This window comes from Pangasianodon hypophthalmus, chromosome 9, assembly GCF_027358585.1.
Source record: "Pangasianodon hypophthalmus isolate fPanHyp1 chromosome 9, fPanHyp1.pri, whole genome shotgun sequence".
Lineage (NCBI taxonomy): Eukaryota > Metazoa > Chordata > Actinopteri > Siluriformes > Pangasiidae > Pangasianodon > Pangasianodon hypophthalmus.
In genome coordinates this window covers 4,709,520-4,853,698 of record NC_069718.1, presented here as the reverse complement: position 1 = coordinate 4,853,698, position 144,179 = coordinate 4,709,520, and the positions used below count along the sequence as shown (strand labels likewise).

The 144,179-nt window shown below is 37.9% G+C and overlaps 3 protein-coding genes across 5 annotated transcripts in view; 2 read left to right on the top strand and 1 right to left on the bottom strand.

Moving 5' to 3' along the window:
* The window catches only part of kcnk9 (potassium channel, subfamily K, member 9), an 86,764-nt gene extending 71,415 nt beyond the window's left edge, over positions 1–15,349 (top strand). The window contains exon 2 of the mRNA XM_034307197.2: positions 10,287–15,349. Coding sequence (XP_034163088.1) covers positions 10,287–11,203 — 917 coding nt within the window. The 3' untranslated portion in view covers positions 11,204–15,349. The remainder of the gene's footprint in view (positions 1–10,286) is intronic.
* Positions 15,350–43,053: 27,704 nt separating this feature from the next.
* Positions 43,054–113,045, top strand: col22a1 (collagen, type XXII, alpha 1). 2 transcript variants are annotated; one of them, XM_026909888.3, is made up of 65 exons: positions 43,054–43,311; positions 51,841–51,995; positions 52,395–52,961; positions 64,839–64,919; positions 71,253–71,364; positions 72,411–72,534; positions 73,237–73,512; positions 73,600–73,680; positions 74,962–75,081; positions 75,340–75,384; positions 75,506–75,568; positions 77,364–77,402; positions 80,701–80,754; positions 80,860–80,913; positions 81,023–81,076; positions 81,636–81,689; positions 82,043–82,087; positions 83,598–83,651; positions 83,780–83,833; positions 83,934–83,969; positions 84,602–84,631; positions 84,719–84,772; positions 85,295–85,348; positions 85,650–85,703; positions 86,749–86,802; positions 86,949–87,002; positions 87,094–87,147; positions 88,474–88,527; positions 88,676–88,720; positions 88,817–88,879; positions 89,020–89,073; positions 89,384–89,425; positions 90,587–90,619; positions 91,674–91,727; positions 92,595–92,648; positions 92,900–92,953; positions 94,559–94,612; positions 94,841–94,894; positions 95,508–95,612; positions 95,840–95,884; positions 96,118–96,195; positions 96,373–96,408; positions 97,263–97,316; positions 97,503–97,547; positions 97,660–97,695; positions 98,443–98,556; positions 99,012–99,065; positions 99,488–99,541; positions 99,640–99,693; positions 101,421–101,474; positions 101,682–101,735; positions 102,680–102,733; positions 102,849–102,902; positions 102,995–103,039; positions 103,189–103,242; positions 103,823–103,876; positions 103,974–104,027; positions 104,681–104,752; positions 105,659–105,694; positions 105,785–105,829; positions 107,072–107,251; positions 107,326–107,392; positions 109,713–109,895; positions 110,077–110,154; positions 110,421–113,045. In XM_026909888.3, exons 2-65 carry the CDS (start codon positions 51,905–51,907, stop codon positions 110,612–110,614), a joined length of 4,872 nt encoding a protein of 1,623 aa, XP_026765689.1. In that variant the 5' UTR covers positions 43,054–43,311; positions 51,841–51,904; the 3' UTR covers positions 110,615–113,045. The 2 variants fall into 2 exon arrangements, with proteins under 2 accessions (XP_026765689.1, XP_026765690.1); XM_026909889.3 differs by lacking the exons at positions 75,340–75,384; positions 75,506–75,568; positions 77,364–77,402.
* An 882-nt stretch (positions 113,046–113,927) lies between these two features.
* Positions 113,928–144,179, bottom strand: part of LOC113523835 (collagen alpha-3(IX) chain-like) — a 37,630-nt gene continuing 7,378 nt past the window's right edge. Inside the window, exons 4-38 of one of the 2 annotated variants that reach the window (XM_034307337.2) lie at positions 141,887–142,016; positions 138,812–139,208; positions 137,684–137,764; positions 136,558–136,575; positions 135,303–135,395; positions 133,467–133,502; positions 131,133–131,204; positions 130,259–130,312; positions 130,115–130,150; positions 129,930–129,953; positions 129,724–129,777; positions 129,192–129,263; positions 126,372–126,407; positions 125,238–125,294; positions 124,744–124,797; positions 124,605–124,658; positions 124,449–124,502; positions 122,749–122,802; positions 122,516–122,569; positions 120,968–121,021; positions 120,778–120,831; positions 120,610–120,663; positions 120,467–120,511; positions 120,111–120,164; positions 119,372–119,425; positions 119,075–119,128; positions 118,814–118,885; positions 118,526–118,561; positions 118,318–118,362; positions 118,179–118,211; positions 116,582–116,728; positions 116,022–116,076; positions 115,682–115,876; positions 115,473–115,550; positions 113,928–114,679 (exon numbers count right to left, since the gene is read on the bottom strand). In XM_034307337.2, the coding sequence (XP_034163228.2) occupies positions 114,480–114,679; positions 115,473–115,550; positions 115,682–115,876; positions 116,022–116,076; positions 116,582–116,728; positions 118,179–118,211; positions 118,318–118,362; positions 118,526–118,561; positions 118,814–118,885; positions 119,075–119,128; positions 119,372–119,425; positions 120,111–120,164; positions 120,467–120,511; positions 120,610–120,663; positions 120,778–120,831; positions 120,968–121,021; positions 122,516–122,569; positions 122,749–122,802; positions 124,449–124,502; positions 124,605–124,658; positions 124,744–124,797; positions 125,238–125,294; positions 126,372–126,407; positions 129,192–129,263; positions 129,724–129,777; positions 129,930–129,953; positions 130,115–130,150; positions 130,259–130,312; positions 131,133–131,204; positions 133,467–133,502; positions 135,303–135,395; positions 136,558–136,575; positions 137,684–137,764; positions 138,812–139,208; positions 141,887–142,016 (2,660 nt within the window). In that variant the 3' untranslated portion in view covers positions 113,928–114,479. The remainder of the gene's footprint in view (positions 114,680–115,472; positions 115,551–115,681; positions 115,877–116,021; positions 116,077–116,581; positions 116,729–118,178; positions 118,212–118,317; positions 118,363–118,525; positions 118,562–118,813; positions 118,886–119,074; positions 119,129–119,371; positions 119,426–120,110; positions 120,165–120,466; positions 120,512–120,609; positions 120,664–120,777; positions 120,832–120,967; positions 121,022–122,515; positions 122,570–122,748; positions 122,803–124,448; positions 124,503–124,604; positions 124,659–124,743; positions 124,798–125,237; positions 125,295–126,371; positions 126,408–129,191; positions 129,264–129,723; positions 129,778–129,929; positions 129,954–130,114; positions 130,151–130,258; positions 130,313–131,132; positions 131,205–133,466; positions 133,503–135,302; positions 135,396–136,557; positions 136,576–137,683; positions 137,765–138,811; positions 139,209–141,886; positions 142,017–144,179) is intronic. The other variant, XM_053236763.1, reaches the window with a different exon arrangement.

The following is a 144,179-nucleotide window of genomic DNA, read 5'->3' as shown; positions in this document are numbered from 1 at the left end:
GTGTAGGAATGTAGTGCATAGGGGGTGATTGGTGATTGGAGACGGAGTCCGATGTGTTTCACAGTGTTGTAAGGAAAGTTGTAGTTGTTACCACTCCTGCAGTCTCCAGCTTTCGACTCGGATTCATTGTAGATGAACCTGAAGTCTGTGATCTGTGAAGAAGAACTTCTGCGCCTCCTGATAGGACATCACATCACATCACTGCTACAGCAGTTGATTTAGCATGAATTATTGTTAAGGCTCGGTTATTAGCAACTGCATCTCGTATATAAATAAACAAAACAATCAATAAATGCACATATCTTTGAGACATTTGTGTTTTGCATGAATTTTTTGAGCACATTTGCAAGTATCGAGGCATCAGGCAGCTTAAAAGCAGCACCGTAGCACGGAAACAAACTAATTCTTAATTTGACAAATGACTTGTACCTGAAAAACAGCGTGCACTGTTTATTCCTGTAGGCATTGCATTCGTCGGCTCTGGAAAACTCGCAGAGACAGAGGGGTGGATTAGAGAGCACTGTACTGAAAGAAAAAAAAGCTAAAGTTCTGGCTCTTCCAGTAATTATCTAACACTCCATCCAGCTAAAGAAGGGAATCAGAGCAGCTGGAAGAGATCTCAGATGTTTCTCTCTGAGAAAGTCATAAAAGCATGCAGAAGAAACACAAATACAATTCGCCTGAATTAGAAAGGATGTGCAACACGCAAGGAACAAACCACTCCGTGTGGTGCTGTTATAGTAAAATAATCAACAATGGGATGGTGTGATGAAGCTGATGAACAGTTATCACTTGGAAGTTTATTATTTTCCTATAACAGCACACCCTGAAGTGTGTTATTCCTCTCATGTTACATCAATGTTACATCAAAAAAAAAAAGATTTCATTTTTTTATTTATTAATGAATGACACAGTGCACTTTTTATCCATTTATAGTTACATTTAATGATGTGGAAGGTCCGTGAAACAAGTTCGTTGCTGGAGTTAGTAAACTCCTCTGTCCATAAAGTTACAGCTTTATCTCTGACTGGTACAGAGTGCTGACACTGGAGACTCCTTCCATAAATGCTAAATAAACATCTCCTTACAGAAAACTGCACCGTATCAGTGATATGAAATGGTGACGTGTTAAAATGATTAATATAAACATGTGGTTTGCAGCTGCACTGTTGTCAGAGCTGCTGTTAGAGAAAATTAATCAACACCTTCTGACCAATCACAATCCAGAATTCAAGAGAGGAGAACGCGACGTCTGCTTGCATTCAGTATGCGGAAAAACCTGACCTCTGACTCGGTAATCCAACATCCACCGTGACATCAACACACCTGATGTCACAACAACATGGCGGTGCACACAGTCAACAGTAAACCAACATGAAGGACCAGTTAATATCTCAGAACACTGATGGACAGGACAGTTAACCTTGTATCTTATACATCGTTTCTTTTTGTTAATCTCACAGAAATAATGAATGTATATTTTCTTATATATGTTTATCAAATTCAGAGCCTAATCAGACAAATACGACCTTGCTCTGGGCGTCTGTGCTTTTCTGAGCAGAAGCATTGGAATGCGTTCAGATCTCTGTAAAATTGACTTTCCAAGTTCAGAGTACGAGGAGTAGCAGCATTAAAAGACCACCTGGTTAGGCCACGCCCCCAAGAGACACACCTGAAGTGAATACACTGAGTGATTTGATGCAGTCATCATTAAAAACATGAGGGGATAAAACGTGATTCGTTAGCGTATCTCTCTCCCTCTGTCTCTCCCTCTGTCTGTCTGTCTCCATCTCTCACTATCTCTCTTTCTGTCTGTCTCTCTCTCTCTCTGTCTGTCTGTCTGTCTTGATCTCTCGCTATCTCTCTTTCTGTCTCTCTTTCTCTCTGTCTGTCTGTCTCTCATTCTCTGTCTCTGTCTGTCTGTCTGTCTTGATCTCTCACTGTCTCTCTTTCAATCTGTCTTGATCTCTCGCTACCTCTCTTTCTGTCTCTCTTTCTGTCTGAATGTCTGTCTGACTCTTGTACTCTGTCTCTGTCTGTCTGTCTGTCTTGATCTCTCTCTCTCTCTCTCTCTCTCTCTCTCTCTCTCTCTCTCTCTCTCTCTGTCTAACTGTCTGTCTGTCTGTCTGTCCCTCTCTCTCTCTCTCTCTCTCTCTCTCTCTCTCTCTCTCTCTCTCTCTCTCTGGTCCATTAGAGTGATGTAGCTGGTGGTGATAATGGCTGAATTGCTGAAGGTGTAATTGGAGGTGGATTAGCAGGTGAAATGGACGGCTCTATAAAGCACTTGTACAGTAATTAACCTGTCTGACTGAAGCAGGCTTTATGGAGATAGCATCTGGAAAGCAGACGGCTTTCAAACAATATGTTTATGCTGTTGTACTGCTAAACACCCGTGATATATGACTCTCAGTCTCTCTTTCTCTTCATATCTCCCTCCCTTTATATCTCACTCTCTCTTTCTCCCTAAAGATTCAAAGTTCAATTAAGTCTCCGCCGTCATGGGGCACTTGTAAATAATAAAATAGCCTTCGAATAAAATCTTATTGCCTTCTTAGACTTGTGGGATTTTGCTCTATTATCTGATCAGAGATTAATTAAAGCGCTAGCTCTGTACACATGTGAGAACCAACACAAGAGAGCCTCATGCTTTATTCCATCATATCCAGAGCTGCTGGTTGTCTTGTCGCTTGTATTTTAATTTACTTGCTGTATGAGTAGAAATCCACACTGAGGTTTCCTAGGCTCCTCTGATGAAAATATCAAATAGTATTCTTCTTCCTGTTTGCTCAGACGGCTTTTCTACAACAGCAGCTCTGACGGTAGAGCAGCTGCACATCACATGTTTATATTAATGCACTCGTTCTGATATGTTATCGTTTCTATAGTAACAGCTCATTAACAGGGACTTGCACAGCAGACGCTCAGCATAAATGGATTAGTCTCCAGTGTGGAAGGAGTCTCCAGTGTCAGCGCTTTGTAACAGTCAGAAGTAAGAGGAAGCTGTAACTTTAAGTTTTCTGACATCTTCAGGAGTTTACACTTATTAACTTCAAGAGAGAGAAAAATGACTGTTTATAGCTGCTATAACGTAAGCGAGAACAGGAACTAGCTTGTTTCATGAACCTTCCACATCATTAAATGTAACAATAAATGGATAAATTAAAGGTATCATTAAAGGAGGCGTGGCCTCTGTACCTGGCAGTCTCATTAAAGGAGGCGTGGCCTTTGTATCTAGCAGTCTCATTAAAGGAGGCGTGGCCTTTGTATCCAGCAGTCTCATTAAAAGAGGTGTGGCCTCTGTATCTATGAGTCTCATTAAAGGAGGTGTGGCCTATGTACCTGTCCGTTACAGTGAAGGAGGTGTGGCCTCTGTACCTGTCAGTCATAGTAAAGTAGGTTGAGGAGGTTGAGGAGGCGTGGTGTTTGTGCCTGAGTGCAGTAAAGGAGGCATGCACTAAATCATATCATATTGAATCTTTAGCGGCTTTAAATGCATCTTTTATACATCAGATCGTTGATATCATACAGAAGTTGAGTTATATCCCAAGACATTCATCTCCTACATAATAAAAATGGATGTGAACTCATTGTGAATAAAGTACGCTTGAACCCTCAACGACTTCTTTAACTTTATATTTTCGGCGTATAAAAGTCTGGAGCCCTGCTTTAGATCACATCACTCAAACTGCAGCCCTGCAGAGACACTTTAACAGTTTGACCTTTTCTTAGCCTCAATTTCCACGCTTAATATCACCTGCACAAACCGGCCGACGCTCCATTTCAGATCGCCCTGGATAGCAGACGCTTTATCTGTGCTCTGCATGTTGAGCCTTTAATGACAAATGTTTTTACTTTGGAATGCAGCTTTGCTGCAGGAATATTTACACCTACTTCACATTTCTGTGCTTTCTCCTCATAAGCACACCAGATTAACCCTTTTGTGCATGAGCTATTTAAAAAAAGACATCTGTTCATGTTCACAATGTTTTATTACATAAAATTGTGTGTTAAATTTAGCTTTTTCTATCACTTATGTTATTAAATAAATGGATTGGCCCTGTATAAATAGACCATATGTGAAAAAGGGCAAAACATTATATATGAGAAAAAAAGACCTTTATGTTTATAAACAAACTTTTTTTAACATTCAGATCTAAATTTATTATTGTTGATGACCAAAATGATAAAAAAAACCATTACAAACTAGAGGAATATTTTTGTAAAAATGTTGCACTACTCTTTCTATTGTTGTTAGGATTGGTTTTGTGTTGTTGTGCATCTCAAGGCTCATCGATTATTACTTTATCATTTCAACACACTTGATGGATTCTCTGATTGTGAAGGATGAATGACGAATCTTTGTCATGAAGGAACCCAGAGTTTTAAGATATAGTTGCATAAGGACATGTCATTTGTGCAGTTAATGTTAGTATATCAGTTAGGCTAAAGATTACCGTAGCATGATATAAAAGGATGCACACTAAATGTCCATCCGTAAAGCCATATTCAAATCCTCTACCATCCCTCGCCCACGCGGACGCCCACGGCTGAAGTGAGACGAACAGACGCACGCATACATTACCCTCCTCTCTCCCCGGCTGTGCGGCTCGCGTGAACTTAACCAGCTTTCTGCTGTTCATTTGGGCTCATGAGCATTGATCTCGCAGCGGTCCCCACCGGCTCGCGCCCCTCTCCTCCAGCCGTTTACGCGCTCTATTTATAGCACACCGGCGCTCGATAGATTCGATTTGTGACCGGCAAACAAGGGAAGCAATTTTTTTTTTTTCACCAAGTGCTTAGGGTTCTTTTGACCCCATACACACCAACGCAAACACACACACACACACACACACACAGCTAAAAACAACGTTGTATTTTCAATCAATAGTAGCAGCTTCTGGCAAAAGAAAGAGAGAAGGAAGTCGAGGATCGTTAGGTTATAAAGGGTGAAACATCAGAAATTAGAACTGGTATAATGCATATTCAGGAGTATTTAAAAAAGAAAAAAATAATGTGTGAAAGTGAATACTTGGTTTCTGAAAAACAAGCAGAGCTAGTGTATGTCTATTTTCGAATTATTTAAAGTGATAAAAATACAAACCGACTCATCACTTTTGTAGAATCATTAAGGGTTTATAGGGATGCAATTAGACAGCAATTATACATGTCCTGAGAGAAAAGGAGGAAGATGAATATTTTAACAAGTTTGTTCAGTAGCAAATATAGTGTAATATTTCTCTATGAGTCAGAACAACCCATTTGGACCAGCTTGTATAAATGTTCCAACAAGGCTACACTCTCCCTCTCTTTTAAGGAAAGTAAAAGATGAATATTAAGCTGAGTTTTTGGCATTCACATTGTCTTATTTACTGTTAATAAATAGCTTAAAGCGGATTATTTTTGAACCAGGAATATTGGTCATAAGTAAAAATACACAGAAGTCTCCTTCCATAAATGTTAAATCCTCACATATCAACGTTTACATGCGTTTTTGTAATCCGTTTATGTTGAGCGTCCTCCATACAAGTCCCTATGAACGAGCTGTTACTATGGAAACCATAACGTATTAGAACCAGAGCATTAATATAAACCTGACCTGTGATTTGTAGCTGCACTACTGTCAGAGCTGCTGTTTTAGAAAATGAATCAACACCTTCCGACCAATCAGAATCCAGAATGCTCTTAGCGGTGTAATAGTATCAGCAGTGTGATTGTGTGATTTTTATTTTCTGCAGCTCAACACTCCTCCAATCGTATTATCTCTCTTTAGAGAGCATAGCGAAGTGGGCCACATAAGCACGCTGCCAAATAAGATTAAAACCTGCCCATCGTGGGAGTTTATTTACATGTGGAAGAGGGTTGCGTGTCTCTCTCAACGTGCTGAGTCACCGGTTAAACATAATGCCAACGAGTTCTAAGAGCATCGAAGTGCACGAGGGAGCACAGGCAAAGCCGAACGCAGGAGGGCCGTCTGCGAGACAGCTGTCTGAGTGAGAATGCTAGGATTGCAGCGGTTTATTTTTTCAGACCACGAGTGCATTTGAGGAAAAAAAAAAGAAAACATGTAGTCGTATACAAAGCTGAACTTTATCTCTGTCACACCAGTGCTGTCTGTTTTATTCAGATTTCACAAGCTGTGTCTGTTTCAGATCTGGCAGAATTGACCACATGACATCACGGACATCTTACCTGTGTGCGTAAACACAGCTTGCAGTCCGCTTTGCTGTGACTGAATTGTGACATGATCGCTGACATTTCCTGTGGCTTGTTCATTAGTGCCATGTGGAAATTTAAGGAAAACTAAAATGTTGACCAGTTCATTGATTGATTTAAGGTTAAGAAGAACGCTACAGGCTGCTGATGTCACACTGCAGGGATGATGATGATGATGATGATGATGATGATGATGATGCTGATGATGATGCTCAGTATCACTCCTTCACCTTCATCACCCTGCTGTAGTTAGCACAGGCTTCACAAGTTAATCATTTTAAAGCAGTTTTTTGCTCAACGTCATCCTGAACTATAACGGCTTATAAATCTTTCAACGGCTTTGGAAACTTATAGTACTATAGAACAATGAAACATTTGCTCTTTATGCATTAAGAGCTACTTCCCCCATTCCTCTTGTTCCTTGTTACATTACAAGCGCAGTAATTAATAAAGCATTTCCAGGCAACCCACAGTAATTAAACCTCTCTGTAGTGAACTCTTATTGGCAGATGTGATTAACTGGAAGGATTGTAGGCTATTTGATTTATTGAGCTTCGGCCTGGTGCGTGGATTGACTCAGCACTGCTGTTCATAGCATCTAAAGCAATCATTCTCAGACACAGATACAAAATGAGAAAAGGTTTATAATCTGTTAAATCACTGTGAGCTTCAAATAGGATTAAAATAGTCATTTGTACATGTGGTGTTTCTGTTCTTTTATGTTCCGTACATCCTTGCTGATGCATTTATCCAGCTTTACTACAGGTATATTAATGTGCACTCGGAGAGAAGAACAATAAGCGTCAAGGATGTTGTTGTTGTTGCTGTTCTTTTGGCTGCTCCTGTTAGGGGTCGCCACTGCGGATCACCTTCCATTGTCTTCCATTGTCTGCATGGCAAGACATTTATCTTGGCTCAGGACCAGCACTGAGAGTGCAGTAACCTGTGCAGCCCCAGTGGTTGGGGTTTGGCGCCCAGCATGGGGCTCAGTCCCACAATCCTGAGATCAAGAGTCCCATGCTTTACCAACAGAGCTAGAAGTGTCCAGTATATACTAATTTAAACTTACAAAGTTACAGCTTTACCTCTGACTGTTACAAAGCACTGACACTGGAGACTCCTTCCATAAATGTTACATAAACATCTCCTTACCCTGGAGAAAACTTCACCATTTCACATGTGATTACACACGTTTTTAAATCCGTTTCCGTTGAGCGTCTGCTGTACAAGTCTCTGTGAATAAGCAGTAGCTACAGAAATGTTATCGTATTAGATCGAGTGCATTAATATACACCTGCGATTTGTAGCTGCTATAAACAGATAAAAAGTACATATCATTTTATGTTAATAAATAAAAATGGTTAGAGTTGTTAAATTGCTGTGATATAGGAGGAGTAAAACACTTCCGGACATGCTGTTGTGGGAAATATAATGTCATCATTGATTATTTTCCTATAACTCCACCCCCGCAAGTGTTTTATTCCGTACTTAAAGGTTTTGTCAGTGCACTTGTGCATTCTGTAGTTATAGATTTCTCTTCATTCCACATATACAGTGTATCTATATTTCTATTTTGTCATAACCCTATTTAATCCAACAAACTCTTTTTTTTTTGGGATCGATAAACATTTTTTTTAGACCATGACGGTGATTTTGCTGACACTTTTGGCCAGAGTGAATGACTGTACATTAGCTAACTGCTTTAGAGTTAAGTGCCGTGCAAAATGACACAATGGCTTGGCGATGGCACTCATCAGGTAGCTTCAAATCCATCATTTCTTGAGTTACAGCCAATGTGTAAAGGAAGCTGGCTCCTCAGGTTAGTGTAGCTTGTAAAAAAAAAAACACCACAGCTATGTATCATCGTAAAAGGAGAATGAACAGTAGGCCAGGCTGGGTTTTCAGAGATTCAGAGGCTCCATTGTGGTGTATTTCCACCCCTCAGTCTCAATATCTCATCCATCAGCTCAGCACACATTAGAAAAGCCCTGCTAGGTTCCCAGTGACTCAGCAACTTTTAGCTCTTTGCCTCCACATAAAGGCTCATTAAACTAAAAGCTTTACTGGCCCATCTAGACTTCCTGCCTTTTCCAAACCAATAACGCCCACTCCCTCGTTCCCTCCCTCCATCTTCTTCTTCTTCTTCTACTTCCTCCCCTCAGACGAGAGCGAGTCAGGGAATAGAGGAGACGTCTGACTAATCGAACACACCCACTCCTGATCTCCGAACCCACACCAAGATTAATGACTCGGCTCATTTTTTAAAAGTGTGTGCGCGCGCGCGCGTGTGTGTGTAAGTTGTACTGTGTAATCAATACACTTTGGCGGAGGTGCGATAAGGTTAATCTCATTTTTTTTTTCTGCTTGGTCACACTTGTAAACAAGGCCAAGTCTCTTTTGGATGCAGAAAATAAATGATGAGCTAAATGGACTGATGCACATACAGCAGAGTCTTGTTAAGATCTTGGAAAAAAAAAAAAAAAGACAGCTAACGACTCGGATCATGAGCTAAAATGGATTGCATGCATCCAGCGCAGTGCAGACTCAACAATGAACAAAATAATCCGTCATTTTTGATATAAAACGTAACGATAAATGGATAAAACTATAATGTGTCGTTCTTTAGTAAACAAAAAACTTGTAATTGTTGGAAAATTGCTTTTGTATAAGAGGTATAAAACACTTCAGTATATGCAGTTGTAGGAAAATAATCAACTTTAGGATGGTAACAGTAACTCCGCTTCATCACACCACCCTGTCGTTGATTATTTTACTATAACAGCATGACACAGCGTGTTTAGTTCCTGTAGTCTAAGTGTTATTGGGTCATAAGGTATAACAGCCAATCATGTTCCAATATGCAAATGTGGACACCACTTTGTCACTCTAAAGGGGTGGAGCATGTTGGATTGAGGACGGTTTCCATTTGGATTTATTTCTTGTTTTTTTGTTTATTTATCTACTTTATACTAGTAATTTATTACTAAATACATGCATGGGCTTCGAAACATGATATCGGTGACTTTAATGAATCTAATCTTATTGTTTTGTTTGTTTCATATCAGAATTCATATGTCTGTTTTTTTCTTCCGAATCTCCGATAGGAAAACTTAAACAAAACGCTCTCTCAATTTGTAATTCCTACAAATTTCTGCTCGGAAAGTCAGGAAAGTGTCCTGAATTCAGCATGTAACATTAAATCAGTCAGTTCACACCATAACGTTCCACTTCTCTGCTTCTACATGAGATTATAGTCGTATATCTTTAGATCAGTCAACATACAGATACATTAGTTTGTGAAATCTCTAATACTGACCATGCTTAAGTAGCTTGTTGCTGACAAAAGACAAGCTTTCACCGAGTTTTCCCACTTCTGAATGCACTGAAGTCGAAAAATGTGTACATTTTGTCTGGCTTTTAACTTCTTTCCAAACTGTATGGTCATCTCTTTTTGGAGTTGTTGGTAGTTTTATAGTCTACTTTTAATGCTGTGTTATGCTAATGGTCTTCACGTTTTCTCTCCTCTCGGGTTATGGTGTCATTACTCTTAGTATCACACTTTAACAAGCTGACGACTGTGACTGGAAAATAATTCCAGGAGAATTCTCACATTTAAAACAATATACACTTTAGATCATTTTCACACGTAATTGTTGAAGCTCGAGACACCAATAAGTTTAATAAAAAAAGAGCTATGAAATAACTGCGAATGAGAGAAATACCACAAATAAAGCTTCATCTTCCTCAGAGCTAACTCCCAATAAATTTCCATCTTTCCCTTTGGTTTTAGTTGAAGCTGAGTGGCCGGATTGGATAAACTGCTACAGGGGATCTGTTACAGACGCTGTGATGATTCATGTTTAGAAAGCTTGAGCCGCTGAACTACGGCCAGTTTGTTTTTTTAATACGTTTATTTGCTCTGCTACAGTATTTTCTCTGTCAGAACCACTTTAAGAGACCAAGAACACTTGAGAACACTTCAGTCTAGGATGAAACCTAAATAAAGTTTGTATATATGAGGTGAGTGCTTCCTGAGATTTTGGACTAAAGTCTGTTGTTGTGTTTCTTCCCAGGTTATGGCCATGCAGCTCCGGGTACGGATGCGGGGAAGGCGTTCTGCATGTTCTACGCGGTTCTGGGAATCCCTCTGACGCTAGTGATGTTCCAGAGCCTGGGTGAGCGCATGAACACGTTCGTCAAGTACCTGCTGAAGCGCATCAAGAAGTGCTGTGGGATGCGCATCACAGATGTGTCCATGGAGAACATGGTGACGGTCGGGTTCTTCTCATGCATGGGAACGCTGTGCATCGGCGCCGCCGCTTTCTCGCACTACGAGGACTGGAGCTTCTTCCAGTCCTACTACTACTGCTTCATCACACTCACCACCATCGGATTTGGCGATTTTGTGGCGCTGCAGAAGAACCGTGCTCTGCAGAGAAAGCCTCTGTATGTGGCCTTCAGCTTTATGTACATCCTGGTGGGGCTGACCGTCATCGGAGCCTTCCTCAACCTGGTGGTGCTGCGTTTCCTCACCATGAACAGCGAGGACGAGCGGCGAGACGCTGAGGAACGGGCCTCGTTGGCAGGAAACAGGAGCAGCGTCATTGTCCACGTCCAGGAAGACGCCATGCCCGGTCGGATGCACAGAAGGAGGCGAGATCGGGATCAGTACAGATCAGAAGTTGCTGATCTGCAGTCAGTCTGCTCCTGCATGCATTATCACTCGCATGATTTCGGCAGCTCGGCCATGCTGGCGGGAGAAGGAGGAGGAAGAGGGGGGATGGGGTTGGGAGGAAGGCCATTTGCGCACCAGAACTCCTTCACATGCCAGCCGAGATACTTCCACTCGCCGGTGACGTACCACATCGAGGAGATTTCACCGAGCGCGCTGAAGAACAGCTTCCTGCCCTCCCCTATCAGCTCCGTTTCCCCCGGCTTGCACAGCTTCACGGACAATTCGCGCCTGATGAGGCGACGCAAGTCCGTCTGAACAGGAAACCTCCCCAGGGCAACGGGCCACGCCCACACATTCTTCCTGATTTTCAATAACCAGGGTATTTATTCAGAAAACACACAATAAAGCTGCTCCTTAACCAAAATCTCATTTTTTTTCCACTCTTCTAAGTTGTTGTTCGGTTCTCATGACGAGATGTGTGCCCCGGGATAATATATTATTCTAATATACAGGGAGCATAAGTAGGGGATGAAATCCGATAAAACTCAATGAGTCTCTTAATAAAGGATGAAAAGCATGAAGCATGGAATTTTTTTTCCTCAGAAACTCGTTTATCTGTACACTCTACATTAGCGGGCTGCTGTTTGCCCTTTTTTTTTTGAGCAACTCCAAGAAACCAGGCTTGAATTTTACAGCCTGACCTTCTTATCACACCAGACGATGCACACTCGAGCTTCAGCTACAATACAGAGGGAAAGATTATTTTTTACAGGGAGAGAAAAAATTATTATGTTTTATCTCTAGAGATGTCTTCACGTTGAGGGGAATCTCAAGTGCCACACCACTGAATGAGAAAAAAAAAAAGTTCGGACTATCTGGACTTACTTTTCAGGACGATTTTCTTTTTCTATTATATTTAGAAAGATATGAAAATGAGACACTGATTTATTTAAAGAAATGCCATGCCAAAATATTACTGTCAACCCTAGCATGTGCATTAGTTGTCATTTGATGTGTGTTACACCATTCTTTGTTTGTTTTTTTTTTGTTCTTTTTTGTTTTTCTTATTTAAATGCCATTTCCTAGAGGGAGGTTTTGTAAAATTGTATGTGTATGTAGTTTTCCGGCTGTGTAATATACAGAAGTGATTTGGAAAAGGAGGGAAAGGAGAGAGAAGTCTTCAGGTTTTGCCTGATCAATAAAAAGTTAATAATTTGCATGTGCTTTGTTAAAACTGGTATGCATAAACTGTCAAAAGGGAAAAAAATAATAACAATAGCAGCCTTGCCAATGGTTTGAAAAGCAAATAATCCTTTAAGTTTATTTTCTAAAAAATAAAATTGTTATTTTTGTTCCTCTCAAAGATGCTCCTGCTCCTATTATCATCTCGTATCACTCCAATGAACTTTATGTAAAGGATATCTGGATGCACACTAGCATTGTATTCTTAATAACATATTAATAATATATTTAGAAAGAAACACATGTACATATACAGGGGTGGACAAATCAGTAGCCCCAGCACCCTGGACAAACCTGTTCGTCTGCTGGCTACTCGTTTTTTTTGGGGTTTTTTTTTTTTTTGCTCTACAAACAGATTTAAAAACCTGAAAATTGATTTCCACAAAAGAAACATTTTAATTAGATGTGTGTGTTTAAACCTAACGCACTTAACAGTAATGCTATAGGTATACACATGCTACACATTCCCAATCCCACCACCTGCTGCACTACACACATCAGCCGAGACTTACAATCAATTACAGTTAACAATAATAATAATAATAATAACAATAATAATAATAATAATAATAAGAATAATGATAATACATTTTATTTATACTGCATATTCATTCAAAAGTGCTACAAAGTAAAGTAAGAGATGACAAATTATAAAACCAAGGCAAAACATTTGGAAGGCACAAAATACAAAATTCGTACTCAGACACTGAAACATGCATATTAAACGCATATTCATTAATAGGCCATAAACTATAAAGAGAAACACAAAAGCCTGTTGCATACTCTACAAAAGTACGCAAACGCAAAAGTGTGTGAGTCTGGCATGAATCTTTTGCGTACATACCTTACACATGGTCTGTCATAATCAGCTAATCCACAAGGGGGCAGCAGAACAAGGAGGACGCTCAAGGCGTTCACACCGCTTCTTCCAGCAAATTTTGCACGTTTCCGTGTCACTCTCGAGACTTCTGCCGATGTCTCTCCGTGCGTCGCGAACGCGATTCCTATCAGTGGAAGTGAAGTGTCGTACAAGTGTCTGCACCTCAACACCAGTTCTGTCACATGGTCTTCGTCAAACCTCTCCACCTCTCCACTGCATTGACTTTGCGTATTTCCGGAAAGGCGTACACCTGAGATCGTGATGTGCGATCTTATGGGTAATGTTGATATATAGCGCCTCTATCTGCAATGCGTCGTTTTAAAAATTTTGCACGCCCACAAATTCTACGCGAATAGGACAGGAACCTCTGTTGTGGAGACATCTGTTATCAGGCATTTTAAAAAAGAAACAGTTTTAAATTTCTCTTAAAAATATGCAAAGTGTGTGCTGGCCTCAGGTGATCTGGGAGTCTGTTCCCCAGGCGAGGTGCTGCTGAACAGAAGCCCGATCTCACATTGGTGTAAAGTCTGCTGCTTGGCATATGAAGGAGAAGGGTATTGTTGGATGGTAGGTTGTGGGTGGAGGTCATGGGGGTAAGCAGCTCTCTGAGATAGAGTGGGGCATTTCCCCAGAGTAGGGTCAAGACGAGAATAGTTTATATCGCATCCTATAGGAAATGGGTCAGCAGTGTAGATTAGGAGTGCAGCGATTGGGAGTGGTGTGGTCATGTGTTCAGGGATTTGCAGGGATCCTGATGAAGAATGTGTTGCAATAAACGAACCTTGAGGAGAAACACGTGGACAGGTTTCTCTGCATCAGACCAGATTAAGATGGGATAGAGTTTGGAGATGTTCTTCAGGTGGAAGTAAGATGATTTACAACTGTATAACAGTTTTTACTAGAAAAAATCCAGCGCAAGTCTATTCATTCACCTAGCGGTTAAACATATTGAGAGGAAATAAATACTCTAGCCATAATTTCTCTTATGTGTGATAGGAGGAGAGAACTCTACAGCATATATCCAAAACGTTTATTGACAACTCGCTGACGGTTTTTGAGAGTGGACACGTGATCATAAACTCCTTTAATCTGGATTAATCCACTTTACTAGCTAACTAGTGTGCTGTACATTTTTAAATTATGTTAGTTTTCACTCTTTGGCCACATCAATTAGGTTTCTGGGCAACCAAAACACTGGTCAGACTGAAGATTTTACTGTGGGTTAGATAATAAATTTATGATTCGTCCACCTCTGATACACACACACACACACACACCTATCTATGGATATGTAAGGATTTGTTCTAAAATGAATTCTAATGAGAATTAAAATGAGATGCCACTTTACAGTTTTAAGAGCAGTGCACATGTCAGGAAGACAATATAATCTCACGTCTACTGTAGCGAACACAACTGTCAGAAAATATGCATTAACTGCATTTACATTCACATTTACTCATCTGCCACATGCATTTATCCAAAAAGTGAGGCATAGATAGCTTTTAGAGAACCATAGATAGCACTTTGAAATTAATACGTAATAATACACATACAAAGAAGTCTTCACTTAGCTAAAAATGACTTCATCTCTGCTTTGGGATTGAAATATTGGAAGTTTGGTCAGCTAGCAGTTCATCTGCTTCTAAATTATACATTATATATGATACTTATAGAGAAATACGGTACTGTCGAATTACAACAAGCCAAAATGATCCATTTATCATCTAACACTTGATTTGAAGTTAATGTTAGCATTGCTCATGTAGCTAGACAACAAACCGTAACGTGTCAGTAGCAATTGATCAGAATAGAGTACAGGATGATTGGGTTAGCAAGCAAAGTTCCACCAGAAACAGCTAATTAATCTGAAAATCGGTTAAATCTCAAGTATCCACGTATTCACACCAATCTAAAGTGAGTTAGCGTGCAATATTATCTACTCAAAATCCATCATAAATCCATGCAGCTATCTGAAGCTGGTTTTGTAGCTAATATAAGCTAGATCACTAATGTCAGTGCTTCCTGGTGATAGAAAAGCAATATTCAGGAGGAAAAGGTTGATGAGAAATGAAAAGTTCAGCAGCAAACAGCTAGCGAATGCTTTTACATCAGCTCAAGAGCACGTGTTATTCTGTTAAACCATCCAGGTTCACTGATGACGGCTAAAATTATAATATAATAAGACTTAACACAACAACAAAACAAAACCAAGCGAGTTGTTGGCTTTCAGAATTTCAGAGTTCTGAGTGTAAAATGAGAACCAGAGTGAACGTGGAAGAAATTTTCAATGCTCAATGATATTTACTATCTACAAAAATACAGTTAGATTTTTATGTTAAAAAATGACACCTTTATTTATTAAAATATATATATATATATATATATATATATATATATATATATATATATATATATATTTAACAATGAAAATTACAAAAATGTAAAAAAAAATCTATTTTTTTAACATTTTGCCATTTAAAATTTTAAGTACAAAATTTTAACATCACATCAGCTGCTTCCAATCAGTTTGTAATTCTTAAAAAAAAAAAAAAAGAAATGATATGGATGATATGGATATTATATGTTCGTATCACCCAGCCCTTGTTCAGTTGTTCAGTGAGTAGTTTGAAATTTGTGAGACATTTAATCACACATATTCACAGCATCTTTTTCATGTTCAGCCCCCAGTTGATGTTTCTACCTGGAGCTTTTCAATTTTTGGACCACACTGCAAAAAAATTATATGATATCAAGTGGAAATATCTCAAATAGAGGGATAATTTATCTAATATTTCTCATTATAAGATGCCATTAAAACTAATCTAAAGCCTAATTCTAGATTTTTTTTTTCCTTGAAATTGGCCACTCTTCTACTGACTGATAATTTTGCTAGAAACTTCTAGAAATATTTCTCTTTCTGGAAATGAATGCTGATATACAGAGAGTGCTGTTATAGGAAAATAATCAGAAGTCTGTTAACACATTAATATAAACCTGTGATTTGAAGCTGCTTTTACAGAAAATTAATCAACACCTTCTGACCAATCAGAATCCAGAATTCAACAGTGTTGTGATAGAATCATTAATCTGATCCCTTATATACTTATATTTGTTTTATAGTAATCTAGTACTGAGAACTATTAGAAACGTTCGCCTATGTTTAAGATATTTCGACTTGCTATCATTTTCTGCAGTGCATCTTGCTAAGAGAAATGAAAAATATAAGAAACAGCGGCGGGTTTAGCCTGTAGTCTTTGCACGACCACCAAATTACAACCTATTCGAAAAAGGCTTTTGGAAATCCTTCAAAATGGAGCACAGTTAAACAGCTCACCTCACACATACACACACACACACACACACACACACACACACACACACTGCTGTGTATTACCAGGTAAATTACAGGCCCACTTCAGAAAGATGAAATTTGAGGAGTGGTGCGAGCCAGACTTAAAAAACAGCCATATTCATCATATTATTGGAATCTGTTATAAATGCAGGCCAAAAAATGTGAAACTATTTTCTGTTATATTAATAATATACTCAGTATGAATACACATGAAGAAACTTTGATTAGATTAACCCTTGTGTTGTCTTAAGTGTGAAAAATGACCCGCCACTATGTTTAACAGCAAAGAAAATGAGTGAAGTCCACTGATTAAATGAAGGAAAACCCAAATAATCACAGTCTTGTGTATGAATGACAGGTTGTTTCTTCATGAACAATTGATTTGTGGTTTAAAATTCAATTAAGCTGCTTTATTTAATGGGTTTAGTGAAGGTAGGTCATTTCTGACCCTTAGGACAAGGGGAGTATACATAACGTTAAGACTACACAAGGGTTAAAGCAGCAATGTAATGACGAGTTTTGTGACTTGGAGCCTTTACACATTTACTGTGTTTACGTCCTGTATACTGTACCTTTCAGATGATTTGTTTTTTAATGGATGGAATTAAGGACAATACTCCATGCCAAGAAACACGCACAAACATGGATGTCTTCTAATCAGCGTATGAGGAGTTTCAATAAATTCCAGATGTGTACAGTCAGGGTTTCAGGTCATTTAAGGATGTCCTGGAGTAGTAAATCAGGACGAGTGGACTTGTGTTGTTACAAAGAATTGCGTTTCCATATGCCAGTGATTCTCAAAGACCAGGCGATCTGTGATTTTATACTTTTATTACCATATTAAAAAAACATTCTAAGTATTTATTATTATTATAGTTATTATCATGTTTGACTGGGCTTAATCCAAACCTCAAGATCTCAACAATATAAATAATGTCATATTATTAACTCCATGCCTAATGACAATTTGAATAAACGTGTTCTGTGAGTGGAATAAAAAGCTCTTCAGCTCCAATAAATAGGCAAATTATTGTTTAAAAAATGAGCCTAATATGTGAATGCGTTTGTAAATCTGGGTCCAGGGGATTTATTTTACAGCTGAATTGATCCCTGGCTTTAAAACGTTTAAGAACCCGTGTTGTACAAAAAGCTTGACCTCCAGAATTAGACTTTCTATATTAAGACGTGTGCTTATAAAGCAAACTCTGAACCAACCTAGGCTTGAGCGCTTAAGATTTATTGTGCCGTCCTCCCCAAACTTGCTTGCAGTCTCTTCTTCGATTTAGTTTCATTTACTCTTTTCTTTTATCTGGCCTGAGAGGTTTGAAACGCTCCACAGTGGGAAACAATGAGAAGTACTGTATGCATGTCATAGAGCATTCACAGCACCCCAGTCACATCCTGTTCATGACTCCAAATTGTTAGATTGTTGAAAAGAAAAGAAATGCAGGCAGGCACAAAACTTAGAAAAAATGTAGATGGGACTTTATTGAAGTTCCACGCATATCGTTTCAGGTTCCTGTTCTCCAGCTCTTCCTTCAATCTTACACTTCCCCTAGCAACCATAACAACATCATTCCTCTATCCACCCGCATTTACCCAAAATACGTTCACTTACAGAGACCTAAGGGTATAAGCTCAAGGCCTGAACATAAAAATATGTATTAAAAACCTTAGCATTTTACGTGATACATTTCAAATCGTTTCAAATCATACATTTCAATTCCCCTAGCATTGTGGCCTTCTGCTACGAAAAATGCATCTTTCTGAAAGCGTCTTCAAAAAACTTGTCTTTTTACAGAAACAGGGGAAATTGTTGATGTCTATCATCCTGTAATAGGCTGTAGATAGTCACACGATCCTGCAACACACTTTTAAAATCAGAGAAAGAGTAAATTCACCAGTTCAACAGGACTGTGTATGAAATTAATGCTGCATTGCTGCATGCAAAGACAAAGTACTTTGCACTCACTGCATAATAACAGACTTCAGCCTGCTCAGTGCTGGTACTAGCCATATATTTTTTATATACGTCATAAATGACATATACTTCCTGGCTCAGGTAGTGTGAGTAATTGGCAAGTGCTCAGTTTTGGCATTTTCGTAGCGTTTCTGCATTCTAGTGTGGACTTGAAAACAGTTCATGGATAAAAACAACTCGTGGGAAAACCTCAGATTTCATTTTTTTTTAAAGATTACATCACAAGTCCAATACTCTTGAGTTACTACTATGAGTTAATAAATGCCAGATGTTCATGAAACACCTTCATCGCTGAGCCTTGTAATATACAATACCGTATTGTCTGGACTATATGACACATTATTCCTCCTCTAGCAGGGTCTCTGAGACTTATATGCTATCATTCACTGAGTAATAGTTTGTATATCCATTTATTAGAGTATTTATGGTAGGTGTGCTATTAGGGGAGTTATGGTAGTTTATTACTTTATGTGTTAGCCTGGTGCTAACATTATATTTAAAAAAAAAAAGCCCACTTGTGTGAATTCGCATTATTGTGGTAATGGTGGACAAACAAAAACTAATTTTAAAGATAATTACAGTTTCATAACTAAACATTACTCTGTAATGAATTCTTCATAAGGACACCTAGTATGTTATATACATATATAAATACATATAAAGATTTCTGAGTGCTTTTATACTCTGAGTAAATATAATATTTATGCTTCAGTAGCCTCTCAACACCTACCAGCTTCTTACTCATTCTGCTATTGTTTTAATGTAAATGTTTGTAAATAGCAATCATTTTATAATATTGTACAGTGCATATATTGTAAGTAGTAAAAAAAAAAGAATGAATAATTCTTGAAAAATAACAAAGGCATATTTTCAATTCCTATACCTTTGCATTTTTACAGTATACCCTGTATATGCCTTTAAGAGAGCTCTATCAAAGTGTTTGTATTTATATGAGGCACACATTTCAAATATGAAAACTTAAATTGAAAAAAAAAAAAAAAAAAGTTTATTTTACGAAGCCACAGTTCTTGTGTTCAGCTGTGTATACATAATGGGAGAATGATAAAGGAGTAAAACCAAAGGGAGTAGCCATAACACTGCACAATCTGTTACAGTGATAACTTTTGTCTCAGAAATGTTCAGTTTCGTCTGTTTTTGCATTTTATTCACTAGCAGGTATTCCCCCAAAAATTTGGCATATGGAAAATTTGGCATATTAAAATGCACCTTGAAACACTGATATCTACACAATGGTGTATCACTGAATATTGCACTACTGATGAATGTTAACCTTAAACAGTGTAATTCAGTTTTTAATGTGTTTTTTTTTTCCAGTCTGTCACTTGTTCATCAAATCAAAATGTTAATACACTTCTTTGCAATAGAGAAAGCTGGAATGCAATAGAGAACCTGGAAGCTAAAGCTAGACTGATCCTGTTGAAATAATTCAAAGTGACATTGTCTCAAATATATTTCTAATTTAGGATTGTCCTCTTTGACAAGACTGAGCATATGGATTTGTGTGTTTGCCTAATTTCCTGTTACTGCGTGTGTGTGCATGATTTTGTGTGGGCTGTGCTGTCGTGCATTTGAATTAAAACAATGAGCCTCCCTCTTACTGAATGTTTGACTGTTATGTCATTTGTGCTTTTTTACACAGTACAGTGCAAAAACTCAGTCACTGACAGTGATTACAGACTAACCACAGACTCTATCTGATTATAGGCCAGTCATAGACAGTAACTGATAATACACCCTGTTTGCAGACACTGACTACAGACTGACCACAGACAATAACTGCGAACGTATTGGTCACTGACAATAACATTTACAGACTGAACACATTTACAGACTCATCACAATTACAGACTCATCAGACACTATTTGATCATAGACAGTAACTAATAATACAGTGATCACAGATATTAACTGATTACAGACCAGTCAAAGTCACAAACTGATTACAGACTGATCACAGACACTGAATAAATACTGATCACAGAATCTAACCAGTAACAGACAGTAACTAATGACACAATGGTCACGGACAAAAAAAAGATTATAGACTGATTACAGACTGATTACAGACACTGACTACAGACAGTAACTGGTCACACACTGATCACAGACTGATTACTCACTGAACACGCATATGAACTGATAAAGCACTGAACACTGACAATAATGGATTACAAACACATAGACTGATTACAGACTAAACAGTATCAGCTTCACCACAGACAGTAACTGACACACCGGTCATTGACAATAATGGATTATAACACAGAACACAGATACTGACTAATTACAGACACTTAATGACTAAAGACTGCTCATAGGTATTGATTACAGACTGACCACAGACACAAACACTGCCAAAGACAGTAACTGACAACACAACAAGAGATTATAGACTGGTCACTGATAATAACACATTACAGACTGAACAAAACTCTGATTACAGATATTCATTACTCACTGACCACATACACTGATTACAGGCTTACAGACATTAAAGGCTGATTATAGATGCTTAATTACTAAAGACTGATCACAGATTAACCACGTAAACTAACCATTTACAGACTGATCACAGACAGTAACTGACAAAACCAGATTACAGACTTAACACACGCACTGACTAATTAAAGCTTGATTACACACTTATTGATTAAAAACTGTTCACAGACACAGATTACAGACTGACCACAGACACTGGTAACATAGACTGACTGATTACAGACACTAGTTGGTAGCAGACTGACAACACACAGTAACAGACAACATATTGGTGTCTGACAATAACAGATTACAGCCTGATCACAGACACTGATCACAGACTGATTAAAGACATAGACCAGTAACAGACCGACCACAAACTGTGACTGATAACACAATGGTCACAGAAAATAACAGACTACAGACCAAACAAACAGACATTAACAGACCAAACTGATTACAGACATTAATTACAGATTGACCACAGATACAGACTAATGAGAGAGACTGAATAGATACAGACCACACTATCTATACAGACATGTATATATAACTATACACCTACAGACACTTACTGGTAGCAGACCTGATAAGAGACAGTGACTAACCATATACACAAACTGATTACAAACCAACCACGGTCACTAACCAGAAACAGACTGATCACAGACAGTAACTGACAACACATTGGTCACCAACAATAACAGATTATACACTGATCACAGATACTGATCCGACACTGACCAAAGACACTAACCAGGGACAGGCTGTCCACAGACAGTGACCAATAACACACTGGTCACTGACAATAATGGATTAAAGACTAAACACAGACACTAACTAATTACAGACATTTAATGACTAAAGACTGAGCACGACTGCCCGCATACACAAACTGATTACAGACTAACTATAATCACTAACCAGTAACAGACAGTAACTAATAATGCAATGGTCACTGACAATAATGGATTACAGACAGAATACAGACACTGATTGACTAAAGATAAAAGGAAATTAAATCTAGCTGATAACACATTGACACAAATTACAGACTGATCATAGCCCCCCAGTATACACTGAAAAGATATTGACTGATAAACACACAAGTTACAGGAGAATACTGAGCATAAACGAATTACAGACTGATTACAGACACTGATTACAGACTGACCACAAACAGCAGTTGATTATTAAGTGATAACATACAATAATAATGATGCACCTCTAATCATCAACACTAACTGATTACAGTTAGTAACTGATTACAATAAGAACATTTCATCTTGTAATTAGTAAATACTTCATGTTGTTATATTTGTTTATGATAATCTCAGAATGAGCAGGAGAGGAATTAGATAGATTCAGATGTAATTAAGATGTTTTTAGTCCCTAAGATATATTTTTGCACTGTAATGAACAAGGGTGTGGCCTACTCGCATAGACACATATGCTACATGTTAGTGGCAATTTAAAATATCGTAAACACAATAATATACAGTACACGCATGATCAAAGGACTCTGCTGCATAGGCCTGGACTGAGACCTAGGAGCTGATAATAACTCAGTATTCCTGAGCTGTACAGATCTAAAGTGAGGAAACACTGAGCCGTGAGGAAAGACGGCTAATACCCAGACGAGATAGAGGACAGAATCAGAATTACACCTCGCTGGGTGTGAAATCCAAATCAGCCTCTGTGACAGCGAGACAATGTGTTTCTGCAGTGTGTGTGTGTGTGTGTGTGTATACAGTGAAGCTATTTATGGAAACACAGCTCACAGTGTATAAGAATATTGCGAGTCTGACACTTCCGAGAAAGAAGAAGAGTGGTGTGACATGGAATTTGTGTTTGTGTGTGTGTGTTAATGAGAAAAGGAGCGCAATGACATGAGTACTCATTTTTCGATCGTACAAAATTGTTGGAGTTTTTCTTGATGGACCTTACGAGTAGTATATCTCAATCTTGTAATAACTATGTATTATGTGCAGGAGCTATTATAACATATCAATCATAATGCCTTATTCCTCATATGAGCAGGGTTACGATTAGAGTGTTAGCTTTATGGCACAAGAAGAGCTGTCTAATCCTAATTTAGCATCGTTAATTAAATTGTCCCTGTGTAAGACAGTATTCTGGAGAGAAAAATCCAGCTGTGGTCCAAAGACTCCTAATTCCACGCCCATGTACAGCTGACTGGTAATGAACTAGATTTCTTTCTTTTTTTTTTCATTTTTTACTTTCTATATTTAATCTGTCTAACAATTTGTTAAAATGTTGTGTTTGTGTGTTTAAAAAGCTCTGTAGTGAGCCTATACAGCATGTGTGAGATGCTTTTCTGCTCACCACGGTTGTAAAGAGTGGTTATTTGAGTTACCGTAGACTTCCTGTCAGCTCGACCCAGTCTGGCCATTCTCAAGTTCAAGTTCAAGTGGAGTTTATTGTCATTTCAGCCATATACAAGTACATAGTGAAACGAAACAACGTTTCTCCAGGACCAAGGTGCTACATAAGATGACACAGAACAACACAGAACTACAAGGGACTACATAATTTATACATAAAGTGCACAAGTGCAAACATGTGCAGAAAGCACAAGACAGTACAATGACTACAGTGCTGACCAGTACACAGTTCTGTTTAAAAGTGAACCTGGGGACAATAGTGCAAAGGGTACAAGAGTACAATATAAGTAGCTGAAATAGTGTGAACATAAGAGTAGCAGCCTATGTACAGTATAATATAATGAGTATTGTAGCAGCATAAACATGTGCAAAAACTTGCAAAAAAAAAATTGCAGGGAGGATGGAGGATGCTCAGTTGTGTGTGTATATATGTATGTATGTGTGTTTTCCTTCAGTCCAGTTACTGAGTATTGAGGAGTCTGATGGCATGGGGGAAGAAACTATTGCACAGTCTGGTCGTGAGGCCCGAATGCTTTGGGAAACTGTTTACCAGACGGCAGGAGGGTAAAGAGTGTGTGAGAGGGGTGTGTGGGGTCGTCCACAATGCTGGTGGCTTTGCAGATGCAGCATGAGGTGTAAATGTCCGTGATGGAGGGAAGAGAGACCCCGATGATCTTCTCAGCTGTCCTCACTATCCGCTGCAGGGTCTTGCGATCTGAGACGGTGCAATTCCCAAACCAGGCAGTGATGCAGCTGCTCTGACCGATCTCATCAACAGGTCGTTCCTCCAGCAGAACTGACATTCTCTGAGTGGTTTTTGTTTTTCGCACCATTGTGTGTAAACTCTAAAGACTGTTGCGTGTGAAAGTCCCATGAGATCAGCAGTTTCCACAATACTCAAACCAGCCCATCTGTCTCCAACAACCGTGCCACAGTCAAAATCACAGAGATCACAAGATTTTCCCCCCTTGTGATGTTTGATGTGAACATTAACTGCAATGCAAAGTAAAGATAAAATACATTTTAAACACAGTTATACAAACCTATGCCCATGACTCAGATAAATCACTTAAAACATTATTAATGTACACCACTTAGAAAACATCATTTTGCCCATCCCAGCCCACTATAACTACACTTTACCTTGAAATATAATAAATAAAACACTTATTAAATTACTTATTTCTGCATTGGTGTCTGAATCCAGTTAACATCTCGTGCTTAAAATATCCTTTTCTACAAGTCGTCCTTTATTGGTTATAAAAAATGTACATTTTATTTCACTTACTCAACCCTGTTATGTGTAATCTGTGGAAAATTCCATAAGTCACACGTTCAACAGGAAGTTGCATCATCCAAATTTTCCGAACATCATGAGAAGAAGAAAAGATATTGACTGACAAGGACACTTTAAAAGTACAACACCCAAATTATAGTATCATTGAAAGTAAATTATTAATTAAAGAAAGTGAAATCATTAGAATATCCTCACTGCCCTTGTAGCAATAGCATGGATGCTAGTTAACCACATTTTTAAAATTTATTTTATTTATTAATTCTATGCTAAAAAATATCTCAACCCTGTTTCTCATATTACAGCAAATTGCAGCAAAGAAACCTTGTAAAAAAAATGAAAGATTGTTACCTGAGAAAGATTAACACATTTTTCAGTGGTTAAATGAATATTTCCTTAGATTCGTTAAAAAAAATATAGAAAAAAGTTTCATTTTTAAGAGTTATAAAGGATAAATTGCGCCATGTTTGTAAGCATCATGCTTGCTGTTACAAATACAACCCTGCTTGGTGCTAAAGAACATTAAGCTGATCGAATTGAACTGTTTTAAGGCCACAGCAGGACCAAGTTTCATTAGTACTCTGTCATTTGGGATGAAAAGATTATGATTGCAAACATTCCAGATTTTTGGGTGAGAATATTGAGAATCCTTTAGGATGATTTCGAAGAAGAAATTGCCAGTTGTATCTGTATAATTGTGTCTGACTTTCCAAAAAGCATCCAAAGTAACTGAAAGCAAGGACTAACAATTTACAACCATGAAAGTTTCCATGTCTAGACACGACAGTGTAACCATTCCTGCATCTTGAAATTCAGATAGCTTCATATCTGGTAAATAATTTTTTAGCTGGTAAACTGCTCCTGTGGAAAGGCATTTCCGCAGAGGTAGCACTGCTGCTCTTAGCAGGAGAGTTGAAATAGTGTGAAAGAGAAGGTCACAGAGCTTGGTCACTGCTTTCTGTTATCTCACAGCTTGCAGCCTCTCAAACTTGTTCTGCCGATTCTTTTTTCATCTTCCCTGGAAGGTTTGAGCTCCTGGACAGCCATGGTGACATCATGGCGGTGGCGCCTTTTTTTGCGTGGCGTGCAGCTGTGTCCCGCCCTTGGGAGGCGAGGTGGAGGCGTGCGTCGCCGAGCGCTATTCAGCTCCTGCTGCTGCCCACTAATTAAGCTGTCAGAGCGGAGAGGGAGCGAGCGGAGAGGGCGACAGCGTAAGAACAGTGGAGGAGCGAAAAAGCTCAGGCCCCCACGTTCCATCCAGCCTGTAATTTTACTGCAGCTCAAACGAACCACTTCGACCAGCCAAGCAGCCTGAGAAGCACAAACTCTTTGAGACACACTGATATGATCAGAACTGTGTGGACAAGTTTGAGAGGTGTTTTTTTTTGTTTTTTTATATGAACCAAAAATACATATAAACACTCCTTTGAGATGATGCTGAGGACTGCACTCATTTTTACAGGATTGTTTTAGGCTCTACACTTCTACTAAACCATTATTCTCCTTCTAGCTTCATGTAGTACTCAATATTGTGTCCAAACTATTATCTCATGCTGTATGAAATGCAATTAGGAGCAAGCAGTCATTTCAGATTCATCCTTTGTTTGCACATACAAATAACATTTGCATAAGAATGAAAGCAGTTATTGTCCTGGGATGGAGTGCCATCCAATCCAGGATGTATTCCTGCCTCGTGCCCAGTGTGAGTATATTCACTGAGACCCTGACCAGGATAAAGTGCTAACTGATGCAAAGCAGAAGGCCACTAACACTCCAAAATACATTATTTTCCTGTATCCCCACTTTTTAACCATTTATAGCTACATTTAAAGTTATGGAACATCTGTGAGACAAATTAGTTCCTGTTATTATTTATGTTATAGCAGAAATAAACAGTCATTCCAGTCGTTAATAAGACAAAAAAATGCAGCTTCTCTTCTAGTCTACTCTGCCTGGGACTGTCCATCACATGCCTATCGCCCAGCTGGCATTGCACCTTATCCCCATCTTGGAGGTGGCGAGTGCACAAGATGGCTCAACATCACCATTTTGGGCTGAGCCTGAATGGCTTACTTGGGTGACTCAATCAGCAGATGTTTGCCTGTGGACACCACCCCAAGGCCTGGCTCCAGGGGTGGGTCATGAATGACCAGTCTCGGCCTGTTGCCACCAAGACCCCCACCCGAAAAAGGGGAAGGATAATGAACTATTGAATGAATGAATACCTATTCAAGGACTATTACTGCAAACTCCACATTAACACAGTGACACATATCCCAATTCTTTGAAGCATTTTACTGCTTGCATTTCTTTTGTTAAAAGCATATTACAGTCTCAATTGCCTACTGCTTATGGCCATCCAGTTTCATGACCGCTGGGGACTGTTTATCAGTGGGTAGAGACTTCTATAGCTGGCTTGCTGTCTATCAGCCAGAGTGTGTGGAAGAGAAACTTTATGCAGTCTTTCCTGTCAGTGCTGAAGCTACAGTCTGTACTTCCTGAGCTGCCACTGTTTGCAAGAGATCCCTCTTCACACTGCAATTTTTGGCTACATATGGCAGGGTGGATTTTGAGGCTCAAATGATGGCTCAAGTCATCATTTATTGCATTGGCTATCCAAAGGTGGGTTCGGTGGAGGATGGCTTCTCAATCTGTTGATCTGTTGCTCATAATATTAAAAATCTTTATTTATATAGTGCCTTTCTCATATCCAAGGTTGCTTTGAGACAAAACATGACACAAGCTATAGTCATGCTCATAGAGGAATGGTTCTTTGCTGGTTATAGTCTTTTTGATGGCCAAAGCTGCAATGCCACACCACATGCCTGGAAGCATCAGCAGTCCTTTAAATACTACGGTCTGCTGTGCCAAGCTGCCATGAGGTGACCTGGATCAGGGAGAATGGTAGCATTGATCAGCAATCAGCACTACAGAGAACTGGGGGGACTGGAGAAGAGCGAACCATGCCCGAACCAGCATCACCAAGAGCAACAGAGCATGCAGAACCATCAGTCTGAAGCACAGAAGGAAGAACACACAAGCTGAGAGCAATCAGGCACTGCAATCAACTCCCACGGGTTGGGTCCAGTAGAAGAATTTTCTGCTTGAGCTCAGGCATGTCGGAAGTAAAACCAGCTCCATGGAGAACTAAACAGCAAACACAAACAAGCACAAAAAACACTGTCAATTTTTTTTGTTCAAGTCAGCTTGAATTGAAGGATGTGGATTAGACTGGAAGGTTTTTGGATTGGACTGAAGCTATTATGGTTTTTATCCAGGTCATTTGAATTGTCTAATAGTAGTCATGGTGACTGGACCATGATGCTGAAAATGTTTTGTGTCTAATTGGAAGGACGTCATCACAGATAAGTGCCAAAACATCTTTAGTATTAGCAACAGGGTCATAGCCCGGTGTTTTACAATGGGGTGACCAGGCTAGACCCAGTGACTTTTTTGGAGTGGCAATCTAGGGTGGGGCAAAACGCTAATCCACATCTGCAGGAAATGACATAATGTGGCTCCCCCATCTGTGGATGTCCTGAGTAGGATCCCCATGGGAGATAAAAGGCACACACCTAAGCAAATTTGTTTGTCGTTTAGCAAGCTACATAACATTAGGCTACATCTTAGGAAGTATCATTAGCTAATGGTAGCTAATAATGAACTGTTCTAATAATGAATTATTCATCTCTGTTCTGCTAGTCGGAGGGTATCATTACTGTCGATTGTCTGATATTCTACACCAGGGGTTATCAAATGGTGGACCATGGAGAAGATGTGGATCTAGCAAAGTATTTTAGCTGACAGAATCAAGTACTTGAGAGAATATGGCAGTAGAGCCGATAAATGTATGAATAAAAACTGGCTGTAGTTTAGTAATTCCAGTTTTCTAAACATGAACCAGCAGATTCTCTGTTGACGTTTATTCAGTCATTTCATTTTATTTAGCCTTTCTGTTCTGCTTAGCGAACTGATGACATAGCTTTTTAAGAAAATGTAGATGACTAGACAGAGAAGTTTGGGTTTATTCTCCCTTTATCAAATTCAAAATAGACATCTCATCTGTTCAGCGTCTGTTGTTAATTATCACTACAAAACAAAACCATTTATCTCGTTTATATAGATCTTATTTATAAACTAATAAGCTAATCATTAATGGGTACCCATTAAAATGAAACTGTCATCTCCATCCAGTTGCATCAGTTTATCCAGATCTTTGTAAACAAGATATTTCATGTAACTCGACCTTCACAAATTTTACTGTATCATACAAAGCTCATTTCATGCCCTGATTATTGTCCTTGGTAGTTGGAAGGAGAGCTTTGGAATTTCAGTACATCTCGATCTAATCTGATACTACAGCTTCGGGCCAATTGCAATTCAGTGCCATAGTCTGAAAGGCAGTTCACAAGGTATCACTGGCTCTTTCTTCTGCCTGTTTTTTTTTTTTTTGTTCTGTCTGCAAAAAGTGCAGTGCTCTATTTGAGTTGTAATCTCCTGGGCAATTTTCCTGTGCAGTCCCCTCTTTCAGAGACTTTTTTGCTTTTTGAATTTTTTTTCCCTCTGGGCTCCTGGGGAGAGAATCTGTTACTGAAGGTGTTTCCACAGTGAAAACTCCACATGAGCTGTTTCAAACCTTCCTGACTTCTCACTGGAACACTTTTAAGTTCTTTGCTGTTGATGAGGGTCACATGGGCCAGGTCTAAAGCTGTCATGGAGTTTTTCCCGTCAGGTGACAGTATGACCGGTCACTTCGGGACATAAAAGTTAGAGCTAGAGCTGTTCCTACGATAACGCAATTTAAAGTCCTCTCTCATGATGAAATACGTCACCTGTATGTGTCCTGATCATGATTCTACCTCGGACTTTACCAGTTATTATGGTAAGGTTCCCAGGGCTCTACCTGAGAGATACAGTCTTTCCACAACTACCTGTACCTCACCATCACAAAGAATCTCTTGAATCTGTATACCTGTGCTCGATCATGTGTATGCAAGGAATAAAGCGCTACATTTTGTGCTGTTATAGGGTGGTGTGATGAAGCAGAGTTAGTGTTACCACAATTTGTTGATTATTGTTGATTATAAAACGGCCCAAAGCATTTTATTTATGTCACAGAAATTTGCCAACAATTACATCAATGCCACAGCCATTTGGGGGCCAAGAGAGAAGAACTTTGGCTTTGCTTTCTTGGTGGGAAAGGCATACTCTCTCTTGTCAATCACAGCAACACTAGCCAGATGTGGGCATCTCTGAGCTCTTGTACACATGTGGAAAAATGGCAGATAGCTCTTTCCTATGAGTGTGTTGAAAACTTGAAAAACTGCAGTTGGCTAGCATTCGTCACGTTAGCCTTCTTCCTTGGTCACTGTTGTATGATGGGGAGAGCTGGCTGGTGGTTGGAAATTGGCAGATGAGCAAATCTGACAGAAAATAATATTAAAAAAAACATTTTACCCATTTATAGATACATATAATGAAACATGAAACATCCACATCCAAGCCCTCATTTTTTTCTCTTGATGTTAATAAGACAAAAAAAATAAAAAATGCACCGTGTTAGTGAGAAATGGGAAAGCACAACTTGTCTGTCCTGAATACAATGAAAATATGTTGTTGACCTCATTCATGTGCTTAATTGGGTCCTTCTCTGTGGTACTACCTGGCTGAGCAGTTTCCTTAAATGTCAGAGCCTAGTGTTGCCCCTTTAAACACTCGTCTGTCTGAAGCTGGATGAAACAGTGACCATGTTTAGACACAGTCCAGGTTTGCTATGGATTCATCGTTGTCCATTTTAAAGGAAGCTGAACTGTAGATTACACTACAATCAAGCTTTCCTCATTTTTTGACTCCGTTCTTTCTCTGAAATCTCTCAGTGTATTCAGCAAACGTGTTTTGCATTCGTTGCATTTTCTTTTCACGGCAGGACACTTGGAACAGTATATTGGCACCTCCAGCCTATGCTAATCCCAAATCTCTCAAAATCCCCACAGTACTCTGGACCATCCTCCATAGGGAACTGAAATGACTCTATATTTTTGACAGTTTTTTGATGTTTTGTGTAGTAGAGACTCCTCCGCTCTCTCTCTTTCTCTCTTGTACTCGCTCCCTCCTCAGCTCCCTCCCACGTTTTCTCACCACAGGTCTGATATCTGAGCAGGAACCGAACTGGACTGAGGCTCAGCAGGTGCTGGAGAGAGTCTCCTCTGCCTGCCAGTACTGAGGTGTTTTCTTTTCAGCAGCATGTTGAGCTAAGAAATCAGAACACCGGGTCATGATTACAGGGGGCCATGCGAGATGAAAACACGGCCTGTGCCAGTGTTCCATGAGAAGAGACAGAGGAGAACTGTGAAATACAGTGGAAAGCTTTCCAAACGACAGTTCCAAGAATCTGGGATAAGGACAAGAAGTGACTGAATGACACACTGAGTTTAAATTATGTAGAATCCTGCAGAGCTGGAGGGAGGGAGCGTCGCTGGTGACAGCACGGGTAACACGAGGATGTCTCAGACACACTACCTGTTCATATCCGAGGCTTTGGTTCTGTCCAATTCTGCAGTTAAAACACCAATCATTAGATCATTGTCAAACATCTTCTTGGATGGAATCAGAATAAAATAAAAATCTGGATAAAGATGATAGAAAAGGGATTTAGGGTATAGGAGTGTAATGTAATGACTGAATCTGTATCTATATTAAGATTCAAAACCAAAGTGGGCGTGGCCTAAACTGTAAGTATAAACCCTACCACTATGCCCTTTGGAAACAGTGAAAAAAAAAAAAAAAAACAGCAGTAGAAATGTCAGCATGGTGTGTGAATTCTGGCTCTGACAGTTCCTCAACCTCAGCTACATCACTCCAGTTCATAATCAATCTCTACGGGAGTGTTTTATTTGTGCAGACACTTTTGTTTGTATCTGCTCCTGATATTTTCTAACAAATTTAGTTGGTTATATTTTCCAAAATATAAATTAACTACTAGTCTCATTTAAACCACCACGACCCTGACCAGGCAGTTACTAAGGATGAATGAACGAATGCTGTAAATACATCACACTGGACTCGACTTCTTCTTGTTAGTTTTTTAAAGAACACTTTATTTAATTTCCCCACATCATGTGCTGGAGAAATGATTATTCAGCTCATTTTTTTTGAGCCACCAAAATGCTCTGAAAGGGTCTTTTTTTATGGAACCACAAATAGTTCTTCTAAGGCAAGAACATTCTGGCACCTTTATTTTTAGACAGGTGTGAAATCCTGAGACTTTTTAGTTCTGTATCTGGGCATCTTTGCTAAATATAAATCTGTCACGATTAGCATATCATTTTAACAGCCCAGCTTTGTAGAAACCATCATTATATGAAGTATGTTACATAAACAGTTGTAACAGGAACCATTTCAATATGAGCTGAAAGATCTTGGCTCTAATACACTCAAGTATACAGCTGAATCTGCAGCTAAGACGTAATTTTATAGTAACACACTCCACACACTTCTTTCTGAAATGCTGTGTGGGATTGGTGTAAGCTGGGTGTCACTCTGAAACCCATTTCAGCGGAGTGTGAGCAGGGCTGTGCCCCTGAGCGGGTCTTACCTCCTACTTTATTTCCCTCTGCCGTACCTGAGCTGTTCCCAGCCTGAATGAAAGAGCGAATGACAGGGATCAATGATCACTCACACCATTTTCCCCGCCGTCATAATCCCAGCTACAGAGAATGTCAGAGACGCGATTTACAGGGAGATGGAAAGAGTGATTCTACTGTGAAGTATAGCTGAATTCAGGATTCTGATTGGTCAGAATTAAGGTGTTGATTAATTGTCTATAACAGCAGTTCTGACAGTAGTGCAGATGCAAATCATAGCTTTACATTCGAATACGTTATCGTTTCTATAGTAACAGCACATTCACAGGGACTCGGGCAGAGGTAAAGCTGTAACTTTAAGCTTTCCAACATCTTCAGGACAGAGGAGTTTACGCTTTGTGGTTTCTCAGTAACATGACAAGCTGTGATTTTTTTTGTCTTCAAGACAAGAGAGAAAGAGAAAAACGAGAATCTGGTGAGGGAACGACTGTTTCTAATAGGAAGTTGTTTCACAAACGTTCCTCAACAATAAATGTAACTATAAATGGATAAAAAAATACAACATTTTCATTTTAATTAAATGTAAAAAATGTAATTGTTGGCAAATTGCTATTGTATAAGAGGAAAAAAAGACTTAGGGACATTCTCTGCTTCATTACAACACCCCATCTCTGATTATTTTCCTATAACAGAATGACACTGAGTGTTTTATTCCTTACGTAATTTACAGCAATTTTGTTGACTGTCCTCTGCTCAGTAGGCCGTGTAGGCTACTCACATAATAATAATGCTGAATTCATGACAAATTGAAACTCTGTGCTTTCCAAGTTGGAACATCAGACATCCCCACATCAATGTTCACGCAACCTCAGCTGTTTAATTTGGATAAAAATGTAGGATGTATGAACAAGCTAGAGCTTGTTTATCTTCTAAACACACACACAAAAAAAATGCAAGAAAAGTTGTTTGGTTGCTGCTTGTAAGTGGATGTAGGATGTAGGCTATGGGAATTAAATATTAATAATAATTATTAATTTAAAAAATATTTTGAAAATATATTCAACATAAAAAACATGCATTATACATTAAAAAGAAAACCATTTTATTATAGAACTATAATCTTGTTTTTGGTCATACTGGAGCACAGATAATAAAAATGGTGGCGTGGAAATGATCTATAAAGCTTTAAAAGTAGTTCAGTAAAAAAGCATTTGTTAAATATTTAATTAACTGAAATTTTGTCTAATAAAAATGCCATCTTCTTATGAGAAAATGTGAAAGAAGTGAAAGCTTATTCATTTCTGTTACTGAGATAGAAATGTCTGTGAATTTTGCACACTGACTCTAGTAGGGGTTTGGATTTTGACGTTATTTCAATTTTGCATTAAAAATGCTTACACCTGAGTAAAAGCGCAATCATGCTGAAGCTTGCAGTTTCTAAACACAGCCTGTGGCGCCATCTGGAGGTCATTTAGTTAATCACAAGGCATAATAAATACGTAACAAGATGTAATAACACGTAAGAGACACTGACACTGAGACATGAGAGTGTGTGTGCACGTGCATGGAGTTAATCAGGTGAGATTACACACTTGACCCTAATCCAGGTAATGACCTTACTGTCAGAGATCTCATCTCAGAACCACACACACACACACACACACAGACGCACACACACAGGAGACACTCGGAACAGCCGTGAGTATGAACTTTTTTCTAAATTGGCATTATTTAGTTATTTAGTGATGTACAATCTCATTAAAAACAGCGGAGGTGAAATAAACTGAGTTGTTGTTTCAAAACAAACAGACAATCAGTCCAGTAATGTGTAGTAATATAATAAAGATTGAGGCAGTTATACTTCCTGTAATCACCTGATAGGTTCTATAAAGGGTTAAGAATAGAGAGTCAGTGATGAACACACACTTTTCTTGGAGAGAGAGAGAGAGAGGGAGAGAGAGAGACAGAATGAGAGCACCTCTGCTAGCTGTAAAATCCCTAAAACAAGCATTTCATGCTCGTATATCCAAACCGAGGTACAAAAATCATAAATGATGTTACTAGTGTGATATTCTATCAAGCTGAAATAAATAAATGTACATCATTTTCCTCTTAATGTAAACTGTACAGTGATCAAGTTAGAGCTATGAGGTTAATTTTGGTTACAAGTAATGGAAGTCTGTCTCACCCAAAATCTTTATCATTTAAAAGAAACGATTTTGTATTGATGTGTTTGATATTTATCATCATCCACATCATTTCCAGCATCAGTTCTGTCTTTAAACTGGAGGGGCGGAGCCAGAGGGGCGGAGTGATACCAAATGAAATAAAGTCACGCCATAATGTAGATGAAAATTTGTTTATGATCATAAATTATGTTAATTTAACCTGAATGGTCCTGAAGTGTTTTATTCCACTTATACCACAGCAGTTTACCAACAATTACAGCTGTTTGTTGAATAAAGAGTGACACGTGGTGCTTTTTATCCATTTATAGTTGTATTTAACGTTGAGTTAGTTCCTTTTCTCACTTACAGTATGTTATAGTCGTTCCCTCACCAGCCTCAAAAAATAAGACATAAATAAATAAATAAATAAATAAATAAATGCAGCTTGTCATGTTACTGAGCAACCGCAAAAGTCCTCTGTCCTGAAGATGTCAGAAAGTTACAGTTACAGCTTTAACTTACGAAGAAATGACACTGGAGACGCCTTCCATAAATGTTACTTACAGAAAATTATACCATATCAATGTATGACGTTACTATGGAAACGATAACGCATAAGAACAAGCGCATTAATATAACCCAGGGATGTGAAGCTGCACTGCTGGCAGAGCTGCTGCTGACCAATCAGAATGGAAGATTTAGCAGCGCTGTGGTGTAATTATTCATATTTTTAGATTAAATACTCCATCAGTGTGCATTAAACCTGTCAGATGTAGATTATGGTGTCTGGATTAAGAGATTGACCCGTCTCTCCTGCAGTGTACCATGGCACCGGATGAAGCGATCACGCTGACATGCCATGCTAAAACCTCAGCGCTTCATCCTCAACACTCCGGTAGCAACGACAGATTCTCACACACACCTGTCCTCCATCTGTCAGCAGCACCTGTTGGAGAAACTCCAGCTCCACTTACATCCTCCTCCAATGCTGATGACTTTTTCCCATCTGCTGTGGCTCCAGTGCACGATATCCGTCTCTGTGCGAGGTCCACAGAGAGACAGAGGAAGGTGGAGAACTTTGAGAACTTTCCTCCTAGGCGTCCGCTCAAATTAGCGCCCATAGAGCTCCCCCTGGAGGTGAAGGAAGCTCAGATGCAGAAGATCCACTCCATCTGGAAGGAGGCAGAAAATCTGGAGCTGAGCGTTAAGAAAGTGAGCGGTCATGGCAAAGCCCTCCTCCTACCTGTCAATCAAATTACGCTTGGTCAAAGGCTGGTCAAGAAAGAGCTAGATCAAGCAAAACTTTCGATTCACTCCTCTCCAGATCTCTTGAAAACTCACCAAAATATGACTTCCATCCAATCAGCACGTGGCAAGGTGAACATCGGCCAATCACAGGTTCACAAAGCTGGCCTCTCCAAACCGCGCAGGGCTCGGCAGCTTGATGAGGATCAGAGCAAATCCGCAGAGGGATTAAAGGATGATGAGGGCAAACCTGCAGCATCAGGGGCAACAGTGCGCCAGCGGGAGAGGGAGAAAGTTCTGGAAAAGTCATCGAGCAGGAATCCGGTGGGAAAAGTGTCCGAGGCGGCGGTGGGGAGAGGGAGCAGAAGGATGGCTGTTTATGGCATCCAGGAAGCTGCACTTTGATACTTTCACTCGCAGAGGATGTTAGAACTGTCTTTCCACATTCTTTAGTCTGTATATCTCTTCCTCTCTCACACTCTCACACCCATTCACTTTACTCTGTTTTTCTAGCTTGCCATCTGTCTGCGCTCTTTCTCTTGTTATCTTTCTCTTCCTCTTTCTTTAACTTCATCTCTCTCACACACATTACAGTTTCCAATAAAGCTTTACTGTATACTGCATTCTGAAACCGATCTTTCAATTTAAATAAACTGGAATAACCTGGAAACCTCAGTCACTGGGATGCTATGAAGGAACAAACCACTCTGTGTCATGCTGTTTAAGGAAAATAATCAACAACAGGGTGGTGTGATGAAACCGAGTAACTGTTCATTATTTTCCTATAACAGCGCATCCTGAATAGTTTTATTCCTCTTATAGCACGGTAATGTGCCAACAAATATAATCAGTATTTCTTACATAATATCACATTGCACTTTTTATCCATTTATAGTTCCCTTTAAAGTTCTAATGCATTTAGTGGATGGGTGATCACCACAAACATGGATTTTGACAAGAGAAAAGAAAAGAAAACCTGTTTACTGCACTGATGATGGAAGCATAAAGTCAGCTGTTGAAAAAAAAAAAAAAAAAATATATATATATATATATATATATATATATATATATATATATATATATATATATATATATATATGTGTGTGTTGTATTGTGTATATGTTTATATATAATTCATATAAATTATATAAACTATACATATTATAAATATATAAATAAAGATAAATATAATATTTAGATTATTTATCTGCCCTTACACTTGTAGTTATTATAATAAATTTATTTATTTATTTATTTATTTATTTATTTATTTTTACAATATTTAATGAATAAGCATTTCATAAAATTTGATTTGATGTTTATGGGCTACTGAAGCCATCTCTAAGAGAGGGAGAGAAAAAAAGAACAAAAGAGAAGAGATTCAAAAAAACAAACAAACAAACAAACAAAAACAATTTTAAGAATTTTTTTTGTACTGGGAAACACTGAAACCCTTGCGCATGGTGATCACATACATTAGGCTGTAAAACACTGGAATAATCCTTGAAAGTCCAGTGTTAGCATTTACAGATCGTCTCCGAGTCCCTGTACTGATCCAGGTTCAGCTTCTGATATATCCAGAGGAAGAATGTGATCCTAGATGAGTGAGCTCTTCGTGAATCCCTCTGTCAGACAGCGATAAATAAGACGAGGGATAAAACGTCTCGCTCGGGCTCAAGCCACAAAGCCTGCAGCTAACTCCACTTTATTGGCAGCTCAGAGAGGATGGCGTGTTTGGAGCTCTACCTTTAACGCTCCAAGTGTCAGTGTATGACAGTTTTTATCCATGCCTTAATCAGTTCGGTGTCTCACCACCATGCTCCACAGATCCCAGATCAGCTCAGGTTTAATCCCACTGCAATGGAAAATAGCCTCTAAAGAAAGAAATAACAAAAGGTGTACATATTATACATATACACACACATGTACAGAAGATGCTTAGATTTAAAAAAAAAAGGTTCTTCACAGATCTTTTGGATAGCTAGGAGTTTGGATAGCTGGCTTTGTTGCACTGTTCTACATACAGGAGATCACCCTTATGGGTTCTAGACTGAACCTGAGCAACGAAACACCTCTCTCGTACCCTGGTTTCAGAGTGGAGTGTCAGCCGTGGTATGACACTCTGAGAAAAAGAAGGGTTCCTGGAGAGATCTTTGGACAGGTTGAAGGTTTGTAGGAAAGGAACCCTGGTATTGTAAGGTTCTATGTGAAGCGTGTTTGGTTTCCTCAGAGGCACAGATTGAAGAACCGTGTAAGGAACCTATTTTCTGAGAGTGGACCCCTGTAAACTGTTGAAGGTTAAGGGTTCTACTCAACAGCCCGACAGTTATGAAGTGAATTGGCTGTTCAACATGGGTCCAAGGACCGGTGACGTTGAGGCTGGGAATCGGCATCATTTTGTTACTATGGCAACAACTCAAGCAGCCGGAAAGACTTACACAGTTGCCAAAATACTCCTAGAAAAAGGATTCTTAGGGGATCTTGGAATGATTAAGAGTTCTTAACTTCATAAAAGGAATTCTACTGGGAATTTGAGTTCTTCAGGAATTTTGTATAATGTGACGTTTTTGTGTGATTTTGTTTGCTGTTGATAATCAATGACGGGATGAAAACTTAAAGTGACAGCTTTACCTTTGACTGTTACAAAGCACTGACACTGGAGACTCCTTCCAAAAATGTTACATAAACGGCTCCTTACAGAAAACTTCACCATATTATTCATTTATGTGGAATGTCCTTCGTACAATTCAATCCAATTCAATTTTATTTGTATAGCGCTTTTAACAATGGACGTTGTCACAAAGCAGCTTTACAGAAATAAATGGATTCACAAAAAAAAATATTGTAAATATGTCCTTGTGAATGAGCTGCTACTATAGAGACAGAACGAGTGCGTTAATATAAACCAGAGCTGCTGTTATAGAAATTAATGAACACATTCTGACCAATCAGAATGGAGAATTCAGCATCACTGAGGAAAAGAAAAAAAAAAAAAAATCTACGATGCATTGTCTCTTTATTTCTTGACGCATGAAGCAAGGATGATGAGATCTGAGCTTATATCGCTCTCACATCAGCCGTGACCAAATCAAATATTCTGTGTACATGTATAGAGTGTATATGACAGTGTGAATATTTTAAAATGATACATACAAATGATCAGCGCGTCACGTACGATTTTACGGCGGGAAAATCATAACGGCACTGAGAAATGCTGCGTTAATGCACGTGTTCTAACCTGTCAAACCCCCGTCATCGGCCTGGGCTAAAGTTAGCCTGACCTCTGACCTTTCTGTCTCTCAAACACAATGCTCGGCAGCGGAAATAGACAGGCCAGGACTCGGATTCCTGCCGTCTGCAACTCTAACCATGTTCATGAAGAAACATGACTGCTCATTTCCTCAGCTATAATGCAGATGTGATTTGTGATGTTGGTACAGATGTTGTTGCAGTTTGCCTGTGAGTTGAAGGGAGGAAAAGGGTCCTGGGAAGTGTGTGTGTGTGTGTGTGTGTGTGTGGATGAGGTCTGTAAAAATACTTTGTGGTTTAAAGCATGTACACCGGGGACATGGAGATGGAAAGAAAGTAAGAGAGCATGGAGCTGCACCTTAGATACAAGACATCTGGCATGGTAAACGTCTTAGTGAACAAGAGTCTCACACACACACACACACACACACAGGTCACAGTGCCATTTATATAGCACTGATATTACGTTTACTAACATAAAGCTTATATACATTTTAAACCCAGTTAAAGTGTCCATCAAAAACACTATAGCAACCACTTGGAATTCCATAGCAACCACTAATCAACACCTTAGCAACCACCTAGCAACAGCCAGGCAACCATATAACCCTGGCATAACATATCCCTCATAACTAATTGTTAGGTTTTAGCGTTTTAACTTCTTAATTCTTCAAACATAACGTTAAAGTATAAAAACATAAAAACCTAAAACAACTTTTTTGAACATTTTAGAGAAATCCCATGATTCCCTACAGAAAAATGTTGTACAAGGTTCTTCTGTTTTTTCCTTTACCTATAGACAGGGTCCCACGTGGTACCACTTCAGGAAGCTAAGAGCCCTTAAATTATCCAAAGAACCACTGAAGGATACTTTTGTAAGTGTTCATAGAAAAAAAAAAAATCCTCTATTTTGTCTAGTGCCTTGAAGCGTTCTCCAGTTTGACCCTCTGAAAGAACCTTTAAGTAACCTTCAAAGATTACATGTAGAACCCTACAGTGGGTTCTCCTTCTGAGAGGCTTCCAAGTAGAGCCCCTTTAGGAGGCTAGAAAACATTAACTATCAGAAGAACTGCTGAGAATTATTGAACTCTTTTTGCTAAGTGTATATATATATATATATATATATATATATATATATATATATATATATATATATATATATATATATATGTATACAAATGCTGCATCTAGCACCTTTAAGTGTCATTTAGTTTGTCCCATCCTTAAATTGTATGTAGAACCTTACTGTGGTTTCCCATTTTAAGAGGGTTCCAGGTAGAACCCCATTAGCAAGCTAAGAATCTTGAACTCTCCAAAGAACCACCCTTTATGCTAAAACCAGACATTCATAGAGAAAACTATTCTATCTAGCTCCTTAAAGCATTCATCAGTTTGCCTCTCTGAAAGAACCTTTAACGATTTTTATGTAGATCCTTCCAGTGGTGATCCCCTTCTGAGAGGGTTCCAAGTAGAACTAGAAATAGAATGACCAAATAGACTGTTGAAGAACCATGAAGAGTGAACATTCTTTGGAAAAGGGTGCCATTTGGCACCTTTAAAGTTCCTCAGATTGTCCATCTGGGCAACCGTTAAAGATTCTGTGGAGAACCCAATAGTTGGTTTCCATTTCTGAGAGATTTCCAAGGTGAACCCGTTTAAGAAGATAAAAATCTTTAACTACCCCAAGAACGATTGAAGACAAAGTGTAGAAAAATGGTTCCCTCTAGCACCTTAAAGCATTTTTAATTTTGTCTCTCTGAAGGAACTCTTAACATTTTTATGTTCATGTCTACAGTGGGTTTTGCTTTCTGAGAAGGTTCCAAGTAGAACTGCTTTAAGAAGCAAAGAACCCATGAAATTTTGAAGAACCATCGAAGGGTACTTTTCGCTGAGTTTACAATAAAAATAAAGTCCATCTAGAACCCTAAAGTGCTCTCCAGGTTGTCTCTCTGAAAGTACCTTACAGGAGGTTTCTGTTTTTGAGGAGGTTTCAAGTAGAACCCTTGTTGGAATCCAAGAACCCTTAACTATGTAAAGAACTATTAAAAATACTTTTTGCTGAGATTGTATTCTCTTAAAAAAAAAGTTTACACTTTAAACATTTTATTTAGGTCCTACAGTGGGTTTCCCTTTTGAGAGAGTCCCAAGTAGACCCCTTTAGGAAGATAAGAAACCCTTAACTATCCAAAGAACCCGTTCGGGCCTTTTTTCTGGAAGTGTACATCCTCCCTTACAAAAATCTACCATCTTAAAGGGTTCTTCAGTTCATCCTTCTCGGGAAGCTGTAAAGATTTTATCCAAAACTATACCCTTTCAGAGATAGTTCCAGATAAAACCTGTTTGGGACGATCAGAACCCTTAAGTATCCCAGGACGCTCAAAGGGTCCATTTACATCAAAATGTTGAAAAAGCTTAGCTCTAGCACCTCTAGGGTTCTCTAGGGTTTCTATCTAGAACCTTAAAGCGAGTTTTCTTTTATAACAGGGATGGTTCCAAGTAGAACCCTTGTTAGAACCCAAAAAACTACCAAAAAACACTGAAAAACCCCAGAAGGGTATTTCCTAAAGAAACTTTAAGATTATACCTAGAACCCTACCGTGGATTTCAATTCAATTCAATTCAATTTTATTTGTATAGCGCTTTTAACAATGGACATTGTCACAAAGCAGCTTTACAGAAATAAAAGGATTCACAAAAAATATATTGTAAATATGTGAATTTATCCCTAATGAGCAAGCCAGAGGTGAGAGTGTTGAGGAAAAACTCCCTGAGATGATATGAGGAAGAAACCTTGAGAGGAACCAGACTCAAAAGGGAACTCATCCTCATCTGGTGCAAAGGATAGTGCGATTATAAATAAATCCCTTCTATTATTGTGTACTATATGGACAAATAGTGCAATTGTGCAACCAGGAAATCCATCACAGTTTTCGCATGAAGTCCGGTTGGTGAAAATCTATCCACCGTCCACTGATTTGGATGGATGGATGTCCATGGATTTAACTTGAGAGTCTCGAATAAAACCTCTTTAGGATGCTGAGAACTATCTTTATCGTGAAGAGTTCTCTGTGATAAGAGTGTACAGTTTCATGTAAGGCTTTGTGAGTCCATGACCTAAACATGAGCTCAGAGCAGCTGGGAGACAGGAAGAGAAAGTCGTAAGTGTTTGTTATTTTAGACTCGTGTGTCAAGGTGAATGCTTCAGTCTATAAACTGCAGAATAACTGAACACATACAGCGCAGTATTATTAGATCTCATTGAAAACATGATTTTATATATATCATTTATTTATTTATTTATTTATTTATTTATTTATTTATTTATGTTTAACACGTTATTTTATTTATTTATTTGTTTGTTTATTTATTTATTTATTTATTTATTTATTTATTTATGTTTAACACAATGTTATTTTATTTATTTATTTAACAATGTTCTGTATTATTTATTATATTTTATTCTATTTATTTATTATATTTATTGTATATTTTATTTTTTTATAAAAGGACTGAGATATATTTTTTAAATATAACACATTATGTTATTTATTTATTTATTTTTCATTCGTTCATTCATTCATTTATTTATTTATTTATTACAATGTTAAATACAGTGTATTTATGTATTTGTTTATTTAGCACAATGTTATTTATTTAGTTATTTATTTATTTATCGATGTGTTATTTATATATCTCAGTCCTTCTATTTTTTTATTGTCAAATATTACACGCATTTTTTAAAATGTTATTTATATAGCCCAATTTAAAAAAGTTTTTTGATTGATTTTTTTGTATTTAATACAACTTTAGCCATGACCAAGGTCTACGCAAATGCTTTTAAATAAAGCACAGTTATTTGTATAGCTAAATTTTTTGGATGGATTTTAGGAACACAATTTTTGATGTTTATACTGAATATCTCAAATTTTTCTTTGTGAAATTGATAAACTAACACACATGGTTAGTGTGTTATCCACACTAGGGTAACACACACACACACACACACACACACACACTGGGAGGAACCCAGAGGGTGTGGTATCCTGACACATGAAGGTAGTAAAGGAAAGAAAAAGAAAGAATGAGAGTGAGAGATGAAGAAGGACAAAAATATCCAGGAATCTCGCTCTATAATTGGCCGACTCTGTCAGGCCCTTTTTTGATGTGAGGTTGCGCGCCCAGCCACCTCGTCCCCACTGAAACCTTATCCTCTGAACACAGGTTCCACCCCTCCCACGCCCCTGCACAGTGACACTGCTGCCTCTCTCTCTCTCTCACACACACACTTACACACACTTACACACACACACTCCACCACCTCTCACTACACACACATCTGTGGATTACTCTTGCTCTCTCAGTGTGTATGTGTGTGTGTGTGTGTGTGTGTGTAAGGGGGATTTCAACACCTGTAGAGGGTCAGCATCAGAAGATGAGGATGCATGGAAGTTGAAGAGTGTGAGTGTGTGTGTTTGAGTGTGTGTGAGGGCTGGAGAAGGTTCTCCATTCAGCATTGATTCCACAGGTAAGGATGGACCATCTTTCACATATATAGAGATATTGTGTTCTGCAAAAAAGATTGTATGTAGAACCCTACAGCGGGTTTCTCTTTCTGGGAGGGTTCTCAGAACTTGGTGTTTTTTTATATTTTCGTTGTTTGGAGCTTCTGAGAGTTTCTCAACAACTTGACAAACTTTCTGGCACAAGTTGAGGCTTCAGGATGCTAAGAACCCTTAAATATCCAAAGAACAACTGAAGAACCCTTGAATGGTACTTTTTGCTGAGAGTGTAGATTTATAGAAAAACAGATTTTAGCACCTTAAAGCGTTCTCCAGTTTGTGTTTTAGAATGCTAAGAACACTTAAGTATCTAAAGAACCCTGGAAGAGTACTTTTTTTTTGCTAAGCAATGGTTCCTAGCCTCTAAAAGAGACACAGAGACATTAAGGGTTCCTTCAGAGACAAACTGGAGAACTCGTACAGGTATGAACAGACCACCTCTTCCCCTCTGAGGGGGTTCCAAGTAGAACTTTTTTAGGAAGCTAAGATCCCTTAACTATCTAAAGAACTATTGAAGGGCACTTTTTTTTTGCTAAGAGTGTACATTCATAGAAAATAAGGGTCCATCTAGAACCATAAAAGTTGGTGTCTCTGAAGGAACCCTTAAAGAACTTACATACAGGACCTTTGGGAGGCTAAGAACCCTTAACAATCCAAATAGTGATTGACTGAATGATATCTTTCTCTAAAAGTCCACACTTTTAAAAAAAAATCCACCTGGAATCATGAAGTGTTTAGTTTGAACCTTCGTGGGACCCTTAGAGATTCTCTGTAGAACCTTACAGAGGGTTTCTTTTTCTGAGAGGGTTCCAAGTAGATCTGTTTTAGGATGCTAGAAACATTACCTATCCATAGAACGCTTGAAAGGGTTGTGCTTTCTGCTGAGACTATATATACTCATGGAAAATAATGTTGGGTCTTGCACTTTTTGTTCCTCTGGGGAACCACTAAAGATTCTCCTAGAACTAGAACTTCTTTTGGAAGCTAAGAACCCTTAAGAAGCATTAATGGGTACGTTCTTTCTAAGAGTGTACACTCATAGACACAAAGAATCCATCTAGAACATTTAGTTTGTCCCTTTGTGGATCCCTTAAAACACGAGCAGAACCTGACTGTGGGTTTCTCTTTCTGAGAGGAACCTCAGAACTGCTTTAGGATGAGAAGAACCCTTAACTACCCAAAGAAACTTTGAAGTGTTCTCCAGGTTGTATCCCTGAAGGGAACCTTAAAGATTGTATGTAGAACCGTGGGCTTCCCTTTCTGAAAGCGATCCAAATAGAACCTCTTAAGGAAGCTATGGACCATTAACTATCTAAAGAACCCTTCTTAGAAAAATACAATTTCATCTAGCGACTTAAAGTGTTCTCTGGTTTGTCTTTCTGAAAGAAACTTTAAGGATTGTATGCAGAATCTTTCTGAGAGGGTTCCAGGTAGAACCTCATGGGTGAAGCTAAGAACCATGAACTGCCCAAAGAACCGTTGATGGGTACCTTTGCTAAGACTGAACGTTCTTGGAACAAGGGTTGCATCTAGCAGTTTAAAGCGTTCTCCAGTTTGTCTCCCTGAAGGAAACCTTAAAGATCGTATGTAGAACCTGACAGTGGGTTTTCTTTTTAGAGAAGGTTCCAAGCAGAACCTCATTAGGAAGCTAAGATCTCTTTATGAGAGTGTGCTGCATTTGGACAGACTTGTTTTGTGAAAGAAGTTGGTATTTATTTTTTTTATGTTTCTGAGAGTTCAGCAACCTGATGTTCCATAGTTGTGGTTCTTCCTCAAGTTTTTTTTTTTTTTTTCGTTGGGCACATTTCTGGAGAGCGGAGGCTGTTTTGTACATCTCAGGAAGTGCTCAGGAGTGGAACGTCTGGTTTGTTCATCTGCACTTTGCTCCCAGGAATATCATTTCCAGGGATTTTTTTTGTTTTTGGCCCCTGACTGAGTCTCCAGTGTGTTAGCAGAATGATCCGGTGCAGAAACACCTAGCATAGAGAACGGTTCTTTATCCATTTAATCATGTACTGTAAATATAACATACTGTACACTGTAGTGTAAAAACCACCTGAATCTAATTTCCCTTCACATGTTACGTTTCACACATTTATCACAGTTCATGTGTTTATGATTCATTTATTATTATTATTATTATTATTATTATTATTATTATTAATAATAATTTATTTCCATAACTGATTTTTTTTTATTCGTTTTTTACACACAATTTATTTTTCACGTATGTTTATTACATTATTATTTTTTTACACACAATGTATTTATCTTCATGTTTTTTTTACACATTTTTCCCACATCACATGTGATTTATACAAATGATGCATTTTTCACATGTGATTTTTTTTATTTCATTTTAATTTTTTTACAAATGATTCATTTATTTTCATGTTTTTTTCTTTTGTTTTTTCTTTCTTTCTTTTTTTTTTTTTTTTTACAAATGATTCATTATTTTCACCTTTTCATTATTATTATTATTATTATTATTATTATTGTTATTATTTTACAAATGATTCATTTATTTTCACATGTGATTTTTTTCAAATGATTCATTTATTTTTCAAATATGATTTATTACAAAATTCATTTTTTACGTGAGTTTTTACACACAATGCATATGTTTTTTTTACACAATTATTTTTTCCTCACATCATTATTTTCACTTGATTTATACAAAAAAATTCATTTATTGTCATGTTTTTTTTTCCATGATTCCTTTCTTCCCTGTCATTATTTTCACATGATCCATTTAGTTCTAGATGTTAATTTTCCACCTGTAAGTATTATTTATCGCTTATTGTTTACATGATCATGCCATATCGGTCACACGTCCAGTTACAGGGCATAACGTGTTGAAATGCACTTTCACATGTGATCACATAGTACTCACATAATCACATGTGTAATGTGCTGTGTGTGAGAGGTCAAGCGTGCTCTTCAAGGACACAATGGTGCTTTCTTGGCTAGAACTATAAGCTCCTGCCTGCTGTTACTCCTGGGACTGAAACCTTAAAGAGTGTGTGTTCAGCCATGAACTGAACCGTAGCTCAGTGAAAATGGTTCCAGCTTCACTCGGGCTGGAGTTATTTCTAGCTGTCATCCTTCATCAATGTCTCTTAGGTCTGTTAGAGTCTAGAAATCGTCAAGTAGTAAAAGTCGTATTCGCAGCTAAAACCAGTGTCGAGTAAATAACTCAGTTCTGAGGATGGAGTCGATGTTCATAGCACTTATGTATTTCCACTGAGCTGCCGCTGTTTCGGAGCAGTGGACCCAGACCAAATCAGGACTGGGTGTTGACTTACCAAAACATCCACTGCTGTTTATTCAACTGAACATAGAAAGGATTTGTTTTCCCCCTTTGGTTTTCCTTTCCTAATTATAGATCAGTGTCGGTGATCATTTAAACAGCTATCAATTATAACGGCAAAAAAAAATAAAGACATGCGCAATTTAGACTCACAGTAAAAACACAGCACTCATTAGTGAGAATTATTACAGTGAGGATTGGAAAGGAGCTAATTACAGCCTACAGATTTACTCTCACGCTGGATCGTTTGTGGCAAACAAAAAGACATTTTTGTTTTGCTCCTCACTGAGCGAACACGAAGTGTCAGTGGAGATTATGAGAGCTGTTGAGTTCTGGATTCTGATTGGTCAGAAGGTGTTGATTAATTTCCTCTGACAGTAGCTGCAAATCACTCATTTTATTACGTTATCGTTTCTCTAGTTGTCATGGATGGATGTATTTGCAAGTCAAATCTTTAATATCGGTCCAAATCAGCAGACAGAAGTGTAGTCAAAAAACAAGCAAAAGGTGAAATGATTGAGAGAACAGAGTAACCTGGGAAACCTGGACCAAAAAATGAAGGAAGCAAAAATGTCAAAACCAGGAAGACATGGAGAAAACCGCTCAGAATTGTAAATCGAAATCAAATGACAAAAACTCACTCATAACTGTGTGAAAGTGTGAGGCTTAAATAGAGTGACTGAATAACAGGAAATGAGAAACAGGGGAGTTAGAGTTCACGTGAGTTAGAGCTCAGGAGAGTTAGAGTTCAAGTGAGTTAAAGCTCAGGAGGGTTAGAGTTCAAGTGAGTTAGTGTTCAAGTGAGTTAGAGTTCAGGGGAATTTGAGCTCAGGAGAGTTTGAGTTCAGGTTAGTTTGAGCTCAGGAGAGTTTGAGTTCAGGTTAGTTTGAGCTCAGGAGAGTTAGAGTTCAGGTTAGTTTGAGCTCAGGAGAGTTTGAGTTCGGTTTAGTTAGAGCTCAGGAGAGTTTGAGCTCAGGAGAGTTTGAGTTCGGGTTAGTTTGAGCTCAGGAGAGATTGAGTTCGGTTTAGTTAGAGCTCAGGAGAGTTTGAGCTCAGGCGAGTTTGAGTTCGGGTTAGTTTGAGCTCAGGAAAGTTTGAGCTCAGGAGAGTTTGAGCTCAGGAGAGTTTGAGTTCAGGTTAGTTTGAGCTCCGGAGAGTTTGAGTTCGGTTTAGTTAGAGCTCAGGTGAGATTGAGTTCGGGTTAGTTTGAGCTCAGGAGAGTTTGAGGTGGAGCTCATAGGAGTTAGAGTTCAGGTGAGGTAGAGTTCAGGTGAGCTTTTTTTGTTGGTGAGTACAAAGCACTTCTGTAAGTCACTAAGGGCGTCTGCCAAATGCTCTAAATGTAAAATGTCGATAAAGTCGGACTTTCAGATGGGAATTGCAAGTAGGAGGACCATTTTAATGACTTTTTCCTACTCTGAGGTTGGAAACTGACCAGCTTCCACTTTATCATGAACGTATCATTAGCATTGCTGATTTTATAGTGTGCATAACTGCTTCACTTTTTGATCATTAACTGCTTTCACAAATATATATCTATGACCACCCATCACTGCTAGGCTAACTAGCTTGACAGGCACTGATTGCAAAAGGACATGAAGTGGTTGCTCCTTTATCAAAACCCTGTGCTGCATAATTCTGAGTTTCCTGTCAGTGCCTCCTGAAGATCTTTCCAATGATATGATCCTCCTGAGGCTTCCATGCTTCCTCTAAATCAACACCTGCCAGTAACATCGTTTCCTCTCACAGAAAAATGAGTTAGCAGTGTGTTTGTGTCAGGCTCGGTCAGCAGAGAAAAGTCTAAATCTTTGGTTTGTCACCACTTTCTCCACTTTTCATATGAAATTACAGTCAATAGTCAAAAGCTATTAGCCCCATCTTACATTCAATATCAAAGCGTGAGAGTCTGACAAAGACTAACTGAAATAATTGCTCTATGGCCACATACTAAATCCCCTGGAAGCTCCCTGTATCCAATTTCTAACAGATTCTGAAAAAAGGTACAGTGTCTTTCATAAGTATTCACCCCCTTTGAACTTAGCAGCCATGTTGACTTGATGTCACTTGCTGAGCTCAGGGTTGAGAGGACCGTCCCAAGGTCCCAAGTAGGAATTTCTTTGTTTTTTCCTTTTCCTTTACGAGTCACAACCTTTATTCAAATGCAGCATTACTTGATTTATGGAAGTTCCAGCACATTAAATGTAACTATAAATGGATAAAAAATATGTGATGTGTCATTGTTTACCAAAGTAAACAAATCACTGTGGTATAAGAGGAATAAAACACTTCAGGAAGTAACAGTAAAAGTAACTGCACTTTGTACCAAGCCACTTTGTCGCTGTTTATTTTCCTATAAAAACGTGCTGCAAAATGTTTAATTCTTGCGAAACTGAGAATGCTGTAGCACCAAAGATGAATAATTCATGCCCATGTTCATGATCAGTGTGCGCTATTATTAAAGCAAATCAGCAAAGCTAAAGGGGGAATTCTGTGTTTAACGTCCTGTGGAAGTGACCGGAACATTATGGGTTCAAATCTGAACTGCACCACTGTTCTTTAATCCTCGACTGCTCCGCTCTGTGTTCAGACTGAACGCTGCCTCAGCTGAAAAGCGCTTGGGATAAAAAAAAATAAACCTGTTAAATAAGTAAATGTAAAAGCAAACCATGCAGTGTTTATCCTATTCATTATAAATGATTAGAAGCCATTTGGTGTTCGGTTTCCCTGACCCAGAAACATCTTATAAACTTTTTTTTTACTGCTTGTAAAACCTTAAGCTTCTCTGCAGCTGGCAGTCGGAGTTGATCCAGAGTATTACTGTGATCACTAAGAAAAGCAACAAGAACCGTTATGTAATGGTACAGTGTATATGATGGATTAGATTTGTCAGACAGTCATTTCAGAGGTTAACCAGGCTTTAGGTCAGTTCTGAAGGTCAGGAGTCGTAGAAAAAGGTCCGTGGGAGTTCACTGGCTAACTATTGGAGCTGTTCAGTTGTAAAGACTGCATGGTTGTGAGTTTCAATCCCAGGACTTTCAAAGAGTTAGCCTGGATAATAGTCTAGCTTTAGGAAAATAAAGTAACTTTCAAAAGAATAAATGTTGAGAATTGCTAAATTAGCAAAACACATATTCTGTAGAATGGGACTGTATTTTGTGTTGCATTCATGACAACTGGGAATTTGGTATTTGCCTGCATGGCATGTCTGAATTCCCACCTCAACTGCCTAAAGTTGTAAAAGATTGGATGCTCACAGTAATTTCACACTTGCTCAGGTTCTGTGTGGATCTAAAAAGATCTCGAATATATCTTTTAAAAATGCCCAAGAAGAGTTGTTTGGGTAATGTTTAATTTATTTTAAAAGTGAATAGCAGTTTGAATAAAAAAAAATTATGAACAAAACAAAGTAAACTTTTAACTTTCCAAATATTGGCCTGTAATTATTGGTCTTAAAGCATATTAAAAAAAAAACTGCACTCGAAGTACTTAAAACACACTGCTATTTTTGTATTTAAACTGAACTGTGGGAGCAATTATTTCATAATGACGTCTCAAAACTCCGACTCAGAGAATTCCTCTATCCTGTCTAACAGAGTTTTAATTTGATAGTATCTTTAGACCCTGATCTATTTTTGCTAACATGAGGAGATGTTTTTGTTGGTGAGTACAAAGCACTTCTGTAAGTCACTAAGGGCGTCTGCCAAATGCTCTAAATGTAAAATGTCGATGAAGTCGGACTTTCAGATGGGAATTGCAAGTAGGAGGACCATTTTAATGACTTTTTCCTACTCTGAGGTTGGAAACTGACCAGTTTCCACTTTGTCATGAACGTATCATTAGCATTGCTGATTTTATAGTGTGCATAACTGCTTCACTTTTTGATCATTAACTGCTTTCACAAATATATATCTATGACCACCCATCACTGCTAGGCTAACTAGCTTGACAGGCACTGATTGCAAAAGGACATGAAGTGGTTGCTCCTTTATCAAAACCCTGTGCTGCATAATTCTGAGTTTCCTGTCAGTGCCTCCTGAAGATCTTTCCAATGATATGATCCTCCTGAGGCTTCCATGCTTCCTCTAAATCAACACCTGCCAGTAACATCGTTTCCTCTCACAGAAAAATGAGTTAGCAGTGTGTTTGTGTCAGGCTCGGTCAGCAGAGAAAAGTCTAAATCTTTGGTTTGCCACCACTTTCTCCACTTTTCATATAAAATTACAGTCAATAGTCAAAAGCTATTAGCACCATCTTACATTCTGTATCAAAGCGTGAGAGTCTGACAAAGACTAACTGAAATAATTGCTCTATGGCCACATACTAAATCCCCTGGAAGCTCCCTGCATCCAATTTCTAACAGATTCTGAAAAAAGGTACAGTGTCTTTCATAAGTATTCACCCCCTTTGAACTTTTGTCATGTGACAAACTGAAAAAGAAATGGATTTAATTTGAAATTAAAATCTGCCATAATATTGACGTGGGGGGCTAAAATGAAAATAGTTAGCAAAATTATTTTTGCGATTATGTGCAGTTGCTTTGTATTGGTTCTTAATTATTGGTTAGTTATTAGTTTGCCCAGCTATACCATTGTGTCTGTCAAAGTCTTATTGTGCTTTGTTTAACTAAGTCCAAGCCTTTGTTTCCGTTTTCTTAGTTCCATGTGCTTCCTGGTTTTGACCTCTACTTGTTTATTTTAATAAATAAATACTACACAGTAAATACAATGCGAAGTTTACACACTTGCATCTTGCCTAGCTCTAACGCATGTTAGACAAACAGCATTGTGAAGATCAAAAAGGTATCAAACAAGCCTGTAACAAAGTTCTGGAAAAATATCAGTTTGGTTGTAAAAAAAAAACATTAAATCCATTATTAAAGAATAGAAAGAATATGGCACAACTGCGAGTCTGTTTCAGTTCCTGGTTGTAACACAACAAAATGTGGAGAAGATCAAGGGGGTGAATACTTATGCAAGCCCTGGCACCATTTGTGGTTATTAGCATTTCAACATCTTGTTGAAAAGTCTTGTTCAGGAGCATTAACCAGACATTTCCCAATGAAAGCCAAGACAAATAACATCTGTTTTATTCAAGATTTATTTGTTTACCTCAAGAGTAATTCATTCTTCTCAGCGAGCTCTCAGGATAAGTCATGACTAATCTTCTTCATGTGCTCTGTTCACAGGCGGGGAATTTTGATGATCATCGCAGCCTAACGTGTAGTAAAGGCGATTAGAGCTGAGGTAGACATGAAGGCACGATTTTGGTGCAGGATCTCACTGATCCTGACCATTCTGGCCTTGACCTTGTACAGTGAAGGGGTCAAGGGTCAGAGGGCTGGTAAGTTCTTTTGCTGACTTCAAGTAAAGATAAGAGTCTGAAGGTAATAGAATATGAGCCAGATACTTATAAATATCTGAGAAAAATGTATGTTATTTCCATCTGAATTACTCTGAGAGAACAGAATGTTGCCTTCTATGCTGGTCTGCTTGAACGGATGGATTTAGCTTCTGAACAAAGCTTCTACACTCGGCCAGTAACCACAGTGTGGGTTTGTCTAGTAATAGGCCAAGGAACTTGGGTTACCAGAAGGCCAGTCTCCTTGAATTCTTACTTCTAGACATCCAAAATGAGTTTAATGACAAATTCCTCAGAAATACTTTTTAGGTTCTCAACACACATAAGAAACAGGGTTAGGTTTTACTGTATTTAACCTTTAACCACATCCTTCCTTGACAGGTTGTAAGAATGTCCACTATGACCTGGTGTTCATCCTCGACACCTCGTCCAGTGTTGGAAAGGACAACTTTGAGAAGATCCGACAGTGGGTTGCCAACCTGGTGGAGTCGTTTGACATTGGTGAGGATAAGACTCGTGTGGCAGTGGTGCGATACAGTGACCGTCCCACCACCGAGTTCAACTTGGGCCGGTACAAAACCCTCGACGAGGTCAAAAGGGCAGCCAGGAACATCCGCTACCTGGGTGGCAACACCAAAACTGGAGACGCTATCAGCTACACCACCACCAACATCTTCAACATCCAGGCAGGAGCCAGACCCGCTGCCAGGGGCATCCAGAAAGTGGCCATTTTACTAACAGACGGTCGGAGTCAGGATTACGTTCTGGAGCCGTCCACTGCAGCGGCCAGGGCTGGGATCAGGATGTTTGCTGTGGGGATTGGCGAGGCGCTGAAAGAGGAGTTGGAGGAGATTGCGGCCGAGCCAAAAAACGCTCACGTCTTCCACGTGACAGATTTCGATGCCATTGACAGAATCCGAGGCAGGCTGAGGAGGAGACTCTGTGAGAGTAAGTAATCAAATGTTCCTTCGAGTTTCAAATGTGTCATAGATTAGAGATTTTGAAGAAGGAACTCTCTTAATAGCTCAAATGACTTAATACTACAGCACCATCTGAAGCATAAAATCTACTGTTCTACTTTAATCTGAATGAGTATATCTATAATTTCTCACCAACATACGATCTGAAATGTTATGCCAATGCATATTCACATTCCTGTGTATCTCAGCGCTGCTCCACATGAGAACGTTGTTTGTCCAGCGTTGTTTGGCATGTAACCGGAGCCTTTTTTGACGAAGACATTTTTGTGGTTTGTGACCCTGGTGTCGAGAGCAAAACTGGGACCTCAGCTGTCACAGATCGTTTCTTCTCCATGTGTAAATATACACTTTAAATGATATGTGGAATCAACTTAGATAGCCATTACAACCAACAAGCTGGGGCTTGTGCTAAATTCCATGAATATAAAGTTTAAAACATGTACTTCTCAGAGCAATGAAGCATGTGGCATGGAACCGGAGATGGCTATTTCAGTGCAAATGGAGATTCGTGTGTGTTTTGGGTGTTTGTGTAATTTTTGTGATGATTACATTCCTACAGATTCATTAGTAGCTTTATTTGGTTGTGAGTTGAGATTTTTTTTTTTGCAATTTTTGAACATCTTCATTTCTGAATGTTTGAATGTGACGTCTTCACCAGCAGACGATGTAGTGGCATTGCAACCAAAGAAAGCCCACAAGAAAGTTCTGGCAGCGTAAGAATTTTTGGTTTTTCACAAAATCTCAGAGTTACACAGCTCTAAATACAGTAATGGCAACTGCTAAATGTAAATGTGTAATTAATTATTATACAATGTTCACATTAATTAATAATAATGTTACTAGTCTACATGCCTGGGCCCTTCTACAGTGAGCTGCAAAGCTACCACTCTAAGCTGTCAAAACTATTTTGAATATGAATTATATATGTCACATTAATATTTTTTGCTGAAGTGTATTTAATACATTTACATTTCCCTAATGTTTTTTTTCCCTTTGTTTTGAAATTAGTTGTAAGAGTTGAAGTTAAATAGATAGAATTTGAAATTACAGTTTATAAAACACTAAATAAAAATCCCAAAAATTTAAACCTCAAAAATACAATTCTCAAAAAAAAAAAAAATCTACTTAAAAAAAATTCAAATCTCAAAAATTCAAATTTAAAAAATAAATTTCAAACATTTTAATCCCAAAAATACAAATCTAGAAAATTCTTATCTGCAAAAGACAAATTGAAAAAAATCTAACTTCAAAAATTATAATCTTAAAAATACAAATCTCAAAAATAAATTTCAAACATTTTAATCTAAAAAAAAACACAAATCTAGAAAATTCTAATCTCAAACATACAAATCTGAGTTAAAAAATTATAATCTCAAAAATGCAAATAAAAAAATCTAACTTCAAAATTTATAATCTCAAAAATACAAAAAAATAAATAAATAAATCAAATTTCAAAAATGCAAATAAAAAATGTATACCAAATTTCAAACATTTTAATCTAAAAAATTCAGATCTCTATTAGAGAAAGCTCAAAAATACAAATCTCAATAAATAAAAATTAGATGTAAATTAGGCTAAATTAGGATTCCATGGGAAAAGCCGATGCTTTCATATCATGCATGCTAATGCTAATGGATAGAACAAAATATCTTTATGATCTCAAGCTCACTTTGAAGAACGGGAATTCCACATTGTCCTCTTTTACCCAATCATAAACAGCTCCAAACTCTAAATCCTCTTCTCATGTTAAAATGGGTTTTCTCTAGGCATAACATATGCTGATATTACACCCAGGGTTTCTTCCTGTTCATTTTCTGAGCTGATTCATGAGAATGTGTTAATTTTGTAACACTGACTTAAACTGCCTTAAACCGGCTTAAACCGGCCAGGTTTAAACTGATCGCTTTCTCAAAAAAAACGAAACCAAACAATTTAAAACAAAACCTATCATACTGTTTAGACCAAAATAACCCAATTTTCCATTTCCACATTTTAGTAAACAATTTGCGATGCCTTATTGAATTCAGACAATCAAAAGAGACAATTGAGAATAGAAAGAAAATAAAAAGAGACAGACAAGAGACAAACCGTTTCAGGTATATTTAAAGCTCTCACACTGAGTTCCTGACTCGCCTACATTTAAAAGCCTCTCGCCAAACATGAGTCACAGTGCTGAGTATATCTCAGACTCAGAAACACCACTATCAATTTGGGAATTTAGCATTGTCCCTCAATGCCTCCAATTATGCATGCTGTCCAGCTCGAAGATAACCAGTTTCTCTAGCCACTGTGCATTTACATCTAAGAATACCTGTGGAGAGAAAGCATGGCACGCTCATGGCCCGAGCTATTTTTTGCTCTGGAAATTACAGTTCTAATGTTCCCAGTGGAACTGGGCTTCACTGTGGCGTGTTTGCACCTTTTAATCTGCAGCTTTTACTTTCATAACCTACGAGTCATGAGTCCCACTGTGTAATTAGTTAGACTTTAATGTATACATACTGTCATTGGAGCTAATGTATAGGAGGTTCCACCCAAAAACACGTCCACCTCAGAAGAATAAGATCCTAAACTTAACCATCATCTATATTACTCCGATTTAAAGCTGTTTTCTGAAGACTAAAAAAGCTAAATGAGTAGCTATAAAAGCTAGCTAGCTAGGACAGCAATGTTTATTAAGCTAGCTAGCTAGGACAGCGAAACACTTTATCACCATGGAAGTGTTTTCCTCCTATGTTACTGCTTAATGAATAAACATTACTGAATTAAAATTAGTTTCCAATCTCTACAGCCAGCTGCTCATGATCACGTATTTACACACAGCGCTGTTGAATTCTGGATTCTGATTGGTCACAAGCTGTTGATTAATGCTATATTTATATGTGCTTGTTCTAATACATTATCATTTCTATAGCAACAGCTCATTCACAGGGATGCGTATGGGAGACACTTCACATATTAAATTATTAAGTGTGTAATCAATGATATGGTGAATTTTTCTGCAAGCAGATATTTATTTATCATTTATGGAAGGAGTCTCCAGTGTCAGTGCTTTGTAACTGAGAGGTAAAGCTGTAACTTGTGTAACTTGTAAAGTTGTCAGTTGTTGGCAAATCACTGCGTTGTAACACTTTGGGTTGTACTGTTATAGGAAAATAACACACTTCGTGGTGGGAACAGTTATCTTTTAAAAAACTCATTTGATGAAATATTGATTAGAAATGATTTTATTAAAGTTTTCCAGCTTCCTGTAAGAAAACTAGTCCTCTGGATGCTACAGCGCAGCATGATTAGTGTCACGGAACAACATGTTAGCTAGTAACACGTAACAACAGACGTTATTAGTTTGTTATAAAATTAAACTGATCATTTGTTTACTGTAGCGTGAGACAGGTTGAATTTTGATTTAACATCCCGGACTGATGGTTGAGTGATATCAGATTTTATACAGATTCAGCAAACTGTTATTCATAAATAAATAAAACGTCACCAAATGACTGGATTGACCAATCAGAACTAATAACAGATGTTATCCGTGTTTCCTTTTAGCTGGTAGCTGTCCTGTTGCATTCATTTGCATAATTAAATATCAGTGTATAACAACGATTAAACAGATTACACAAAATATTTAAAAAGAAAATGCAAAAAGCTGCATAAAGTGTTTAAGGCGTATCAAGCTTTCAGTGCCTGTGCTTTCATCTTTTCCCTCAAACAGAAGAGTTTTATCACGCGTTCCTGCTAAGCTTTGATTGTGAACGGTGGTCCACCCTTAGCCACAAAGCAGCTAGTCTCTAATCACATCCAATATGCTGCTAAATCCAACAGCAACAAGCTGTGAGAGGTTTTGGGCATCCCAAATCTGCTTTTAATTAGCCAGCTGTTAGTCCGACAAGCACCAGGGGAAAGTTTAGATTAGACCTCTCCTCTGTGAACTTCCTCACTTCTGTCCTGTTGTGACACACACACACACACACACACACACACACACTCCTGAGAGAATCTGTGCTTCATATCACACTCATATCACACACACACATAAACCTAATGAATGTTATAGTGGGAGATTTTTTTTTTAAGGTATTTTACTCTCTATGGTCCACTGGAAATGAACTTTTGTGCTTAACCTGTAAACAAACAAATATACAATGACAAAATGAATTAAAAACAATTAAGGATGATATTTTGCTTGTATAAAGCCCATCCTGTGTGATAGTAATCAATGAACATTTTTACAAATATAGTATATCACCTTTATTATAATAGATAGTCAAAGTGTAAGGAATTAAACACTCCGCGTCATGCTGATACAGGAAAATAATCAACGACAGAATTACTGTTATCATTCAAAAATAAATCACTTTCCTATAACTGCAATATTTCTCGTATATAACAATTTGCCATGGTTTTATTTTTAGATTTATTAACAAACACGTCATACTTTTTATCCATTTATAGTTGCATTTAATGTTGCAGAAACAAGATAGTTCCTCTTCTTACTTATGTCATAGCAGCTATAAACAGTCTTCTGTCACTATTTCTCTTTTTTGTATCTTGACGTTAATAAGACAAAAAAAAAAAAACGAAGTGCATCTTGTCATGTTCCTGAGAAGATGTCGGACAAAATTACAGTTACAGCTTTACCTCTGACTGTTACAAAGCACTGACACTGGAGACTCCTTCCATAACTGTTAAATAAACATCTCCTTACTGAAAATTTCACCATAACAATGATTACACGTTTTTAATTCATTTATGTCCCTGTGAATGAGCTGTTGCTATAGAAATGATAACGTATCAGAACGAGTGCATTAATATAAACCTGTGATTTGCAGCTGCACTACTGTCAGAGCTGCTGTTCTAGAGAATTAATCAACACCTTCTGACCAGAATCTAGACTTCAACAGTGTGGCGTAAATAATTTTGGCTTAGTGTATTGACTCAGCAAAGAACTGATTAAAATGTAGATTTCACTGAGAAATCTCTGACGATGTTTCATTATCACTGCACAGCACAGTTCTCTCTTTTCCAGCTCCGTTTGTAATCGCTGATGAATGAAAAACTAGCCCTTACGCTAAACTATCCATGGCCTGTATGTACAGTTCCGCCCTGTACAGCGTCACGCCTAGCCATTTTGAGAGAAACCTTTACATTAAATTACAGTGAGCAGACCACAGACACAGGAAGTAGCTCGGTTAGATAGCTTTCAGGCTTTTCACTGCTTTATCATTTGGCTTATTGCATGGATACGAAAGTTACCACAGAATGACATAACCAGCCATTTAAAGAGCTGCCGTGGTTTAGTATTATGGGATGGTTTACCTCGTACCCCTTCGGGGAAGATTCAATGGTTAGGCCAGAGCATACAGTCCTCAAGGACCTCCAGCAAAGTCCATACTTTGATTCTATACCAAAAATTTGCACAAGAACACAAAATTAAATAATGATTTCAGAGCTGCTTCTCAGTTATATAATCATTTGAAGTGAAATTAGAGACAATTAGGGCTAACGAGCAACACTCAGTTTATCAAAATACCCTATATGGCCAAAAGTATGTGCACCCTGACCAGGACACCCATATGTGGTTCTTCTCCAAACTGTTACCACAAAGTCAGAAGCACACAATTGTATAGAATGTCTCTGTATGCTGTAGCATTACAGTTTCCCTTCACTGGAACTAAGAGGCTCAAACCTGTTCCAGCATGACAATGCCCCTGTGCACAAAGTGAGCTCCATGCAGACATGGTGTGTGAAGGTTGGAGTGGAAGAACTCGAGTGTCCTGCACAGAGCCCTGACCTCAACCCCACTGAACACCTTTGGGATGAACTGGAACACCGACTGAACCCCAGACCTCCTCACCAACATCAGCGCCTGACCTCACTAATGCTCTTGTAGCTGAATGAACACAAATCCCCACAGCCACACTCCAACATCTAGTGGAAAGCTTCCCAGAAGAGTGGAGCTTATTATAACAGCAACAGGGAAATAAATCTGGAATGGGATGTTCAATAGATATCAATAAGTACATATGGGTGTGATGGTCAGGTGTGCACAAACTTTTGCCCATATGGTGTAGATTCACCATTTTTGTTGTTAATATATAGAGTGATAATATGCTGTAGTCAGTTGGAACTTATTTAGTTAACATATAACTTATGGAAATGTTTTTGGCCAAGCTGAAGTAAAAATTCCCACCAGGTTTACAAAAGTTTTGGTAATTTTCTTCATACTTACATCCATATGTCGATAAATGGCAATGATGCATAAATTACCAAGTGAGTTCACGGAACAGTTGATTTATTTAATGAGGCCTACAAAACTCCATAAAAGCAAAAGCTCACAGAGAGCTGAAAACAATCAACTAGTGACACTATGGTGAAAGAGCACCTCCGAAGCATGGCATGTGCTAAATCTTCCAGTAATGCAGCTCAGCCACTGCAGCGTGTCGTCTACCATAGACTCACTCTAACTCTTCCTCCTTTTATAGGATGCCATTATGCTTTCATTGAAAGTGTAATTTTATTTGTGTTAACTCATGGGTTTGTTTTGGATTGCATTCTTTTATCAAGTCATTAATATGACACGACTGAGTTTCATTAAATATTTGTGTGTAACTGAAATAATTAAGTTATTTAAATCTGTAATTAAAATTGCAGGGACGCAGTTGAAGGTTCATATCAGTGAGTCTCCTTATACTGAAATTTACACAACCCCAGGAGCAAAACTTGGCACTTACCAATTAACTGAATTTTGATCAATTTCTTGTGCAAAATTCTTGCAAATGATTTACGAATAAATTTGTTTCCAGAACGTAAATGAGATAAGATTTAAAATTGTTTAAAGATGATATTATTATATAATCAGATCATCATAAACAGATATACATATGTAGACATAATTATTTAAAAAAAGGTTTATTTTTATGTTATTAAAGTTTAATGTCCTGAGAATAACGTGAGAAGTGCAAAATATAACAATCGAGTTCGCTAAATCTTTAGCATGGACGTCGACATCAGGAATATCAGCATTTTCCTCAGAAAGATTAAAGCGTAATTATACTCACCATCAACAGCAAATTTAACGTTCTCTTAACCTTACAGTGATTTCAGTGGTCTTTAAGGATTATGACTGATCACACTGTACGAGATCCTGATAAAACTTCGTAGGAAATTTATACCAGACTGTGTGATAACGTCTGTTCTCCGGCTTACTTTATATGATAGAGATCCTCTAACGATAGACCTTCAAGAAATCACTACGTTCTGGTTACGTGATCAATCAGCGTGATCCGGAAATCAGCTCGTGTAGATAACAGGCTTGTGCAGATCTTGAATTTTTCTCTCCGTTAGCATGTTCAGTTTACGCTTCGTTGTCGCCGCTAGTGTCTGTGTAGCTGTCCCGTGAGTACGCTGTCCTCCTATTGGTGGATTTTAGACTAGCATCGTAGTAGTGCTTACTCTGAGATTAGAAATGTCTCACACTGACACATCTTTGTCAGCCATCTTTGGTCACCGTGACGCTAAATCAGAGTCACATGATGCTAAATCAGCATCACATGCATTCCAGGATCGCTGATCTCAACTCACGACCAGTGAATTCTTTTACGATATGTGATATTTTTTTTTGTTGTTAAAAAAGTGTTAAGGTGAAACCGGCTTTAAGGCTCAATAATGGCTCTGTTTACAGTCGTTCAGTAGCCAAAGGAGCTTTCTTCATCCCAAATAGCTTAAATCAAATCCCGTTCTGTTTCAACGCAGCTGTTTTTTTTTTAAGAAAAGAGAAAGTGAAGGAGAAATTGGGAAAATAGCATTCACGTACTGAAACATGAACACACACAGCAGAACGCAGTCTATAATCATTTATTAAGGGTAGTTATATTAAGGAACAGGGCACTGAAGGGTTATCCGGAGTTCCCCAGCCTTCACAAGTGAATGAGCGTCTGTGAAAGGAGGGAATTCATTGCCGAGTTAAAGCCTCTTAAAGTCGACAAAACGCTTTTTATAGGCGCGATTAAAGAAAATTACAGGGTCTGATTGTACGTGATTGTCAGGCACTCGATCGGGCGCGGTGCTTTGGGCGTCTGCGTGGTTCGTGCCAGCAGTGTGTGTGTGTGTGTGTGTGTGTGTGTGTGTGTGTGGGATAGAAGGACCAGAAATTAGAGAAAAAAATTCAGGAAAACGTGTATGAAAATGCAGACGAGATATCATTTTTTTCTTCTTGTTAATTTTGAAGCACACACTCAAGCGTGACTTGGGAGAACACACAACCTCACCTTAACCAAAAACACACAACATTCCTCCACCACTGGCTTTCATCACATCACTGACCTGCTATTAGAGAGATTAGATTGACTATAAATACGTCAACCAAAATTAGCCTCCTTTACTTCAACACCTGAACGTCTCTAGATTTTCCTACACAACTCCCTGAATCTCTTCCTGATCTGCTTTATTCCCGCCTTCCTGTCAGCTACACACTGATCATGTGACACATTCGCATTGACTTCAGTGACTTTAGCCGTCTCAATTTCCTGAATTTATTTTCTATTTTTTTTTTCTCTGGAAATCTTGAATATAATTATATGTTTAAAAGTTGATGAGCTCTAAACAACCTTCACTTCCTTTAAAGTAAAAAAGTGAAATGTACACAGGATTGTCTCTAACCTCTTACAGAAAACTCACATCAACCTCACGTGAAATTTACACGTCATATTTATACGTTTGGATTTTTCTTCAAATAGGATATTTTTTTTACACAATTTAATTTTTTTTATTAAGTGATTTATGTTTTTTCCCCATATTTATTCACATGATTTTTTTTCCACTGGATTTTTTCCCCCAGATTTTACACATGATTATTTTCACCCTTTTTTTATGTCATCTTTTTTATGTTTGATTTATTTTCACACAGTTTTTTACATGCATGTCATGTGGTTTTGTTTATGAAATATTATTCACATGACGTGTTTACATGAGTGTAGTTTATTTGGGATATCACACGGTGAAATGCACTTTCTCATGATCACATATTACTCACATAATCACGTGAAACGTATGTGATTTTTAAATAAGGGACTACGAATGAAATTGATCAGCGGAGCCGTGTTCAGTTCTACATTTTGCTTCTTTAGATTTTTTTTACTCTTTATGTACAAATATTGTTACTGAAAGTGTCTTGAAATGAAATGTCTTGAAATGGATGACCAACTACATTTGGATTATGTTTGAGATAGTGCCAGATATGTTTTGTCTAGCATGTTGACTAGCAAAGAAATGCACTAGCATCTTAGCATCTTAGCCCTCTTCCTCTAGCCATCAGCATTAGCATTTTCAGTAATTTCAATCATTTTAATAGAGGTTTTCTGTTTGCTCTTAGCGTGTAGCAGTGTTTTTATACCCGAGCCACAATGCTAGTTGTCTAGTTTTATTATCATTAACTTGCTAACATGTCAGATAAAGTGAAAATGGATGAAAGGTCAGTTCACTTGAAACTCGGCCACTCCAGAGCCCTGGACAGGCGAAGCTGTCACACTTGCACACATAGCGTCCCGTTATTAGCATCCTTCCTTAGCATTAGAGCCAGGTTTTCCTCCAGAAATAGCAGATTCTCACTGTGTGTGCCAAAGCAAGCCGAGTGTGCCGGTGTCGCCTCCCCGTCCTGTCAGCACAGCTATCATTTAGCATCTTTATGCATTTGAAATCTGGCTCTGTGGACGTGCAGGACTGTCACCGCTCGGGCGTTAGCGTGAGGTCTGAGCTGGAAAACACTGCTGTAACCTGCAATCATAAATTACAGCACCCTTCCCTCACGCACAGGACGGAGCTCATCATTCCTTCAGCTCGGGGAGTTTTCCACTGCGTGGAGGAAGTCTGTAAGATGTGGAGGGGTTTAGTTTTTTTTAAAGCTTAAATAACTAACAGTGTCTGAAAATACCACTCTGTTCTAGTCAAAGTAAAGGATCATGGACCTGATCACAGATCAGATCACAGATCAGATCTACTCTCACCCTGAGATGATCACAGATCACATCACAGATCACATCACAGATCAGAACTACTCTCGCTCTGAGATGATCACAGATCAGATCACAGGTCAGATCTACTCTCACCCTGAGATGATCACAGATCAGATCACAGATCAGATCTACTCTCGCTCTGAGATGATCACAGATCACATCACAGATCAGATCTACTCTCACCCTGAGATGATCACAGATCACATCACAGATCACATCACAGATCAGATCTACTCTCGCTCTGAGATGATCACAGATCAGATCACAGATCAGATCTACTCTCACCCTGAGATGATCACAGATCAGATCACAGATCACATCACAGATCACATCACAGATCACATCACAGATCATATCACAGATCAAATCTATTCTCACCCTGTGATGACGGGACGAATGAAATCATATTCAGTCTCACAAAGTTTAAACATGTTACATTCAGACTCTGCATCTCCTTTTTACGGTCACCGTTTCACAAGAGCATGAAAGTGTGTATTTTTTGTGTATTTATTTTCTTTGTGTAACAAAAATCAAATCTTAAAAAAAATCAGCAACAATTTTACTCTTTTAGGCTTTAGCTAATCTCTCTCCACAGTCAACTGTGCTCTTTGTGGTCAAAACTGGTATTACATGCTAACTGTTAGCATTTAGCTTCCCTGTTTTTTTTTTCTCCACTGACCCCAAAAAATGGAAAGATAAAGAAAACAACAAGACAAATAAAAAACAGCAGAGTACCTTGTGACTGAATCTGGTATAATGTTAGTCAATTAGCTCATTTTTTCCCTCCTACATTATCCTCCTTTCATTTACAACAATGCAGGAAGGATTTGTTTTTATGGTTAAAACTGTAAAACTGCTGAAATTATTTATAGCAAAAGCTTACAGGGAATCAACTGATGAAGAATTATACGCAGAGCTGTAATGGTAAAAGGATATATGCTTCAGAGAACTTGAACCATAGATGCTGAACTGTTTTGCTACTTGGTAAACTTCTAGGAAAAAAGAAAAGGTTCTTCGCAGGTTCTAATGATCTGTTTGTTAGTGTGACGCAGCCTGAAGTGAAGCGCAGTAACTGTTAGCACCGTGAAGTTGATTATTTCCCTGTAAAAGCACATCCTCAAGTGTTTTATTCCTCTTACAGCACACTGGAGGTAATTTGACAATGTGAATGATGTCATACTTTTTTTTAATCCATTTATTTACATTTAATTTTGTAGAACGTCCGTGAAACAAGTTAGTTCCTGTTGTCACTTACGTTAAAGCAGCTATAAACAGTCGTTCTGTCACTTTCTCTTTTTTTTCTCTCTCTCTTGAAGTTAATAAGACAAAAAACAAAAAACGCAGCTTGTCACGTTACTGCGAAACCGCAAAGAAGCGTAAACTCCTCTGTCCTGAAGATGTCTGAAAACGTAACGTTACCTCTGACTGTTACAAAGCACTGACACTGGAGACTCCTTCAATGTTAAATAAACATCTCCTTACAGTAATCTTCACCATATCAGTGATTACACATGGTGTTTAATCCGTTTATGTGGAGCGCTCGCTGTACAGGTTGCAGTGAAGGAGCCGTTGCTATAGAAACTACAACGTATTAAAATATTAATATAAACCTGTGATTTGCAGCTGCACTAATGTCAGAGCTGCTGTGGTATAAAATGGTTATAAAACATATTTATTTAATGGTTAAGCTAGAACTTGGCTCTACAGGATCGTCCTCTTTAATGTAAACTCTGCTCTCAGGTTCATTTAATAAAAGCAATAAGCATTGTCGAGAAACATCCTGAACATATTTATCACCATGTCCTAACAGTTTATGTCTCTTCCCCGTACAGATGTGCTGTGCCCAAACATGAAGGTACAAGGGGAACGCTTCAAGCCCAACAGCACGAGCGCCGGACTACAGGAAGTTCCAGGTGACTCGCTTCACGCTCACTTTAAGCACATCCTCTGCTAAAGAATAGCTTTAATGGAAATATCAGACGTCCCTCAGTGCACACTCGTTCAAACTACATCCTTCACTTTACTTCGCTTTTTTGTTTTAGTGTTATTCTGTTGCTTTGTGTTCAAATAGTTCATCTAGAAAAGAATGCAGCAGTTGAGAATTTTCCACTTTCATCTTGAAGATATTATATCTGAAAAACGACTCCATGTTTTTAAGCTCCGCATGCCACAGTGCTCATGCCAGGATGTTTGCTCTGAGTCTTTCGGGGAAGCAGAGTTCCTGTGTGAGCCTCCCACTCACCTTCACAAGAGCTGAGCTAAAAAGCAGACCTGCTGAGAAAGAGACGGAGAGAAATGAGAGGACACGGACATGAGGCTCTGAGCTCTGTGTGGAGAACAAAGTAGCTTTATAGGGGTTAAAAAAACTTAAGTGAAAAGACAGGACTGTAATCAGGTTAAAAGTGAAAGTCAAAAATATTCAAAGTTTACACACTTAAATGCACTCAAGTAATTAAAAGTAAATGATTTTAACTTTCCACTTGATCTCTGTAACAATTTGAAGGCTGCAAAAAAGTTATGAAGGTTGCAAAAAAGTTATGTAGGTTGTATGCACAGTTATGAAGGTTGCAAAAAAGTTATGTAGGTTGTATGCACAGTTATGAAGGTTGCAAAAAAGTTACGAAGGTTGCAAAAAAGTTATGTAGGTTGTATGTACAGTTATGAAGATTTTGTGCAAAGTTATGAAGGTTATATAAAAAGTTATGACAGTTGTACACAAAGTTATGAAGGTTGCAAAAAAGGTTATGAAGGTTGTATGCAAAGTTATGAAGGTTGTATAAAAAGTTATGAAGGGCTGTATTACAAATTATGAAGGCTGTATGTGCAGTTATGAAGGTTGTATGCACAGTTAAGGTTGTATAAAAAGTTATGAAGGTTGTATTACAAGTTATGAAGGTTGTATGCACAGTTAAGGTTGTATAAAAAGTTATGAAGGTTGTATTACAAATTATGAAGGCTGTATGTGCAGTTATGAAGGTTGTATGTGCAGTTATGAAGGTTGTATGCACAGTTAAGGTTGTATAAAAAGTTATGAAAGCTGTATGTGCAGTTATGAAGGTTGTATGTGCAGTTATGAAGGTTGTATGTGCAGTTATGAAGGCTGTATGTGCAGTTATGAAGGCTGTATGTGCAGTTATGAAGGTTGTATGTGCAGTTATGAAGGTTGTATGTGCAGTTATGAAGGCTGTATGTGCAGTTATGAAGGTTGTATGTGCAGTTATGAAGGTTTACCTCTGACTGTTACAAAGTGCTGACACTGGAGACTCCTTCCATAAATGTTAAATAAACATCTCCTTACTTTAAGAAAACGTTACTGTAACAACGATTACACGTTTTTCAATTTGTTTTTTTGCTGTTACTATAGAAACGAGACCGTGTTAGACCGAGCGCTCTGTGGTATAAGCAGTTATAGTAATCTAAGTAATTTGAATTACATTCAGCAAAATTCTAGAAAAATGGCAGAACTATTTTATTTTTTCCTCTAAAAATCCACAACTTTCCTTTTCTCTAGATAACATGTAGATCACGGTGTAGGAGAAGTTACAAAGTCCCGAATGAGTTAGTGATTTTAATCTGTGCGGCTCCCAGACAAAACCATACGAACAAACAAACAAACAGCAGCCGAGGAGAAAACTGCGTCTGAGGTTCAGATGATCTGAGATGCCAATTACGTGGTCATGCTGTTACAGTAAACTGCACTGAACACATTCGCAAAACACACAAGTGCAGCTAAAGCATCAAGCAGGAACTCACACACCATCATGTCAGACAACAAATGTTTACAAAATGTAGTGTTTTTCCAGCAAAGCCCAGGAGAAAACACGAAACTGTCGGAACTGAGCAGTAAGCAAGAGGAAGCGAATGTACAGAAATGGCAGGAAAGAAGTTTTGATTAGAATAAAAGTTTAAATTAAAAATCCAAATTAGGTGTGAAGATGAACAGTGTCCTGCTGCAGGTTTATCACCTTCAGTTTGGGCTCGTGTAAGTACAAGAGCGAGTATTTATGGATTTAAAACTGTAAGTATTAATAAATAAAAAGTGTAATAGTTGGTGAGTTGCTGTGGTATCAGAGGAATAAAACACTTCAGCACATGCTGTTATAGGAAACTAATTAACCTCATGGTGGAATAGTAACTCTGATTCACATTGTTGATTAGTTTCCTAAAACAGCACCACACACAGTGTTTTATTCCTTATATAATATAATATAATATAATATAATATAATATAATATAATATAATATAATATAGTGCATAAGTAAGTGCACCCAAGTGTTGCAGAACATCCAGAAAACCTGACAGACTGAAAACGTTCTCCGAACCTACAGTTATTGTCTCTCTCTGCATGTGTGCATGTGTGTGTGTGTGTGTGTGTGTGTGTGTGTGAAGCCGTATGCATGCAGATGTGACCATGTGGTCTGATATGAACAGATGTGGATCAGAGGAGCGTGTCATTAAAGTCCTCGCTTCATTTCTCAAACAGCTGCGCTCTGCTCTCCGTTTTTCACACACACACATACACACACACACACACACACACACACACAAAGTCCAAAATAGCTCTCTGCTAGAGGAATGATTATACACTCGGCTTTGCCTTTCTAATTACAGGCTCGTGGTGAAGCTACAGGGGGAAAACTGACACACACACACACACACACACACACACACATACACACACACGACATGAGAATCACAGCATTAAAGTAGAGAGAAAAGAAAGCTGTAAGAACTAGTCTGTTTTCTGTTAAATATTTATGTCTTAATGTAGAGCTAAAAAGATTTAATGTAGAATTTATTATTATTATTATTATTATTATTATTATTATTATTATTATTATTCCTGCAGGGAAAAAACGAACAAATCTAGAAAGTATCTAGAAATTAATCACAGTTTTACCTTATACTCAATTTGGTATCATAGGCCCCGCCTTTAACCTATAAGCCCCGCCCCCAACATTTGAAGGTGTCAAGTGATGCAGAAATTGATGATGTCATAGCGATATTAAGATAAAATTAATTGCAATACAATTTTCTGAGAATAAATGAAGGGTTGTTTTTATTCATCTTTACTCTCAGTTAAAAATCCTCTCTGTTAATTAAAAAAAATTAAATAAAAAATTTCAAAAAATTTCAAAAATTTAAATAATAATAATTTAAAATACTGTGCAACTGAAATTCTATTGTGTTTTTAACAAATATTTAGCTGGGATTATTTTGTGAGTGAACTGTCACACATACTGTGCATCATGCTGATATTTTTTGCCAGCTCTTACTATAAATAAAAAGCTGTTTGATTAGATATGAGATATTTACAGAAAGGATGTTAAATGAGATAGACCTCCATTACTGATTAGCTACATTAGCCTGCAAGCTCCAGAGACAGCAGGCAGAAAAGACGTCGCTGTAGATTTGCGTTGTAGATTTGTGTTGTATTTGTTGAATTTTTGTGTGACTGCGGGACTTTCACTGGTGTAGAAAAGCAGACGAGGGCAGGAGACATTTCTGTCTAAAGGAATGTCAGTGTGGGAGTGGAGGCACTGAGACACGCTGCTGCCGGGTTTTAGGATATTTTAGAGTTTGTCACTGATGGAGAACAGGATCCGTGCTGGAGTGTGTGGCCACCTGTTCCTGAGCTTTTTCTATAGACACACACACACACACACACACATACACACACACAGAGCCAGCAATAGTCACATGAAATCATTTTCATGTCTGAATCATTTGCAATGAATCATGTCCACATTTGAATCATTTGAAGTGAATCATTTTCATGTTTAAATCATTTGCAGTGAATTTTGTTCAATTAAATGTTATTTATATAGCGCTATAGCAAAGAATATTGTCACACAGCAGTTTCATAGAAATCTATCAATCATTTTTAGTTTGAATTATTTGCAGTGAATCATTTTCACGTTTATAAAATGAGCAGTGAATCATTTTCAGTTTAAGTCATGTGCACTGAATCATTTCATTTGCAGTGAATCATTTGCATGTTTAAATAATTAGCAGTGAATCGTTTTCATGTGTGAACCATTTACAGGAATCATTTCATTTGGAGTGAATCATTTTCATACGTGAATCATTTACAGGAATCATTTCATTTGGAGTGAATCATTTTCATACGTGAATCATTTACAGGAATCATTCTCAGCTTGAATAATTAGCACTGAATCATTTTTTATGTGTGAATCATTTACAGTGAATCATTTTTAGTCTGGATCATTTGCACTTTCACATTTAAATCATTTCTATTGAATCGTTCCTAAACTTAATCTTTGGTTTATGTAAGGAATAAAACACTCCCTGTTGTGCTATTGTAGGAAAATCATCAACTTCAGAGGGGTAGTAGTAACTCCTCTTCATCACAGCACCACGTTGTTGATTATTTTCCAATAAAAGCACATCACGGAGTGTTTTAAATCCTTTATACCACAGCAGCTTAACAATACTACAGTTTTTAATTTATTAAAGAATGTTGTGAGTTAGTTCATGTTCTCACTTATGTTATAGCAGCTATAAACAGTTGTTCCCTCACCAGCCTCTCGTTTAATTTTTCTTGAAGTTGTTGAGAAAAAAGTGTTGTGTAGAAGGGTTTCGAAGGGTCTCGTTTGGGCCACGCCCACTTTGGGTTCAGGTACAGATAGTGTTACACTCTTAGTGTATAGAAATAGATGCTTGTGAGACTGATGGGTTGAGAACAATAACCTTTTTGAACACACACACACACACACACACACACACTCATGAGGTCACGCACTTTAACTGAAGGGAGAACCGGTGCACTGGGGGGCAGAGCAGGACAAAGTGGAAATACTACAGTCTTCAGAGGTTTGTGTGTTTCCTCGATGAGGAACATTAACATCCTGCCGGATCACACACTCGGCTGGGTAAACGCCCTGTTGCCATGGAAATGAGTGTGTTGTGTACAGGAGTGTTGTCCTTCTGCCACTGTTAAATGGTGGTTGGCCGAGACAAACCACAGCATTAAACTCTCTCTCTCACACACAATCACACTCCACACACACACACACACACACACACACACACACACAGTTTTCTACTGGAACACCAGTGACACACTTGACATGACATCTGGCCCAGCGAGTGCACTTTAATGTTTACTGGCTGCAGGTGTGACGCACTAAGTGAACACAGGGTTAATTAATGTCTCTGAGATCTAGAACCGGAGAACGTAAACACACTCGTGTACTCGGTGAGACTGATATCTAGAACACTGACTGTGGATGGATGCGAGACAGCGACAGTTCAGTTATTAAGGGTCAAACAGATCAGTGTTCATGCTAACACCACCATCGCTAACTAACTAGCCGAGCCGAGACTCAGCCTTAACTCATGCCTTCAAGTCTCAAACGTTCTCAAACGTCATCACAGTGTCATAATTACAACCTGGGAACTCGAGTTAGGGGTGTGTCAGTAACAAAAGTCTTGGCACCCGCCAATACGAATGTGACGCCTACAACATGCGGTACGATTGAACCGGTAATTCTGCATGTAGAAAATAAAATTCTTGTCGTCGCTGATACAAAAAACGAAAGATGTTTTCTCATGCTGTCAGTTTTTTTCAGACCAAAACCACAAGTGACTAATCAGCAACTTAATAAATATTCAAACTATTCAAATGCACATTAACAGTGATCCAAAGCAACATTCATTGTAGCAAACAAGCTGCATGCGACATTACTGCGACATCATTCTGCACAAGTCATGTGACATTGGCTCATTGTTAAAAGCACTATACAAATATAATAAATCAAATAAAATTGAATTGACTGGTGACTTTTTAAAGGATCATGAAAGACACAGTTGTTGTTTTCACCTGTTATTTATTGTTACTTTTATCATTTGGAGTCCAAACTTAAAATTAGATTATTTATTTAATGAAATCTTAATTGTGTTAATATGGAAATATATAGAATGCACATGGAATATAAATACTTAATGCATAAAAAAGCATATTAACAGGCCGAGTGCTTAAAGCTTTCATTTAATATTAATAATCATTATTCCTCACCCTGAAGACCATAATAAGGCCTGGTCTTAAAATGTTGCAAGTCAACCCACTTTTCTATTAATTAGATTTATTTTTCTATTACGCCTTCGGTATATTTTGACTCAGGTTCACCCTCTAGTGGCCAATCACTGAAACAACTAACAGATTAAAAAAAATACGAAACAATATTAATGCGATGTGATAATGATGGTCTCCTGTTGAATCCAGGCTTCGACCTGATGGAGTACTTTAATGTGAGAGATGTTCTGGGAGAGAAGTCTGAACCTGGACAGAGCTCCTATGTGAGACTGGGGACTATGCCTATCGTGCAGCAGACTGAGTGAGTACCACCCCAATAATGACCCAAACACACAACATGGTACACACCTGTTACTAGCAGGTCGAGATAGTCAGCTTGCATTTTTCCTTTTAGGTATAAAATTGCAATATGTGTAATACATTTAATTCTATTCTGTGTAGTTTAATTCTATATATTGTTTCTAGGTTTAAGTTATTAAATAAGGAATAATCTGTATATAAGCAGGACATGGTAGAGCAGGGATAGACTGAGTAATAAAATAAGTTAATATAAATATAAATAAAATGAGGTTTAATTAGTAAGTTATCTGACTTTAGGTATCGTCACCAATTGTATATTAGTACATTTAATGTGAACATTTTAATGTCAGTTTAAAACACATTTTTTAAAATCATCTTTCTGATACTCAGAGAGAACAGCTTCCTAGGCATTTGTACACAGGCCTAACTGTTAAAGGGTCAGTCCATTCCTGAATGTTTGGCTGCGAAATAAGGAACAGCTAAGTGATCAGCTTTTTAAATCTTCATTTTCTAAAATCTAAAATTTCAGACACTAAATGATCAGATTGTTAAATGATAATCATAAGTTATCGACTTTTGAATGATCAGCTTTGAAACATGATTAACGTCTAAAACAATCAGCTTCTTAACTGATCAGCTTTAATGATCAACTTCCAAATGACCAGGTTTAAAATGATTAGGTTCCAAATGATCAGCTTCTATATAAGCAGCTTTAAAATGATGCTAATTAAAAAATCTGCTTCTTAAATTTAAGCCCTAAATTAAGTACCTACCTAAATGATCAGCTTTTTAATAAGCACGCTATAAGCCATCATCATCTTTAATGATCAAGCTTCTTAAATCATCTGCTTCTTAAACGACCAGCTTTTTAAACAACCAGCATTAAAATGATAATTTTTTATATAAATGATCAGCTTTGTAAACGATCATCTTTATAAATGATCAGCATCCTAAATGATCAGCTTTCTAAATGATCAGCTTCTTAAATGATCAGCTGCTGACTACTATCTCGTAATCCTCCCTCTCTTCTTCTCCGGTGTGTTACAGAAACGTGTTTCCCCAAGGCCTTCCAGATGAATACGCCTTCGTCACCACGTTCAAATTCAGAAAGACATCTAGGAGGGAGGACTGGTACCTGTGGCAGGTCTATGACAAGTACGGCATCCCTCAGGTCAGTAAAGCACACTGTGGAACAAGAAAGATATTCACATACATATAGTTTAAGAATTTAGCTTGCTAAATGATCAGCTTCGTAAATTATCAGCTTCCTAAATGATCAGCTTCCTAAATGATCAGCTCACTGAACAATCAGCTTCCTAATGATCAGCTTCCTAAATGATCAGCTTCCTAAATGATCAGCTTTCTAAATGATCAGCTTCCTAAACAATCAGCTTTGTAAATTATCAGCTTCATAAATGATCAGCTTTCTAAATGATCAGCTCACTAAACAATCAGCTTCCTAAATGATCAGCTTCTTAAATGATCAGGTTTCTAAATGATCAGCTTCCTAAATTATCACCTTTAAAATGATCGCTTCCTTTAATAATCATCTCAGATGAGCCAGTTCTTAATTAAAGAGCTTCTTAAATGAACAGCTTGTAACATTATCAGCTTCCTAAATGATCAGCTTCCTAAATGATCACCATCGACTTCTAAAGGAACAGGTTGTGAATGATCAGGTTTCCAAGTAAGCAGCTTCCTAAACGATCAGCGAATGATCAGCTGCTTTATGTCAGGGCCATGTATTACTCAGTTCATGGTGTTTTCAGAAGCGTGTGTACCTGAGACGTGAAATTTACTGCAAACACTGTATCCCATGCATGTTTTAGTAGTAAAGATCTTATCTAGATATTATGGTCTTTATCTCTCCCAGGTTTCTATCCGTCTGGATGGAGAGAATAAAGCAGTGGAGTACAACGCCGTGGGTCTGACCAAAGACGCAGTCCGAGCCGTGTTCCGCAGCCCAGATGTGGAAAACCTGTTCGACAGAAACTGGCACAAGATTGGCCTGAGCGTCCACGCCAAATCCGTCTCGCTCTATCTGGACTGCAAACACATCCAGACCCTACCGATCGAGGAACGAGAGGACATCGATATCCAGGGCAAAACCGTCATCGGCAAGAGACTCTACGACAGCGTCCCCATCGACGTGAGTCATCGACTGAGAAATACTAGCTGAATCATCACTTCTTCAATAATCAGCATCATGATTAATTTCCTAAATCATCCTCCACAGTTCGACCTTCAGAGGATGGTAATCTACTGCGACTCCAAGCAGGCAGAGCAGGAGACGTGCTGTGACCTGCCTGGAGGCCCTGTGAGTGTATCACACACACACACACACACACACACACACATACACACACAGCAGGTTCTTTAAAAGATCAGCTTTTAAAGCAACCATCAGCAATGATCTGATTCCAAAATGATCAGCTTCTTAAACAATCAGCTTCTAAAGCGTCGACATTAAAATGATCAGCTTCTTAAATGATCAGTTTCGTACATGATCAGCTTGCTACATAATCAGCTTCTAAACAATTAGCTTCTAGATGATCAGCATCACAAATGATCAGCTTGCTAAAAGATCAGCTTCTTAAACAATCAGCTTCAATCAACGATTAACTTGTTAAATGATCTGCATCATAAATGATCAGCTTCTAAATGATAAACGATCACCTCCTAAATGATCAGCTTCTGAAATGATTAGCTTCTAAATGATCAGCTCATAAATGACCAGCTTCTTAAATGATTAACTTCTTAAAAGATTAGCTTCTAAAGGATCAGCTTCTAAAGGATCAGCACCATAAATGACCAACTTGCTAAATGATCAGCTCATAAATGATCCGCTTCTTAAACGATTAGCTTCTTAAATGATTAACGTCTTAAACGATTAGCTTCTAAAGGATCAGCTTCTAAAGGATGAGCACCATAAATGATTAGCTTCTTAAACGATTAGCTTCTAAACGATCAGCTTATAAATGTTTAGCTTCTAAACAATTAGCTTCTAAATGATCAGCTTCTAAAAGATCAGCTTCTAAATGAACAGCTTCTTAAATGAAGACTTTCTTAAATGAACTGATTCTTAAATTATTACAGCCATCTCCAGCACCATAAATGACCAACTTGCTAAATGATCAGCTCATAAATGATCCGCTTCTTAAACGATTAGCTTCTTAAATGATTAACTTCTTAAACGATTAGCTTCTAAAGGATCAGCTTCTAAAGGATCAGCTTCTAAAGGATCAGCACCATAAATGATTAGCTTCTAAACTATTAGCTTCTAAATGTTTAGCTTCTAAACAATTAGCTTCTAAATGAACAGCTTCTTAAATGAAGACTTTCTTAAATGAACTGCTTCTTAAATTATTACAGCCATCTCCGTCTCTGCAGATCCTGTACAGAAAAGTACCGCAAATTTTACACGTCATTTACACAATTCCCCTGCATTGTATGAACACGTTGAAATGCACTTTCACAAGTTTTTCCCATGATCACATAGTAATATCACATGTAAAATGACTGAAATAAAATAAAATGCCAATAATAATAATAATAATAATAATAATAATAATAATAATGATGTGTGTGTGTCTCTCAGTGCCATAAGCAGGTGGTCACTGAACCCACCCCTATTTTAATCCCGACCCCGACTCCTACGAGTGGAGAGCAGAAGAGTGGAGAACACACCGTCAACTGTTCCTGCGCCGCAGGGGAGAGGGTAAGACCCTGAAGCCTAGGGGTCAAAGGTCAAGAGCGCATTAGGAAAACTGGATCATGAATAAATGGATACAAATGGATGAAAATGAAACCAAGCATACCGCTGTGATATATTTACACTCACCAGACTCTGACGATGTAAATATCACACATAACGTATGGTTGGATGGCAATTTCTCATCTGCTTCTCTCTCTTTTATCACTCCTTGCTGTCTCTCTCTCTTTCTCTCTCTCTCTCTCTTTTTCTCACTATCTACAGGGTGAGACAGGTCTGCCTGGTGCTCAAGGCCCTAAGGGTGAAAAGGTCATAAAGCAGTCGCTTTAATTCAGCTGTTATTTTAAAGGAGTTTGTGTGTTATATCGTCTGCTTGCTGTCCCGCAGGCACTTCCTCTTCAACTCTGTCCTCTAAACTGTACATCCACAGGGAGATCCGGGCCTTCAGGGTACGGCAGGACCGCAAGGACCCAAAGGGCAGAAAGGAGAACCTGTAGGAAAAAGTGATTTCTTACTAATTCATGTGACTTCGGTTACCTTAGCACTAACAGCCAGGTTTATTTGATGCTAGACATGTTCACGTAATTAACTAGCAACTTATTTTACACGCACTTTTATCCCTTTCTTCACTTACATGATGCTGGTGCTGTTCAGAGAGCCAGAGAACCTTTTTTTTTTTTTAAAAAAAGGCTGCCGTACAACTTAAAGTAATTTATTTAACAAATACATTAAAGGCTTTATATCTGACACTTCATAATCTCTCAGAGATGTTATATGTTATTATCAAAGTCATTAAGTTATAAGCTCTTTAGAAAGTGTTTGCAGTGTTATGCAGGCGAGCTGATGTTAGCTTGTGTGCAATACAGCTGTATGCAAAAGTTTGGGTTCTTCACAACTAGCTAGCTGGCTAACTACAAAATATATACAATCAAAAATATATACAGGAAGTGAATTTTTAAAGTCCTTGTTTTGTGGAGGCTACAGGTTTGCATCCATTTGTGCATCATATTGTGCACCTGAAAGGGTTAAAGAACCATCAAAAAGCCATTCTTTTTGTAAGAAGTAGTCTTGTAAATATTATTTGAGTTGTTGCCATGGTAACAAAATGATGCCATATCTTAGCTTAGTTCTAGATCGAGCCAGTTTTAGAAAAAGGAAAAGCGGAGAACTAGATTATGTATCGACTCAGATATCAGAATCATCACCAGCACCGGAAACTAAGAATTTTTAACCATTAATCAACCCAGAACCCTTAAGAAACTTCGGAAACAAATTGTTGCCATGGTAACAAAATGATGCTGCCTCCAAGCCTTATCTCAGAGCAGTCCAGTTCTGCTGGCTGTGAAAAAGGAAAGGTTGTAGATTAGGTATCGGTTCTGTGACCATCACCAGCACCTCGTCAGTGGAAAAGGCCTGTTAGTAATACTCAAAGGAAATGTTACATAGCAGCTCATAATGCATTCACGTCTTTTTTTTTAAAAATTAAACTCCGCAGTCATTAATAATATGTAAAAGGGATGATTAGTCATTAATCAGTATTGAGTGTCATTTCACACAGTTTAGTTTTTATCACATGTATTTTAATAGCAGAGCGACTGAGCGTTAACACGTACATCTGCATCAATCTGCTCAAACATTTGCATTTTAATTCATATTTACAGAAAAGCACACCGTCATTCAACCATGGGAAAGTGATACACTGCTAAATGAACTGATGTATTAGTTCTGATAATAAGTTATTGAATATTATGAAGTATTTGGTAAACAAACAAACAAATAAACATGTATATTCAGCACATTTAAGGATTACTCTAAGTGTTACAGTAAATCAGTAATTAAAGAAATTAAAATGAAAACTGATCAAATTAATCATAATTGGATTTTAATTAAGAATTATTATTTATTAAATTATTATTATTGTTATTATTATTATTAATTATTATTGATTGTATTTTAATTAATAATAATATAACATATATAAATAGATTTGTAATTTATAAGTGTGATTATAAATTATTATTAGTAGTAGTAGTGGTAGTTATAGTAACCACAATAATAATAATAATAATAATAATAATGATGTGAAGAAGAGAGTATTGTATAAAGCAGCCTTAAAGATCATGTGAATTAAAAGCGTTTAATGCTTAAAAACATCCTGTTTTAGAGATTATTTCAAAGATAATATGCTGTATTTTCTATTTTCCATCTGTGCTGCTTCTCTCTCTCTCTCTCTCTCTCTCTCTCTCTGCCTGGAGAATAATCGATCGGTGTTGATGGATTATTTGCAGGGCAAGGCGCTCTCTATCAAAGGAGATAGAGGCGAGAAGGTAAGATCATGGATTTACCAGACAAACTCCTCAGTGTGGATTAAACACGGCATGGCATGCTAATGTCCCGTGTGCTTATCCATGTGTGTGTGTGTGTGTGTGTGTGTGTGCGTGTGTGTGTGTGCATGTTACAGCTTACAGTTACAGCAGGCAAAATGAGTGTGGATACTGTAGAACTGTATCCACACCCTCACATGCAGGCAGCTCACACACACACGTTTACTAGCTGGATGAAGTTGTTGGAGCTCCTGCACCGTGTGGGTGGAGGAAATGGAAAACTCAGCATATTTTGATGTCGGAATTACGGGTATGCTGACCATGAGGGCGTTCAGCACACACACACACACACACACACACACACACACACACTGCTGAGGAGAGTTGGGTGGAAGCAGAAACGTCTGTCCTGAAAATACACCAGAACCGTCCTGAGCTATTTCAGCTCTCTGAGAAACAGCTGAGTGCAGGAAAGAAATTAGCACCAGAGCTTTCTCTTGCTAAGATGTTAGTAATGAATCAGTTAGTCCTCCACTGAGCCCCAAACAAAACAACAAAATAAAACACAACAAAACAAAACAAAATGCAAAACACAACAAAACACAACAAAACACAACAAAACAAAACAAACCACAAAACACAACAAAATGCGAAACAAAACAAAATGCAAAAGAAAACACAACAAAACAAAACAAAACAAAACACAATAAAACAAAACAAACCACAAAACACAACAAAATGCAAAACAAAATGCAAAAGAAAACACAACAAAACAAAACAAAACACAATAAAACAAAACAAACCACAAAACACAACAAAATGCAAAACAAAATGCAAAAGAAAACACAACAAAACACAACAAAACAAAAGAAAACACAACAAAACACAACAAAACAAAACAAAACACAATAAAACAAAACACAACAAAATGCAAAACAAAACAAAAAGCAAAACAAAACAAAACAAAAAACAAAACACACATTATGTGAGTGATAGTCTGGTTGTTTTCATTTTTTAAATACCATACAGTTTAGCTCCAAAAATTAATGAATGAATTAATTAGATAGTTAGTTAGTTAGTTAGTTAGTTAGTTAGTTAGTTTACCTCCCACCGATTTGCTGTTCCTTCAAAAAACCCACATTTAACACAACATCAAATTTCATACAACATTACAAAATATGCTTTATATTAATAATACTATTTTTTTAACTGTAATTAGGATTTTTTTGTTTTAGTTATGATAATGAAATTGTAGAGAGAAGTATAAACTATAAAGTAGATATAAACTCTACTCTTCATGGCAAGAGTTTCATGCACCCGTTGTCGTGTATCTCACACTTCAAGAGTTGGCCTTCAGATACAGTAATGATTTCTTCTGAGCTAATTATTGATTGATATACATGTTGTTTATTTATTTATTTATTTATTTTTTTATTTTTAACTTAAGACATTAGCACTTGTTACTTTGGGAGGTTAGGAAATCAAAGCCTCAGTGCACTACCTATTATTTTTATTTTTTATTTAATTGTATTTTTTCCTATAATGCAATTTAAATAAGTGAATATTATTTAAATTAGATTAATAATTACGCATTATGAATGCAGAGCTCATCCCTAACCCTCGTCTTTAATGTTTACAACTTGCTACATATAATCACGACACGGCATAAATGTACAAATTTGTGAGCGTGAAACAATGTTGAGGTATTTTCTTAATATTTATTTATTTATTGATTGATTATGTATGTATGTATGTTCTGGTTTAACTTCATCACTTACTGAGAGAAAATAGAGCCCATAGGAACACAGCCACTTTCTAAATACACTGATTTTATTTGATATTCTATGTGTTGTGCGTGTTGTGTGTGTTGTGTGTGTTGTGCGTGTTGTGTGTTGTGCATATTGTGTGTGTTGTGTGTGTCGTGCGTGCTCTCTGTGCTCGTGTGCTAAACCGATGAGGCTGAGTGTTGTTCTTCTGAGGAGTTTGCTGGTTAAACTGCATGAAGCCACAAACGCATGTGTGTTTGAGGTGCTTTAAATGTTCTTTAAAGGAACACGCTGACCTAGCAATGCTAATGTGGCTAACGAGGAAGGAACGCTAGTGTCCAGCAGTTAGCATGGCTTAGTTTTAGAGAACCTGAGATTTCCGTCAGCCATCATTCGCATTATTAGTACAGTGGAGAGTTCCTTTAACGCTGTCTGCTTGAACGTTTTCATCCACATTTAATCCACATAGTTGTCTTCTAACAAGGTTTGTTTTTGTGTATAAATTGTGTATAAATTGTGTATGAACTGATATCAGATCGTATTACTTGTGATATTATTGGGGTTTATCTGAAGGTCATCTTCTAGTTTACCATTAAAAAGGATAAAAACAACGTCACATCAGTGGAGAAATGAAGTCTTGGATAAATAGCAGCGCTAATTAGACACTGTCTCTCTCACACACACACACACACACACACATACACACACACATGTCGCTGTAGTACAGAGCTCACTTGCGTCAGTGTGCCTTAATTACAGGCCTGCGTTCTTCAGCACATAAAAACGCTGCTCAGTTGCATCTGCTCACCATGTTTCAGTTATATTTGCTATATATTGTGCGTTGATTGTTGAGATTTTCCTTCAACTGCAAACATCAACACATACAGCAATTTGTACACCACAGCGCTGTACAATTCTGGATTCTGATTGGTCAGAGCATGACATATCGATGCACACGCTCGAATACGTTATGGTTTCTATAGTAACGGCTCAGTCACAGGGACGTGTACAGTAGACGCTCCACGTAAACTGATTAAACAAACGTGTATAATCGTTGATATGGTGAGGTTTTCTGTAAGGAGATGTTTATGTAACATTTAAGGAAGGAGTCTCCAGTGTCAGCGCTTTGTAACAGTCAGAGGTAAAGCTGTAACTTTAAGTTTTAGTGGAGTTTGTGCTAACTTGTTTTGCAAACATTAAGTGTAGCTATAAATGGATAAAAAGTACGATTTCGTTTTTTTTAATAAATAAAAATTGTAATTGTTAGTAAATTGCTGTGATGTGAGAGGAAGAAAAAGCTACAGGATGTGCTGGAAAATAAAAACCTCCACTGTGGTAACGGTAGCTCCGTGTCGCATTGTTGATTATTTTCCTGTAGCAGCACCACACTGAGTGTGTTATTCCTTCACGTCAGCACGCCATTTAAGAGACTCCTAACACACATCTATTCGTTTTCCCGACATGCCTTTAGGAACCACAGATCTGCTCTGATGTTGTGCATGTTGTTGATGTTAACGTTCCCACTTTGTCCACAGGGAGACAGCGGAGATCCAGGTGAGACTGGGGTCAGAGGTGACAAGGGTGAGAGGGTAAGAAACACCGACAAGCTCAATAACTTTAAGATTACGGAGTGTTTATATAGATTTGAGTGTCGCGTAGCTCCTTCAGTGATGCTAATACTGTACACTCTGTAGGGATTGGAAGGCCTCCCGGGACTCGCTGGCAAACAGGGAGACAAAGGAGAGCAGGTGAGGAAAACGCTGTGTGTGTGTGTGTGTGTGTGTGAATTCTGGGTGTGTGTACGTGGGGCGGAAATGATTCACCCTAATCATGAGGTCATGTTCATGTCTGTTACAGGGTGTGAAGGGATCTGCTGGAGCTCCTGGGTTACCTGGACCACTCGGACCACAGGTGACTTTTAGAAAAATAAAAAATAAAACCTTTTATCTTAAAGGTTGAATAAGACATTAATGTTGAATTCTGGATTCTGATTGGTCGTCAAGTGTTGATTCGTTTTCTGTAACAGCAACTCTGATAGTAGTGCAGCTGCAAATCCCAGGTTTATATTAATAAGCTGCCGTTTCTATAGTAACACCTCATGGACGCTCCATATAAACAGCTTTTAAAAATGCATTGATATGGTGAAGTTTGCTCCAGGGTAAGGAGATGTTTATTTAACATTTATGGTGTTTATGGAAGGAGTCTCCAGTGTCAGCGCTTGGTAACAGTCACATGTAAAGCTGTAAATAAAAAAAATACAGAGTGTGTCACTTGCAGTTGTAGGAAATTAAAAAAAAAAGGTTCTGTGAGAGTTTTCCTATGAAAAGGTTTCCAGGTAGAACGTTTTGAGGATGTGAAGAACCCTCTGGAAGAAAGAGACCAAACAGTATTTCAGTGCAGGATAGGAATCACAGATCACCCTATATTGCGTTTTTCATGTTTTTATTTATTTATTTATTTATTCGTTTAGGGTGTCCAAGGTGACAGGGGACACTCTGGAGCGCCTGGTCCCAAAGGTGTTTCTGTAAGTAGACACTGTGTAATAAATCTCTAATCTGTGACTCCACCTTTAATCCAGGAGTCGCCTTTCTCTGTTCTGATGGTGCTCAGATGATAAAACACTAATTATGAAGTTTCAATGACACTGGTGTATTGAATTTAACCCATTCATAGCTGATTCAGTTACACAACATTTATCTGTGATGTATTTCCGGTGCGTATGAAGTGGAATTATAGCTGGATTAGAGAGCTTTCTATGGATTTCTATTAAGACAGAATTTGGCTTTAAATCAAAAAGACATATGCTTTTCTTATGAGAATTTAACCCTTTCATCTCTCTCTCTTTATCTTTCTCTCTCTCTCTCTCTGTGTGATCAGGGCGATCCAGGTAAAAAGGGAGAAAAGGGAACAGCAGGAGAGAGGGTAAGAACCGATTCTCAGTCAAATCCTGGTGCAACTCAAAGCAAAACACTGCATATTTGTGTGAAATGTGTGTTCCTGTGTGTATACACTGATCTCTCAAACAGATATGGCTGTACTGATGTAATCTCCAGATTTCCTTTTAGTCCTGTGAGAGAGACGTGGGCACTCGACTGCTTACAGATCCACTCTCTATCATCTATCATCTTTTATTCCTCCCCAGCGATTGTCCTCTTATTGCGCTCCTCTCGTCACCCACTGTTTCCTGTTTCGCTGTTTAGCGTCATTATTATTTCATTCAAACTAAAACACTAAATATTGTTTGTTTGTTTGTGTTTTTGTACATAGCGAATAAATGATTTTAATTTTTTTTAAAGGCAGCATGTATCTGGTTATTCAGTTGCAATGCAATAAATAAAGAAGTCTATTATTTTCTGTAAAAATGTGTCAGGACCAGTGAAGAATTCTGTCAATCCCTCCTTCTATTATCCACATTGCTCCAATCTCAATCTCAATCTGATAATAATCACCATAAATTAGGATTATAGGACGTAAACTAAAAGCACATGTTTGTTTTAGATACACTGACGACTTACTTAACTGCCATACATGATACTTTTCCAAGTATTTATCTAATTTACAGTTAAAACAAAGAGATAATGCAAGCACATAACTAGGCAGTAATAATATTTACACTACTAATATAAGCTGCATTCACACTTCCTGTTTATTTAAGTATTTGTTTCACGTGTGATCCTACTGGAAGTGGCTGCAAGGTCATTTTGAAATTGAACAAAAATATTTTTTATCGCTTCTTCTACTACAAATTTTCTGTCATCACGAAATATAGAAGACCGCATCGTGAGACCAACTCGAACAAAACCAGATTCCCAGATTTTTGATCTCTTCATTCATAACGTGCAAATGAATTTGACGGCTAAGTCGCCAAACAGGAAGTGATGGCATACTTCAGCAATGTCCTTACATATTGACACCAAACTTGTCACATATATTTAGCACCATGAATTCATGTTAGCAAACAAGCTTCGAGTTTATTTCCAACTTGGGAGGGCTACTGAAAACAAGAAGTGAGGCAATATATCGGCAATGGATGGAGGTTTCGCTTTCAAATTTAGTATATCTCCTTGGGAACAAGTTTTGGGAACAAGTGACAAAAAGTGCTTGGCCCCCTTAATCGCTGCTTTCAGCTATTATTATTATTATTATTATTATTATTATTATTATTATTATTAACAACAACAACACAGTTTTAAAGAATATTGAGTTTTTATTATTTTTTCATCTTTTTTATGATTTATTTTTTTGTCATACTTAACAATTAATGTTATTGTTGCTTTTTTATTTAAAACTTTTTTTTAATTTATGTCATAGCTGTTTATAGTAAGATGCATTGTTTTTCTGCTTGTTGCTCATGTTTTATATTCTGCAAACACAATAAAATACTTTTTGCTGCGTTTTTAATGTACAGTATATCATTGTTGATATGATTCAGGGTCTCCCAGGGTTAGATGGTTTTCCTGGCAAACCTGGAGCTCCAGGAAAAGACGTGAGTATTTAGACTTGTTCAGTAAAGTGTAGGAGCGTATTATACGTGTACTTGTAAATGTACAGTGTTGGAAAATGTGTATAAAAATGTATGTTTTTTTTTTTTTTTTTTTTTTTTTAAATGAACAGGGTCTGACGGGTCTGATTGGTGCACCTGGACCACACGGGTTTAAAGGAGAAAAGGTACGGAGAGAGAGCAAGGTTAAGCGCAATGATGAGATTATATTAAACTGCAAAATCTTAAACCTGCAAATGTGTGTGTGTGTGTGTGTGGGTGTGTTAGGGTGAGAGAGGTCCTGCTGGAATACCTGGAGATGTGGTGAGTCATTTCTGGAGTCATATGAGTCTGTTCAGTTAAATGATTTAAATGATTTGTTCATTCGGGGGTTTGGTCAGTTGCACAGTTTTCCCAGCCTTTAATGCTGTCATCTGAGACAGGCAATAAACAGCTTATGTCATATAAAATAACTAATTATCATTGCTAGTTTGTGTTATTTTATAAAATGCTTGTACATCCATGTTTAAATGAAATGGTGGAAATCTGTAGTTTGGTCCGTATCTGTTTGAACAGGAGTCATTTGACTGATAAAATCAATTGATTCACTGAATGAAAGAGGAATAAATCTAAGTCCAAATGATTCACTGATTCAGAGATTCACCTGATGAATGAGAGAGAATCTGGCTCATGAATGAATGATTCACTGAATCAAATACTGATTCATTGAACAAGAGAAAAGCGAATCTCAGTCTCGAATGAAAGATTCACTGAATCAAAGACTGTGTCATGGAGAGAAGTGAATCACCATGAAGCTTCATAAAGCCCTGATGGTTTTGTAGGAACTGCAGGATTTCTCTTTACTGCAGAAACAGCTATTATTAATAAGAATTTTAAAAAATAATAATAATAGTTAATGTTCATATCACTAATACTGTTCTGCCGTGTTGTTTCAGGTGCAAATGGCAGGACTGAAGGGAGAAAATGTGAGTACTAAACAAGAAATGTAGCTAAATAATTCTCATTTGATTTTTTAAAAATTTTTTATTTAAATAAATTGTATTTATTTCCAGGGCCTTCCAGGACCATCCGGGCCTCCTGGAGCAGACGGACCTCCTGGACCTCCTGTAAGATTCTCTCCTTTCGTGTGTTTTTAGATGCAATGCACCTCATGGGTGTGGCCTATAGCTGACTCACTCACATGTAGCAGGATGTAGATTAACGCTGTGGGCGTGGCTTCCCATCAGGCCTTGTAAGAGAGGAAAGCGTAGCATCACTGCAGGTGTGCTTTGCTGTTTTAGTGAATCAATGCATCGGGCCCCTAGTAAGCTTCAGTCGGGCCCCTAATAAGCTTCAGTTGAGCTTTTATAGCAGGAGTGTGTGATATAAATAGTATTGGAACACAGCCGGAGTGTCTGTGAATATCACACATAAGAAATAAAAGCAGGCTGTGGTTAAGCACACTATATAACACTCCTCATATCATCTCTATACTGCAGTGGATTCAGGCCCTGTTTGTTCTATATCCACCTTTACTTTTTAAAATGAATTATTTATTATTTTCTTTTATAAACAAAATGAACAGATACATAAAAAAAAGAAAAGAAAAACAGGACAATGTTTAAATGTTATCTTATTGTGTTGATCAGGGTCCACCTGGTCCACCTGGAGAGCCGGGAATCCCGGGAGAAATCGGACAAAGGGTGAGGAGTTCTACACAAAACAGCTGAACTGTGTGTGTGTGTGTGTGTGTGTGTGTGTGTGTGTTGGCTCTGAGATAATCACTCAGTAAAGTGCAATTGTTGCATTTGTCCAGCAGATAGCAGCACAGTCAAAGTTCTGCCTTTTTTCCTTTTCTTTTCTTTTTTATTTATTTGTTTATTTATTTTTATTTTTCCCTTTCCTCTTTTGCTTTTCTTTTTTTCCTTTCCTTTCCGTTCCTTTCCTTTCCTTTCTCTCTGTTGTCTGTAGTTGTTAATTGTCTGTATTTTTTCCTCTGTCTAGGGAAAGAAAGGAGAAGGAGGACTTCCTGGAGTTGATGGTCTTCCTGGACCACCGGTAACAACAGCAGTGATATTAAACACCATGAGTGCTTTCTCAAATAACTTCTCACTGTGAGAAAGTCAAACATAGCCAAATCTTAGGATAGAAAAAACCCAACCAACCAACCAATCAAACTAACCAACCAATCAAACTAACCAACCAACCAACCAACCAATGAAACCAACCAACCAACATTAGCCGAATGCTTTACCCTGTTCTTTTCCCCCAGCAGGTGGAAGACAGCAGGTCTGTGATATTGTCAGTGTGTAGCCCTCAGGCTGAACCATTAAATCCTCCATCAGCTTATTTTCTAATAACAAATGTCTTATAATGAAAAACAGGACTGTCTGCACTCACATTGCATAAATAATACATTTTAGCTTTTATACTGTAGTTTCAGTATTAAGATTTTAAATTTTTATCTTATCTTAATAATTTTATTTCTATATATTTTATTATATATTAACAATATTAATTTTATATTTCTTAAAAGTTAAACACTTTAAAGTTGTATTACAAAAGTTACAATCATAATAAATCGTTATAAAGAGGAAAGTTAGACATGTAAGTGATTAGACAATATATCCATCACATTCAAAATGGGGTGTGCAAACTTCTGCACTGACATTACGTGCCATTTGTGATCATTTTTATTGCTGGTGGTAATAAAAGAACATCTTTAAATCCTAACACTCTACATGTCTTGCTGCTATAAATGTCTGTTTTTTTTGTAAAGGTGTACAAACTTTTTCACTCACCTTGTACGGAAGTATTATAAAATGGGTTCTTATAGTTTAAAAGTTATAATATGTAGTTTTTTATGTATTATTTTTATCTTACCTTACTTATTTTATTTCTATATTTTTATATTATGTTTGAACAATATTTATATTTATATTTATATTTATATTTTATATTTTTTTAGTTAGTGATGAAAGTTTAACAACTTTCAGATGACCAGATGTTAAGAGCTTATTAATTCTATAAATGATTTGTTTAAATTCTAATTGAAATGTGTGTGTGTGTGTGTGTGTGTGTGTGTGTGTGTGTGTATGATTAGGGTCCTGCAGGCCCCCCTGGACCTCCTGGGAGTCCGGGTCAGACTGGACTTCCTGTACGTTTACTCTAAGCAATAACACATTATTATACTTTTATATTAAGATAATAAAATCACACATAAGCTACATTGTGAATGACGAAGAGCAATAAAATTCAGATTACCTCTTTAACTTTTGTTTGCTGCCTTTATCGTTTCCACAGGGATTACCGGGAGAAATCGGATTCCCTGGAAAACACGGAGAGGCTGGGAAACCTGTAAGTCACTGGATTAAGTCACTGTGAACGTTAAAAATACAAAAACAAACAAACAAACAAAAAAACGCTTAAATCTTGGTGTGTTTTGAAGGGTCTGCCAGGGAAGGACGGCATCGATGGTCAACCTGGAAATGACGGAGAGAAAGTAAGTGCCCCCCATGATGTCACGTCATTTTGTTTTATCTTCTCATAGATGAAGTTTGAGCTATTTTCCAAAAGCTTCATGATTTACAGATCATAGTTCAATCATCATTTATTATTGCTTTATTTTCTGTCATGCAATTTTATTAATTGTTTTATTATTGTGCAAACGATTGTATCCCTGATTGTTACTGAATGAGAAAAAGAGAAATGTACCCCAATTTTAAAAATTAATATACAGGTAAAAACGAATTTAAATAAGTTAAGTACTGTATTACAAAAGTGAGGATCAAAACGCTGTTCTGAGGATGTGAAAGAAGCTGGAGGTGGTTATAAAGTGAAAAATTAGACATATATGTGATTAGAGAATGTATCTATCTCATTCAAAACAGGGTGTGCAAACTTTTGCACTGATATCACATGCAACTTCTGATCATTTTTGTTGCTGGCGGTAATAAAGGAACATCTTTAAATCCTAACACTCTACACATCTTGCTGCTATAAATGTCATTTTTTCCCTTTGTGTTTTTAATTTTTTCGTAAGGGTGTACAAACTTTTTCACTCACCTTGTATCAGTATTATAAAAGTGGTTCTTATAGTTTTAGTGTCATAATATGTAGTTTTTTGTATATATGAAATATGAGTATATTAATAACAGGGAGACTGCACTGAGAAAATGATACACAAATGAAAAAAGATAATGTGTCAAGATCTTACGCAGTTAAACGTGGAAAATGTGAAAGCTAGCTTTATTACTTATCAGAAACTATAAAACATTTGCTGATTAATTCATTAATCAGAAGTAAAATGTCCTGTAAATAAATAGTATTTGGCATTAGGTAGAATATGATTTGCTGGCTAGTCAGTTATGTTAGCTACTGGAATTGATGCTAGTCTAACCTAGCATTAGCAAAGAAAACAGGCTAAGTTAGTTAAATATAGCTAGTTCATGTTAGCAAATAAGCACAACCTTTTCAAATCAGATGGAATTCATGTTTTCTTCATTTTGTACAAGTCTTTGCTTACTTGAAACATTTCAGTGAGGTAGCACTGGGGCTTATCCATATTCAGACACACACAGATAGCTATAGCGCTAACCACTGTACATTGTGTAGCATAAGAAGGTCACTACAGGTAATGAATTGATTCATGATTCTTCCAGATTTTGTACCAAGTAGTTTGAAGGACAAAATAAAAATCTAAGGAGTAAAAAGTAACGTGAAAATACGCCGACATAATATTTATTGTAACTTGAGAAAGAAATGCAGTTGAGTATTTTCCACTCCTAGTTATTACATTTAATGCATTAATATATTATTATTTTTTCAGGGACCAAGAGGTGAACCGGGGCTGGATGGCTTCCCTGGAAAACCTGGTCCAAAGGTGATCCCACTTCCTGTCTGAACATCTGTATAAGCATGAAATTGTCTCACATGCATGAGATTAAAAATATAATATTGGTAGAAAGTCTGTCTCAGATTAGTTAATGATTATTAATGATTATTAATGATAATATGGATTTATGACTCAGGGTGATGAAGGATCTCCAGGACCCAGAGGACCTCCAGGAGACAGGGTGAGCGCTCACTGAAAACTACAATAATCTTAAACACATCACATTAAGAACCATGACGATGAGATGTCTACCTCTTTCTCTCTCGCTCTGTGTCAGGGTGAGAGGGGTCTCCTTGGTGAAGCTGGTGTAATGGGACCGAGAGGAGAAAGAGGAGTGCAGGTAGGTTCCCACCATCACAACACACCTCACAAGCCTCACAGAGTCCATTTAAGACATGCTGTAAATGCGATAATCACTAACAGGACGTCTGAGATGGACTGCAGTCTTCATGCTTGTTCCTGTCTCTGTGTCCACTGCAGGGTGAAAGAGGAAAAGACGGTGATGTCGGCCCAAAAGGAGAGAAAGGAGACAAGGTGAGGTGCTGGATTAGTGTTTATCACTGCATCATCACTGATATAATGAGGAAGTCTTACTGAAGTGTGTATCCACTGCCATGAGCTACTTGGACTTCATCGCTTATCTCAGTTCAAGCACTATTGTGTCAGTATTATGTTTCTCGATTAAATATCTTACTGCTAGCAACACTGCTAATAATACATTTAGAAACAGGCCAGGTTTAGAATAGAGTCAAATCTAGCGCTGTTCTTGTTGTTGCTGTTTTAGTAAAATTTTGGTTTAATCCATGAAAACAGGGACAACTGATTATTTCTTTCTTTCTTACAGGGTGAAGTTGGACCCAGAGGACTTCCAGGAGCCCCAGGAGATGTGAGTAGAGAGAGAGTGAGATAGATAGATAGATAGATAGATAGATAGATAGATAGGTTCCATACCTCGAAATCCACCGTGAACTACTTGAGCTGAAGTTCAATCTGAGGTTTTGTGCTTTTGGAATGGCCCTCACAGTCCCCTGACTTGAACATCACTGAAAAATTTGTGAAGAGATCTTAAACATGCTGTGCATGCAACACAGCCCAAGAATATCTCAGAAGTAGAAGCAAATAAAAAAGTAAAATAAATAGCTGTAAATAAATAAAATAAATAGCTGTGACATCTGCAGTAGTTGTAATAGCTGTGATAACTGTGATATCTGTAATGTCTGTGATAGTTGTAATATCTGGGGTAGCTGTGAGATCTGTGATAGCTGTGATAGTTGTAATATCGGGGGTAGCTGTGATAGTTGTAATATCCGTGATAGTTGTAATATCTGTGATAGCTGTGATAGCTGGGGTAGCTGTGATAGTTGTAATATCTGGGGTAGTTGTAATATCTGGGGTAGCTGTGATAGTTGTAATATCTGGGGTAGCTGTGATATCTGTGATAGTTGTAATATCTGTGATAGTTGTAATATCTGTGATAGCTGTGATAGCTGGGGTAGCTGTGATAGTTGTAATATCTGTGATAGTTGTAATATCTGGGGTAGCTGTGATAGTTGTAATATCTGGGGTAGCTGTGATAGTTGTGATAGTTGTAATATCTGTGATAGCTGTGATAGCTGGGGTAGCTGTGATAATTGTAATATCTGTGATAGTTGTAATATCTGGGGTAGCTGTGATAGTTGTAATATCTGGGGTAGCTGTGATATCTGTGATAGTTGTAATATCTGTGATAGCTGTGATAGCTGGGGTAGCTGTGATAATTGTAATATCTGTGATAGCTGTGATAACAGAATGGATGAGAAGATACATAATGGAATGTAATTGAATAAAATGTAATGGAATAAAATAAAACACAGTAGAATAGAATAGAATAGATGCTCAGATTGATTATATAGACATCATGTACTTATACAACTGTTTTGTTCATTTAAAAAATACAGTGAATATATTTGGGATCCACTATATTGTTGTTATATAACAATCTCTCTGTTTCTCTTTCTCTCTCTCTCTGTCTCTGTGTGTGTGTGTGTGTGTGTGTGTGTGTGGGCAGGTTGCCAGTGTGATTCCTGAGCCTGGAGAACCAGTATGTCATCACACCCATCACTCACACACTGATTTTATTTGCTTCAGTTATCCAGCTGTTACAGTGGAGTTTTAACTCTTTTTATGACAGACACAAACACAACCTGTTCATTCACATTTTCCATCAGTCCTAAAGCTAAAGTTACTGTTGATCATGTGACAGGTTTTAGTGTTATTACATCATAAAAAATAGGAGCCAATCACAGTCTGATATGCAAATACAGTGAGTGTTTCAATTTGCATTTTCATAGAATCTGAATCTGGATTTATTAATAAGGCTAAAACTGTAGGTGCTTCGGTACTTTCTTTAAAAATGTTAGAAGGTACTGGAGTTTTCTCCTGAGGGAACTCTTAAAGGTTATATGTAGCAAAAAAAAAAAAAGTTTCCCTGTCAGAAGAGGGTCCAAGAAGAACCATTTTGGAAGCTAAGAACTCTTAAAGAATCATTTTTTCCCTACAGAATCCAAATTATTGCTCATTATGTTCTTCTTCATACCTAGAACTTGTTAGATGTTTAACATTTAGCTGTGCTGGTACTTGGTTCACTTTATGAAAAAGGGTTCTTCAGGGGTTCTTTAAGGCTTCATTGGACAGTTCAGTTTTCTTAGCTTCCAAAAAAAAGGGTTTTATTTGGAACTCTTTCTGCTAGAGAAGTACCAGTTGTATGGTTCTACATCAAACCTTTACGTTTTCCACCAGAGCGACAATTCAAGAACCCTTAAGGGTTCTACGGTTGTATGGTTCTTTTTTGAAACTTTAAGGGTTCTCCTAGAATGATAATCAAAGAACCGTTATGTGTTCTGTATATTTAAGAGAGTATGCAAAGAATATGCAAATAGGAAAGAATCTCTTAATTTGCATATTGTACTCTGATTGGCTTTGTGAGCGTCTTTCTCTGTCCAATCAGCTTCTTTTCTGCATGAGCCTCATTTAGCATTTTATTACTGAATCTAGATAAAATGGGGTCTATAACACAAGTTTTGGATGAAACATTTCTTTGTGTGTCGTATACAGATGTATACAGATGTATTAAACTCTTTTGATGTCTTTTACAGGGGAAACCTGGAGAGAAAGGAGAGAAAGGAGAGCAGGGAAAACAAGGAGAGGTGGTAAGTGTCTGGATTCTGGATTCTGATTGGTTAGAAGATTTGATGAATTTTCTTCGTTTGCCTCTGCTAGCATGCAGTGTTCAGCCATGGAGTAACCGGTGGTAATGAGAAAGTTAGATGAGTTGGATTGTGGAACTTCCTACTTGTCTTTGCGCTTTTTGTGTCAGTGTTTTAGACAGTTAGTGGACACTAGGATTTTTACATGTATTTAAAATAATAAAATAAAATGTGTAATGAATTTGATTTACCGCTAGAGGGAAGCAGAAACATGATAAAATCTAAAGAATATATATATATATATATATATATATATATATATATATATATATATATATATATATATATATATATATATTTATAGCGTGACACAAATGAAGTCTTACTGTACCTGTCAGAGTTAGAGGCGTGGCCTTTATACCTGTCAGTTACACTAAAGGAGGTGTGGCCTCTATTCCTGTCAGTTACAGCTCTTTTGTCCTTGTTCATAGATAAGTGTATCAGAAACCACATCAGCAGTCTGTTTAACTCCACAAAGATAGAGGAGACGTCACTGTGGGTTGATTTACACATTCACATTTACTGCATCATGCTAAACTGGTAGCCGTTGGCCTTCATTCCTCCATCGTTGTTAGCTACATTAGCATCAGAGCACCGGTGCAAAGCTAAAAAAGAAAATTTCACACCTAACATCTCCGCTGATCGATTATATTTTGGGTAAAAGGGATACTATGTGAGGCTGAACATTTCCTTTAAGACCTCAAGCAATTCTCATCATATAAAGTAATAAGAACGATGATTTAAAGAAACTTTCTGTTCAAGAGTATCTGGAGTTTTGCTAACATCAGCTTTAACCTCTGACCTGTTCAGGGTCCGAGAGGACTTCCTGGAGAACAAGGCTTCAGAGGACAACCTGGACCTGCGGTAAGGACAAATCAGTCGTCTGCAATCTGTCATGTTTTTGGACCTCAGTGTTTTACATTAGCATCTAATGTTGTGTAAAATGTAAATGAGGCAGTGGATTTAATTTCTGTGCTGTTATGGTGCTGATGTATGCAAAGAGCTGCATCTGTTTGTGTAACTGCTGATTATAATTACAGCATTAAACGTACACCTTCAGTCACAATGAACACAATGTCTCTGCTGGAAAATGTCTCACACTTCTGTTTGGACAGGGAGCTAAAGGAGACGCTGGGTCCAAAGGAGATCCAGGCACTAACGGAGAACCGGTGAGTTTGAGTAATAGCTTTACTTTTGCATAATGTCATCAAAATGTGTCCTGTATCTTAAATGTGACATCATCAAAAGTGGCCGTCTGTGATCTTCTGTGTGATAGCTTCAGGGTGAGTGCAATATTGGTATTTTCATACGTGTTGTCATCAAGATGTGCCCTTGATCTTACGTGTGATGTCATCAAGATGTGCCTATTCATCTTCCACATGATGCCACTGAGATGTATTTTTGATCTCGTGTGATGTCATCAAGGAATGCCTATTTATTTTCCATGTAATGTCACTGAAATATTCCCTTGAGCTTGATTGTGATGTCTGTGCAGTCTGCCCTTTATCTTATCTGTGTGATGTCATCAGTATATTCTCTTCTTCATTCATGTGTTTTCTTTGAGAAATGCTCTTTATGTCATTTGTGATGTCATCAGGATGCGCTCGTCATCTTACTTGTGATGTCACTGTCATCTGCCTTTGGTCTGATTTGTGATGTCATCATGATATTCTAGCAGCGTGTCAGAAACGCATGTGATTACGCTAACAAATTTATACGACATATAATATCAGAAATATATAATATATCAGAAATATTGGTCCTGCCTGTTGGCGATATACGCCTGTGGTGATGTTTTAAAATGCGAATACACAGTCATGTCACTGGATATTGAGTCACCAGTGTCCCAAAGTGACATCAGTGAGCCAGGATCCAGGATCCACCGCCCAAACTCATGTACATGATATACTGATTCACTACTTAGGGAGCTAGGGAGCTGATTGAGACACACCCAAGATGTGCCTGTCAACATCCAGGTGATGTCATCAAGATGTGCCCTTGATCATGTGTGTGAAGTCATCGCAGTGTGCCCTTTTTTCTTTGATATGTATTCAATAAGACGTGTTCCTGATATATTGTGTAATGATATATTCTTTGCGATGTCAATAAGATGTGCCCTTGATGTTGTGTGATGTCATCAAGATGTGCCCTTTTTCATTCATGTATTTCCCCTGAGATGCGCTCTTAATCTCATGTGTGATGTCATCAGGATGTGCCCATGTGCCCATATCTTCAGTGCGATGTTAGAGATGTGCCCTAGATCTTATACTGAAAATAGTGCACTACATGTGGCTTGAAAATGTCTTTCACTCCCTTCGTAGTGCACCCTATCTCAAATAGCATGATGTCATCAAGGAGGGACATTTTATGTTCTTCATCCAGATGTTCCATTCATTTTTCATGAGATGCCATCAAAATGGGCCATGTATCTTCTGAACAATAGCACTGAAATGTGCCCTTTGTCTTATATTATAAATATGAGCTCTTCTCAGAGATTTGCCTTTGGTCCAAATTGTGATGTCATCAAAATGCGCCGCACAACTTTCATGTGATATAATTAATTTTCTGTACATCTTTGAAGAGGGCCGCTCATCTTCAGTGTATTGTCATCGAGCCGTGTCATGTTGTGTGTAATTAAGTTGAGCCTTTTCGTGTCGCATTATCAGAAAGATTTTTTTTAATCTGTGTGATGTCATCAAGAAAAGCCTTTCATCTTCTGTATATCAATAAGATGAGTCTTTCATCTATTGTGTGATGTGGTGTTTACTTCTCAGGGTCCTCCCGGGCTGCCCGGCCCTCAGGGGCAACGAGGACTACCCGGCAACGTGGTACGTTAAAGCAGATGATCAGATTTATGCGAATGAGATTGTGTTTAGTGTTTATGCTTTAGTGTATGATTTAGTGTTTGGGTATATACATACCATATATATATAGCCATTCATTATATACAGTAGTTTGTATAAATACATTAGATTAGCTTATATTTGTCTGTGTTCCTATCAATAACCTGACGTCATCATCATCATCATTATCATCATCTTGCTTTCATCCTTCAGGGAATCCCGGGCAGTATCGGACCACCGGGGATAGCAGGACAGAAGGGAGAAAAGGCAGGATGCACACTTTAATTACTTAATTAATTGATTGTTTGTTTGATTGTTTATTTTATTTTTTTTATAATAACATTAATATTAATACTCTTAATTGTGAGGCAGCAGAGACGTCTGCAGTCGCAGGTGAAACGCTTTATTTTAAAAACCGGCCGACAAATCTAAAACATGAGACAAAGTCGAGGTCAAAAACAGGAGAAAAAATCAGCAAACAGACAATACTAGGCAAAATACAATAATAAGAAAACAAAATGCGAGAAAAAACGAGATCAGGAAGCAAGTAATCAGACACAATGAACAAGGCTTGACACGACAGGTGGTAAACAACACTGAGCAATACTTCACGTCATATATATATACACACACACACACACACACACATATATATACATATGATTGAGTTTAGGTGTGTGTAATCGGTAGTCTTGTGAATGGGAACATGACGGTGAGTGTGTGCATTGGGAATTGTAGTTATAGGCGGCCATGTTTGTTGGCTGTGAAGCAGTCTGGGAACTGGAGTTCGATGCCAAATCCGGCATTGACATGACATTAATACAACGTGTGTTTCAGTATATTATTATTATTATCATTATTAATTTTTTTTTCTCTGTAGGGAGACCCTGGTAAAGAGGGTCATGCAGGCCCCCCTGGTCTGCCCGGAGAGCCTGGTCTAAGAGGTGAAGCAGGACCACCAGGGAAAGGCAAAGATGGAGCGAAGGTGTGGCATTAATATGCAACATTAATGCACATTTCAGTGAATAGAGTTAAAGTTTTATAGGTTACAGATGAATTTTATTTGATAATTCAATGCTAGAACATACAGCAGAGTGTGTATAACATATTTGAACACTTTTTTATTTGTTTAATTTGACTAAAAGTGTGAGAATGGCAGCACTACAAGTGCTACAAGTGAATTGTGTGTGTGTGTGCTCTGTTTAATGACAGGGGGATGCAGGACCAACAGGAATGCCTGGAGCTCCAGGACTGAAGGTACGTTTAGGATGGTTCTCAGACTCTGATCTCACCACCCTCTCGCTACTTTGAGTTGTTTTTAAATTGTAAAATTCTTCAACATATAATTAGTATAATTATTATATAATGAGTATAAATGAGTATAATTGTCGATAATATCCCATTGTGATATGTACAGATTTACCATATTTTCCAGAGTATATCTAAAGACACTTTTTGTGTGTGTGTGTGTGTGTGTGTGTGTGCTTTAGGGCCCACCAGGAAATCCAGGAATGCAGGGGATGCCAGGAGCCAGAGGTCCTCCAGGAGAGGGAACCACCGGACCAGCAGTACGTGCACACACACACACACAGACACACACACACACACACACAGAGACACGTATACATATAGTACATGCACATATAAACATACATTCATCTGTACCTGCAAACTCGTTTAAATTGAAAAGACACACATCCAGTTTGTCCCTTTTCTGTGTGTGTGTGTGTGTGTGTGTGTCACAGGGACCACCAGGCCCCCCTGGACCATTAGGAGCAGTGGTAAGCAGCATGCTAACTTTCCAATCATCTACCTTATTAGTCTATAAAACACTATTCAAACGTTCATTTATTCTTTTAAATCCATCAATACATTTATTAATGATCCATGTAATCACATCCATCCATCCATCCATACACCCAGGTATTATCCACCTGTACACTCATCCAGTAAATTGATAACAACCATCCATCCATCCATCCTTCAATATCATCCACCCATATATATATATCCCAAAAAAGATATACTCCATCCATCATCCACCTATTCATCATCCATGTAATCACATCCATCTACCCATTCCATCTATTCCTCCATCCATCCATCCATCCATCCATTCATGTGTTATCGACCTTTACCCTCTTCCAATATAATGATCTCATCCATCTATCAATCCAGCAATCAATATATTATCCACCTGTTCAATAACCTAGTAAAACAATATGCTCTTGCCATCCATCCATCCATCCATGTAATCACATCCATCCATCAATATATTATCTACCTGTTCACTCACCCAGTAAAACAATGTGCTCCATCCATCCATGTAATCACATTCATCTATCTATCCATTCATCCATCGATCAATTGATCAATCCATCCATCCATCCATCCATCCAGCTATCCATTCATTGATTACATCTATCTATTCTCCATTGTACTAGGAGTATAAGATGAGTCTCTTGGTGCAGGTGTTATATTCCAGTAAAATGCAGAGTAAATCTGTACACTAATGGAAATATACAGCTGATCCTAATAAGACAGAGTTAATAACATTATAAACAGATCTCAGTTCGCACTCGTTCTTTAGTCTGTGTTATCGCTCCTCTAATCATTCTCTGCCCTGCTGCTGTAGGGGCCGAGAGGAGCACCGGGTATACCGGGACCTCAAGGACCTTCTGGACACAACGTAAGCACTAAACACACACAGTACAGCACACAGAGCAGCTAGCAGCAAGTCAACTGAAGCACTTAGCTGTGTTATATGTGTGTGGAGTTTTCTACAGGGGAGGACTGTCTTAAAATCTGTGCACAGTACAAACTAGTGTCATAACACATACCATGCGCATTAAATAATCATTTGTGATCTCCTCAGGGTTTACCAGGAAGACCTGGAGAGAAAGGAGCTCAGGGAGAACCGGTGAGTGACAAAGTCTTGTTTTCATTGTGTGTGTGTGTGTGTGTGTGTGTGTGTGTGCGTGTTGTTATTGAGAGTATTGGCATCATATTTATGTTTCTTACGTTTATGACAGGGTAAAGCTGCAGACCTGTCTGAGTTAGACCTGAAGGTAATGGCCACACTCTCATCCATCCATCCATCCATCCATCATGCATTCATTAAAATAATACTTGTGCATTCATAATCCATTCATCCATCCATCCAACAAACCATCCTTGCATCCTTAAATCATATGCATCTATTAATCCAACTAGCATTCTATCAGTCCATCCATCCATCCATGCACTCATCCTTCTATCCATTCAACCAGCCATCTATTGTCTCTCTGTCCATCCATTTATCCCTCCATCCATCCATCCAGCCTCCTATGCACTCATCCTTCTATCCATTCAACCATTCATCTATCATCTCTCCATCCATCCATCCATCCATCCATCCAGCCAGCCATCCATCAGGCCATCATGCATTCATTAAAATCATACTTGTGCATTCGTAATCCATTCATCCATCCATCTGACAAACCATCCTTTCATCTTTAAAACTAGCATTCTATCAGTCCATCCATCCATCCATCCACTGTCTTCCTAATTATCCTTTTATTAAAATCATACACAATTTTCCACCCATCTATCTGTACATTTTACAATCTCACTAGTCATTCATCATGCACATTCTCTATTCATCCATCCATCCATCCATCTAATCATTTACTCATTTGCCCATTCATTTATGTATACAAATGTTTATGTCAAGCCCTTGCAAAATCACCCATCCATCCATCAGTGTATATATTTTACTGTAGTATTGTGTACTGTACCTCATTACACTAACCTCAGTATGTGTTCCCGGTCTGTAGGGTGTTTGTTCTGACTGTCCACCTGGACCTGCTGGACCACCAGGAATGCCAGGAATTCCAGGAGAACAAGGCCTTGCTGGACCGGCAGGGAAAAACGGACAGGATGGGTATCAGGTAACGCTGCATGATGTCATCACTGTAGTGTAAAGCTATGAGTGTGACTCCTCTTCACACAGGAGTTCTTTCTTTAGTTAAGAGAGATTTCATCACGAATGGATTCTTATTCACTGTGTATGCTCACTACATAGAGTTAGTGTTGTAGACCTTCTGTAGTCCACTAGGTTGCTACATCCCATTCCTGCTAGCTTCACTGGAGTTACAGAACTGCATGCTTTAATAATGAATAATAATTTGAGACTTTAAAGGGTTAATTTTTTGTTAAGTAAAAAAAAAAAGGAAAATAAAGGACAAGTGAAAGTGAAAACTCATACATTCAATCTAGCACATTTAAATATACATTTATGCCTTTGCATATGTAAATGTAGTGACAACATTATAGTATTCAAACATGGAAATGTGTGTGTAAGTATTTGGATACTTTTTTTATTAATGATGTTTGTTGTTCGCAGGGTCCTCCTGGACCTGTCGGACCCCCAGGACCACCTGGAGCTGAGGGAAGCAAGGTGAGAACACAAAATACACAAAATAGAACCTAATAACATCATAAAAATAACCTATTCATCTGAATAATAACCTGAACCTATAATGTAAAGGTTGGAGTGATTATGATCATATCTTCTTGTTAATTTCTGGTCTTATCTACTCAAATTATAATTACAGAAAAATTGTATTATTCAGCAATGTGTAGTTATCTATATTGTAATTATTATAGTATTTTAATTATTAATTATTTATACTTAATGCAATTATTATAATGTAATTATTTTACTTTTAACGATTTAGAACTTATGAGGCTTTTGGTAAAGCATATTTTTGCATATTAACCACTCACACACATCCTGAGATGAAGCAACCCTAGTTATAATACTATATAGAGAACGACTTACAGATGTTATAACCTGTAATAAATCTGTTATAAACTCAGGGTGTGAAAGGTGACCGAGGCTCCCCAGGAGATGCTGGAGATAAAGGTGAAAAGGTACCAGTACTTTCCTCAGTTATACGTACATAAAAGTGAGTGTGTGACCTGCTTACTCTTGTGCTGTTTTATAATTTTATTTTTATACATTTCTGTAGGGACCCCCAGGGCCTCCTGGTTATCCAGGTGCAGCTGGAACAATAGGTCAACCTGTAAGTCTCTTTATAAAGTCCAGAGATTTTCACAGCCATTGATTAGTTTTGTTAGGTTTGTTTGTTGGTTTGTTGGTTTTTAATCTGGCAGTTTCCCCAAAATCTAATTTATATGTTGTCCAAAAACTGTGATCTTATTGGTTACTGTGATATTTTGGGAGTTAACTGTGATCTGATTGGATACAGTGTCATTAGGGGTGGGAACTGTGATCTGATTAGGGCTGGGAACTGTGATCTGATTGGATACAGTGTCATTAGGAGTGGGAACTGTGATCTGATTGGTTAGTGTCATTAGGGGTGGGATCTGTGATCTGATTGGTTAGTGTCATTAGGAGTGGGAACTGTGATCTGATTGGTTAGTGTCATTAGGGGTGGGATCTGTGATCTGATTGGATACAGTGTCATTAGGAGTGGGAACTGTGATCTGATTGGATACAGTGTCATAAGGAGTGGGAACTGTGATCTGATTGGATACAGTGCCATTAGGGGTGGGAACTGTGATCTGATTGGTTAGTGTCATTAGGAGTGGGAACTGTGATCTGATTGGTTAGTGTCATTAGGGGTGGGAACTGTGATCTGATTGGTTAGTGTCATTAGGGGTGGGAACTGTGATCTGATTGGTTAGTGTCATAAGGAGTGGGAACTGTGATCTGATTGGATACAGTGTCATTAGGGCTGGGAACTGTGATCTGATTGGATACAGTGTCATTAGGAGTGGGAACTGTGATCTGATTGGTTCTGACTGTACAGAGTCATTAGGAGTGGGAACTGTGATCTGATTGATTACAGTGTCATTAGGAGTGAGAACTGTGATCTGATTGGTTACAGTGTCATTAGGGGTGGGAACTGTGATCTGATTGGTTACAGTGTCATTAGGAGTGGGAACTGTGATCTGATTGGTTCTGACTGTACAGAGTCATTAGGAGTGGGAACTGTGATCTGATTGGATACAGTGTCATTAGGAGTAGGAACTGTGATCTGATTGGTTACAGTGTCATTAGGAGTGGGAACTGTGATCTGATTGGTTCTGACTGTACAGAGTCATTAGGAGTGGGAACTGTGATCTGATTGGATACAGTGTCATTAGGAGTGGGAACTGTGATCTGATTGGTTAGTGTCATTAGGAGTGGGAACTGTGATCTGATTGGTTACAGTGTCATAAGGAGTGGGAACTGTGATCTGATTGGTTACAGTGTCATAAGGAGTGGGAACTGTGATCTGATTGGTTACAGTGTCATTAGGGGTGGGAACTGTGATCTGATTGGTTACAGTGTCATTAGGAGTGGGAACTGTGATCTGATTGGTTCTGACTGTACAGAGTCATTAGGAGTGGGAACTGTGAGCTGATTGGATACAGTGTCATAAGGAGTGGGAACTGTGATCTGATTGGTTAGTGTCATAAGGAGTGGGAACTGTGATCTGATTGGATACAGTGTCATTAGGAGTGGGAACTGTGATCTGATTGGATACAGTGTCATTAGGGGTGGGAACTGTGATCTGATTGTAAAAGTGTTGCTGTGTGGAGGATTTATTTTAAAGTGAAACTGCACTGTCATTAAACTTCAATAATTAGAAAAGCTTCTAAAGGCCCCACATTATTATACATATCTACACAGTACATTTTCTTTCATGCAGTGTGTAAATAAGTAATATATATATATACATATATATACTCATACTCATACTGAGCCCTGTAGTGTGTCATACCTTGGTTTATGGATTTGCAGGGAAATGATGGCAACCCGGGACCCCCTGGTCCTCCTGGACCTCCTGGAGAAAAGGTAAAATCCATTAAAAGTTTGTGTATTTTAAGTATTAAGTGTTTAGCTTAAGCAGGGATTTGTCACTGTGTCATAATGACACTACGTTTTATATCTCTTTTGAACTGTATATATATAAAGCTAGTTGCTATACAATAGCTAATACAACAAAAGTTATTGTGTAGAGTGGATAATTCATGACTACGTTTTTGTGTGTGTGTTTAACAGGGTAAAGAGGGATTGAAAGGAATCCAGGGTCCTCCAGGTCTGCCAGGCTTAATGGTGAGGAATTAACACTTTAACAGTGTTCTTAATAACCTTTTAAACAGTCTATATTCCCTATTTTTTACCAATTGCCTCATTTTAAATGCTCTTTACTCTCTAAATTATTGTAATGGAAAGTGATTTAGTGAATAGAAACGTGTTTGTGACTTAATTTTGTTTAAATATTAATTTTAATATAAGTCTAATAATAAAAGGTAGATATCTTTAGAACTCAGATTAGCCCACAGATGTGTCTGTCTGATCATATGCCTTGTGTGTTGAGTCTTTTATCTAACGGTTTAAATGTTTTACCCTTGGAGGGTCGTATCGAGGCTCATTAGGATCTGATGGCAGCCTTAAACCCTAAAATAGTGCTTCAATACAGAGATTTAGTGCTGAGTTGTTTAATATTTTTTTCTTATATCATAGTGCTGTTGAATTCTGGGTTCTGATTGGTCAGAAGGTGTTGATTAATTTTCTATAACAGCAGCTCTGACAGTAATATTAATGCACTTGTTCTAATACATTATCCTTTCTATAGAAACATGTCTATCAGGAGATGTTTTTGTAATATTTATGGAAGGAGTCTCCAGTGTCAGTGCTTTGTAACAGTCAGAGATAAAGCCGAAAAAAAAAAAAAAAAAAAAGGTTTTCTCGCACAAGATAGTCTTCAGGACAGAGGGGAAAAAACAATATGTGACAAATTAGTTTTTTTCCAAACCAGAAATCTGAAATGTGTGTTTTTTTTTGTTTTTTTTTTGCAAAATAATGCAGGAGACATACAGTAAACATCAAATATGAAAAAAGTACTGTACTGTATATACTTTTTCATCTATTTATTACCCAACTAGAAACACAAACACAGACACGAGTAAAGCTACAAAGAGCAAGTGTCATTTGGATGAAATCGAGCGATTAATAAGGTTTATTTGCATATTAAAATATTTTTTCTTTTTGCAAAGGGAGTCATGGGTAAGCCTGGGAAAGATGGACGACCAGGAGAAGTGGGCGAGCCGGTGAGATTAAAACCATAGGTGTATAGTATTACAGTGTTGTATGATGATAAAGAGCACAGAAGCAGCACAGTGTGGGGGTTAAAAGTGATTTGAATCTATTAAATCTGCCCTACAGGGTAAACAGGGAGAACCTGGACCACCAGGAAGAGATGGACTCAGAGGTCTTCCTGTAAGCAGCTTGTCCATCATTGGCAAAACAACCTACTGTTTGTGCATTAGATCTCAAAATGGATTATTTTTACACTTTCTCTTTTCATCCAGGGTTTTAAAGGTCACAGAGGAGAGCCTGGGGAACCAGGGTCAAAGGTTAGTAAAGTACTTTGAACATTGTGCAGTGAAGAATAAATGGAAAAGTGTGGTTTATTGAACTGCACATGGTTCAACGCGTTCCATCGTGGGAAAACACGGAGAGATGCAGCAGCACTAGATTTCTAAATGAACTCTGTTTCTTTCAGGGTGAAGAAGGGAAACAGGGTCCACCAGGACGGGACGGTCCACCTGGAAAAGACGTGAGTTCACTCATCCTGCAGCGATGTCGAATTCTCAGATAAGGTCCTATAACAGCAGCTCTGACAGTAGCGCAGCTGCTAATCACAGGTTTCTATTAATGCACTCGTTCTGATACGTTATCGTTGCTATAGTAACGGATCATTCACCAGGACTTGTACATAAATGGATTTAAAAATGTGTATATTCACTGATATGGTGAAGTTTTCTTTATGTAACATTTATGGAAGGAGTCTCCAGTGTCAGCACTTTGTAACAGTCAGAGGTAAAGCTGTAAATAAGTTTTCAGAGGAGTTTACACTTTTTTGCTGTTTCTCAGTAACACGACAAGCTGCGTTTTTTTGTCTTATTAACTTCAAGAGAGAGAAAAAAAGAGGCTGGTGAGGGAATGACTGTTTATAGCTGCTATAACGTAAGTGAGAACAGGAACTAGTTTCACCGATGGTCCATAACATTAAATCTAACTATAAATGGATAAAAAGTACAAAATTAACTTCAGGGTGGTAACAGTAACTGTTTAATTCCAAACATATTAATGCCTCTGTGTAAACTGTGGTTATTTTGCATTTCTGTGTTATGTAGGGCATCATGGGACCTCCTGGGCCTGAAGGTCACAGAGGACCAAGTGGACAACCAGTGAGAATTTTAAATCACTTCTCAGTAAAATAAGTTATAAAATGCAATCATGTGGTACAGATTGACAGCTCGACTTCATCTTTGCACGTGTTTTTAGGGTAAACCTGGAGAACCTGGACCACCGGGGAAATCAGGACCATCCGGAACTCCAGTGAGTCTATACACACCACATGATCACATCGGCGGCCATTTTGAATAACAGCCAAATAAACAAATGCACAGACCTGCATGCTGTGATTCAGACAAAATAACTTTCACCTTGAATTAAATCTTGTTTAGTGATGTTAGTCATCACGATTTTTGGATTTCTCAATTAATTAAACATAATCAAGTGTAATATCGGTATTTTTAGCTAGTGTTGGATAATTGGCTAATTAAATTCTTCTTCTAAATTTAAATGATTAAAGGTGCAGTAATCCTACTTTGTACTTTATTTATTTTTAATTTTGCTGTTTTATGTATAATGTATATGTATATGTATTATATAATATTTTAGATATGCAATAAACAGATTTTGTATCTAAACTGGCTAAGTAATTGTAATAAAAATAATTTAATGATTTCAGTTTTATAAAACAGTCCTTCACGGTTTTCGCCGTTATTGTGCAGCTCTTCTGCAGCACACACTCTTTCACTGCTGTTCTTTTCCTCTCAGTCTGCTCCGTGTGGGATTGTGTTCAGTGTAGAACATAATCAGAGCTCGGCATTAATCTCTCTCTATCCTTCTTAATCGTATGTGCTGTATGGATATGTTAAAACCACACAGATGTCGGAATAAATCCTCTGTGTTTTTGTGTAAATCAGGGTCTTCCAGGAGGGAAGGGGGAGACGGGAAACCCAGGAATGCCCGGATTCACAGGTCCAAAAGGACCGTCGGTGAGTGCAGGCTTCCGTCAAACAGCTGGAGTTAAAGAGAACTGGAATGATCCTTTAAAAGCTCCTGTTCTGATCACTGAGCCAAATATTCTCTCATTAACCTTCTCCTCTATTTATAACACTGGATATAAAATATAACACAACAATCCCCAATTTATTATTTATTGATAATTAGAATATAAATAGTGTTAATGGAAACAGAGCCCCAATCTCTCTGGGATCTCACTAACATCACTTTTATTGGGTTCAGATTTTTTTAATTATCACCTTTTTTTCATCTTGATTTTCTCATGATATAAAAAAAAAAAAGACCCTGAAACTATTTCCATAATCTCTGTAATATGGTTATAATTAAAAATCTATTTCAGGTTTGTTAGAGAAATAGAACCAAACACTTGAGGTTTTATATTTTATTTTGGAAATTTATTTATTTATTTATTTTCACTTTAAGTATATATTTTAAAGGTGCAGTGCATTATTATTATTATTATTATTATTGGACCTGGAATAACCATATAATCTTAAAGATATTTTTAAAAAGCTATGATTGGCAACACTGTCATGCGCTGTATTTAGCAAGCTTTTCTATTTCAGATTTCTGTTTCTTTTTTTTCTGGCCCTGAAATTAGCTTCACCTTCAGTTTCAACAAAGGGTGAGGGGTCAAATGGGAGAAAGGGGAATTCACTCCAGTATTGGGTGCTACAAACTACAAACCACTCATTTATTTATTTATTTATTTATTTTTATCTTTCTTTCTTTCTCTTTCTTTCTTTCTTTTGTTCGTTTGTTCGTTCGTTCATTCTGTCCAGAATACCGCAGAAGGTTTAATGCTGCAGTAAATGATTGTGATGTTCCTCTTTTTATTCTGAAGTGAAAAGTCTATAACCTGTTTTCTTTCCGTTCAGGGTCCACCTGGTCCCATCGGCCCCGAGGGCAAACAAGTAAGTCCTCGTTCCCAGGGGTTCAGTCATGTGTTGTTTTGGTGGCTGTTGTAGCTGAGAGGAATGACTGTGACTGTGGCTGTTTTTCAGGGCATACCAGGCAAACAGGGAGAAAGAGGCTTCAAGGGAGAGAAGGTGAGAATAGAAAGCAGGTTCATGTTTCCAAAAGGAAACGTTAGTGTGTAAACCTGCTTCATGCTGACTGATGATTCTGGAAAAGTTTAAGACATTGCTTATTATCTTTACATTATCAGAAATGATGATTGAGGATTAGTTATCCCCAACTATCGACGTGATAGCTATCATGTAACGTTAAGCTAGTATGATTCTATCCACTGACACTGAAAGAGTTAATTCTTGGTTTCCTTTAATTTAAAAAAATTATAATTAAATTAACTCTTGGCTTCCATTCATTAAAATTTATAAGGTTTGTTCAACTATTTATTCGTAATGATAAAATATGATTAAACAGTGCACCTCAAATATTAAAGGTACAGCCTACATGAAGCAAGAAATAGAAGCTAGCAGCCAATAGCATGACGTCACACGATGGTTACTCACTTTCAGTTATTATGAGCAAAATTAGCAATTCTGACTATTCGGTGGTTGGAAAATACCCTTTGTATCTTTTGTACACCTTTCTGGCAAACAAGTTTCAGAATCTAGAAAGCAGTGATCTGATTATCTCTCTGTATCTCACGTCCTTGTAAACATCTGTGGAAGTTTCAATCCAGGGGAAAAAAAATATTTAAAATATGGTGACCTTTGAAGCATGATATAGTTATTAGACTTTAAAAAAATCTTTAAAAGTTATTAAAGAGTTTTGTTTGGAACAGTTAAGTGCAGTAGACTTGCAAGCCAGCCTTCACACTTCGCTAGAAGGTCTGGTACATTTTGTCACTAATGCAGCCAAGAACTGCCTATTTTTAATGAAAAGGCAGAAAATATGGCAGAGGACCAGTTTGCCTGTTAGCAAACATGTGAGATTATTCCATTTGATTCACACAAAGCTTCTGAATGTGAAACGTTTTTGAGTCCAGGGACTATGTTTTGGTCCAAGATGCTCATTGTGTCACGGTGTTCAAAAGCCTGTTTTCCCATTGCTAACACACTGGATCCTGCCTATTACTGGGTGGATTAGTTGTTGGATACTGGTGGAAGCTGGACTCTGAAGAAAGGTAGAGCTCCAGGAACGGGGTTGTTCATCACTGGTCTATAGATCATCTTCTACAAAATGGATAATTCCTAATGAGAAGCTGGTGTGCTGCAGATTCCATTCAAATATGGGAATAAAAGAGTGAATGGAAGGCACTAATGATTTGACAAATTGACCAGCCAGATATCAAGCCCACAGTCTAAAGTTCTTCTCTCCTGTAGGGTGACAATGGCATAAAAGGTGACAAAGGCCCCACGGGAGAGCCAGGAATGCCTGGAACCCCAGGAGTTCCAGGCAGAAAGGGTCACACAGGCATGATGGGGATGTCTGGACCTCCCGGAGAGATGGGACCCTCTGGACCCCCAGGATCTCCTGGCCAGCCTGGTCTTCCAGGACAAAGGGTGAGCTGTTTGACACAATGGATGCGGGATGGATTAGCGAAACTGAGACTAATGTGTCTTTGGTGTTTGTTCAGGGAGAAACTCCATCTCTGGAATCGATACGCAGGTTAATTCAAGAGGAACTTGCCAAAGAACTACAAGGTGAGACTGATCGTGTCAAATCAGAGAGGTATTTACATGTTATTGAGCCAGCTTTATGGGCAAAATGAGGTCCCCAACAAGTGAAAGCTATTTTCTGATGCTAGGCACAGCTACACTATTGTGCTAGCTATAACCCTGTTTCCAAAAAAGTTGGGACGATGTGTAAAATGTAAATAAAAACATAATGCAATGATTTGCAAATCATTTAAGCCCTATATTTAATTGAAAATAGTACAAAGACAACATATCAAATGTTGAAACTGAGAAATTTTATTGTTTTTTTGAGAAATATATGCTCATTTTGAATTTGATACCAGCAACACGTTTCAAAAAAGTTAGGACAGGGGCAACAAAAGACTGGAAAAGTTATGCGGTGCTAAAAAAAAACACCTGATGGAACATCTCACAACTAATTAGGTTAATTGGCAACAGGTGAGTAACATGATTGGGTATAAAAAGAACATCCCAGAGAGGCTGAGTCTTTCAGAAGTAAAGAGGTTCACCTCTCTGTGAAAGACTGCAACAATTTAAGAATAACATTTCTCAGAGTAAAATTGCAAAGAATTTGGGGATTTCATCATCTAGGGTACATCAATAAAAGATTCAGGGCAGTCATGGACTAATGGATAGAGAGTCGGACTTGCAACCCGAAGGTGAACCTGAAGGTTGTGGGTTCGAGTCTCAGGTCCGGCAGGGATTGTAGGTGGGGGGAGTGAATGACTAGCACTCTTTCCCACCCTCAATACCACGACTGAGGTGAGACCCTTGAGCAAGGCACGGAACTCCCAACTGCTCCCCGGGCGCAGCAGGAAAAAAGGCTGCCCACTGCTCCGGGTGTGTGTTCACTACTGTGTGTGTGCACTTGGATGGGTTAAATGCAGAGCACAAATTCCGAGTATGGGCCACCATACTTGGCCACAAGTCACTTCACTTCACCTCAGGTGGCACTGCATTGAAAACAGACCCGATTCTGTAGTGATAATCACTCAGGAGTAAATCACTGTCAGTGAACACAGTTCATCACTGTATCCACAAATACAAAGAAAAAACATATATAACCAAGATCCAGAAATGCTGCTGCCTTCTCTGGGCCTGAGCTCATTAACGATGGACTGAGGCAAAGTGGAAAACTGTCCTGTGGTCTGACGAATCAAAATTTGAAATTCTTTTTGGAAATCATGGATGCTGCATCCTCTAGGTTAAAGATGACAGGGACCATCCACCTTGTTATCAGGGCACAGTTCAAAATAGCCAGCCTCTGTGATGGTATGGGGGTGCATTAGTGCACATGGCATGGGTAACTTGCATGTCTGTGAAGGCACCATTAATGCAGAAAGATATATACAGGTTTTGGAGCAACATACTTTATGCTGCCATCCAGATGACATCTGTTTTCCAGGGAAGGCCTTGTTTATTTCAGCAAGACAATCCCAAACCACATTCTGCACATATTACAACAGCAAGACTCTGTAGTAAAGAGTCCGGGTGCTAACCTGGCCTGCCTGCAGTCCTGACCAGTCACCCGCTGAAAATATTGGAGCATTATGAAATATATGACAAAGGAATCCCTGCACTGTTGAGCAGCTGAAATCCTATATCAAGCAAGAATGAGAAAACATTTCACTTTCAAAACTACAGCAAGTGGTCTCCTCAGTCTCCTCAGTTCCCAAACGCTTACAGAGTGTTGTTAAAAGGAGAGATGATGCAACCCAGTGGTAAACATGCCCCTGTCCCTACTTTTTTTAAATGTGTTGCTGGAATCAAATTCAAAATGAGCATGTATTTTGAGCATGATATGTTGTCCTTGTACAATTTTAATTAAATATAGGGTATAAATGATTTGCAAATCATTGCATTCTCTTTTTATTTACATGTTACACAGCGTCCCAACTTTTTCGGAAATGGAGTTATAAGTAACTAAGGATATCTAGCAAGTTTACCATTGTTTCTTGCATGTTAGCAGCTGGCAAGCTACCACTGTAAGCTAGCTGCATAAATTGTGATGATGTTATGTTAGCTAGTTCTTTTAACCACGATTGAGACTGTAACCATGAACATGACCGTTAGCTACAAGATTAGTAAGCAGCTACTCTGTCAGAAAGGGAATTTCATCCACCATGTTTGTCTAATCTTTCATGGAACTCTGTAGTCAGGTGAACAGGATTACGGGAATGCCAAATGCCCTTACATTTGGCCAAACTAAGGAGCTCAGATTTTTCTTTTCAAGTTGAACAGCTTACACAAATACTGCTTAAAAGTGCATTGCTACCTTCAGATTGAAGACTGTTTTTAACCCTTTATATTATTCATGCATTCCCAGCCAAAATGGCCTACCTCATGGCTCAGATTCAGCCCACACACATAAAGAGCTCAGTCGGGCGTCCTGGTCCACCTGGACCTCCAGGAAAAGAGGGACAACCTGGACGACCAGGTCCACCTGGAGAGCCTGGTATGCCTGGCCAAAACGGAGCAGAGGGACCCCGAGGTCCAGCAGGTCCTAAAGGTACTTTATACAACAGGAAATAGGAGTTAACATGGCTTACAGTTTGTGAAATACATGTTTCTTGTGTAGTGTAGCTGTTTTTTTTTTTTGCCATTTGGTGTTTGTTCACGGGTACAAAGTTTAAATGGGAAATACTGAGGAACAAGATTTGATTTTAACCTCATTTATTGCTGATTTGCAGGTGAAAGAGGTGCTAGAGGGGAGAAGGGAGAAAATGGTGTTGGACAGAGAGGAGAACCTGGTCCAACTGGTCCCATTGGTAAAACTCTCTTTATTTATTTATTTTTTTCAGGAAATAAAACTTTGAGGTTCAGATCTCACCTATGGTGGAAGGATGTTGGCAAAAAACATTAGGGGGGGAAATTATGGTGGAATATAAATAGGGCTTCTGTAAAGGTAAAAAAAAAAGGCTAAAAATTAAAATGTAAACATTTGTACTTTACTTGGTTGGTGTATGCTTCCAGTTTCACAAATTATAAAATATTCACCAGCAGTTGTCTGAGATAACCTGCCTCTCTGCTCTAGGTCCAGCCGGAATTCCTGGAGACGGTAAAGACGGTCTTCCAGGAGCAACTGGAGCTCAGGGCGAGCCTGGACATCCAGGTCCTCATGGACAACCTGGCCCACCGGGACCTCCGGGGCAATGTGACCCCTCTCAGTGTGCCTACTACGCCAGCCTGGCATCACGACCTCACACTAAAAACGTCAAGGGAACCTAAACTTCTCGCCGCATGCCTGGGCCTATTTATGAACTTATGAGAACCTAAAGCTTTTCCTGACAAGATCCGGGGAGCTTTGGTTGGGGGGAAGCTGAGACATTTCTACGTTTTAGGGAGTGTGTTTTATGGGTGTGTGTCCTGCCGGTCAGATATTATGGGTAATTTGTTCGCTTGGCGGGAATGGGGAGGGTTTGTACTGTAAGCTAATGGAGGTGAGTAATTTAAAATGTAGCTGATTCTTTTTTCCATCAGGGAATTTCAGTCAGTTCAGACTAAGATGTATTGTCCTGTGTTTTTTTTAATGCAACCTGTAAAATCTGCTCTATTTCTCTAGGTGGAGAGACTATAGTAATACCAGACAGAGAGACTGATGATGATAAATTAGCCTCAGGTCTTCAATCAGTGTGTGCAGAATTGATCCGTTGTTAAGAAGGTCTTTTTTTGGAGAGTGTGTGTGTGTGTATGGGGCAATTATCGAGCTAGGAGATTTATCTTCTGGAGTTGTATCGATTTGCGCTGGTCGGTAGTGTGACAAAGGAAGAAAAAAACGAAATATAATCTTCGCACATTGACACTGAGATCGTTAGAGAGCCGCTCCGAGATGGTTGTGCATTATAAAACAAAAATTCTACATTGTATTCAAAGGTTATTAATAGGCCTGTAGCCGGTTTGCAGATGTTTATGATTAACAAAACTAGTCTCAATCCAGTATCCACATAACCCACATTTCAGGTAGCACCATTTTTCACCCACTTAAGCTAATTATGTTTGTCACTTCTAATCTGTTCTCTAGAGGAGCTTAAGAGCTTTTCTGCTATTTACACAAACATGACTAATGGCGTGCAGTCGTTCCTTTCACAGCTAAACAGCTGGTTACTTTTGTATTAGCCACAAAAATAGAGGATATTAAAGGATGTACTCTAATGCACAAGTGCATTGACTCGTAAAGTTTTGTTTGAGTGTCTACGCACACTGCACGTGATGTCTTTTCCAGTTTCTAATTTCTTTTCACTAACACAAAGGGAATGACCTGCAATGTGCTGCAGATGATGTTTAGAACAGTGGGAATTATCACTATATGGATTATAACATGGCGACTTTTTCCTCGTCATGCCCTCATTTATGCGACAAGGTCAAAGGTCACCTCTAGGTCACCTCTAGAATCCATTCGAAACGAATTATCCATCTAACTTTGATCCCTTTTGATTAACTCAGACTTTTCCATATTGAATCTCGAGAACTCATCTGTGAGACTTACCTCTTTCCTATCTGAGGAGAGATGTCATTGTTTTGATTATCACCATCTACTGTGCTGGGGTGGAACTGACGTTCTCCTTAATATTTGAAAGCCTGCATACAGTATATTATGAATTTTCATCTTGAAGTTGTGCTAGATGGAATACAGTATATTTTAATAGGAATAGTAGGCCTATATACATTTTACAAACAAAGGGACATGTTAAAATGACTATGGGGTGATAAACATAAAGTTAGCTAAGTAGTTTTAGAGTGATATCACATTCAACAAATGACTAAACACACGTTAACGTTAAACACGTTAGTCGAGCCACGTTAAAATTCGGAGAATGGTCAAGTGAATGTAGGTAGTCGGCTAGCTATAGCTATCGAACTGGTAATGTTAGCTAGCTAGAGGTAATTCGCTAGCTACCCACGTTGGTATTCTGCGAAACTGTATTAAATCTACACATACAGCATAGATACAGTATAATTAAGCATGTATTTTATTTTAGATCCATTTCACATGCTGTAGCTACGTGAACAGGCTAGTTAAATGTTTCCACAAATTGCTTTTCATTCACATGACTTCCTCAAACAAAATGACATCATTTCCTGAAACTGGGGCGGAGGCATGTCTCGCAGGAGAGATACCCTGAGCGAGGAGATTTATGGCCAGATGTTATTCATCATTTTGAACAATTTTAAGACAATCTAGTGATCAGAGTGTCCTCGCAGCACAAAGCCTGTTTTTTTAATAACTTGTTTGTGCTTGCCCGTGCAATCTAATCCCCACTGATGAGAAATGGCAAGTGCTAACGATCTGATATGTTTCGACAAGCTTTGCTCATTACACATTTGCATAGTTATGTAAATTAAGCGCTTTCTCAATTTGCAAGCAAGCCTAATGCCAGCATTTTTTTTCCTGCCTCCTGTGCTTGCTCCACAGATGGTGCTAATGTTTGACTTTTTTTTGCTTTATTTTTAAAAAATCTAAACATGTGTTCATAATTCTTCGCCTCAATCACAGGTTGCATTAAATTATTTTAATGAACTACCAGTACAGGTCTTTTAAATTGTGCATGGTAAAGTCTACCTGTTTATACTGATTAACTGGTGCTAAAATTAGCAAGGACAATGCATATGTATGTATTTGAAGAGAATATACATTGTAATAAAATGTGGATCAGGTACATTTTATAGAAATGTGTTTTCACTGTCAACGCTCAATACTCATTCAGTTCATAGTCATATCAATGTTTTTCAGGTTATCCACTAAACTCGACATTCACATCATTGCTACAAGTCAGAAGTGTAGAGACAGAAACACTGTGCTGCATCATAGTTTCAGAAGTTATATTAATCTGAATTGACTGGCTGCATGTAAAGTTTTTCTCTTGTAGTGTCAATATTTACACGTATAAAAGTTACGAATATTCAAAATCGACTCACGCAGCTGCTTAAGCTGATTATCTGGGTTCTCCATACAGATGTAAAATCTCCTCCAGCAATACCTGCAAACAACAAGCTGTTCTCATATACCGTGCGAAGAAGATTTTTAGCCACGCAGGCCGGCACGAGACGCGCATTTTATATTTGGGACGTTCTCAGTGCAGGCATTCAGGCCACACACGTGAGCTAATTACAATACTCCAGTCCTGTGAGAGTCTAGTTTTATATATTAATAATCATAAGAACACTTTCCTGGGAAGTAGAAACAGGAAGTAATGTGACAAGCCAATGAACCAATCATGTTACTCAACATGTGGCCCTGAGCGTGAACAGCTGATGCAGACTGCAGCACATCAGTTAAACTGAACCCCAGACTATTATTTTTAAGAGGAGAAGGGATCGGATCTCTGGACAGCTCTAAGGCTTGAAAAGAGCGTTCGCAGAGTCTGGAAAACAACGCAAGTGTGAACACACTTGTGAAAAAAAAGTCATAATATTTTCACTATTTTTAAAATAAATTTATTTTGTCAATACCTCTTCTAAAAGCACTACAAAATAATTTTTCGTGAAATTCTCTACTGAATAAATGGTCAGTTCTGTGTTTAAAGAATATCAAGACATTCAGTGTTTTATTGGTGGTGGAGAATGTTTATTTCAGTATTCCAATCGTTGCTCCAAAGTGTTGTAGCTTAGCTTCTGGTACTTTTACTGACATTATCCACGAACACATTGTTAAAAAAGTTACAGGTTAAATCTAAGGCACTTTTTTGTAGGTTGGTCAAAACTGCCACACACCCCGTTCTACTTTTCCACTGCATTTAAGACAGGCTCAGGGTTCCAGCTCGGGAGTGTCTTCGCTAAGTCTGGGATGTAAGTGTTAAACCATCTGTTGTTCACTGTATCGGTAATCCTAACCACGTATTCACATCTTGCATTATTAAAAAAAAAAAAAAAATAGAAAATGCCTGTCTAAATGTTTATTCTCGTGTATGTACAAGTCACAGAAATGAACTGGTCAAAGAGTCTCCATGCTGCTGTCAGGAATGTGGATCATAACGTCGACATCTGAGTCTCTTCAAGCTTATCAGATCCGCTCTCTCTCGATGACGATGATGAAGAAGATGACATAGATGATGATGATGATGATGATGCTAATGGATGAAGGTTTCTCTCAGGTTCACGGGCCCTTAACGCTGATGGGTTTTTTCCCGCTCACTACGTAAAGGGGCTGAGGCCTAAAGCAGTCTGAGGGGTCACACATGCCAGGGGGACCGGGAGGTCCTCTGCTACCTGGGGTGCCTGGGATACCCGGAGTGCCCGCTTCTCCTCGGGCGCCATCGTGGCCGTCTCTACCAATGCCGGGCTTCCCAGGAGGTCCTGCGTCGAAAACAAACCAAACGCAGTGTCAACTGGCCATACACACACAAGACTACAATTCTGTCCTTTACTATTTTTTCTTAATTACTTATTTATTGTATTTGTTACTCTCTCTCCCCTCCTTATCTTTATATTTATTTATGTATTTTTAGGATTTTTTGTTTGTATTTTCCCCTCCTATTTTAAAATTTTTTATTTTCCCCTCCTTTTTATTTAAGAATGTCAGTTTTTATTTACCACTCCTTTACAGAATGTTTGTTTTTATTTTTTCTATTTTTATATGTATATATTTTTTTCATTTTTAAATAATTTTATAATTAATCTTTTTAGTTTTTGTTTATTTTTTTTGCTTCGTCACTTATACAGGTTTTATTTGCATTTTAGAGCAATTTGAGCGGTATTTAAATATTTAAAGGTATTAAAGATTGTTGTTATTATTATTATTATTATTATTATGCCACGGATAATTAATTATATAGGAAAAAACAGTGATCTGTAGCATCTTGCCACAAACAGTTCTTCTATTTATGAAATCGTACGTGTATTCTGACGGTATTTGAATTTTTAAAATAATTTCCTCTAAAAACACATTGACAGTTCACACATTAGTATTGACGACTCGTCCCGCTCTTCAGGGTGTGTGCTGAATGTATGTCTAATTAAATGTTTACACGGTGACTGTGAATGTAAATTCTGCTAGTCACGTATAGAGTTGATGGGCGTGGCTTGTCTTGACTGTTGCACACATTTACTCAGTTAGTATCTGCTTTTTGGGGATGATTTATGGATTTACCTTGAACTCCTGGCTCTCCAGCTGGTCCTTGGACTCCAACACCATTATCTCCTTTGTCTCCTTTTGGCCCAGCGTCACCTATCAAATACACACACACACACACACACACACACACACACACACAGACTCAACATTACACTGACTCTGAGAGCAATAGATTTAAGAAGAATCACGGCTTTCTTCTTTTTTCTGACTGAGTGAAGCGGTACCTTTAGGTCCTTGTTTTCCAGGTAAGCCGTAGAAGCCTGGAGGCCCCTGAGGGCCCGGAGGCCCCATCGCTCCGACTCCTCCAGCAGCCCCAGCAGGTCCAGGGGGTCCAGGAGGACCTGCAGGTCCGGGGCTACCGGGGGCACCGATGGGCAGAGGCTTCTTCACCAATTCCTTCTTATAAGCATCCAGATGTTCTATAGAAAAGGAAAAGAATGAAAAATAACAATAAAAACTTCATCTCCAAAAAAAATCATCTTATTCTCTATTACTAGAGAAATAAACCTACATTATAACTCATTATAATTCTAAATATTATCATATAAAAGATAAAAGTAACACCTTCAACCACAGCAGAACAAATCTGACGAATCTTCTCATCGTTCAGTTTGGGACCCTAAAGAGGACAATCAGACAATCAGACAGAAATATTACATTCCTGTACATCAAGTATGTGTATATATACGTACACTTCTCTAAAATAACATTATTCATAATAATAATTTGCAGAGTAATTGTTTACATACAGTACGCCTAAATACAGTATATGTTGCTATCCTATTTACACAAATGTCTTATTTTTTAATTCTATTTTTTTTTTCATTCAGTGACCTTGGGTATAAAAATGTGCTATATAAATTAAACGCCTACATATAGAAGCATAAACAAACAAACAAACACATAAACAAACAAAATGAAATACAACTGAATAGATAGATAGATAGATAGATAGATAGATAGATAGATAGATAGATAGATAGATAGATAAGGTATCATTGTTATTAATGTGTCATGACCAACATGATCAGTGCTGAAGTAAATACTCCAATACTCCAAATCACTCTTTTTTTAAAAAAAAATTTTTCATAAAAGTTTCTTATAAAGATGAAGAGTGAGTGTACAGGAAGTCCTCGAGGTCCTGGTGGTCCCGGGGTTCCTCTGTCCCCCTCCAGGCCCGGGGCTCCCTGAGGTCCGGCGAGTCCCTCGTGTCCCGGCTGTCCTGGACGTCCATCAGCACCGGTCGCTCCTCTCTGTCCTTTCTCTCCTCGCTGCAGACCATCAGAGGACATTATATTACAATTCAACTCTTCAGCTCACAGGAGTTTTTATATCATATCATTTTAATATCATATCATTTTAATTTACTTTAATTTTATTTACATTTCTTTTCAGTACAATTTAAAAACCTGTATTAAATAAATGTTAACACATTATTATTATTATTATTATTATTATTATTATTTTAAAAATGACTAAAATCTAAAATTAAAGATCGATATAAAATTTTAATTTCATTTTCATTTCTTAATTTCTGGTCATTTAAGCTCACAATAAAAAAAATATATTAAATGTATATTAATACTGATGATGATTTTGTACCATCATGAAAGTGTCTGTGGGTTTATTTTTATTTAATTTATTTTTATTTCTGTAAAACAAAAGATCATTTTTAAGAGGTTTCTTGCTGAGACATTCATGCTGGTCATTTTGTCGTGTATTATTAAAGGTGCAGTGTGTAATGTTTAGAGCCCCCTGCTGCCTGTCTGCTGAACTGCAACGCAATTAAATCTCTTCCCTGCACTGCCTCTGCTCAGACTGGGGAAACTTCAGGAGTCACATTTTAAACATTAATATCATCAATAACAGCTTATTTAATCGCTGAATTTTCCTCTACCTCTCTTTGTCTCTCTGTCTGTCTCTCTGTCTGTCCCTCTGTGTCTTTGTCTGTCTCTCTGTGTCTCTGTTTGTTTCTCTGTCTGTGTCTCTGTCTCCCTATCTGTCTCTCTGTCTGTCTTTCTCCGTCTCTCTGTCTATCGCTCTGTGTCTGTGTCTCCCTATTTGCCTCTTTGTCTGTCTCTCTCCGTCTCTCTGTCTATCGCTCTGTGTCTGTGTCTGTCTCTCTGTGTCTCTGTCTCTCTGTCTGTCTCTCTGTCTATCGCTCTGTGTCTCTGTCTCCCTATCTGTCTCTCTCTCTGCCTTTCTCCGTCTCTCTGTCTATCGCTCTGTGTCTGTGTCTGTCTCTCTGTCTATCTCTCTGTGTCTCTGTCTCCCTATTTGTCTCTTTGTCTGTCTCTCTCCGTCTCTCTGTCTATCGCTCTGTGTCTGTGTCTGTCTCTCTGTCTCTCTGTCTGTCTCTCTGTCTATCTCTCTGTGTCTCCGTTTGTCTCTCTCTCTGTGTCTCTGTCTCCCTGTCTGTCTATTTGTCTGTCTCTCTCCGTCTCTCTGTCTGTCTCTCTGTCTATCTCTCTGTGTCTCTGTTTGTCTCTCTCTCTGTGTCTCTGTCTCTCTGTCTGTGTCTCTGTTTGTCTCTCTCTCCTTCTCTCTGTGTCTCTGTCTCTCTGTCTGTCTCTCTGTGTCTCTGTTTGTCTCTCTCTCTGTGTCTCTGTCTGTCTCTCTATCTAACTCTCTGTATGTTTGTAAGTTCCTCACACTTCATATTGAGAATAACATGACGCTGTGTGTGTGTGTGTGTGTGTTTGGTTGTGTATTCGTACGTACATCTCCCTTGATTCCAGGAATGCCTGGAGGACCCTGTAAGAGTAAAATAAATAATAATTAAAAAAACCCTCATATTAAAGCCTCAATCGGAATGATTTTAACACTTAATAACAGGCAGTAAAAATAATAAACACTGTACCTGGTCACCTTTACCTCCTGTGCTGCCGGGAATGCCTGGAGCACCCTGTGGAGCAGTAATAATAATAATAATAACAACAATAATAATAATAATAATAATAATAATAATAATAATAATAATAATAAATTGTTAATTGATTGTTTTATATTTTCATTAAGACTATATTTATTAAAATATTTATGTATTATGTCTGTACTTCACCACGTACCTCACTTCCTTTCGGACCAAATGGACCTACAGGACCCTGTAATAACACACACACACACACACACACACACACACACACACACACATGATGTCTCTATACAGTTCATAAAAATAAAACTTCAGTAAAATATCTATCTATCTATCTATCTATCTATCTATCTATAACCCCCCAACACACACATACACACAGACCTCCTCTCTCTCACTCTCTCTCTCGTTTATGATTCTCTATGTTTGTCTATCTCTCTCTATCTGTCTGTCTGTGTTACATGCATCAGTACCCACTCACCTGATCTCCTTTGTGACCTGTGTGACCTTTGATCCCACGAGGACCCATGACCCCACGCTCTCCTTTCTCACCCTGTGAAAGACAAAAACATCATCATCACCTGTGTGTAAATGTCTTACACCGTAACCGCCCTGTTTTCTGTTAAAGAGAAACACACGTGCTGTTATTTTGTCTTGTGTGGCTGTGAAAGCTGTGTAACTGCAGTGATCCTGCTGCTTAATAAACATCTGCTGATCATGACGTCGTGAGACGTCGACTCACCGGGATTCCCTGATCTCCCACTGGACCGATCGGACCCGGCTTTCCCGATTCACCCTGCGGAAAAATACAATCTCCATCATTTAATGAAAAATAACATCAACATTTTCCTCAGGTCATAATTAATATTCATGGAAGAGTTAATGAAGAGAGATTTATATAGCTGTACAAAATTCTCACACAAAACTGAAATCTAACTGAATATTCTGTTTTCTTCAGATTAACGTCACAGCATGGATTTTATTTAATAAGGTTTTATTTTGATTGATGTGCTGTAATGTGCTGAAGGTGTGTACACACAGTGGCTCCTTTAACTCCGGGGATCCCGTCTTCTCCAGGAGGTCCCTGTTCTCCCTGGAAAAGTGACAGACACGTCACTTATTACACCAACACCATCGGCATCCATCCATCCATCCACCCATCCATCCATCCATCCATCCATTCAATTCTTCGTCCATCCATCCATCCATTCATCCAATTATTCATCCATCCATCTATCCATCCATTTGTCTTTCCATCCATTCATCCATTCATCCATCCATCCATTTAATTCTTCATGTATCCATCCACCCATCCATCCATTCATCCATCCATCCATCCATTTAATTCTTCATGTATCCATCCATCCATCCATCCATTCATCCACCCATCCATCCATTCAATTCTTCATCCATCCATCCATCCATCCATTCAATTCTTCATCCATCCATCCATCCATCCTTCCGTCCATTCAATTCTTCATCCATCCATCCAATCATTCATCCATCCATCCAATTATTCATCTACCAATCCATCCAATTATTCATCCATCCATCACATCCATCCATTCATTCATTCATTCATTCATTCATTCATTCATTCATCCATCCATCCATACATCCAACTAATTATCCATCCACCCATCCAAGCTTTGATCCCTCTGTCTAATTATTCATCTATCCATCAGTCATTCTGTCTGTAGTATGTTATTATTTAGTGTATGAAATCTACTGAAACTCTTCATGTACACTAATTACACTGATCAGTGTGAGGAACTTACTGGTTTACCAGGAAGACCAGTTCGACCTACAGGACCTTCGACTCCAATGTCACCCTGTAACACACACACACACACACACATTAGGCATATTATAACATCAGTTCCAGAGACTTCTGAAGAATAAAACAGATCTGGAACCCCTTTAAGCATCGGCTTGATTTTAACCAATCAGTGAAGCTCAGTAAGATAAAGCACTGCAACTAACAGTTCCTGGTCCATGGAAAAGTACCGCCACAGGAGCAGGAACTAAGAAAAGGTTCCAGTCAGTGACGGGGTGGTGTGATGAAGCGGAGTGACAGTTACCACACAGAAGTTTATTATTTTCCTATAACAACATGTCCTCAGGTGATTCTTACCTTTTGCCCCGCAGGTCCCACAAGCCCTTGCTTTCCTGGTAAACCCTGTATTTTGGAGAAAATATAAATATTCAGTTTTACTGTAACACACACACACACACACACACACACACACATACACACAGATGCATTAATGCACCTACTGGTATTCCCACAATGCCTCTGAGTCCACCAGCTCCAGGTAGTCCAGGTTCTCCCTGTTACACACACACACACACACACATACACACACACAATATAACATCTCTATAGATATTTGTCTATTGATATTGATGATAATGATAATATGGTGATGCCATTGTGACGCTCACCTTTTCTCCCGGAAGACCCGGCTCTCCATCCAGTCCATTTCTACCTGTGTCCCCCTATGACACACACACACACACACACCCCATCATCATCATCCTCATCATCATCATCATTGCCATTTTTGGACTCAATCTCATCATTCCAATAATCATAAGTATATTATTAGTCTAATGATGATGTTATTTTACTCACAGCCTCTCCTTTGGTACCGGTGGCACCTCTGGGCCCTGGAGTACCTGCTGCACCCTGTAACACCAACCCAGTTACACCAGTTACACCAATGACACCAATGATACCAATGATACCAGTGATACCAATGATAGCAATGACACCAATGACACCAATGATAACAATGACACCAATGACACCAATGACACCAATGATACCAATGATAACAATGATACCAATGACACCAATGATACCAATGACACCAATGATACCAATGACACCAATGACACCAATAATACCAATGACACCAGTGACACCAATGATACCAATGATACCAGTGATACCAGTGATACCAGTGATACCAATGATACCAATGACACCAATGATAACAATGATACCAATGACACCAATGATACCAATGACACCAATGATACCAATGACACCAATGACACCAATAATACCAATGACACCAGTGACACCAATGATACCAATGATACCAATGATACCAATGATACCAGTGATACCAATGATACCAATGACACCAACGACACCAACGACACCAACGATAACAATGACACCACTGACACTAATGATAACAATGACACCAATGACACCAATGATACCAATGACACCAATGATACCAATGACACCAGTGATAACAATGATACCAGTGACACCAATGATAACAATGATACCAGTGACACCAATGACAACAATGACACCAATGACACCAGTGATAACAATGATACCAATGATAACAATGATACCAATGACACCAATGATAACAATGATACCAGTGACATCAGTGACACCGATGACACCAATGATACCAATGACACCAATGATAACAATGATACCAGTGACACCAATGACACCAATGACACCAATGACACCAATGATAACAATGACACCAATGATGCATTTAACACATTTAACATTCCTGTTTTTACTGTGTAAAAGAGATATTAATAATTCAACATTATATTCAATAACAATCATCTAAATTAAGGGATAACACACTCCATGTCATGCTGTTAAGGGAAAATAATAAGTGACAGGGTGGTGTGATAGAGTTACTGTTATGTGGAGTTAACAATCCGACGTTGATTATTTTCCAATAGCAGCACGTCCTAAAGTATTCCTCTTATACCACAGCAATTTGCCAATGAATACAATTTTTTATTTATTTATTTATTTTTTTTACCTTCTGGGTTTTATTTTTTATGATTCTGATTCTTTGTTTTGACTTTTGTCCCTTCAGTTATATTTTTTTATTCATTTTCTTTATAATATTTACTTTCCTGTAATGATAAATAATTCTTATTCTGCAAATCTGACATTTTGGCTTTAGACATTTTCAACTATTTTATATTTTTGGCTCAATCAAGATTATTTATATTATATTGTTTAGTACCAAAAATATTTTAACAATGAGAAATATGCAGATGACTTATGTATGTACATATATATATATATATATATATATATATATATATATATATATATATATATATATATAGTTTTAAATAAAGTTTTAAATAAGTTTTAAATAAATACCCGAGTGGTTCTTACCTCATCACCTTTAGGCCCCTGAGGTCCATCACGTCCTCGGATACCCTCGACACCCTGTTCCCCACACACACACACACACACACACACACACACACACACAGATGCGTAGTACAAGTATTAGGTAAGAAATGTCATCCCTTAGCTAGCTAGCTATGAGATAAGACCCCAGTGCTAGATGCTAACACTGTAGGTCAGGTTGTATTGATATTATGAACGAAGAGGTGGATGTGTACCGGAGATCCTGGAGGTCCTGTGGGTCCTGGAATGCCGTTAAAACCTGGAGGACCCTGCAGAGACGAGAGAGCAGAGCGAAAAACGTCAGTCACGTCACGTGGCATTGACGTCTGAAGCAGATTGAGCAGGTGGAGAAATCAGTGACAGCTAGCTAACTGTTAACTCCTTTTCCATCAGGGGGTAGACCAGGAGAAATGACATGTTTCTGCATAAAGCTAGCATAAAAGAAACCCAAATAGAGTTGCACATAAATAGAGCTAAATAGAATAGTAGAGAATAAAACTCAGCAGAATGGAATAGAAAATAGTACGCTCCATTGTCAATAGAATAGAATAGAATAGAAAACAACAAAAAGAGAATTGAATAGAAGAAATAAAAGAGAACAGAATAAATAAACCAAAGAATAGAATAGAATAGAAAAAAATGAAGAACTGCAGTAGAATCAATAGAATTTGGTCTATTCTTGGTAGAATAGAATAGAATAGAATAGAATAGAATAGAGCACACAGCAGAAGAGAATGTGATAGAGAATAGAATAGTGTTAAGAAAACATGAATAGAAGAGAACAAATATAAAACACATTAGAAATAGAATAGAATAGAAGAATACAGTAAAAAAACAACTGAATTCCAGAAACATCTGAAATATAGATTATAGTATAAAAACAACAGAATTGAACATAAATGAAACACAATAGAATAGAGTAGAATAGAATAGAATTGAATAGAATAGAACAAAATGAAATAAAACACGATAGCATAGAATAGAGTATAAAACAATTCGATTCTCACAACAGTAAAAAGTATAAAACAATACGGTAAAATAGAACACAAAATAATAGAACTAAATAGAATAGTATAGCATAGAACAGAACACAATAGAATAGAATAGAATAGAATGTCGTGTAAAACAATTCAATTCTGAAAACGACAAAAAAAAGAATAAATACAATAGAATAAAGTAGAACACAATAGAAAACACAGTGTAGAAAACAACCAAAATATGAAAGAAATAAAATAAAACACTTTAGAATGCAACAATTGCAAAGTAGATTATAGTATTAAAACAACAGAATAGAAAAATAGAAAATAGAATTAAATTGAACATAAATAGAACTAAATAGAATAGAATAGAATAGAACAGAACACGATTGAATAGAATATAAGAGTTTAAAGCAATTCAGTTATGAAAACAATGGAAATAGCAGAATGAAATAATAGAATTGAACAGAACACAATAGAACTGAAGTGTGGAAAACAATACAAACAGAACAAAATGAAACACATTCGAACCAAATAACTACAGAGTAGATTATAGTAAAAAACTAACAATCAAATAGACCAAACACAATAGAATAGAATAGAATAGAATAGAATAGAATAGAATAGAATATGGGCTCTATGATGAAGAAGCTCTCGGAGAAACTCTATTTCATCTCTGCAGCAAGCTCTAAACACTGATGTGTTCACTGTATTATTATTAATTATTATTATTATTATTATTATTATTATTATTATTAATTAGTATTATTGTTTGATTAAAGTGTTACTTCTATTAAAGTGTGTTACAGAGGGGTTTAGTCAGGGATTGATTTCTATTTTTCACAGAAAACTCACAGTAAAATATTCACTTTCATTGTAATCGGATTTCATCTCAACCCACAGCAGCTTGTTTACAGTACTCATGGAGTATTCCTTACCCGATCTCCCTTATCCCCGTGTTCTCCAGGGTAACCGATCGGCCCTCTCTGACCCTGAGACACGCGAATGAAAGTGTTAGAAATATTACAAAAGACAAGACTCGGGTGGATACTGCTCTACAGCTGAGCGTAAAAATAACCAGATCAGCTCCTTACATCTTCTCCTGGACGTCCCTGAGGACCGGGTTCTCCTACCGCTCCTCGATCTCCCTGTCAATCCGACATATAACACTTAGAATTCAGAGGATTAGAGTTACTACACTTCTGCTCAGGTGTGTGAGACGTCGTGTTGTACCTTTTCACCTGCGATACCTGGCAGTCCGTCCACTCCGGGGAGACCTCTGTGTCCCTGAGCAGAGACAATAAAAATCACTTCAAACAAGCTGTCATGGTAGAGCGGAACTACACTTCCCATCAGCCCCTGCACGTCACACGAGCTCGTCACATGCCTCACTAATCCCCCTCGCCTGTGTCTCCTTATGCCTCGTGCAGCTCGCTATTTAACTTCTCATGGCTGCGTGCTTCTCTGTCTAGCTTTTATCGTGTGCTGCTCTGGTCGTGGTTTGATTCTTATCTGATATCTTGATGGCTTGTAGCCTTGCGTTGGTTATTTGTTTGTGTATCACGTGTTAATTTAACAAAGAGCCTGCACTTGCATCCACCTCAACTACTCATTCCTGGATTAAAAAAAAAGAAAAAAAAAAAAGCTTTATTTTTTACTCGTCATGTTTTTTTTTTTTTTTAAACGGCTGGAATCAGTGAGTGAAGTCATTCCTCTGAAAGTCCTACCTTCATGCCTGGCAGGCCTGGAAGTCCCTGAGGTCCAGCAGGGCACACAGCCTGACACTGCAGAAACACACACACACACACACACACACACATCAGGTCTGTTCTCCAGGGGAAGACGTTATAAGTACAGACTGAAAGGCACTTCCCTTTACACCCACAGCTCACTGAGCATCAGGAAGTTTCAGAGTTCGCATTTAAAACCCACATATACACACACACACACACACTTTCATACAGACACCAACCAGAACCAGCTCAAATCTGTAAATAAATACTTCTTTATCAACCGTCACTGTGTTTCATCTGAAAGGCAGCTCACTCGCTAGGCAGCGTTGTAGTGCACTCCTGAGGACGCTAACTCCCTTCTAAATATCTCCTATTTTAGCCATATTTAGCTTATCTTTTGAGCTTTTGATCTTAGTGAATTTACAGCGCTCAACTTGCCACCTATCAGTGTTACACAGCTACCAATTAGCTATAACGATTAGTGACGCATCATGCAGTAATGCATTATTTAATTACTCTAATTAATCAAGTAATACCAGCTAGTTATCATTCTAGCTAGCTGGTTAGCTATGTATGTTTACCTACTCCAATAACAGCCCCCTGGTGGAGCTATTCAGGAAAACACCTCCCTATAGGCGGTGTTCATGGGTATAATTTCACTATGTTCTGTTTTTCACGCACTTAAAAAAACACTAAGAATTAAATACTATAAAAATAAATTACAAAACGTTCAGATGTGCTAGCTAGGTCAAATCCAGAACTCTAAGGGGGAGCCGTTAACAGGGATATACAGAGCCCTAGAACAGAGGATATGTTTATCAGAAGGACTTCCATGTAAAACCTTTTAAAGATGTGAAGAACCCTTAGCTAAAAGAACCCAAAGAACCCTTGAAGAACCCTATTTGTTTTATAGTAAAATAACAACACTGAAAGACTTGAGCATGATGGGTCCTTTTTGTTTAAATGGTGCCTGATGAGACGGAGATCATTAAAGGATATGGGAGAAACACAGCTGCTTTCAGAATGAAACTCAGTAACAATATTTCTGTAGACGTGAAAATGTGAAGATTCTGCTGGTGTTTGTATGCAACTGATGAAGAGAGGTGATGAAAGGCTGAAAGCACTCACAGTCTCCCCGCTTCCTTCAGGATTCCCACCGGTCCCCTACAAACACAACACAGTTACAGCAGGGCAGGTTGCACACACACACACACACACACACACACATTCATAAATCCATACGAATAAGCACATGCATTCACAAACGTACATGCATTACTGTTATCATTCACTGCAATCCCATTACACAACATTTATTCACCTTCACCTAATGCTGGGAGAAAGCAGCAGCAGCAGCAAAACACTTTAGCTAAAGTCCCGAGTTGAAATGCATTGTGGGAGTTATCGTTAATGGGTCATGTGACCTAATTCAACAGAGAATGTGTTTATTACTTTACAACCTTTATCAGAAATGACTGAAAAAGCAAGACTGTTTCAGTTTACTTCATTCTGCTTAAAGGTGCAGTCTGTAAAGTTTAAAGGTGCAGTCTGTAAACTTTAAAGGTGCAGTCTGTAATGTTTAAAGGTACAGTCTGTAAAGTTTAAAGGTACAGCGTGTAATGTTTAAAGGTACAGTCTGTAAAGTTTAAAGGTACAGCGTGTAATGTTTAAAGGTGCAGTCTGTAAAGTTTAAAGGTACAGTCTGTAAAGTTTAAAGGTACAGCGTGTAATGTTTAAAGGTACAGCGTGTAATGTTTAAAGGTACAGTCTGTAAAGTTTAAAGGTACAGCGTGTAATGTTTAAAGGTACAGTCTGTAATGTTTAAAGGTACAGTCTGTAATGTTTAAAGGTACAGTCTGTAAAGTTTAAAGGTACAGCGTGTAATGTTTAAAGGTACAGTCTGTAATGTTTAAAGGTACAGCGTGTAATGTTTAAAGGTACAGTCTGTAAAGTTTAAAGGTACAGCGTGTAATGTTTAAAGGTACAGTCTGTAATGTTTAAAGGTACAGCGTGTAATGTTTAAAGGTACAGTCTGTAAAGTTTAAAGGTACAGCGTGTAATGTTTAAAGGTACAGTCTGTAATGTTTAAAGGTACAGCGTGTAATGTTTAAAGGTACAGTCTGTAATGTTTAAAGGTACAGTCTGTAATGTTTAAAGGTACAGCGTGTAATGTTTAAAGGTACAGCGTGTAATGTTTAAAAGTACAGTCTGTAATGTTTAAAGGTACAGCGTGTAATGTTTAAAGGTACAGTCTGTAAAGTTTAAAGGTACAGTCTGTAATGTTTAAAGGTGCCATCTGTAAAGTTTAAAGGTACAGTCTGTAATGTTTAAAGGTGCCATCTGTAAAGTTTAAAGGTACAGTCTGTAATGTTTAAAGGTGCAGTCTGTAAAGTTTAAAGGTGCCGTCTGTAAAGTTTAAAGGTGCCGTCTGTAAAGTTTAAAGGTACAGCGTGTAATGTTTAAAGGTACAGTCTGTAATGTTTAAAGGTACAGCGTGTAATGTTTAAAGGTACAGTCTGTAATGTTTAAAGGTACAGTCTGTAATGTTTAAAAGTACAGTCTGTAATGTTTAAAGGTACCGTCTGTAATGTTTAAAGGTACAGTCTGTAATGTTTAAAAGTACAGTCTGTAATGTTTAAAGGTACAGCGTGTAATGTTTAAAGGTACAGTCTGTAAAGTTTAAAGGTACAGTCTGTAAAGTTTAACATCCAAACTCTGACATTTAAATTGTTAAATCCAGACTAACACTATAGTGATTTTTAGAAATGTCTGTTTTTATCACAAATCATCCAACCTGTAAACTCATCATAACAAATTTATTGTAAAGTTTTTGTCACTTCATGTTCCTATTGTAAATGTTCATTCTGATAAACGATAGCAAGTCATTTTGGAGTTTTTACAGTTTTACAGGGCTATATTGGAAAGTTATTTTAGAGATTCTGCAAATCTGTTTAATTCATTTGTTAAAAATTAATTAAACAGTTAATTAATAACAAAATTCTTTAATTAATTTTTTATTTAAAATATCTTATATTAGCTCTTGTTTTACATAAATTCTCTCTACAGTTTTCAAGAATGGATTATGTCCTGCTGGTGTTACTCCGGTGTAATGTACAAAATAAATGGGATTCAGCAAATGCTAGTTTCTTCAGTTCAGGCTTCTGGCCCAGAAATAAGCTCCGCCCCCATTCTGAAACAGAGAAGCTCAGTCTGAAAGTTTTTTTCTTAAAAAATCACACGGCAAATATAGTTTTAACACAGTGTTTGTCGATGTTTTAACTGTTGTAATTCACCTCTTGGGGGGGTGTCATTTCTTTTTTTTTTTTTTTAAGATAATATAAATTACAATCTGAGATATATATGTGTGTGTGTGTGTGTGTGTGTGTGTTTGTGTCTTTTATTTTAGATAATACGATGAATCTCTCAATATGTGATCATCATAGTGATAATGATCCATCGAGAGATATGTCGTATTAACTTTAAAGAAAAAAAAAAAGAAATCTACACACTGTGTGTTAACAGTGTATTGAGCGATACACAGACTGACCCACAGTGGACTGCACAGTTTACCGTGTTCACCTGATTCATCACACTCATTAACTGATAAGTCGAATGAAGTGTGTTAAAGGTTCTAAAACATTATGCTGTACAATACTGACTCACAGAGACGCGATTATTATCTCTGTGTTCAGGAACAGTCCTGCTGATTCAGCAAGTCTTAAAGCACTAACAGAGCGTAGAAAAAATGTGTGAAGTTAAAATATTGACTCAGGCTTCCCCTGTCCATAATGCACCATATTATCAGTGTTTTACTTTCATTTATTCAGCATATGGTATTATCTATACTAGTATATAAAATAAATCATGCAAAATATTACATATACTGTTAGCGAAGGGGCTAGAAATGTTGCTACAGCATGATGAAATTAAGCCTGTGAGAGTCCTTACAGGTAGGCCGGGGGGTCCGGGTGGGCCAGGAGGTCCTGGAGATCCACTGGTTCCTCTGGGTCCGGGTGGGCCCTGGGAGAAGATAATAAAAAAAAATAAAATAAAAAATCTATACAGCACATATACCATCTGTATGCAATAACATTTTATATAACATACCTTAAATTATAATCATAATGCTTGATGTAATATATCCTATATACTGTCAATATATGATTCTATATAAGATATTATATACTGTAGATAGATAGATAGATAGATAGATAGATAGATATGGCATAAATGCTATAAACGGTATTTATGAATATATTTTACCTACTGTATACTGTACACTATTTACATTATACATAATAGACATTTACTCTGTCTAGTTCTAGTTATGCGATATATATATATATATACACACACACTATATTCTATACATATATATAATGTGATAGCTCTAACACTCTATGGTGACCTTACATCCAAAATAAATCTATTTATTATTAATAATTGATGTTTGATTTCAACACAAGAGAAAGACGCTGACCTCAGGTCCAATGTTGCCCTCGTTTCCTGGGATCCCGGGTTTGCCTGGAGCTCCCTGAGGAAAAAAAAACAAAAAAAGATAAAAAGACAGAGAGAAGATAGGTGGTAAGACAAATAAATAATTATTGTTATTTTAAATTATTTATTTATTTAAGATACTGTATGTTAAAACAATATGGGATATAGGAGAACAGCTCATCTACATACAGGGGGTCCAGTAGTCTCGGGTCCCTACACAGAGACAGAAACACACAGATAAACACACTCATGTCTCATCAGCAGCATGGTGAAATTGAAACACTTCACAACACAGTATTTAAAGCAGCAATACGTATTTGAGATTGTATTTAATTTAATGTGCATGTGTGGAAAAAAGAACTTCAAGAACTTACAGGAGGTCCAGCTGGACCTGGGAAACCCTGAAGCCCCTAAATACAGAAATCACGTTAGAGACATGAACATTCTCTCTGCACGTGCTGAGTAAAGAGTGTGTGAAGACTAATTTTAACATTTTGAAAGATTATAGAAGCTCTTACTCTTTCTCCCACAGGTCCTCTCGGCCCCATCGGCCCCATAGGCCCCATTGGTCCCTGTGGAGAGCAAGAACAAATCAATCGCACTTCACACACTAAGACTCAGGGACAAACAAGGACACACAGGTGCATCATTATTAAAAGTCTCCGCCCTCAAATCCCACCTATCATCAAGAAAGGTCCAACCTTAAAACCCATATAACCAGAAAGGTTTCACTCATGGAGCTTATACAGTGGGAAAAAGCTCCACCCCTGCAGACTGTGTCATCACTGGCTCCACCCCCAAAACACACAATTGCAAAAATTCCTGCACCATAGCTAATAGCATGGGTAAAATTCCACACTGAAACTCACGTCATCAGAAAATGCTGTGCTCACCACAGTATAATAACAAAATAAACTCTGTCTTCACAGTGCACATAATTGAACAAGCTCCGCCCCCACAGTGTACATAATTAAATAAGCTCCGCCCTCATAGCACGCATAATTAGAGAAAGCGCCTCCCTCACAGCACACATAATTAAGTAAATAAGCTCTGCTGTCACATCACACATAATTAGAAAACGCTCCACCCACTCAAACCACATAATCAGAAAAAGCTCCACCCCCAGAGCACAAAGAAGTTGAAAAAGCCCCACCCTCAAAGTGTACATAATTAGAATATGCTCCTCCTGCACAAGGCACATAAATGGAATAGGCTCCGCCCCCACAGAATCATAATTGTAAACAAAAGCTCCACCTTCACAAACCACATAATCAGAAAAAAAAATATAAACTCCACTCTCAGAGCACACATAATTGGAAAAATCTCTGGACACACACACACACACACCACACACACACACTGTGTGGGCAGTGATAGCATCTTGGTACTTACACTAGGTCCTGGAAGTCCTTGTAGTCCTCTCTGTCCTGGCAGACCAATCTCACCCTTTTCCCCTTTACTGCCCTGAAACACACACACACACACACACACACCCCGGAATAGAAACAGCTTTATCAGAGTGCAGCATTAGCCACTGTTGTTGCTTAGATACGCCTCAGCATGGCCGTTCGATGCTAAATCAATTATCTACGCGCTCATCTTCTTACTGCACTCTGATAAAACTCCGCCCCCGTGTTATTTCTGATTGGACAGAGGTGCTGTTACACGGTTATTTTTCTTTGCGGTTAACGAAACTGATGTGCAGGTCACGGCCTGGATTAGGGGTGTAATAATAAATACCTCACTTTTGGGACAGGTACTGTTCTATATAGGGTGTAGAGAACATTACATGCCCTGTGTAGTGCACTTGTTTATGAAATATGGAGCAGAATGACTAAATGACTCTTAATAAAACATACTGTATAGTGCACTACATAGGCGGTAGAAACCATACTATGTAGTGCACTTATATACAGAATGTGAAGCTGAATCCTTAAATGTCTCTTTACTGGGCATACTAGAGCTCTAGATAGAGTGTAGGAGAAATCTCATGCCCTATGAAGTACACTTCTACGTGAAATACAGAGCCGAATACTTTTTATTGGACATATAGTTCACTTCTTAGGGTGTAGAGCCCATTATGTTCCCTATGCAGTGCACTTATGTGCAGAATATGAAGCTGAATTAGTAAATTGTGTTTGATTGGACATATATTACCCTCTCTAGGGGGTAGAGGTCATTTTATGCCCTGTGTAGTGCACTTTTAGACTTTATGTAGTGTAAATCTGAATCCCTGTAGTGCACTACATAGGGTGTACAAGCCATTCCATGCCCTGTGTAGTGCACTTACTTATGAAATATGGTGCTGTGGCCCTTAATGAGAAATATAATGCATTACATAGAGAGTAGACGACATCTCCTGCCCTATGTATTGCGTTTATATATGAAATATGCAGCTGAAGCACTAAGTGGCTTGTAATTAAACCTGTAGGCGCCATTTTATGTCCTATGTAGTGTGCACTTCTACTTAAGATATGGAGCTGAAGCACTAAATGATTCTTAATAAGATCCATATTGCACTATATAGGGCGTAGAATCCATTATTTCATACCTTGTGGAATGCACATTTATTACAAGTATTGAGAAATTTAGGAAATACTTATAAATGTATTATAAAGGGGTTTATATCTAAACCAATAGATTCAGTTGAATTTTGAATCAAATCAAATAAATAAATGAAGTGTAGGAGCTGACTGAAGAAATGTCCGAGAGTATATATATATATATAATTGCAAATATTATTTAACTGCTTTATCTGGCAGAAGTTTAATACAAGGCAGGCAAAATCCAAGTACAGATCTATTATTGAGGCCAACATTTATTCAATACTGATATACATATTCAGTAGTCAGGATGAACACCATGTTTCTCCATACTGGATATTCAATACTGCATATCTCCATTGTTCAGACTTTTGTCAAGCTCTGGTTAGATACGTTATCTAGAACCTCACACCAATTTAGGGTTAGGTGACTCAATGCTAAAAGAAGCTAAAAAAAGAGTTTATTGCTAGCTAGGAGGCTTCCTAGTTAGCCATAACTTCCTGAGGTAATCCGTGTACTCAGGTGTACTGAATCTCAGCTAATCCTAGCATCAAAAGCTATAAAATCCATTATGTTAGCAAAAAAGTCTATAAAATTAGCAACATTTTCTGACTAGAAGTATGAGTTGTTTACTGCAGTGTTTTTTTTTTTGTTGTTGTTCTTTTATTATTTGTTTCTTAGTTTACACCACAGCTAATCTGTATTTTTGCTAGCAAATGATTTGAAGATTATGCTAATCAATCAGTGTCCACTGCCTGTCATAACTGAGTGTTTCTAGCATTAAATTAAGCTTCCAGGAAATGAAGTCTTCAGGACCATTGTGGAGCAAACCTGATTTAAGTAAATAATGGCTCATGTTAACAACTCACTTCCTCAGCTTTCCCAGCTAGTTATGCTAGCATAATCAATTACCATGATTTAAGTCAAGTTTATTCTTTACACTCTGGATAGAGTTAAGATATTGAAATCAGCATTATTCGCTTATTAATTCCTGTAAGAAAAAAAATTCACAATAATTCATATAAACCTCATGCATGATCTGAAATAAAATGGAGGCCATTTTTTTAACATGTGCCCATTTTTAAAGAGAAAATATCATTTTTGGCCAGACAGTTTTATACGCTAGCTTGCTAAAGATGTCTCCTTGATTTATTGTTATGCATGAAGGTGTTTTTATACTCACAGATGCACCAGGAGTGCCCGGGGTTCCTGGAATACCCTGGAAAGAAATAAAACCGGATGTAAAACTCAATCAGAATGACTCATAGAGGCTCGATACAGGTCTACATCTCTAACGACCAGACTCTAGTGCCTACACACACGGAAGCGTCCGTCTGTAATGAGCTGCTGGAAAAAGAGCGGAGGACAAGTCACTTCCTCTGTCTCGTTAAACCCTCGTCAATGATCGAGATAATGAGGCCAGGAACAAAGCTGAAATAGCAGATCTAAAATAAAATATCACAAAATGGCCTTTTCTGAAGGGGATAGAAGTAATCGTGATGTATGAGGTGAGGATACGGTGAGCTTCAGGGCGATAATTAACAGAGAGAACAGAGCGAATGTGGCGTCATTGACAAATCTGCAAATGTGGTTTACGCAAATGCTAAACACTCTGCTCTCTTAAGGCAACGGAAATGATCTAGTGAAAAATAAATATATTAATTAATTAAATAAATGAACAACTTTTCAGATGAGTCACAGTTCAGTTTATAACTAATGTATGTAGTGAGAATTTTTATATATTATATTTATTTATTTATTTTAATATAATTTTTGTATATTAATATACAGTATATTAATCAACTAATTACATCTAGCTTTGATTGTTGATGCATAAATTAAATAATAATAATAATAATAATAATAATAATAATAATAATAATTTATTAAATGATTTTAGAATTGGAAAACAAGAAAACAACTCACATCAGAGTTTACACAGAATAAAAAAATGAAATTAAGTTACAGAACTCCAACAACAAAAAATAAGTAAAGAAGACAAATAATATATGCAGTATAATATACTGTATTAGACATGTTTACATGTTTACCTGGACATCATGCTCTCAGGTGTGAAAGTTTTTTCAGTCAAACGTTTCAATCATATGCACATTTGTTAGTGTATTTGTGCTATTTCAGTAATTACAGTGAGGTTTGATAAAATAATCATCATCGTAGTAGTTTTTGAAGTTTTTGAAGTTTTTCAGCAGTAAACATTGCTGTGGTAACACTAATGGGACAAACACTGACAACCAATGTAGCTACATGAGAAAAAGTGTTGTTACTACGACAACTAATGTGGACACGTGAGTGAATGAGCTGTTACCATGACAACTAATGTGGATACATAAGTAAATGCGCTGTTATCATGACAATCAATTTGGATACATGAGTAAATGAGCTGTTACCATGACAATCAATTTGGATACATGAGTAAATGAGCTGTTACCATGACAATCAATTTGGATACATGAGTAAATGAGCTGTTACTATGACAACTAATGTGGATACATGAGTAAATGAGCTGTTACTATGACAACTAATGTGGATACAGGAGTAAATGCGCTGTTACCATGACAATCAATGTGGATACACGAGTAAATGGGCCTTTACTATGACAATCAATGCGGATACAAGAGTCAATGAGCCGTTACTATGACAACTAATGTTGCCATGAGTAAATGAGCTGTTACTATTACAACTAATGTAGATGCATAAGTAAATATGCTGTTACTATGACAACTAATGTGGATACATGAGTAAATGTGCTATTACCATGACAATCAATTTGGATACATGAGTAAATGAACTGTTACTATGACAACTGTGATGTTCCAAAGAGACAAATTGGTTTTGGTAACTGATAATGAAATAATGTGATTTTACAAAATAAATCAGGTTTGGCGTCGGCTGTCGACTGAAGTAAAAAAACAGTTTATCTTACTACAATAATTTCTGAAAAAAATTCTTAAAACCTAAGTTTGGAAAATATAGAAATAGCTGAGAAAGTAACACTTACATCTCTTCCATCACGACCGTCTTCCCCAGGAGGTCCCCGAGGTCCTGCAGGACCCGGGGGTCCAGCAGGCCCAGGGATCGGTTTGGGGTCGGGCTGGACGAAACGAAAGATACGACAAAAAATCAACATGAAGCAGTTCTGAAAAGTACAGTGTTCTTTTCTCTATGTAACTCCTGGCCTAATGAATATTAATGAATATTATATTTATATAATAATAAGAAAATATTAATTATTAATTAATATTATATTTATATAATAAGAAGAAATTTTAAATTTGTTTTCATTTCCAGTCCAGGACGCTGAACATCACTTTCATTAATTCATGCCATTACTCAATTTACAATCCTTTTAAAAATATTCCTTTTCTAAACGAGAAGGAAAACAGCACAGACACACTCGCTAGGTTTCCCTTGCTAGGACAGCTTTCACCTTTACTCACAACGCTGTTCAGACTATTTTAGCATGAACTCTTAGTCATTTAATTATGTTATGTGGGATGAACATCAGCTTTGTGATGTAAACTGTATCCCACATTAGCCCCGCCCACTTCAGTATGTAACGTTAACCTCATTGGAAGGTAATCACTGATTTAATCTAAACACGGATCTTCTTTTCTCTTAGAAAATTGACAAAACATTTATGCTAGGTGCTAATACTGCAGTTGTAGTCTTGAGCATTTTTTTTTTTTATAATAATGTCATCCAGTCATTTTCTTTTAGAGAACAGAGTCTTCTGTAAGGCACACAGCTTCCCAGAGTTTTCTATTTCACTCTTTATTTCACCTGGCCTGACTCGTTCTCCTTCAAGGTGAACTTAAAATCAATAGCTACAGTAATATAATGAAATCTCTTCCTCATAACCTCCTGAGGGGCCGTCTGAACTGATCCACCTGTGACATAACCAAGAGTAAAAGCCAAGCTATCACCTGCAAACTCTTCCCTCTAGCTCTGATTTATTCACCTGAGCTGAAAGCCAACCAAAGCGATCCTTGCCACAGTGGCTTGGCGTGAAATTTCCAGATGTAACAAAACAACTACCCCTCTGGACTTTGTGGAAATATATAGTATTATTAGCATGAAAATAATATTTTAAATCAACAATTATGGCTAACGGTCTTTTCTTCTTTACCTGTCACCTGTTGGGGTGATTGGAGCACCCAGTAAGTACAGCAGAAAGCAATGAGGTCAATTAAGCAACAAAGCATTGGAGTAGATTATTGGCTTAAAACAAAATACAAAGTGAAAAAATGAAGTACCTCAGCATTGGCATACATCTGAAGAAGCAAAAAGGAGAGAATTATTATAGAGTTAGTGAGAACTGCCACCCCACACCTCACCAGCAGAACCAGAAAAATAAATAAAACACAAAACAAAACAACAGCAAAAGCAAGAACGTAAACTTTGCTGCTAATCTACTAAAACTAGCGCAGCCTTTAAGGAACTAGTACAGCTAGCAATAGCTAAAAAATTTGCAAAAAGCTTGCATATGGGCCATAATTACAAAAATACTTCATAAAAATTACTTAAGTCTTATAATAAATGGAAAAATGATGTCAATTATACAGTAAAATAGTCTAGCAATGTTAGCTAATCTAGATAGCTACATCATTGGAGTTAGTTTACATAGCTACCAATACCTCATTGGTATAGCAAGCATGCTAACATTAAGAATTGTGTCATTTAAACCAATTTGTAATGTGGATCTAGGAGCAAAGTTTGCTAACTATCCTTCTAACATTAGGAGAATTATTTTATTGTGTAATTTAAACCCATAGCCGGGTTTGCTACCAAGCTAGTTAGCTAAATTTGTAATGTCTTGCTAGGTAACAATAGGTAAAATAATTTTGCTAGCAAGCTAGTTAACATTAGACTATTTTATGCTAATATATTGAGGAAAAGACATAAAAAGAAAAGGTTGTTGTGATGTCATATGTTTAAATTTAAAAACTGAACTTAAGCTCCACCCATGTTGACCCAGAAATGCCTGAATTAATAGTAATTCATAAATATCCACATTTTAATGAGCTAAATCAGGCAGGATAGGTGGAGAAAATTAAACTAAATAAATGACATAATATTGCTCATATATAAAAATATAGCTTCTCACAGAGGATATAATGTCATTACTGGAGTAGGAAAAAAGTCTCGAAGTTCATTCTGGCAAAGCTTTTCAAAAGTTGTTTTTAGTGGCCAATGGATAGCTAGTTGATTTAAAAATTAGCATTAGCATGATCCTGTAATGAAAATAAATGAACAGATGCGTAAATGTCATGTGTGTTTAGCATCCCTGCGTTGATTTCTAATTGATCTCATTAGCTAGAAGACTGTCGGCTAGCTACTAGCTACAGAAGTAGACAGAGAGACGGGTGATGTAATGATTACCTCGGCTACAGGAAGTTCGGTGCAGCTCTCTCTCTGAGCTCTCTTTGGGTCACAGTGAATCAGCATCCACTGCACCTCAAACTAGAACACGACAAAGAAACAGATATTCATATGTCATGCAATATCACAGTGTAGTCAAGGAAAAATGAAAATAATTAACACATTCAGCTTAAATGTCAAACACACACGACTTTGTGCTCAAGCTTGTTTACAATCTGATAGTTTGGTCCTACTCGAGGCCAGTAATAAGGATGACTCATTTGAATGTTTTGACTTAAATGATTCATGTACACTGAATTGCTAGAAATCTCAGAATGAGCTCAAAGGGGAATTAGTGACCTCACTGACTCAAATGATTCGCTGATCTTGGTCTTGACCAAAATGATTCACTGAGTAATGTACTGATTCACTGAACCAGAGGGTAGTAAATCTTGACCAAAAATGATTCAGTGACTCAAACACTGACTTACAGAACATAAGACAAATAAATCTCAGTCATGAACAAAATATTCACTGATTTGACTGAAACACTGCTTTGCAGAATGAGAAAAAAAAGAATCTCAGTCTTGACCTAAATGATTCAGTGACTCAAGCACTGATTTGCTGAATGAGAGAGAAACGAATCTTGGTCATGACCAAAATTATCCACTGACTCAAACACTGAATCGTTGAATGAGAGAGGAATGAATCTCTATCATGACTAAAAGATTCACTGATGCTAGCACTGACATGATAAATGAGAAAGGAGCAAATTAAAAGGATTCAAAGATTCAAATACTGACTTGTTAAATGAGAGAGGATTGAATCTCTGTCTAGTTTAAAAGGATTCACTGAGTCAAACAATGATTTATTAAATGAGAGAGGTTTGAAACTCAGTCTGGATTGAAATGATTCACTGAGTCAAACACTGATATCACTGAATTAGAGAGGATTGAATCTCTGTCATGACCAAATGATTCACTGACTCCAACACTGATTTGCAGAATGAGACAGAAGCGAATCTCAGTCTATTATGATTTATGAAAGTTCACCCAGCAATGATAAAAATACATTTGTAGCATTAATCAAATGATCTGATTGACAGTTTGGGGATTATTGAAATTAATCACCAATCATTAGCATTCTTACCACCACAGAGCTGTTGGGATCAGAGTCCAGTCTCCCGAAGAGCGTCTCTCCATCCGTGCTGACGTAGCCCTTCTCCTTAATGGGCTTCTGGTCGACGGGCTGGCAGTCCACGTACAGCGTGACCATCTCGCTCTCCACGCCGATCATCACTTTGTGCCACTTGGTGTTAAAGAGCACAGAGAGGCCGGGGAAGGTGACTGTCTGCAGGTCTCCGTCCAAGGTGGTGAGGAAGAACTCGAGGGCCTGCTGGTCCCCGTTCAGACGCATCCCCACCTGCTTCACGCCGTCCTCGTCCACCACCTGCCACAGGTTCCACACTTTGTTCACCGTGTTCTTGATCATGCGGAACGTGGTCATGAACGAGTACTCGGCCGGGAAGCCTTTGGGGAACGTTGGCCTCGGGAGAACAAGAGCAGACACGTGTTAACTCTTTCACAGTCACAGAAATGACCAGAATACCATTTATCCAGCAGAAGATACTGCGATGCAGCTTCTGTGTTTTTTACACTTGTGAATAAAGACACTCTGAGTGGCTGGACTGGACCAGAACCAAAAACGATGATGGTGGATGAAAACAACAGAGCAAGCAATAAGCGAGAGATGGAATAGCTATTTTTTTCTTTCATTTTCCCATTTTCCATTAAATTTACATGGATTTTTATGATGAAAAGAAATGGTTCATATTGATAAACTGGGACTCACCACACTCTCTTTGGGAACCCTTCAAGGATCAATATAGAACACTACAGTAAAGTGTTTTCCTATGAGAAAGGGGTCTGTAGAACCCTTCATTATCCAATAAACCCTTAAAGAACTTTTCAAGAACCCTTTTTTCCTAAAAAATGTATCAATATTTTTAAGAAGAAAATATTTAGCAGTAATGTGGAGAAATTTTTCTGTAAGGAGATGTTTATTTAGCATTGATGGAAGGAGTCTCCAGTGCCAGTGCTTTGTAACACTCAGAGGTAAAGCTGTAACTTTCAGTCTTCCGACATCTTCAGGACAGAGGAGTTTTCGCTTTGCGATTTCTTGGTAACATGACAAGCTGTGAGTTTTTTTTGTCTTTTTAACTTCAAGAGAGAAAAAATGAGGCTGGTGATGGAACGACTGTTAATCGTCGGCAAATTGTTGTGATATAAGAGGTATTAGACACATCTGGACATTAGCTGTTATAGGAAAATAATCAACACTGCCAATTCTGCTTCATCACACCACTCTGTCATTGATTGTTTTCCTCTAACAGCATGGCACAGAGTGTTTTATTCCTTCCAGATTTCATAGTGATTAGCTAAATAAAGCTGTGACAATGTGTGAATGATAATGGAGAACTTGAATAAATTATATATCTTGGTTAAAAACAGAAGACATGATTATGATGATATTATTATTATTATTATCATTATTATTATTATTTATTCCATCATTTCTCATTAGTTGTGAGCTACATGACAGACGCTCACACACACAAAGCCCGCTAATTTCACCTCGGCTGTTGTTCAGGGAAACATGAAGGTGATGGAGAAGAATGAGAAATGCTCTGGTGATTACAAAGCACTGTTCCTCTGTGTGTCCTGACTCCAGAGCCACCTGATCAAATGCACCAATATGAGATAAAACGAAAGCAGCGGCACTTTAATCTTCAAAGCCTCGTGGCCTGGGAGCAAATTCCCCACCGTGATCATTTCAAAGAGACTTTCACTGGATGGTGTTATGAGCTTAAAGCTGGAAAAAAAAAAAAAAAAACCTCCAGATCCAGGGGCCGAATGTGCTGAGTCAGGAAAGGAACCGTGGCTGCATCTGGGGTACGGGTTCTTAACAGGACCGAGCTCTCTGCAGGGGTGTGTGTTTATGGACGGAGCTGTAGCTGGATTTTTACCAGCTCGTAAACGGATCAAGGTAAGGCGATAAAAATGGAGTTTCCTGTTGGACAGTAAAATAAATGAAGACCACGTCTAACGGCGTCGTCACAAAACTATCAGCGCTAACTCTCTCCATCCTCTCACTCTCTTTGATTCTCGACCAAATTATTCAAACCTGCTGTAAATAGCAACATTGCTGTTTAAAGCTTTACTCGTTCACTGAAAAAAATAAACACATGGAACTTGTGAGGAGTCACTGTGAATGAGCTGTTGCTATGGAAACGATAACATATTAGAACGAGCGCATTAACATAAACCTGTGATTTGCAGAGCTGCTGTTGATTGGTCAACACCTCCTGACCAATCAGAATCCAGAATTCAACAGCACCACTGGATCTACAAGGCTAACGTAGCTAACAAGTAATTGAAGCCTATAGCTACCAGTTTAGCACTGAAGTATGCGCTGAGTGGTTTCGGTGGTTTACTCTATAATCATCAGCAGATGTGCACATGCTGGGTGTGTGTTTGGGCATAACAGCTGTGCAGATGTGCACTTTTCTGTTTTTGTGCAGTTTTAGAGCTTCTGTCTGCTCTTTCTCATGCCAAATGGGTTCGGACGTGTTTTAGTTATCATTATTATTATTATTACTATTATATTTTGTTGTCAATGAGTAGCTGTGTGAGGATCAGGAACATCTGTGTGTAACCTGTAATAATACAACACCTGTAATGAACACTGGCCAAGCATTTTTACACACGTGTGTGTGTGTGTGTGTGTGTGTGTGTTAGGAATTTAACCGAATACAAATATATTATTTGCACTGAACAGATAATTTGTTCTAAACAGATACAAATATGAATAGGAGGCTAGAGGTGCGCATCAGGACTGGGATCCAGCAGGCCGCAACAAAATGGCCGCACAAGCTTTTTTTTCTATACACTCACCGGCCACTTTATTAGGAATATTAGAAGACCTCTGGTCAGAATAGCCAGACTGGTGGGCTGCAGGTGTACAGGTGTTCCTAATAAAGTGGCCAGTGAGTGTATATTCATTAGAGGTATATATACATATTGTCACACACTTATTATGATTAGAATGCATTAAGATACTATTAATGCCAATTCAGTGTATATGTAGTAGTAATACCATTAGTAGTGGTAGTAGTAGTGTGTGTGTGTGTGTGTGTGTGTGTGTGTGTGTGTGTGTGTGTGTTACCTGGTGGGGATCTGGAAGTTAGCCTCACGGTCGAGTCTGTACGCCAACTGAGTGGACGTGGAGCCCTCCACCTTCCTCACACCTTTCAGAGGAGTCACGTCCGACTGCAACTGTGTGATCAGGTCGAAACCTAACACACACACACACACACACACACACACACACAAACACACACATTTGTCTTACTATCCTTGTGAGGCTCTTCCATTAATCCTAAGCTTAACCTTTTAGGCTCTGTTATTTTTTTTTTTATATAAAACCTGCAGTTTTCTTCGTTGGAACCAGTCAAATTCCCCACAAGGTCAAAACTGTCAGATATTCCTATCCTTGTGGGGACATTTGGTCTCAACATATATATAAAACACACACACACACACATATACACACTTACTTTCACAGATCTGTGCTATTTTTGTACAGCTTTGTACAGTTTTGTTCTTCATGTGGTTATCATTAGCAAACGCTAACTGTACGGAATTTCAGCATTAATGAGTAGTGTAATAATCTGAACATGTGTTTGTGCTGAAAATCAGGCCCTTAAATTCCGCTTACACACTTTCCAGCGTACACACGTGAGAGTGATTAGCGGTTATAGCCTCTGTGCAGATTTGCTAAAACCAACAGAGTGCAACCAATTAAGATCTTGCTGAGCCTGAAGTGTTCATGCTGCTGATGGTGGAACCTTTTATTTGCCTCGTTGGAGATCTGAGGAGGGTTTGGAATGACATCTCATCAAGTTCTCCATCTTTAATGAATAAAACACTCAGCGCTGGAGGGTTTGGGCAGGGAGGTGGTGAACAGATCAAAATATTTAGATTTTATAAAGCTGCTTCACGCTATGAGCCTTCATACTCAGATCTGAGGTTTTCGGTACATTGATGTGTGAACATGGTGGAAGAAACAGCTCGAAATTTAATTTCAGATTTCACATCCCTGGAGAACAAGAGGGTGAAAGTAAAAAAAGGAGGAAAATACCAAAATTGAACTGTAGAAGATTCAGAAGATGTAGAAGAAGATGACAAAAGGATGAGAATATCCAGATTTAGAAGATCTAGAAAAAGATCTAGAAGAAGCTGAAGGAAGGTGAGTAGATGCAAAAAAGTTTTGAAAAAGAAGTCCAGAGTGAGGCTGAAGAAGGTGGAGAACATCAAAAAACAAAAAAAAGATATATGAGAAGAGGGGATTGGGTCCCTGGAGGACTAGTGGTTAGGCCACGGCACTCTCACTGCCATGGCCTGGGAACCAACCCCAGCACATGACAGGATAAAATTCGGGAAGTTTGAAGGGCATCCAGCATAAAAATCAAATATGTGGACCAATGATCCGCTGTGGCAACCCCTAACGAGAGCAGCCGAAAGAAGAAGAAGAAGAAGAAGAACAACAACAACATATGAGAAGATGGGGTTGAAGGAGGCTAAGGGTAAGATTGAGAAGGAAATGGAGAAGGATTAGAAGATTCACAAGTCATCTATGAAGGTTGAGAAGATCCAGAAGGAGAACATGCATAGTGCTTGAAGAGGTTGAAGAAAGATAACGCATTGAGAAGTGAAAGTACATAAGGAACTGAGGAAGGGTGAAGAAATCCAGAAGCTGTTAAAAAAGATAGAAAACATCCAGTGAGGTTTGAATAATACTGAGGAGGTCTTTAGGTAAAAGATCTGAATGGGATTAAAGAACGATGACACGATCCACAAGGAAAAGATCCAGACACAAGGATGAAAGATGATACACAATATGGCCAAAAGTATGTGCACCCTGATCGTCACACCCATATGTGGTTCTTCCCCAAACAGTTGCTACAAAGCTGGAAGCACACAATTGTATAGAATGTCTTTGTATGCTGTAGATTTACAGTTTCCCTTCACTGGAACTAAGAGGCCCAAACCTGTTCCAGCATGACGATGCCCCTGTGCACAAAGCGAGCTCCGTGAAGACATGGTGTGTGAAGGTTGGAGTGGAAGAACTCGAGTGTCCTGCACAGAGCCCTGACCTCAACCCCACTGAACACCTTTGGGATGAACTGGAACACCGACTGCACCCCAGACCTCCTCACCAACATCAGCGACTGATCTCACTAATGCTCTTGTAGCTGAATGAACACAAATCCCCACAGCCACGCTCCAACATCTAGTGGAAAGCTTCCCAGAAGAGTGGAGTTTATTATAACAGCAAAGGGGGAATAAATCTAATCTGGAATGGGATGTTCAACAAGCACACATGGAAGTGATGGTCACGTGTGCACAAACTTTTGGCCATATAGTGTACAATTTTAAAGTAAAATTGGATTGAGGAG

What these genes read in the sequence shown, in the direction of transcription:
- col22a1 (XM_026909888.3), top strand. Translation starts at nt 51,905, where the DNA reads ATGAAGGCACGATTTTGGTGCAGGATCTCACTGATCCTGACCATTCTG. An exon ending in ACGGGTTTAAAGGAGAAAAG is followed by an intron (nt 83,834 to 83,933) that starts GTACGGAGAGAG and finishes TGGGTGTGTTAG; the next exon opens with GGTGAGAGAGGTCCTGCTGG. An exon ending in CTGGTCTTCCAGGACAAAGG is followed by an intron (nt 107,252 to 107,325) that starts GTGAGCTGTTTG and finishes GTGTTTGTTCAG; the next exon opens with GGAGAAACTCCATCTCTGGA.